Consider the following 122,408-nt stretch of genomic DNA (forward strand, 5'->3'; position numbering starts at 1 on the left):
CACCCTGGATAGCCTCCTGTTATTATCATAGAAGACATACACAAAATGTCACTAATTCTTATCTCTTTGATGGTGGAAAAGGCTACAAAATTGATGTATGAAGGTAAAGGAACCTCTGTTAAAAAATATATATATAAATAAATAACCTCCCTTAAAAGGGAATCCATGTTTACCGGTATATTGTTTGTTGCCTACTAATGGCTCTTGTGATAGTAAGCTCACATTTTAGCTTTTTTTTTTTCCGCTGTCACCTGCCATGGTAAAATCAAATATTATGACCATTTGGATATGCTTTTGTTATCCCACTGCATTTGAACATTCAAACTCTACTTAATAGTGAGAGACTCTGCTTAGTAGAGTAAGAATCCTGATGTATATTGCGTGCAGGATCCTTCTGGGCTGTTACACAGAGGGGTCAGATGTAACCCTCTTTTTTAAAACTGAATATCTTTTTTTAGGTCTATACATCCACAGAACAGAATACACCAAAGCCATAATCTGGCAGCATGCTCACTACAATTTATCAAGCAAGTTTTATTTGTGTGTGTTTCACCATTATCAATTTATGAAGACCATGCCCTGGAATCATTTCCAATAATTATACTGCATTTTCAAGTGTGAAAAGATTACAAGTGAATTATTACAGAAGAAAATTTAACTGGCACTTCAGGATTCCTTTTTTTTAACTACTCTGCAGCTGAAAAAGGAAATACACAGATTTCTTAAAACCTGCCCCGAAAGGAATAATTTGAATGCATGCTTAAATATTAATCAAGGTAATAAGATTACCGCTGCCCAATAAACTATAGAGTGACTCTACCCAAACCAGGACTTTCTTGTTCTCTAGGACCCCTGTTGGGAGATTATTTTCCCCGTGCACACATCTACTGCAGCTGTGATTTGGTGAACTTGGCCTTTTAGTCAAAATCATCAAATTTCTGTTGGGTAGATTCTTAAAGCGGAGTTCCACCCAATTGTGGAACTTCCGCTCATTTGTTTCCTCCCCCCCTTCGGTGCCACATTTGGCACCTTTCAGGGGGGAGGGGGGAACGGGTACCTGTTTTTGACAGGTACCCTTCCCCACTTCCTGGAGACGGCGCCGTCCCTCGGAAGTTTGGCCCCCTCCTCTTTTCCTCGCCGCCTAGCCAATCCAAATGCGCAGCGCGCTTGCGTATTAGAGACCCAACCATGAAGCGGCAAGGCTTCACTGCTGGGTTCCCTCACTGGCAATGGCGGCGGCAGCACCCAACAGCCAATGGAAACATTGTCTGCGGTGCCGACATCGCTGGACTCCAGGACAGGTAAGTGTCCCAATATTAAAAGTCAGCAGCTACAGTATCTGTAGCTGCTGACTTTTAATTTTTGGAGGGGGAAGGGGCGAGGCTGGAACACCGCATCAAATATTTTACAGCAATAACAATCCTCTACTGGCATAATAATAAACTATGTCTGTCTATACCATCATGGTGCACACAATATGCACCTAGCTGAGATTAGGGGTGCAATATCATTCTATAAACTGTAATACTCCGTAGTAAGTCCTATGGAAGACAGGACAGTAATAAAGCCTTCATTTGGCCACTACAGGGGAGGCCTACTGATTTCCCAATCCTAAAAGCTGAAGATGGAGTCTATCAATAAAAACCAAGTGAAAATAAGTGAAGGTGTATCACAAACCAGCAAACCATTTCCCAGCCTTCATCTCTTCATATCAAGGGAACAAAAATAATTTCACGCTATGTATAAATGCCATTCTTTTTTCCTATGCAACGGATCTCGCATGTTTAAAAAAATAAGAAAAAAAACATCAAATATCCACAGAACAACATTTAATGATGTGGTGCAAGAAGCAATGCATGGGGTTTGTTACACTAGAGCAGTGGTCTCCAAACTGCGGCCCTTTGGGCAATATTCTCCCCTCTGTCAGCAACAGTGGGGCATAGTTCGTGCCACTGACACAGAGACACTATTCCTCCCTACTGATACCAGTATCAGGACACTATTCCTCCCACTGATACTAATGATGGTACAATGATGGGACACTATTCCTCCCCCTAATAGCAAAGAGGGGACACTGTTTACTCCTACTGGCACCAGAACATCTTCTACTCCCACTGGCCACAGTCTGACCCCCTTAAGTTTGAAGAAAACTAAACTGGTCCTTTGTTTAGAAAGTTTGAAGACCCCCCGCACTAGAGTATTTTTCCCTAATGATTCTAGATAGCAGATCTAGCGTCACATTACAATCACCAATGTTATCTTCCAGTTAATTGGACAGGAATATCTATCGTGTCCTGTAATTGCAGCATTTAGTGAATGTAGGCATTATGTTTTCAGCAGTGAAATTCTAGAACACTATTTTTTTAGTTTTGGGTTTAGTGATAAGAGGTTAGAATCCCTGTCAGGTTTTTATTGCTGTCCATGTCCCCATTAAGGAGATCTACCCCCTCGAATTGTCTTGGAAACCATTGTCATAAGTGAAAGTAAGGAAAAATCCAAAATTTTGGGTAATCTAACTTCTTCCCGTGGTGTTTCCCCTTGATGTTGGATAGATTTTTTTTGTCACTTCCTATTGTGCCTATAGGAAATTAAGTGACATTTTCCAAATGCAAAAAAGATGGCAAAAACAAATGATAGGGGTTTTAGCAATTCCAAAATGAAAAAAAAAAAAAATGTTGGTTTTAGATATACTTTTACGAGTTACTGCCTTATTCTAAGTAAATATTAATGCATTTATTACATTTCTTTTACTGTTAATGTTTCCCAGTAACTTTGTCATAATTCATATACTTGTGAATTTCAGATTAATCTCTCTTATGAGAGATAACCAATTATAATATACAGACAGGTAACAGAAACAGTAGCAAAAAGAAAAATAAAATCAATGCATGAAGCTTCAACAAACTCTTTCCCAAAGCTGAACACAATACAATACACAAAAACATCTGTGCGGCAGTCAAATGAAAAGACCGGGATAACAGAATGAAATGACAGTGCCCTCTTCTGGCAGAAAGAGTGCAGTTCAATGTTCTTGGTTTTGTTTTACTAACAATATATAAGGCTTTATTAGTACTTCACAAACTTGATTGCGATAGCTTTGATTTAAACAGTAGCCACTAATGATTCCAGAATAATAATAAAACATATTTCTGCAAGTACTATTCAAATTTTACACCTAAAAACAAAGAAATGCTTATTTTCTTCTTTAACTTTACTTTATGTTTTTTTTTTTTTGGTCTGCTTCTATATGACTTTTGTTTCATTTCTAAATGAAGCAGGTATTTGTATTTTCCCTTCGATGTTTGAAATTTTGAGTCTCTTCCTGCAGGTGTCAAAGCAGTCTGTCCACATGTAAGGGTTTAGCAGAGGCAGGAAGGCAGGGACCAAACAACTGAAAAAAAAAAAAAAGGCAGAAAACAATTAGAGTGTCAATATACTGAATGTCTAAATACCCCATCATATACACTCTTCCTGTCACTTGTTGTGACTGACATTAAGAATAGTCATATTTTATAGTGGGACACAATTGTAAGTCAACAGCCTTTGACAGGTGTGCCAAACTTTTAGTCTTGCCATAACCAAAGACTGCCGGAGTTTGTTCATTTTTATTGTAGGTAGATCTAAATGTGTGAATGTTGTGTTTTTGTGCCAATTAGGTAAGGGCAAACTTTAAAGTGTTACTAAACCCACAACAGTAAAATCAGTCTGTATATGCAGTAAAGCATGCTTGTTATACTCACTGTGGAACCTAAGGGGTTAATCTTCTGCATTGTGTAAAAAGGCTGTTTGATGATGATCCTGTATGCACAGATACTCCTCTTTTTGCATTGTCAACATACCATGTCCAGATAACACAGTCTATGGAGTCAGGTTGCACATGCTCATATTGGTGTGTATTGCTAGAGAGTTTTTTTTCTCAAAGAGTGCATGTGATCAGCACAGGGCCAATCAGCAATCTCGTCCTCGATCCCAGGAGTCAATGCGCCTGCACAGGCCCCGCTCGTCAGTTCCGGTGCAGGTGCGCCATTCCCTGCTAAAAAGTTTCTGGGCATGCCCAGAAGCTGTGCAGGGATGATGCGTCTGCCCCAGAAGTGACGAGCGGGGCCGGTGCAGGGCATTCTGGGACCGAAGAGGACACCGAAGAGGATGCCCTGGCTTCAGCTGCCCATATCTGAGATGGCAGCGCTGGACAAGACATTTTCAAGGTAAGAATTCTTCTAAAAGGTAAGTACAACCTGGGACAGTTCAGAGGCTATCTATTATGAAATGCACTAGCCCTGACTGGCCCGGGGGTATTTTTATCTAAAAAATGTTTCCGAGGCCGGAACTCCGCTTTAGGGAGCAGGTTATAGACTAAATTATGATCAAGTTAAAGAACAAGGGTTAATCAGCTTTAGGTTAAAAGTTAAAGGGGGGGGGGGGTTATAGTGTTTATGTGTTAGTATTAGGTTAATATGTGTTAGATTGGGGGTATAATGTTTAAAGAAACGCTGCCAGGAGTTTAATGAAGTGAAAAGGGCAGATACCTGTAAGGAGAAGAGTTATTTTCTTCACCTCTCTGGCAGCCTTTGACTTCTACCTTACCACTATTCCAGTGCTGCAGCCACCATCAGTGTCTTCATCATTCTACTCTTTCGGGAGTGTCAGTTGCTTCTTTCCCCCCATGGTGCTTCCATTCTCTGACCCCTACAATACTTTAGAACACAACGTTGACTTGGGGGTCGATAGAAGGAACCACACAGCATGTGTGGGGGAGACAGGCATTCAACACACCCAGGAGTGTTGCATTGCGGAAGAAACCAATGGAGGCTGCAGCACTGAAATGTAGGGGACGTAGGCCCTAACAGAAAGGTAGGTATAATACTCCTCCTTTTACAGGAAGATGCATTTTGATTTCTTTAGGGTTAGGAGGAGGAACCAGTAAGAGCTGTAGGGGACCCAGGACACCAACACTACGGAGTGGAGCAGTGTTTATTGGTACCAGGAAAGCTATTTACGCTAATTATAGTTCCGACTTTTTTTTTTACTCAATGGAAATCGGAACTATAATTTGTCGCAACATGGCTGCTTTAAGTCTCTAAAGGTTATCACTAGATTTCTAAGGGTGGTCAAACATGCATACAAACTTGGACACCTGATGGGTAAATGACCAAACACATATGGCTTGGATGAACATTAGAGTTCAAGTGAACAGAGAGGACGCTGGGTAGGAGAGAAGCATTGCTGGCAGATTCTACAGGTGATGCTCATCTCTGGAGGGTAAAATAGGAATTGAGTCAGATTTTTTACCCTGCTCATTCAACTGTTACTTCTGACATCATCCAGCTGCTGAGGTCAGGGTCCTCCCATAGAGATAAGATTTTTGCCCAATTCAGGTAATATTTTATGTTGATGGAAACCTGTATTCATTTCTTTGTAATGTAGATATATAAAAAACTGTAACTAAGTTTACTGTACTGAAAATTAGATGTTAATGTACACAGCCCTCCTCACAGATAAAGAAGTTCCACTAACCACTGATGCAATGATGCTGCACTAAAAGTCCAAGTATAACATTTGATGATAAAACAATATCTTACCTTTAATAAATAAAAAGAACCCTGGTTCTTGGGAGAGAGGAAAAGTTGTCTGGCATCTTCCGAACCTTTGCGTAATTAATGAAGCCTCTGAGAAACAGAAGGAATCCTAGAAAAATGAAATATTATATGAGAACTCACACACAACTGTACTAATTGCTACAGTCAGCTGTAGGACCTCCTATACAGGAGAACATACCCAAAACTAAGTGCATTTCAGTAAGGTCAGACATGTTCTTGTAAGGGTAAGAGAAAACTATTATAAATTATTTGTCAGCTGCCAAATGTTTAGCTTCTGAAAATACTAGCTGTTTCGCTTTCATGCCTTAGCTTCAGTACTTCCATTACTTCTGTCAAGCTTTGTGTAGCTTTACTGAAGTCAGTAAAAAACCCTTCAGCTCCAGTTCAGGTTGCTAATCACAGATCATGGATAATTAGTGTCTTGTCACTTGGTACAGGCTACTAGCAGGCTTGTGCAGGCTTATATAAAGCTTCAGCACTACTTTGCACTTGCTAAAAGCTGGCTGATTACAAGTTTAAAATGGTAGTGAATACTACTATTTGAGACCTGTGATAAACAACACTAGACAGCAGGTGAAGAGTGACTTAAAAGCCTCAAGAAAGATACTTGAAGCATACTGAAACTTTTCTAATTCTTAGTAAAAGTTTTCAGTTTCTTCCTAGTCATCCAACAGGCCAAGAGCTACTTCAGAACCTCTTATGAACACTTAATGCCAACTGTCACCACTTTGGTTACTTACAATATTTATTACGGGAATTGGCTCATATTGTTACTGAGCTAGGCCACTAGGTGGTGGTAATATAAATTACTACAATACTTACTAAGGCCTATGTATTATTCCTAAGATTTTACCCTGTCTCCACTTCATATGTGCAACATCAGGTTTAGTGTTCCAAGGCAATCTTAAAGACCACATCTTCTCCTTCTCAATGGCTGTGGTTATGACAAATTATCGATATACATGGGCTATGTTTATGCGCCGTTGGGGTTTCCAGGACCATACGCCTAGTTTACAATTTTCGATTTATTGTTCTTTTTCTTCATTACAGATACCAGGTTGGTTACGTTTTATGACAGCTTTTGACAGTTATTTTTTTCACTCAGGTTTGCAGATATACAACCAGAGGTCATACTCCATTCTCATACACTATCACCAAATTGAAAGATGGCAACTGCCTGTGATTTTCTCTCTTGGAATAATACTTCCCACACACTAATTCAACAATCTAATGCTAAAATAATGAAATAAAACATCTTGTAAAAAGGAACCCTCCTATTCTCATCCTTTATATGGGGTACCACTAAACCGAAGTTGAAACTAGCTATACTATAAAGGCCTTAAAATAAAGCTAGTATGGCCCTGGCGGATATATGTTATTATTAGTTGGCAGGATAACTAAAGTACCTAAATCACATAGATCTTCCCGGCTGTTCCCAATAACTCATAATTTCTGGAGGTATCCAAGTTACTCCCACCACTAACACTACCTACCCATCTTGAAACTGAAAGCTTCATTTAGGACCTCCCAGATAGTTTATCCTGATTGGACAACCCTATATTAGCAAAGCTTAGTGCGTTTCTAGATACTGCATTAAGGAAATTCTATGTTATTGTAACTCTTGCAGACATTTTCTAGTGGGGTTTTTTATGTGATTACTGGTACTGTAACTCGGAACATACAGTATGTACTTACTGTTCAAAATTCAACAAACCGTTTTAAAAAATATGCGTTTTTGTTTGCGGCCCTAACAAGAAGTGAGGGGAATCCCCAATACGAAAAAGTAAAACCTGCCAAATATTTACCCCTACCCACCCTATCCATACTTCAGGTTGTGCTGGATGCCTGCATCTCCAGACATGCAATGTAGTTCCACCCACTGACCCCTACATCAATGCAGTGCACAGCAGTGGCGCAGAGGCTGGTGGGTGAAACAACAGTTTGCAATAGGGGACACGGGCATCCAGCACAACCCAAAGTGTGTTGGGTGTGAAGATTCTGCTGGCGGTTTTTCTGTTAAAGACAGCAAAGATTCCACAAAAGAGCAGTGTTATAGGGAAGTATAAATTGTTTTCTTTTGAAGGGTTACATTTTTATTTTTGAAATGCATTACAAAAACAATATGACCATTGCTACAATTGCTTGCCTCTGCTTCACAAAATGCTAGATCCGTGCTTTAAAGTATTAGGCTCCGTTCACATGTCAGCGTATGGATCGCGGGCAGAACCGCCGCGGTTCCGCCCGCGATCCGGAGATTATTGCAAATCGCGCGACACCTGTGCGTTGCCCGTTGATTTGCAATAGCCCCCCAAACGCTGAGCGATGTTGCCGCGATTTCCGCCTGCCGAATTCGCGGTAACATCGCGCAAAAAAAAAAATCGCGGGACGCAATACGCTCCAAAGAAGCTCTTGTACTTTTTTGGGCGTAATGCGTCCCGCAATTTTTTTTTGCGCGATGTTACCGCGATTCGGCAGGTGGAAATCGCGGCAACATCGCTCAGCGTTTGGGGGGCTATTGTAAATCAACGGGCAACGCACAGGCGTCCCGCGATTTGCAATAATCTCCGGATCGCGGGCGGAACCGCGGCAGTTCTGCCCGCGATCCATACGTTGACATGTGAACGGAGCCTAACTAAAGGCAAAATATTTTTTTAAGTTTTGGATAGAGTGGAAAGGGATTAGAACGCTTGTCAGTTTTTTACTTGCTGTCTGCGACCGCGTTAAGGAGATTCCCCCTCTCTTTTTGTCCTGTTTACCATCATCATTAAAAGTGACAGAAAATTACAAATTTTGGGCTGACCCTAGAAAAAAAAAAAAAAAAAGAGGAAATCTTCCAATGGGGACAATATTTCTGGTGACCTGAGGGGTCCCCAAGAAATTGCATTAATTTTCAGGGATTTCCTCTCACTTCCTGTTGGGCTATGGGACAGAAAGTGAAGGGAAATTTCCGCAATGGGACACAGATGGCAAAAAAAAAAATCCGACAGGGGTTATAATAACCCCCCTGTCAAAAATGAAAAACAAAAAAATTGGATTTTTGTCTTACCGTAAAATCCTTTTCTCTGAGTTCATTGACGGACGCAGTCTCTGATCTTCATATCAGTATGGTTATACTGCCCCCTACAGGAGTAGGAGATTAGGCAGAAAAAAGTTCTGGCTTCGCCTATGGGCAGTCCCAGGGTATACCCACTCTCCCTGCTATAGGATGTCAGTTTTGTATCAAAGCATTGTCATAGAAAATAATACTAACCCAACTCAAATAGAAGGGCTCAGAGAAAAGGATTTTACAGTAAGACAAAAATCCAGTTTTCTCTATCGTTCATTGACGTACGCAGTCTCTGATCTTCATATCAGTAGGGACATCCCAAAGCAGTGCCATAAAAATGAGGGGTGGGAACAGCAGAAAAATAATTCCCCAAGGCTAAACCATAGCCAACCAGGCAACATAGGACTCAACAGAACAAGATGAGATCCACCTGAAAAAAACATTAAAACACCCTCAAGGTAGACTAAAGCACCCTTAAAACGGCAGGCCGCAAAACTTTGCGGCCAAAAGAGGCATCTGCAGATGCCAGCACATCCACTTTGTAAAGGTATAAACAGACAACCAGGTAGCCGCCTTGCAAACCTGAACCACAGACGCCTGATGGCGAAAAGCCCAGGAAGCACTAAGCGTCCGAGTAGAATGTGCCTTAACAGGGAAAGAAGGAACCTGACCCTTAATTGAATAAGCCTGCACATCTGTCTGTCTTATCCATCTGGAAATAGTCGCAGCAGACGCAGTCAGCCCTTTCCTTGGGCCATCTGGGAGTACAAAGAGCGAATCTGACTTTCGAAAAGACTCAGTAGTCGCCAAGTACACCCCGATTGCCCAAACCACATCCAAAGTATATAGAGCAATTTCCTTAGGATGTTTAGTCTTAGGATACAAAGAGGGTAGCACGATGTCCTCATTTAAGTGAAAACTGTAAACCACCTTCGGAAGGAAGGACGGATCCGGACGAAGTACCACTTAATCCCTGTGAACCACCAGATAGGGATAACGGCAGGACAACGCCGCCAGTTCCGACACCCTGCGCGCAGAAGTATTAGCCACCAAGAAGGCCACCTTCTGGGATAAGGTAAGCAGAGGAATCTACTTTCAAAAGGAGGTTTCTGGAGAACCGACAGCACCAAATTAAGGTCCCAAGGTGGCAACAAAGGTCGCACCGGAGGTGCCAAGTGTCGCACCCCCTGGATAAAGCTACGCACCAGGGAATGGGCGGCTAGTGGCCTTTGGAATAAAATTGCCAAGGCCAAAACCTGACCCTTGATAGTACTCAAGGCTAACTTATGATCAACTCCCGTTGAAGGAAAACCAAGATCCAAGCCACCGAGTAAGAGCGAGGGGGAACCCCAAGAGACTCACACCACGCAATATACCACTTTCACGTACGATGATAAATCTTCCTAGAAGTCGCTTTCCTCGCTTTAAGCAGAGTAGGAATCACTGAAGCAGACAAACCCCTGTCCTTCAGCACCTGGCTTTCAACAGCCAAGCCGTCAAAGCCAGCGACTGTAAAGCAGGATGGAGGATTGGCCCTTGAGACAGTAGATCCTCCCTGAGAGGAAGTCTCCCAGGAGCGTCTGCGACTAGCCTGACCAGGTCTGTGTACCAAGTTCGGCGAGGCCAGTCCAGAGCCACAAGAATGACCGGAATCCCTTCCGCCTCGATCCTGCGAAGAAGTCTTGACAGCAACTTGAGAGGAAGAAAGGCATACATCAGCTGATACTGACCACACTGGGCCACCAGCGCGTCTGTGGCGTCTGCCAGAGGGTCCCAGGAGCAGGCACTTTTGCACTTTTCTGTTTATCCGAGACACCAACAGAAACAGATCTACATCTAGAGTTCCCCAACGAAGGCACAACCGCTGGAAGAGACCATTCCCCTTGATCCAAGATCTGTCAACTGAGGAAACTGACATCCTATAACAAGGAGAGAGGGTATACCCCCTGGGAGTGTCCATAGGCGTAGCCAGAAATTTTTTCTGACTAGTGTCCTACTCCTGTATGGGGCAGTATAACCCTACTGATATGAAGATCAGAGACTGCGTCTGTCAATGAACGATAAGAGAAAACGTTTTGCCTATAGTTCTACTTTAATGCTGACCTGCTTGCTTCAATATTTTGAAGCCTCCAATCAGGAAGGACTTTTCTCTGACTTTCTTTTTTTACATTTGTTCCCGGGTATCTGACTGTTCCCATTTGCATATGAACAAACATCTTAAATGGCATGTTAGTCCTCTGTTGTCCACTACTTTTTCAAAATATTATTTCTGATAACGCATCCGTTTCCTGGATTTCTAGCTTTCCTGTGACTAATAGCGCTAATGTGCAACAGTCAATTATATAATGTCTACTCTCCAGGTGCTGCATTTCTCTGCCAACCTAGGGAAGGACTACAGCTGCCTAGGGCTGACAGTGACCAGATCGTCATTTATTTTCTGCTTCCATTGCTCGAATCAAATGTAAAATATGAACATCTGAAATGTGAACTGAGTTATTTAAATTTTACTTACCCAATACCAAAAACACCCACCACAGCCAGTACTGACCATCGAAGTATCCAGGAAAGTAAGTGGAAAACTGTACATAAAACAGGAAAGTGGCACATTTAATAAGCAGTAATGCTAACAAATACTATTTCACAGTTTACACAGGCCTACTTTTTTAACTTAGTAAAGAAGAAGGAATATGAACGTTCTAGCTTGTACCACAATGATCTAGTCTCTGGCATTACAAAAGACATTATAATTAAGGCTCCATTTACAGATAGGCATCTCGGATCGCAAGCAGAATCTGCGCGATTCTGCCTGCGATCCCGAATCATTGCAAATCGCGGGATGCCGTGACTTGCAATGGTACCCCAAATGTCATTTCCACAATTGTTGCCTGATGAACTGCGGGATGCCTGCTGCCCAAAAAAAGTACAAGAACTTCTTTTGGGTGACAGGCGTTCCGCGATTCTGTTTGTGCACATTTACCGCGATTCGTCTGGACGACAATCGCAGCGAAATCGCACCGCATTTGGGGAGACATTGCAAGTCACGGGAATCGCATGGGCGTCCCGCGATTTGCAATGATTTGCGCCGATTCTGCCTACGATCTGAGATGCCTTTATGTGAATGGAGCCTTAGCACCACAATAAACTATCAGCTTTAACACAATAAAAAGAATATCCTGCAATTTGCGTTCCTAACATGAGAGGGCAGTCCAGAGAACATTAACAAAAGAGCTGTTAAATATCAAATTATAATTCTGCGTCCACTCTCTTTTTATAGAGCTGCATTCTGACAGCAGTAATCGAAAGCCTTTCTTTTGCGATTGGGGTTTCCTGCAAATGATCAGCCCTGAGTGCATTGCTTTCACTGGGGCTTCTCACCTGCAGTCATTTGCAGGGAAACTCCTGCCGGGTCTCCCACAGCTAAAAACAATGAGCCATGGGGCCTAAATCTTGGGGAGGATTTCCTCCATCTGATGGGTGATGGTAAGAAAAAAAAAAAAAAACAGGTTTAACCACTTGCCGACCGGCCGCCATAGTTATACAGCGACAGGTCGGCTCTGTTATGCGAAACAATGTAGATGTACATCGCTTCGTGTAGCAGTTAGTGTGGGCACGCGTGTCACTGGAGTCATACAAAGAAGGGGAGCCAATCAGCAGGTCCGGCGGCCACGATGTCCGCCTGGCACCCCTGATCGCTCCCCATGGAACCAGAACGGCGGTCTGCCGATGTAAACATAGCAGACCGCTATTCTGTCAGTGATTAACTTAGGAACACAGATCTCTGTGTTCATGCAGTGAGCCCATCACTCACACAGTTAGAAAGCATCCCCTAGGCACACATTTAACCCTTTGATCGCCCCTGATGTTAACCCCTTCCCTGCCAGTGTCATTAGTACAGTAACAGTGCATATTTTTAGCACTGATTACTGTAGTAATGTCACTGGTCCCCCCCAAAAGTGTCAGTTAGGGGTCCAATCTGCCCGCTGCAATGTTGCAGTTCCACAAAAAAAAAAATTTGCTGATCGCCGCCATTACTAGTACAAAAAAACTAAATAAATAAAAATGACATAAACCTTTCCCCTAATTTTTTAGACGCAATAACTGCTGCGCAAACCAATCAATATACACTTATTGGGATTTTTTTTCTACCAAAAATATGTAGAATACATATTGGCCAAAAATGATGAAAAAATTAGATTTTTTTTTTTTTATTGGGAATGTTTTATAGCAGAATTAAAGTTTTTTTTTTTTTAGAATTGTTCGTTTTTTTGTTTATAGCGCAAAAAAATAAAAAAATGGAAGAAGTAACCCCAATATTCTGTGGGAAAAAAAGGACATTCATTTTATTTGGGTACAGCCTCGCACGACCACGCTGTTGTCAGTTAAAGTAACGCAGTGCCGTATCGCAAAAAAAGGCCTGGTCATTAAAGAGGAAGTAAACCCTCCTCTGCAACTTGTACCTATAGGTAAGCCTATGATAAGAATTACCTATAGGTACTGTAAATATCTCCTAAACTTGCACCATTTAGGAGATATTTACTTTGCATGCAGCCAGTGACATCACTGGCACATGCGCTCTGAAGGAACGGCCGCCCATGCCATTCCTGCAGAGCCTAATGCCGCGAACAGCGGCTCCCGCGCGCATGCGTGGGAGTGACGTCATTGTGGCTCCGGCCAATCAGATGGCCAGAGGACAGCTGAACATGTCGGCCAAGTCACCAGTGAGCAGGCGGCGCTGCAGGGGCTAGTTCCAAGGTAAGTATTTCATAATGAGTTAGTATGCGACGCATACTAGCTCATTATGCTTTTGTCTTTCAGGGGGTTTTTTTCTGAGGTTCTGAGGGGTAAAACCTTCCAGTCCTTAGGTGGTTAAGTTGTGCCTCAGTAATTATGTCTCCAACTCAATTTTGCGGTCTGGAAAATGAAGCAGCATCAGCTCAATGATAAGGTCATGACTGTGCTCTGTACTTCCTGTCTGGAGTCTGTTCCACAGAAGCCAGTGCTGCTGAGGGGGTTTCTTAGTATTCAACATCTGTATTTAAAATGGGTATTGTGCTTCCTTTATTTTATTTGTACTATACATTACCACTGGCTGCGAAGCTGTGACACATTAACGAATTGTCTGTAAGTAATGCATGTCAGAAAGGCAGGGAGGGGGGCCTGTGTGAACGAGCTTTGGGCTTTTGTCAAAGGCATCAGTTTGACATTAGTTTCAGCCACTTCTGAGGTCATTCAGAATAAATAGACAGGTGCATTTAACTTGCAGTCAACCTCCTTCTGGCCTGCATTTCACCTGCTTCAAGCAGGTTTTGCATCATATAAACTTGTATAGAACAGGTATTTGCATTCCCATAGACTTGAATGCAAAACCCTCCTGAAGCAATCTAAAGCCCATTGACACAGGCCCTAAATATATGTGGATTCTTTAGTTTGTTCTAATGTACATGTAGAGAGGTTAGGGATTGCTTAGCTCACCTCATTCTCACCTCAAAACGTACGTTAGAGCAAAAAAAAAAATTCTGCTGCACATGTTGTCTTTTTCAAAAACACTGCAAGTACACCAAAATACCTGTTGATCCTGCCAGAAATTCAGTAGGAGTATCTAATTACTTGCCTCTGTTTCACTGAAATTCCAAACAGTGTTGTTGGCCCTACTTGAGTTATCCCCATTGGACAATAGAACACCCCCTTTATGCTATGGAAATTTGGAGAAAGGGGAGGTGTTCTGTAGTCCAGGAGGGGAGCTATTCATTTCCTATGAAGCAAAGACTAGCTTTGTCAGTAATCACGAAGAAGCATACAAACTGAACATCTCATCACCCCCTATAGTTCAGTGTACACTAGAAACTACAGCCCTGGTAGAAGATCTGTTTAAAGGATAAGTTCACCTTTTCGAACATGGTACATGTGTGTAACATTTTAGTGCTGCAGCTTCCTCCTCCCTCCAATCGCTGCTGTGAGAGCAGACCGGGAATCTTCTCCCTGAGTCTGCAGCCACAATTCAAAAAAGACGCAGCCCACTCGGACAGGTCACTCATTCACAGTGTTCTGTGAATTTGAACCTACAACTACCGACAGCTTTTTCAGCTGTCCGGTTGTAGTGGTCAGTGAACTACCATGGTGCTGTTGAGCTCTGTGGTAGTTTATTGAAAGCTCCTGTCAATGTGTAACTTAATGATTGTATGAGGTAAAAGCACACAGCTTACACACAGAATCTGCAAGAGCCCTGCATAGCACCTGCTGATTGTGGGTGCAATGCTCTGCAGGCTCCCAATAAAAAATATGCATACACATTTTTTTTACCTGCAAAAAGATGTGCATTTATTTTTTTTGAAAAGGTGTGAACTTATCCTTTAACAGCTCTTGAACATTCAAACACAGTGTACATTTGTACAGCTTAATAGCTGCATTCTCACAATGGGACTCCACCCAGGACTGTCTAGCAAAAGCAAGGGAAGGTGACAAAAGATATACATTAAACTGCGAAGACAGTTCTTTATAAGAGAAAGCAAAATTACATGTTTTATTTTTCAATTAAAGTTCGAAGAGTATTCTCAGTAAAACTTACTCGGACAATTAAGATCCACTTTATCAGGGACAGGCCAAATCCAGAAATAGCCCCATATCTGCCAGCAGCTGATGTGGTCAAGCAGAATGACAAGAAGAATCCAATCCAGTTAAAAAGGAATGCCACTGGAAAAAAATATGTAAATTTTAATTGTGAAAACTTCATAAAATGAAAAATAAACATACTTTGTAGAATTTATTTACCATGTATGCATTTACAGAGTGAAAAGAAAAACATACTTGGATCAGTAAAAAACATTATATTGTATAGCGCTGCACAAACTGTTGGTGCTATATAAATCCTGTATAATAATAATAGTTGCACACAGTGAATAATACTTTGATGACAGATTTATCTTTAGATACTGTGTGTGCAACTTCCTTTTCTGTTTGTTTGTTTTCCATAGAGTGAATCAATGGTGTCCCTGTATGGCTTGATTACAGTTATAGATTATGTCACTTTGGACCTCTTTGTAATCTGTAGAAAGAGCCCTGTTCCTGGTTGTCAGCCACTATAAAAGCTGGCAATACACAGTGGTCATACACTGAGGAACCAGCCAAAATTTGCCTGCAGGTCACCACCCAACCAGCATTCTTCAATTAAAAAATTAGAGGAGCTGGTGGAATATAGTTGGCTGAACAGCGCCTGCATTGGATTAGATGCAGCTGCTGATCGGGTATTTGTTTTACAGTGATAATACTATAGCATGAGCAGAAGATTCCTCCATGGACACTATATAGTGTGGATTGAGGAATCGGTTAGTTTTTCTTTCTACCCTGCAGGCTCAATGAAAAAATACTATCGATGTATGGCCAGCTTTACAAAATTGACCAAGTCCAGCTCAGGCTGTACTGCTTTGTTTCATCCAAACTCCTCTAAAATGTTAAGCAGAACTAAACTCTATCTATAACAGCCAAGGAAGCTGCCATCTTAGCCTGTTTTATCTGCAGTTGCCATGCTGCTGCATATGTTAAACATTTATGACGCTAGCCATTTAATGGCTTGACATTTCGGATGAGGGTACAAGCAGCTGTGACAGCTATCGTTCACAGCATGTCTTGAGTAACTCTTTCGGAAAATAGTGAATTTAGTTCCCCTTTAATATTCAAAGCAAAAGCCTAGCAACTGTTTCTTTATAACCTATGTGCGCTCTCATTAAAATACATTTTTTTACTATTTTATCTGGTTTTCTAATGACTGCAATACAGATTCCACCGTTAGCAAGGAGATAAGAAGCAATGAGTAACATGATACAAAAACAATTCAAATAATTGAAGACTTTGTACTCTTTATACTAAAAGCTAACAATAGCCATCAAGTTTTAATGAAGGCTGGGAGTGACTCACCTCTGTAATCTAATTCTTAAGCCTGGTACACACGGACAGTTTTTTATTATTATTGTGGTGGTAAATAACCATTATAGCTTGATTAAAAGAGAAGCAGGGCCAAAGATTAAAGGGGGTATAGGCTCGTGCTGGGTCGCCTTCCCTTTCCTGGCCTGCCAGGCTGCATGCTGGTATGGATTTGGGGGGGGGGGTTAAGGTTGTGGCAGCCAGGTTCCTTAACAATAGCTGCCCACTCCTAAAATTCACAAAAGAACCGTATCTAAATCCTAGCAGAACAATTGAACAGCTACTTTGGAAATTCACACTGAAAATGGACCTGAGAATCGCACCACATATGTGTACACCCAGTCCGGCCTGCTCCTTAAATCCAAGGAGAACACAAGAGAGGAGTGAGGGTAATAGAAAAAACATCCAAAATCGTGTTCCCCAACGAATGACATGTGCGATTCAGAAGCGTTCCCATATGTCTTTCTATACCAAGAATGCGTCATTATGGATATCAACACTGTTCGAGTCGGTTCACACTATGGCGACACGACTTTGGGGCGACTTGAACAAGTCGCTATGCATCGCGACTTCGGCGCGGCTTGTACTGACTTCACATAATGGAAGTCAATGCAAGTCGCTCCGACTTCGGCCAAAAGTAGTGCAGGAACCTTTTTCAAAATCGGAGCGACTTGAGTCGCTCCTATTAGAACGGTTCCCATTGCACAGAATAGAGCACGACTTGTCAGGCGACCAAGTCGCCTGACAAGTCGGAGTAGTGTGAACCGGCACTTAACATTGTATTATTGTTTCCATACAAGCTTGTAATTCACACCTGAACCACACCGCAGTGCTCAGAAAACGCATAGGACTCTTTTACAATTCGCACTACAGAAACTACTATAGAAAACAAGGTTATTTCATGTGTCATGCAAATAGGATGCGGTTCAAGCGCATTTAATTCCAATATATGTGAACCAGGGCTTGGAGATTCTTTCAATGGCAAGTTGTCGGCAGCAACAAAATTGCTAATGTGTCATAGCCTTTTTAAGTCTAGAGAAAACCTCAAACACCCAGGCCAGGAGTTGAAGAAGGCTGAGAAACAAGAATACAAAGGGCAAGAATTTGATAATGTCAGATTGAGGCAAAGATAAGGGTCATTTTTACACACAAGCCTCACGTCACTGAACGCTAATAAAAATCAGTGTTGTGGAATGACCCTGCTGTGCATTTGCCCGTATTGGTGTTTTGAGCATGGGAATCTCTGATATATTACTACATTACGTCAGTGAGAAGAAAGTACTTACTAAAGAATGTGAGCATAAAAATCCCATCGTTGCCTATCCTGAGCTGATCTGCATCATCAAAATCATCCCGTGCCACAAAGTCATCATCCTGTCATGGAAAATAGTCAGTTAGGATGCATTTCAGTTTTCAGATATCAGAAAAAAAATCTAGATGATAAAGTTACAGTTAGAGCTAAACTCAAACAGATAACCAAAAAACATTTTTTTTTTCTTTCCTTGGCCCTAAAAAAAAGAAACAAAACAAAAAAAAAAAAAAAAAAGTACACGATGAAACCTTGCGTTAATTAAAACCAAGTCTAGGAAAGCTGCCAGCACTACCAATGGCAAGGACTAATAATGCTGCATTTCTAAGACACAAAGAATATATTTAAGGAAAGCAAACATCTTCATTGTGCAGAATCCTTCTAAGCTAGGACAAAGTATAGGTCAACTAAACCTCAAACACAATCTAATACCATGTTTGTTTTAGCATTTGTGTCTTGCAGCTTTCCACCCAGGGTGTAAATCCCACCAGGGACACCATCTGCATGGAGTTTGTATGTTATCATGTCTACATAGGTTTTACTTTGGGTACTGCAATTTCTTTCCAAAATCCCAAACCATTCTGGGTTATCTGGTTATCATTCTGGTTTCAGTTAAAAATAGGTTGTGGAGAATTCCTTCACTTCACATAGCCAAAACAGGAAATGAGGGTAAATCTCTGGTTGTCACCAGGGTCACTGGAACTAATGCCCTCATTGGAAGATTTCCTCTCTATTGCTATTTGAGAGCCTAAAATTTGTTTTTTTTTTTTCCTTTCACCAACAGTAATAATGGTAAGCAGTTCATATAAAGAGGGTGGGACTACCTAAGGGGCGGAGGGGGGGGGGGGGGGAACAGACAGCTATGAAAGACTTGACAGGTGTTCTATATCTCTCCTTGCTTTCCAAAAGTTTAAAAAAAAAAATGTGCCCTAATGCTCCTTTCATGCGGGCGTTCGGTCTGTCCATTTTTCATCCGTCCATTGATGGATAAAAAACAGACAGCATTGCATTCCTTTGGGCAAATCAATGTAAACAGACGTCTGTTTACGTCTGTTTACATCTGTTTTTTCATCCGCTTCCATTCAGGTCTGTTTTTAATAAACAGAAAAATAATTTTTTGTTGCGTTTAAAAATGGAAGTGGATAAAAAAATTGATGTATATGGATGAAAAACAGATGTAAATGGAATGGAACTAAACGGAAGACAGATGTTAACTGATGTAAACTGAATCAGTTTTTTCTTTTTTTTCTGAAAGAAGCCTAGCTATACTTTATACCTTGGTCCTGAAGTGTGAATGAGTGTGCTGGGGATTTGCAAACCTATGTGTCAACAGGGACTAATATGTAGCAATGTAAGAATCATAAGCTGCATTTTTTTTCCATTCACCTAAATATATAAAATGTTGATTTGCCCAGTCTACTGAAAATCAATCAGTTCATAAATCAAAATTGCTTTGATTCCTGACCTGTATGATTTTCTGCACACCAGACAGACCTGCATTAAAAAAAACAAATGCGTTTTGGGAATCAATTTACTCAGTAATTTATTCAAACTGGGGGGAAAAAAATAGAGAACAATATGCGCTTGTCCAGTATAGAATTTAGTATTTAAAATTCACCTATACAAAATATTTTTTTAGAAGACTTTTTACAAATGTCAGAGAAAGCAACACACAATGATTAAAGGCTTTAACAACAGTGTCTAGATACCTCTGAACCAATACAGGTTTCTCTACATCTCTACAGCTACATTTTTAAAGCACACAGAAATAGACAGACAGGAAGCTTATGTAAAAAAGCAGTTTCTAGATAAGGCAGTGCCATACCTCCAGTGATATTGGGAAGAAATCGTCAAAAGTATCCAATCTCTCCCTGTTCTGAATGACAGCAGATAACATCCAGAAAAGAGAACAGACATTCACCAAAAGCGACTACTGCAATATTCTTAGATGGTGACTGAATGGCCTGATGTGAATAAGTATTGGCACTTTTCCACTGCAAGTACCGGCTCGGCTCTACTCGACCCTGCTTGGCCCGGTTTGCTTTTCCACTGCTGGTACCTCATGGTACGGTGTTGGAACGGTTCGGTACGGTACGGTATGGTTAGCTTTTCCACTAAAGTAGTACTAAAGTTAAGTGGGTGGGATAACAACGGGGTGGGTGGGATTCTCTGACCAATCAGTGGCTAGTAGTGACTGCATGCAAAGGATTGTGGGATATGGTACCGGTATGGTACCTCTTGGAACCACAATCGAGGTGGTACGGTTTTTGAGAGGCATACCGTTCGGTTCCATGCAGTGGAAAAGCGCCGCCGTACCGTACCGAACCGTTCCTACACCATACCATGTGGTACCAGCAGTGGAAAAGCACAAAAGTGAGCCGAACCGTTCGGTTCCATGCAGTGGAAAAGTGCCATATGTGTTCTACATTGATCAGCTCTAAGCCTAACCCTGTCGCCATAATAAAAAAATAAAAATAAACCAAGAGCTCCCAGTAAAACAAGCAGCCTAATGCCTTCCTGACAGGCAGAAAATTAATTTCTTACTCTTTTAAAGAGCTTAGAGAGCCACTGCTATCAAACACTTTCAGGTGTGTCAGATACAGGTGTGTCCTCCGCTGAGCGCTATGTTACTTCCACTGACCCATTTCCAGTATTAGGGGTTAGTGGGAGAAACCACAGTGCCCAGGTTTTAAAAATTGGATTTTTGACTCACCGTAAAATCCATTTCTCTGATGTTCATTGACGGACACAGCGCCAGGTCTTCTTAACCATTGGGTTATACTGCCCCCTACAGGAGTAGGACACTAGGAAGGAAAAGAAAAAGTCTGGCTATGCCTATTGGCAGTCCCAGGGGGTATACTTCCACTCTTTGCTATAGGTACTCAGTTTTGTTACAAGCAGTGCCAGAAGAATTACAACTCCACAGAGGGGGGGGGGGTTGTGCTGTGTCCGTCAAAGAACATCAGAGAAATGGATTTTACGGTAAATCAAAACTCCCATTTTCTCTTTCGTTCATTGACGGACACAGCTCCTGTCCTTCTTAACCATTGGGATGTCCAATGGCCAACCAGGTGAACAGGAGCTCAACCAACACAACTGGAGCTCACCTGAACAAAACACCTGAACAAAACAATACACCCCCAAGGAGGACCAGGTCCTCTAAAAAGCAACCTGCAAAACCTTGCGGCCAAAAGGAAGCATCCGCAGATGCCAGCACATCCACTTTATAGAACTTCGTGAAAGTGTACACCGAGGACAAGGTGGCCACCTTGCAAACCTGCGTCACTGGCGCCTGATGACGGAAGGCCCAGGAGGCACTGAGCGCCCCAGTAGAGTGCGCCTTGACAGGGAAAGTAGGAACCTAACCCCTGATGGAATAGGCCTGGATCACGGTCTGTTCCATCTGGAAATGGTCGCAGAGGAAGCGGACAACCCTTTCCGAGGCCCATCCGTGAACACAAATAGGGAGTTTGACTTTCTAAAAGACTCCATAGCTGCCAGGTACACCCTAATTGCTCGTCCCACATCCAAGGCATGCAAGGCAATTTCCTTCGGATGTTTTGGCCTGGGACACAGGGAAGGCAACACAATGTCTTCATTCAAATGAAAATCAGAGACAATGGAAGGAATGACGGACAGGGATGAAGATCCACCTTATTACCGTGAACCACAAAGTAAGGTGAACGACAGGAAAACGCTGCCAATTCCGACACCCTGCGCAGAGGTAATGGCCACAGAGAAGGCCACCTTCCGGGACAGCGCAAGCAGGGGAATCTCCGGAAGATTCTTAAAAGGAGGCTTCTGGAGGACTGAGAGCACCAAAATGAGGTCTCAAGGCGGCAACGGAGACCGCACTGGAAGGACCAAGTGCCTAATTCCCTGAAGAGTACACACCAGAGAGTATGTGGCCAAGGGCCATTGAAAGAAGACCGCTAAGGCCGACACCTGACCCTTGATAGTACTCAAGGCCAGTTTCTGCTAAAGGAAGGTCAAGATCCGAGCCACCGAGAAAGAGCAAGGATAAATCCCAAGAGACTCACACCACGCAATGTACGCCTTTCACATACGATGGTAGATCTTCCTAGAAGTAAATTTCCTAGCTTTTGACAGCGTTGGAATCACAGACTCAGACAAACCTCTATCTATCAGCACCTGGCGTTCAACAGCCATGCCTTTAAAGCCAGTGACTAAAGCAGGATGGAAGATTGGTCCTTGGGAAAGCAGATCCTCCCTGAGAGGACGCTTCCAAGGTACATTGGCGAACAGCCACACCAGATCAACGTACCAAGTCTGGCGAAGCCAGTCCGAAGCCACTAAGATGACCAGAATCCCTTCTGCCCTTATCCTGCCTAGAAGTCTTGGCAGAAGCTTGAGAGGAGGGAAGGCAAAAAACAGATAATACTGACCCCCAGGGGGCCACCAGCGTGTCTGTGGCATCCACCAGAGGATCCCGTGACCAAGCCAAACACATATGAACCTTTCTGATGAGCTGGAATGCCAACAGATCGACCTCGGGGATGCCCCACCGGAGACACAACTGATGAAACACCTCCAGATGAAGAGACCACTCCCCTTGGTCCAGCGCCTGCCGACTGAGGTAATCTGCCTGCCAGTTTTCCACCCGAGGAATGTGTACGGTGCAGAGGGCTGGAACGAACCGTTCTGCCCACCTTAGAATGCCAGCTACCTCCAGAGCCGCCAGGACACTTCTTTTGCCTCCCTGGTGATGGACATAAGCCACAGCTGTGGCATTGTCCAATTGAATACGCACTGGACATCCCTGAAGACGATCCATCCAATGGTCCAGGCAAAGTCTGATTGCTCAGAGTTCCAAGACATTGATCGGTAGTCTGGACTCTTCCAGTGTCCAGAGCCCCTGAGCATAATTTCTGCCGAGGACGCCTCCCCAGCCAGACAGGCTGGCATCCATGGTGACCACTATCCAATACAAGGGGAGGAAGGATTTGTCCAGCTGAAGCGTTGGATAATGAAGCCACCATATCAGGGACTCCTTCGTTCCCCGGCTCAGCCGGATCAGATTGTCCAGAGACTGCGGAGTCTTGTCCCATTTGGCCAGAATCTCTCTTTGCAGGGACCTCGTATGGAACTGTGCAAATGAAACTGCCTCGAAGGTAGACACCATCAGGCCCAGCACCCGATTGAAGTCCGAAGGAATGACCATCCGCTGGGCAGCAGCAGACGAATTGCAGCCTGCAATTTCTGGAGTTTGTCCAGAGGAAGGAGCACTCTGGCTAAGGCCAAGTCAAGAGTCAGATCCAGATAGTCCAACTTTGTGGACGGAACCAGAGCAGTCTTCTGCAAATTCAGAATCCAGCTGAACTCCCTCAAGTTCATATGGTGATTTCCAGGTTTTCCACCAGAGCAGTAGGAGACTGCGCTCACAGAAGGAGGTGTTCCAAGTAGCCCAGTACCGCGATCCCCCGTTGGCGTAACAATGCTAGCACCATGGCTAACACTTTTGTGAAGACCCAAGGAGCAGTGGCGAGACCAAAGGGTAACGCCACAAACTGATAATGCTCCTCTCCCACCGCAAAGCGGAGGAAGCGCTGGTGACTGCACATATTGGAATGTAAAGGTAAGCATCATTGATGTTGATAGAGGCAAGAAAATCCCTCTGATGCAGAGATGCCACCATTGGACTCCATCCTGAACTTCTGCACCCGCACAAAGCAGTTCAGCACCTTGAGGTCCAGGATTGGGCGCACCTTGCCTTCCTTCCTGGGAACTGTAAACAGGTTTGAGTAAAAACCCTGAAAACGTTTCGAAGTCAGAACTGGGACAATCGCCCCTTGAAGTAACAGGTATTGTACCACCCCAAACAGACCCTGTAAGCGGTCTGGGGACAGGCAAAAGTTGTAAGGAAAGAACTTTGCCTGGAGACAAGGGCGAAACTCGATCTTGAGGCTGGACCGAATGACTTTGTGGACCCACTTGTCTTGTACCAGGGAAGTCCACGGGTCCAGAAACCAGCGCAGACCTCCCCCCACCCCCAATACGAGTGAGGGTGCACCTTCATGCTGAAGGAGCCTTGTCTGCAGGTCTGGAGAAGCCCGCTCTCAGCTTGCCAGACCAGGTTTCCTTTGGATCCTCTAGAGGAGGCCCTGAAAGGCTTCGAGCCCTTGTCAGTCGACCCTGAGGGACAAAAAAACGTCTTATGAGCCGAGAAGGAGGGCCCACGTCTACGACGAAGGTCCTTGCCCTTAGTAGCCTGCGGAAGAATGGTACTCTTTCCCCTTGCAAGTCCTTTATTAAATGTCATCCAGGGTAGCTCCAAACAGGCGATCTCCTTGAAAGGGAAGATCAGTCAAGGCCTTTTTAGAAGTCTGGTCCACAGACCAGCATTTGAGCCAAAAAACATGCCAAAAAACATGCCAAAAGGACGACTGCCGAAACAGAGAGCTGAGCCACTAGGGGAGCAGCATCCAAAGAGGCATCACAGATAAACTGAAGCCCCTGGACCAGCTGGCCCGCCAGCTCAGCAAAGGTGGGGGGCTGTTCTCCCTCCAGATCACGGCGTAAAAGCTTAGCCCACTCGGTCAGAGTTTGCGACACCAGGGCAATGGTGAATACTGGCCTCAGCCGAACCAGCCAGAGTGTACATAGTGTGGGCCACAGCCTCTGCCTTCCTGGTCTTCCGGATCCTTCAAGGTGGGGGCTCTTTAACTGGAATCATGGTTGCTTTGTTTAATCCGGAAACCCCTTAGGGTCCACCACCATTGGAACAGTCCACTTCCTAATAAGGGACTCCTCATAGGGGTATCGCCTAGTAAATCGCTTAGGAACCCCAAGGGGACCCTTTGGTTGTCCCCACTCTTTAAAGACAATTCTGTCAAAATAGGCGGGGAAAAGAAACACTTTTAGCACTCTGGATGGCTTGTGAGTGCCAAAGGAAACTTTTTGCTAGTCTGTCACCCGAAAGCCATCTCCACCCGGGACAAAAAGGACTCCAGGACTGTCGTCAGTGCATCGATGGATGGTTGGGACCCGGAGGGCCCCGCAACCTCAGAGAGGGGATAAGGTGGGCAGATGTGCTTCAAAGACTTCATGAGTTACCAGGGGGACCCCACAAAAAGTTTAAAACACTGAAGGGACAACCCCCACCGTGCTGGCAGCACCACCTGGTCGCCAGGCACAAAGCAACAAGCTATCCTCAGCAGAGCTGGAGAGGACCCAACCAGAATCACCACCCAGCAGAAAACAGGCACCTGCAGCCACCAGGAAAATCTGCACTCCACGTGCAGCGATCAGGAAGTAAAAAGATCCAGGAGTCAGCACCAGGGGATGGGGAGGGGCTCCCCCCACCAAAATTGCCGCCCACAGGGCTGCACTGTCATGGCCACCGTTATTATCAATGGCAAACCTCTGCAAAATGGCCACCAGACTACACAAACATGGCCGCCATGCATTGAGCACACAGGCTACAGAAAAATGGTGGCACCACAAGGCTCCCAGGGACCAAGGAGGGATCCCTAGGCCTCAAGGATAGGCCCAGGCAGGATGGGGGGCCCTGTCAGGAGCCCCCACCTAGTACAACCCCCCCCCCGCACAGCCAATCGCCAGCGGTGCTGCACCCCCCCCCCCCCATCGCACATCCCCCTGCCCCCACCCCAGGAGGTGGACCAGTCCACCCACACCACACCAGCATAAGTGGAGGGGAGGTAGGATGGGGGGGGGACAGATGAAGGAGGGGTGCCTGAGGGGAAGGAGGAGAACCCGGGGGTCCGACCGTCCCAAGGAGGGGTACACGTCCACCCCAAAACCCTCCAGGGGGAGAGGGGGGACAGCTACTCACCATACCAGGAACCAGGCGGGTACCGCTCCAGATAGAACCCCTCACCATCGAAATGGGGGGCTGTCGGCCAGGGGGGAAGTCTGCAACTCCGGCCGAGACTCAGTCATATGCAACCTCGCGAGGCGTTTAACACGCAGGCTAGCCCCTGTCCAGTGGGGCTGGGGCCATGTCGCTGCAGACCAAGTGCGAAGTTGAGGTCTGCGCATGCTCACTGGCCAGACTGCTGGATCTAATTTATCCAGCCCGTCGCCCAGTCTGGCAGTTCATTGTATATCTCACAGGAAAAAAACAGGAGAAAAATTTCTATCTAAAGAAAAAATTGCCAGGACCACAGATCCCAGCAAGGATCTAGGTCCTTACTCCTGACTAGGCAGAAAAAAAAACTGAGTACCTATAGCAGAGAGAGGGAGTATACCCCCTGGGACTGCCCACCGGCGTAGCCAGACTTTTTTTCTGCCTAGTGTCCTACTCCAGTAGGGGGGCAGTATAACACAATGGTTAAGAAGATCAGGAGCTGTGTCCATCAATGAACGAAAGAGAAAGGTATATTTATTTGCAAGGTCACCTTAAAGAAATAATGTCAATCGTATAAAAACGTGGAAATAAAAACAGCTTTAGAAAGTTTTGTTTTGGTAGTTATGTATGTTGGATGCTTCTCCCCACTCTAGTACTACTGTACATCACTTTTATTTCCTATCACAGCTGCAGGGACCTAGTGACATAATATCTGGGAGGGAAAGATACAATAGGGAGATGTAGGCATCCAACAACACACTCAGAAGTGGCAGATACTAAACACTATAGTGGTGTTTCTAGTTCTGCAAGAGATTTGTCGCGCTGGCAGTATGCATTATAACTGTACTTTTTTAATGCTGTATTTGTTTTAATTTTCTTTTTTGTTTCACCAACAATATCTCTTTATTGGGTGATTTCAAGCTCATGCTACTAAGGATTCAAGCCTGCTGCTTGCCTTCGAGTAAATGCAGGCTCCATTTTACAGCAGAATGTTTATTGTAGAGAATAAGACTGGCCAACTTGAGAAATGAAAGAGTCATGGCGCTGACAAGCTATGTCCACAACCACGGACTCTGGCAGCCATCTTGGGTAAGCCTACTGTTTGTACTATATGGTAAATATGCTTCTTTTAGACAGGGGCCAGCACCTTGAGCTGCATGCAGGCAGCCTATAGAGGTGGGTGCAAATGCATGTTAAAAATTGACATTTGCGCAGGAGCGGCTTTATGGCCCTGAACACACACTGTATGAATTCAGGGTCATGAATCTGTTGCATTTGCATTCACCTCTACAGGCTGCCTGCATGCAGCTTGAAGCAGATGCAAATGTCAAAGCAAAGGCAGCCTGCGAGCAGCACAGTGCTGGCGCCTGTCTGAACGAAGCCTAATTCTGTGCCTTTCAACAGTTTAAAGGATTTACAAAAGAAATAATACATAAGAGCCGGTTCACACTGGGGCGACCTGTCAGGTGACCTGGTCGCCTGACAGGTCGCCTGCCATAGAGAAGCTGTGGACCCGTTCTAATAGGAGCGACACAAGTCGCTCCGACTTAAAAAAAGGGTCCAGAGCTTCTTTGGGGCGACCCGGAGCGACCTGCATTGACTTCAATGTTATGAAGTCCGTGCCGGCCGCTCTGAGGCCGCGGTGCGAGCAGCGCGCCGCGACATTGTGAGGTCGCCCCGGCAAGTCGGATCGCTCTAATGTGAACCGGCTCTAAAGGTAGCTCCCAAATGTTTGATCTTCTGCTAGAAAGAAAATTACAAGCTGAGAAATAGAAAACAATGGTAGCATTTTTAGAAAACAGAAAGCTCTCCCACAGCTGGTATAATAACAAACAAATCAGATTATGTTTTTTTAATTTCCCCCCAGAACAATCTGACTGGCTTCAAATCCCACACAAGATCCCCACATGCTACCACCACAACCCCTATATTTTGGAGTGAGAATCTTAGGTGTTTTACCCACCACTGCTGCAGACTAGGGAATCAGGGAGAGAATGGTGGCATCATCTCACCCCAATTTATTTTTACATCCACCCAGGTAGGTTAGCTCAATCTTTGCCTCATCTTAAAAAATATATTCCACAGCATCATGTTACCCTTATGCTGTAGAAATTTCTATATGAAGTTATAAAATATTTATGACACTACAGTATAAAAATCTAGCCTTCTTCTGTGATTTTGGGATCATACCAGAATCAACCCTAGAATTTGTGACTAACATTGAACCTTTAACCAAACATTAATTGATTTCATGGTGTTATAACAGCAAAAACAATGATATACCCAGCTTTCAAATATGAGTGGCTTATTGCACTGCAATTACAAGAAAAAGGCTGTATATAGAGTAGAGCGGCATGAACCTGGGGTTTATTTTGCTTCACTGAAGAAGTTTCTTGCTGCCTCCTTCAAGTCTTTCTGTCACTTGCTGCCAATGATTGTCAGACAGATGATTTCCACATAAAAGCCAATGAAGAATCTTCTTAGACACAAGCTAGAGCACAGCCAGCAAGCAGCAGGAAGACTTGAAGGACCAAGTGTCTATTTAGCTGGAATACATAGTATATCTCAATAGAGTTTATCTTTAAGCACTCTCTGGAAAAATAAATTGCAGTAAAGGAGTATGGATACTGACACAAAGAGTACTTACTCGTCCAGGAACAAGAGGTATTGTGGCTTCTACCTTAGTCCTTTCAGCTTCATCGTAACTTGGCAAGGACGTTGCCACATTGTAAGATGGTGGCTTGGGGAAACCAGGCTCATCTTTGTAGTCAAAAAATGCTGTTTAATATAAAGAAAAACATCAAGAGACTACTTTAAGAAATCGTTGCAAGTTATTTCTGCTACCGCTAGAGATACTGTCACTTTGCCCAAACAGGGAAAAATTACAGTTTCTTTGAAAAGAGCTCCCCAATCCACCTTGAAGGAGCAGTGAACTGCTCCCCTTTAACATTGCCCCAGCCTAGCAGCCATTTGTTCAGTCACATGACCAGGGGGAGTGATGTCATTGCTCTGCTGGGTTGCCGACACAGCTGATTTTAGCACCAGTAACAGAAGAGCAAGGAACTGCAAAGGATCACTGGTAAGGTTTTTTTATGAGGTCAGGGGATGCATTTTGCAGAGACACCTCACCCCAGGAAAGAGACAGTCACTCTATAAATCCCAACTCTGAAGCTGTTTGAAGCTCGGAGCTAAAATTCTGCAGTTGCTTCTCCTTAGTAACAAAACATCAAGCCTTATCTATTATATATAACATATATTTATTATTCAAGCCCTACTCCAGGCTGCGGTTACCTTTACGCTGCCGCACTACGTGGGCTAAATGCTCGTTTCTCACTTCCGCCTCTCTGTTGAACTGATCTGGTGAAGTCTGTTTAGTTCAATGCCAAGCCAGTCACAGCTCTCTGAGGTTATTATGTACAATGCAGGACAGTGAGAACTGTCATCATAAAGTGTAGGAGAGTCCCAGCTGCTGGGTGAGCGAGGAATAGGGTAGCAAGAAATAGCTTATGCGACCTACAAACAATGTGCTGCAGAGGGAGATGGACTTGTAGTTTTATTTATTCACAGATTCCTTTGTATGAATGGCACTGCTATATCGGATGTGACAATGGCTGTGGGATGTCACAGGAAAGGAGGAATTGGAAGAAGGGGGGCTCTGGGTGAACATGTTACAAAGTACACCCAAAATATGGGTGTAAAATGTTTAAAAGATGAAACTATCCTTTAACAGTGCACCAATGCAAGTTCATTATTGGAGGAACAATGCCAGGTGGAGACTTTCCAATTCCAGTCCCAGAGCAGGATCAGAGCACGATAGACTTCACTAAACTCTATACACTTCAGATTTCCAACTGTTGTGGTAGTTTTGTTAAAAAATAGTTACAAAACTTCCTTGATAAGAAATACATAAAGGTGCTGCCATTGCTGCCTGGTTATGAATGTCCTTTGCCTAAGATTCTTTACATAGCTGAAGGAGTTATAGGCTGAATTTACACGTCTTGCATGTAACAACGGAAGCAACTAATTTAGATGCTTTAAGGCTCAACAAGCAAGAGGTGACACGTGCCTGTATGCTGCTAAAGTGAAGTTTCTGAAATGAAGAGAATATCACTGACCTGCATTGTCTCCAGCAATGCTGCTGTATGGAGGTGGAGCGTCTGCTGCAGCCTGGGGATTTTCTACAGGCTCCTCTTCATTCTGTAACTGTAGTAAACAAATACCAGGTTTAGAAACATAAGTATTAAAATTTTGTTACATACAACATAGCTGCCAAAACCCCACTAAAAATGACAGGAAGTGCAACATTTTAACCAAGTGATCCAAAACCTGCTATATCCAATAATGGCTAAGTATGATTTGAAAATGGTGTACAGTAATCCCCCGCTACATCGCGGTTCAGTTTTTGCGGTCCCGGTAATTTGCGGTTTTTTTTGTAATGTTATTTTACTATATAAATCATTAAAAATGAAAGATTTTTGTGTTTTTCATAGCTCTTGCTCTTTCTCTAAGTATCTTTTATGTGTTTAAATGAGTTTCTATTGTTTTAAAAGTGTGTTTAAAGACCTTAAAATGCTTCTACACGTACAGTGACAGTAAAATAAACATGCCTACAATGCATTTTAATAGGGTTTTTCTATTTTGCGGAATTTCACTTTTCGCGGCTGGGTCCGGAACGTAACCCCCGCAATGGAGGGGGGTTTACTGTAATTGATAGAAATGTTAAAGCAGAACATTGTCTTCCCAATAAAATATGTGCTGCAGTACTTAATTATAAATACATACAGACTTACAGTTTTCTCTTAGTTTCCCACAAAACAAATTCTGAGCCTATCCGTGAAGTCCGTGGAATGCAGCGTCCGGTGATGGTGTGGCAATGATGCTGCACTGCTCCTTTCAGAATTCAGAGCAGTGTTGCCACTCTCATGTAGACTGTGTATAGTTGCACTACAGTGGGATAAAAAATATTGCAGGGGGTAAGGCCATCAGCATTCTTACTGCTGAGTAATAAGGCTATAGTTCAGTGATGGCGAACCTTGGCACCCCAGATGTTTTGGAACTACATTTCCCATGATGCTCATGCACCCTGCAGTGTATTTGAGCATCATGGGTAATGTAGTTTCCTGAACATCTGGGGTGCCAAGGTTAGCCATCACTGCTATAGTTTGTCAGTCAGCAAAAGGCCTCAGCCAATACTGCCCACTACCTCCTGGATTGATAGCACTGTCTGTATTACTGAAACCCTGAAGTGTCAGGGAAGGGAGTATGTGACACAAATTAAGGAGGATTTAGTTCATTCAGTGCAGGTAAAGGAAGTTCTGTTTACTATATGAGGCTTGTTCATCACATAGTAATATAGTAGTGGATTTAGGCCCATTCAGATGGGTGATGGCACCCGAACTGCATGCATGAGGTTCTCGTATTTGCACCTGCATCTGCCCCCAGCTGTGTACAGGCAGCCTATGGATGTGCTGCGTGTCAAAATCTGACATGTGTGCAGCAGCGGGTGCATGGCCCTGAATGCAGATAATGTGCCACGTACCTGCTGCTGCACACGGTCAAGTTTTGACAAGTGGCTGCGTCCATGCAGATGCAACCTCTGCATCCATTTCCATAGGCTGCATGCACACATGAGGCACGAATACAAATGCCTCATGCATGAAGTACGGATGCCAGCACCTGTCTGAATAACCAATATGCAAGGGCCTTCAGTTGTACTTCAATTTATTAACAAACACATAGAAATTGTATCTGGTACCAGAAAAGAATAATGAGGTAGATTGTGATTATGATGAGGGAAAAAATGGCGTCAAACTGGCGGCCCTCCAGCTGTTGCAGAACTACAATTCCCATCATGCCTCAGCCTATGGGAGTCATACTTGTAACTGTAAAGCCTCATGGGATTTGTAGTTCCGCAACAGCTGGAGGGCTGCCAGTTTGACACCTGTGGTTAATGTATCACGTTTAAAACTTTAAAACAAAAAAAAATAATAATAAAAATAAATTAATTAAATTAATTAAAAAAAAAACTGATATCCAAAAGGTGAAATTGGGGTAGCTGTGTTTGCGTGTAATATAATGTGGCTGTAATGGTAATACCTGAAATAAATTATTTTGCTTCTTATCTCTAGAAGCTATTTCTTAGGTAAAGTTAAGGAATCAAGCTTAAGATGTTAAATGCTAGTAATACACATATCTGCAGCTTTAAAGTACCAGCCTCAGATCATTCACAGCAGTTAATTCCACCCCTGCCATCTCACCAGCTGTCAGGGAGTGGTAAGATGGCAGCACATGCTAGGGGAAGTCTGCTCAGCCTAAAGTTTTTCAGAACCAGCACAATGAATCTGCAACAAGGCACAGCAGGTAGAAGGAGAAAGCATTTCATATCCTATACTCCACTCATTCACACATCGTAAACCCGTAAAGAATATATTTCTGCACTGGTTGGAGTTAACCTTGAAAAACATGCATGTCATGACATCATAAATCTTGTGACAGGCATTTACGGAACCAATGTCTAATATAGCACAGCAACCACCACCATTTCCCTACAGGAAATAGCTAAGGGCCTCAAAAACCTCACCTACATTGACATTTTATAACCTTATGCTGACGATGGTTTGCGGAAATTACATTCAAGTATCGAATTTATGTGTGTGTGTGTGTCTCAGGTTTCTTCCACACAACTTATCTTTCACAATTGTGTGAAACAATTCCTAGAAACAGGAACTGTACCATTTCCTTAAAGCAGCGCTTTGCCCTATCTAACACTTATGTCCCTACTGGTAGCTAATACTTTTGTCTATAATCTTTGGAAAGGTTTATTTTTTTTCATTTTTTTGTCTAAGTACCTTTTTATTGTTTAAAAATCTCACACTTCTGGCCTCGTCGCCGCGGCAAGGTAGGTCTTTCCTTTTCTCCCGTTGGCTCCTGGGATATCAGTGTCATCAATCCCAAGACTTAAGGGGCATCTTGCGCTGCTGGCATCGCGTTATTTCAAAACCAGAAATGACGTGATGCCAGAGTTAGGCACCATTTTTCTTCCGCCGATGTTGTCATTACTATGGCATCTTGTCAAGAACAATGTGCGGCGCACAGTGTTGTTACCGCACATGTGCAAGATCGTGATGTGCATGCTGGGTACAACGGCTGGCAGTTGATATGGCCACTGCCAGCTGTTCTCGGATCACAATTCAGGTATGGAATAAAATAGCCTAACTATTATCAGCAAGAACAAAAAAAAAAAATTTAGAAGCTCAACAATAGGTTTATTGTTAATTGCTTAGGAAGTCTGTAGCTCCTCTTTAAAGCAGAACTACACTGCATCCGTGCACCACAAACGAAAAATGCTAGACACCCCCTTGCAATTCTGGCAGTGGCCATCTTGAGTACGGACAGTTGATTCATGTAGCATTTCCATCCTGGAATCCATCTGCCATTAGCTCAGGCAAGCAGGCAGGAGGGTGTGCCTAACTGAGAAAACCCCTCCTTCCCTCCTGAAGACTCCTGGGATATAGGACATCATTCGCCTAGGCCTGGAAACCAGGAAGTAACTGAAGAAATGTACAAAGTGTAAAACAAATACATATACTATAACGTCCTATCTATTTACTAATTCTAGCAGAAGAAGGATTAAAGTAGTCAATGTGGACTGAGAGAGTGAAGTTCCGCTTTAACCCTTTATTTCCAACACAGCTCTTCTGTCTCATCAATTATTCAGTAGTCTTGGCATTTTTACTGAGAGCACTTAGCTGCTAACTGAGCTGGGGCTGTACATCAATCACTGATTTATTCCATCACCCATGTCATCTAATGTGCTTCAACTCTACAAAAGGCTTTAATGTAAGGCAAATGGGGCTGCTGAGGATAAGAGGAATAGGAAAAGGGAAGCAGCACTGGCCAGCCTTTGAAAACCACACAGTGCTGTATGGCAATAGTGCAGCATATCTACAATATTGTATGATGATTCTGAAAAGATCTTTGTAATATCCCCTACACACAGCTGGTATCTAAATCATGACATAATATACTTTCTCTGCGATTTCAGAAATGCTATGACCAGGTTTCTGAAAAACAGACTACAGCGCCATCCTGTCACCAACTACTGATTAGGTGTGCTTCTCCGAGCATTAAAGAGTATGTAAACACAACATTTCATATTCCTTATATGTGCTTGCTGTACCATATATTTGTATGAAAATGTATCCTGTTTTCTTTGTATTGCCTCCTATGTATGAAATCCCTGGCGTTGCTGCCTGCCAGTCCCTCTGCTTTCCTATTAAAAACTGACCACACTAAGCATTAATTCACAGTGTGGTCAGTTCTCTAGCTATCCTGGGAACTCAACCTGTTCTCCAACGACCATACTTGTCCTGGCACCCCCCCATGCAAAGCCTTTCACTGGGAAGTTTAGTTTACTTCTGTTTCTCCTCCCCCAGCTCTTATGTGCAGTGCCTTGAAAAAGTATTCATACCCCCTGAAATTGTCCACATTTTGTCATGTTACAACCAAAAACATAAATGTATTTTGCTGGGATTTTATGTGATAGACCAACACAAAGTGGTGCATAACTGTGAAGTGGAAGAAAAATGATCAATGGTTTTCAAAATATTTTTTACAAATCAAAATTTGAAAAGTGTAGTATGCATTTGTATTCAGTCCCCTTTACTCTGATACCCCTAACTAAAATCTATTGGAACCAATTGCCTTCTGAAGTCACCTAATTAGTAAATAAGAGTCCACCTGTGTGTAATTTAATCTCAGTATAAATACAGCTGTTCAGTGAAGCCCTCAGTGGTTTGTTAGAGAACCTTAGTAAACAAACAGCGTCATGAAGGCCAGGGAACACACCAGACAGGTCAGGGATAAAGTTGTGGAGAAGTTTAAAGCAGGGTTAGGGTATAAAAAATATCTCACAGAATACGGTTTAATCCATCATCGGAAATGGAGAGTATGGCATATTGCATTTTTGGTTGCAACATGACAAAATGTGGAAAATGTCATAGGGTATGAATACTTTTTCAAGGCACTGAGGGAACAGAGAAAATGTAATCACTTATAAAAAAAAGTGTTTAATGTGTTTTTTTTTTTTTAGATCTATACACAAATGCTTTTCCTTTCATTTCTATTTTACCACTTTTGGACGGGAAGGATTTACCCCCCTTAATGACCAGGCCATTTTTTGCAATACGGCACTGGGTTACTTTAACGGACGATTGCGCAGTCGTGCAACGCTGTACCCAAATAAAATTGATGTCCTTTTTCTCCCACAAATAATTATTTCTTTTGGTGGTAATTGATCACCTGTGCGATTTTTTATTTGCGCTATAAACAAAAAAACAGCGACAATTCTGAAAGAAAAACAATATTTTTTACTTTCTGCTATAGAACATTCCTAATAAAAAAAAAAAATGCAAAAATATAATTTTTTCATCATTTCAGGCCAATATGTATTCTGCTACATATTTTTGGTAAAAAAAAGAAAAAATCCCAATAAGTGTATATTGATTGATTTGCGCAAAAGTTATCGCGTCTACAAACGAGGGGAAAGATTTATGTCATTTTTATTTATTTATTTTTTACTAGTAATGGCGGCAATCAGCGATTATTAGATACTGGTCTAAACTGTTCGATCTATTTTTAGATCCTAGATCTATTTTTAGATCCTGGGCCAAACTGTTCAATCTATTTTTGGATCCTAGATCTATTTTTAGATCCTGGTCCAAACTGTTGGATCCATTTTTAGATCCTAGATCTATTTTTAGATCCTGGTCCAAACTGTTCAATCTATTTTTAGATCCTGGTCTAAATTGCCGATCTATTTTTAGATCCTGGTCCAAACTGTTCGATCTATTTTTAGATCCTAGTCCAAACTGTTCGATCTATTTTTAGATCCTGGTCTAAATTTTTTTATCTATTTTTAGATCCTAGATCTATTTTTAGATCCCGGTCCAAACTATTCAATCTATTTTTAGATCCTAGATCTATTTTTAGATCCTGGTCTAAATTGTTCGATCTATTTTTAGATCCTGGTCTAAAATTGTTTGATCTATTTTTAGATCTTAGATCTATTTTTAAATCCTGGTCTAAACTGTTGGATCTAATTTTAGATCCTAGATCTACTTTTAGATCCTAGATCTATTTTTAGATCCTGGTCCAAACGATTCAATCTATGTTTAGATCTATTTTTAGATCCTGGTCTAAACTGTTGGATCTATTTTTAGATCCTATATCTATTTTTAGATCCTGGTCCAAACTGAAAGATCTATTTTTAGATCCTGATCCATCTATTTTTTTAAAAATAGATGGACCAGGATCTAAAGATAGATCTTTCATTTTGGACTAGGATCTAAAAATAGATCCAACAGTTTGGACCAGGATCTAAAAATAGATCCAACAGTTTGGACCAGGATCTAAAAACAGATCTATGGTCTAAAAATAGATCTTTCAGTTTGGACTAGGATTTAAAAATAGATCTAGGATATAAAAATAGATCGAACAGTTTAGACAAGGATCTAAAAATAGATCGAACAGTTTAGGCATGGATCTTAAAATAGATTGATCTATTTTTAGATCCTAGATCTATTTTTAGATCCTTGTCTAAACTGTTCAATCTATTTTTACATACTAGATCTATTTTTAGATCCTGGTCTAAACTGAAAGATCTATTTTTAGATCCTAGATCTATATAAGCTTACCTTGGTCTCATCAGACCACAGGACATGATTCCAGTAATCCATGTCCTTAGTCTGCTTGTCTTCAGCAAGCTGTTTGCGGGCTTTCTTGTGCATCATCTTTAGAAGAGGCTTCCTTCTGGGACGACAGCAATGCAGATCAATTTGATGCAGTGTGCAACGTATGGTCTGAGCACTGACAGGCTGACCCCCCACCCCTTCAACCTCTGCAGCAATGCTGGCAGCACTCATACCTCGATTTCCTAAAGACAACCTCTGGATAGGATGCTGAGCACATGCACTCTTTGGTTGACCATAACGAGGCCTGTTCTGAGTGGAACCTGTCCTGTTAAATTGCTGTATGGTCTTGGCCACCATGCTGCAGCTCAGTTTCAGGGTCTTGGCAATCTACTCTGTAGAGTAACAGTTCTTTTTTCAGATCCTCAGAGAGTTCTTTGCCATGAGGTGCCATGTTGAACTTCCAGTGACCAGTATGAGAGAGTGAGAGGGATAACACCAAATGTAACACACCTGCTCCCCATTCACACCTGAGACCTTGTAACACTAACGAGTCACATGACACCGGGGAGGGAAAATGGCTAATTGGGCCCAATTTGGACATTTTCACTTAGGGGTTTACTTACTTTTGTTGCCAGCGGTTTAGACATTAATAGCTGTGTGTTGAGTTATTTTGAGGGGACAGAAATTTTACACTGTTATACAAGCTGTACACTCACTACATTGTAGCAAAGTGTCATTTCTTCAGTGTTGTCACATGAAAAGATATAATAAAACTGGAACAGCCAGAATCTTGAACAGTTGTGCATGGCCACCAATCAGCTTCTCTCTTTCATTTTCTAAAACTTAACTGAACAAGCTGAAGGTAGAAACTAATTCGTTTCCATGCACACCTGCTCCAGATTTTGTTAAATTCGCCCCTTTATCTTTTACCATTGCACAGAAATGCAGGCAAAAGTTGTAACTGGTTACATATGGAGAGCCTGACACCACCAAATCTTAATACAGTATACAGAAATGTATTAAAAGCATCTTTAATCACATCAGTGCTATTTCATGTACAGCATACCAAGGGATATAATTTGCTGAATTGGTACATAAAACTGCAAACTGTTAGATACAGCAGATACACATACCCACGGGTGGAAGGAAAGAAAAGCGCTTGATTCCCCTATCAACACAGCCAACGTTGATGAGGGAATCCCTCCCGTTGTGCTATTGTATCCTGGCAGCGGGAGGTTTCCCCGCCATCAGAATACAAAGACTGCTGCTGCCAGCTATAGCCTGCGGCCCTAATCATATGAAAAATGCCCAACAGGCTGGTTGTACTGATAGATCGACTTCAGAATAATTAATCTGCCTACAGATGGATCAGAATTCGGCCAGTTTAGCAAGAATTTTGATCCGTCTATGGCTGGCCTTCAGGGCTGCATTTGCCAACAGATCAAAACCTAATGCTCATGTAGGCTTAAAGGTATTGTCTTAAATCCGATTTTTATTACAACCTTTGCTATTGTAGCATAATTACATAAAGTTTAAAAAAAAAAAGGGAGAAACTGACATCCACTACAAAAATAAGTAAAAATACTTGCCATACAAAAACTTGACTTACAAACTGTATTTATTTAACCGCTTGCCGACCGCCGCACGACTATTTACTGCGGCGGTCAGCCCCTCACAGGCAAAGTACTACGTCGCTAGCCTGTGAGGGTCTAGGGAGCGAGCGCGCGCTCCCGATCCCACGCGGTCACGGACCCCCCCCCCGCGCGTGTGACCGGCGGACCCGATGTCACTCTGCGATCGTCGGTGCAGAGGGAGAAAGGCAGGCGGCTAATGTAAACAAGCCGCCTGTCATTCTCCCTGATGTAGGACCGTTGATCATACGGTTCTACTATGTAGGACCGTTGATCACTGTTCCTACACCTCAAGCCACAGCCAATCACAGTTAGAATCACGCCCCTAGGGACACACATAACCCCTCCCTCTCAAAAAAAGTTAACCCCTTCACTGCCAGTGTCATTTTACAGTAACAGTGCATATGTATAGCACTGATTACTGTAGAAATGTCACTGGTAACCCCAAAAGTGGCAAAAATGTCAGTCAAGGGTCCGATCTGTCCGTCGCAATGTCGCAGTACCGAAAAAAAAAAAAACGCAGATCGCCGCCATTACGCGTAAAAAAAAAAAAAAAACAACAAAAGTGACAAAAATCTTTCCCTTTGTTAGTAAATGCGATAACTTTTGCGCAAACCAATCAAAATACGCTTTTTGCGATTTTTTCACCAAACATATGTAGCATAAAACAAATTGGCCGAAAATGTTAAAACATTTTGATTTTTACATTTTTTGGGGGGGAAATTTCATATAAAAAAAATGTGAAAAATATTGTTATTTTTGCAAAATTGACGCCCTTTTTTTTTTTTATAGCGCATGATCAAAAAAAAAATCGCACAGGTGATCAAATACCACCAAAAGAAAGCTCTGTTTGTGGGAAAAAAAGGATGTCAAATTAGTTTAGGTACAGCGTCGCACGACCGCGCAATTGTCCGTTAAAGTCACGCAGTGCCGAATCGCAAAATAGGCCCTGGTCAGGAAGGGGGTAAAATCTTCCGGGGCTTAACTGGTTAACAACACATGTAAAGACACACCTTTAGTGTCGGTTCACACTAAGGCGATCTGACTTGGGTGGCGACCTGTGAAGTCGCGTGCACCGCGACTTCGGCGCGACTTGCACAGACTTCACATAATGGAAGTCAATGCAAGTCGCTCCGGGTCGCCCCGAAGTAGTACAGGAACTATTTTCTAAGTCGGAGCGACTTGAGTCGCTCCTATTAGAACGGGTCCTGTAGCACAGAATGGTCGCCTGACAAGTCGTGGTAGTGTGAACCGGGACTTAGGCATATTCCTTCTAGAAGAAGAGATATACAGATATAAATAACATACAGTGGATATTTATACATACATACATACAGTAGAGATACTTGTACATACATACATACATACATACATATGCAATGGTAGTAGCAACATAAGACAAAATAAAGAATTCATATTTTCCTCCTTCTGACATTTTATTAAACATAAAGCAACCTTGTAATAAATGGAAGTGATGCAATAGTTACTGCACAGGAATGCAGAAGTTTTACCAAGATCAATGTATAAAATCGACTCTATAAATATGTTCACTATATAAAAGGTGGTTTACTGAGTACAGCAATAATGGTAAACATTTTCTTATATATAATGAAATACCAATTAATTTAGAAAGTGTCTTGTTTCTACCCTATGGGAAAAACAGGAAAATGTTCTATTTTAGAGAGCCCCATTCTGTGCAATTGCACACTCCAGTATTGCATGAAATGCCACAATTGCCCTACGCTAAGCATGTCTATCTCCTGCACAAATCAGGATCTGTACCGTAGCTGCAATTCAATATACTCTACTGCACAGACCCCAGCACAGCTCCTCCCTGGGCAGCAAAGGGACTGATTTCTTAAAATAAATAGCTGCCCTATTCACATCTGCCCGAAGTGCGTGTGCGCATTTTAGCCACGCTTTTTTAACGTTTGTCGCACCACAGCATAAGGCAGCTCATTCACCTGAATGGGTAGCTCCTGTACCTTTTTTTTTAGCAGTGAGCCTCAAACTACAAAACACGCGTTTGCTAGCCACATTTGGGGTATCAATAAGAAATAAGAGCACAATTTCGGGAATCCCGTTTCTTGATACGTTACCTGAATGCAAAGGTGTGAATGGGGCCAAGTGTCTGCTGATGAGGTTCTATTTATTCAAAGCACCGCATGTCGAACCTTTGAAGCCCCAGTCCATTCACACAATTACACAGTGGGCATAAAGTTAAATACACAGTTGAAATACTTAGGGGACTCTAGTTATGTGCCGGACTTTGCTCTGGCCATTACCAGACCAGCGTCGTGCTGTGCTTTGGCACTATGGACTGTCGTCACTTTCAACAGATGTCCTATCTCATATGAAATTAAATGGTAAGCATTATAGGAGTAGGAACATGTTTTACTTTTTTAGGGGGTCATTTCTACTATGCTTGACATGTTTGTGTATATACGGTATATATGACTCTACTGTACTTCTGTGTTCCTATAACAAATTTATATTATATCTTGTGATTTAGAATCAGTAATGGGATTTCACCTGTTTGGTCCCTGAAGAAGCCATTTTATGAGGATCTATGCCTTGGCGAAACATGCCGGACCTATGTGATCCATACTGTTGTTCATGAATTTTTTTTCTACCATGTTTGGAGATGCCTATGTCTGTTTTATGGTGTTTTTAACATTTGTATTTTGAATAAAACTATTCCTTTTGTAATGGTCCTTTGTCAAGATTTGCTACCACAATTTACCACCAATCATTGCCCTTGAAAATCCCATGCGTTCGGAGAGGTGCAGCTCTGACATCCCTTCAGCCTTTTGGCTTGATCGCGTGCCGGGCTTGCCCCTAACCATTTTATATATATTTTTCTAATTGTGATTTAGGGATGTTGCAATGATTGTTGTGTCAATGTGAGCGAAAATTCTATTATTTCCCTGTACAGTTGAAATACTTGTTTTACCTGCCACAGGACTTGTTATTCCAGTCAGCCAATCTTTACATACCACTTGCACCTTGCCCAGCCAGACAGGTGATATGCTTCAGTCTTGGTTTTCTGGCTTCCTATGTCACCTTCCTGCCCTCCTGTCATAAACAGAAATCACCTTCGTGGCCTCTGTTCAGTGCTCAGGAAACTGACCCAGGAAGGGTAGGGCCTCTTGTACATGGACACATTCCCTTGAATATAAACAAACAGGACCCCTGTTTGAGGCACGGGCTCTGAAGGTCTGGCACGGTAAGTCGGACCTTTAGTGCGCATGCGCCGTTGACATCATCGGCTGCATGCACTCTTAATATCTCCTAAACTGTGCAAGTTTAGGAGATATTCACAGTACCCTCAGGTAAGCCTTGTCATAGGCTTACCTGTAGGTACAAGTAAAAAGAGAGAGTTTACTTCCTTTAAATAAAGGTCTTATTCAATTGACATGGGGGGGGGGGGCTTCCAGATTTCAATAAGTCAACCACAGCACCCCCACAATTACTAGCCCAGGGTTGTGGGGAAGAGGCCCTTGCCCTCATCAACATAGGGTTAAGGTGTTTTGCGTCCAATTTAACTATGTACAAATTGCCATACCTAAACTTCAGTTTTAAGTCATTAACATTTACTTTGAGCTCCAATGATATTCTCTGTAAACAGATTTGTTGTGTTGGACAGGTACAAGAAAGAATGCAGCCAGGGGACAAAGTAGCTGCAGCTAAATGGATTGTTGCCAAATCCTAGTAGGGTGTTTACAGAGGATATCTTATTGCTGGGAGATTAAAATGGCCAACTATTTTTAGCCAGGTCTTTCTATTTGTCAGCTATAATATCAGGAACTGCTTTTTTTACTTTTAGTCACATTAAACTCATAGTTGTTGCTATACACTCACTATACTTAGGCAGTAAGGGAGAATGCTTTCTGCCTTCCGTAAAAACAAGTCTGCATTCAAAAGCTGATACAGTAGAACCTTTTAAGGTCTTCAGGTACCCTTTAGAGCTCATTCACACCAGCTTTGTTGGGCAGCTTTGCACAATGCAAGAACAAGGCAATCTATTTTATGTCCTAAAGGTTCAAAACATTGCAATGAGAAAAACAAGAACATGTTGTACTTTTGTACATTGCATTTTAAAGTCTGCAACTAACACTTCACATCATTTAAACTTTCAAAAAATGTGTTAAAAAAGTTTCCCATTTAAATGGTTTAAAAAAACCTTAGAAAAAAAAATATTCTGCTTTTCTGGATTTCAGTACTTTCAAAAACACTGTGCAGCTTAGAATGGAGCTTGACATACATGATATACCAGTAAGCCAATCTCTTCTTCCCCAAAGCCTGGCCAAAAAAACATCAGCTTGACCAATCAGCCCCATCCTGGAGACAACACACCACAGTCCTGGGGACTTTAATACACCACAATGGTGAAAAGGAGATCTTGCCAAGGGTTGTATCTGGCTTTTATATAGAAAAGCGAACCTGCTTTTGAAGCATCTTGGCATTCTGAATACCATGTTAATGTGGTTACTCAATTCTCTGGCATTCAGATTAATATCACAAGAAGTTTCACATCCACTTCTTCCCTGCACTAGATGCAGAACTTAAAGCGGAGTTCCACCCATTTTTAATAGGTTGGAATACATAGATCTATGTAATCCCCTTTAAAATGGCTTTTACCAATGGAAACTTTTTTTTTTTTTTTGCTAGTAAATACCTTAATTTCTGCTTTATTCCTCCTCTCCTCACTTCCGGGTCCGATCGGCGATGACGTCATTCGACGATCGGACCCGGAAGTGAGGAGAGGAGGAATAAAGCAGAAATTAAGGTATTTAAAAGCAAAAAAAAAAAAAAAAAAGTTTCCATTGGTAAAAGCCATTTTAAGGGGGATTACATAGATCTAAAGTTCCAAAAATGGGTGGAACTCCACTTTAAGGCCTGTTCACACTACCCACAAGCTTAAACGCTCCATTTTAGCATGCAGGCTTGGGTCAGTTTTGCCAGAAAGTTAGGGTGCAGTGTGATACACCGTTTCAGCGTATGGCATGGTTTACATTTTATTTATTTTTATTTTATTTCAGGTACTTATATAGCGCTGTTAATTTACGCAGCACTTTACATATACATTACAGATTCACATCAGTCCCTGCCCTCAAGGAGCTTACAATCTAAGGTCCCTAACTCACATTCATACATACATAGTAGGGCCAATTTTTTTATACAGGATCCAATTAACCTACCAGCATGTCTTTGGAGAATGGGAGGAAACCGGAGTACCCGGAGGAAACCCACGCAGGCACAAGGAGAACATGCAAACTCATGGCAGATAGTGTCGTGGTTGGGAATCGAACCAGCGACCCTCTTGCTGCTAGGTGAAAGTGCTAACCACTACACCACTGTGCCGCCCATTTCTTTTTAAACCTTTATTTAGTGTACAAATGCACCCTCTATTCAAGTTTCTGTTGTGGTCACCTTGCAGCATGACTTCAGACATTGGTGCCATGGATAAGTTTCAATGAAGACTAACTTTACATTTGCTGCTTACACATGTTTACTACAATACAACGAGGAGCAAAGCAAAACACCTGTCTGTATCCAACCGCTTAACTCCACACAAAATTCAAACACCAAGCACTCCCCTTCTGGCACTTAAGCAGGCCATAGGTTGTTCGAATCTCAGCAGGGACTGGCCGAGATTCAAACCACCTATGGGCAGGCTTATTGTGTACCCAAGTCGATCTGTTGACAGACTTGGGTACAACCAGCATGCTGGATTTTTAGCATGCGATTATTGCCAGCGGCTATGGCTGCTAGCAATAATCACTGTGTCCTCCCAACAGGGACAGGAACGGATCTGTTGGCAAATGCAGCCCTAAGGCTAAAGTCAGCCATTGAGGAATCAAAATTCCTGCTAAACCGGACGAATTTCAATCCATCTTTGGGCAGGCTAGTTTTACTGAACTTGATCTATCAATTTTTTTTCTCATACGATTACTGCCGCAGACTATAATCATTATAATCAACAGCTGGAAACCCCAACCCCCTCCACGAGAGAACACAATAGCTCTGCGGAGGGGAGTCCCAAATCAACACTGACTGTGTTGATGGGGGAATCGAGGAAAGAAATTCAATTCATCTATGGCTTGCGTAAAAAGCCATAAATTTAGATCTGACTTACCACAGTAATCAGTTGGAAAATATCAAAGCTACTGGATCAAGTGACACTAGGGCATATTAAAGCCTATATACAGGATAATGTTCATCCCCTCTAATTGATCACTGGAATGCAAAAAAAAAACTTGGTTACATGGGCTCAAGCCCTAAGTTTCATCTGCTTCTTGGAGAGTCCTTCTTAGGGTGTCCACATCACTGTCTGAGCGACGTAGACACTTCCTATCCAACAGCGGGGTTCTCTCAGGATCCAGAAGAGTAGTGATGTCAGTGGAGGAACTAGGAGGTCAGCGATCATGAGCGCATCTGTAGCACTAGATTAGCAGTCCCCTACACCCGTAGTAGTGGCAGAAAGGGACCGAAATGCAAGAATATAAAAACTTTCTTGAGCAAGTAAGAAAAGACAAAACCTGGGTTTAGAGAGAAGTAAGAGGAAGTGGATAGAGAGGGGTATTTTTGTGGAGGGGTGCTTTACCATTTTTGCATGTTTTTCCCAATACAAACATACATTTTTACAATGCACTGTTTGATTGTACTTATTTACTTGTATCTGCTGGTTTTACATTTATTTACTGGTAATTGACTGGTTTTCCGTTTCTCCTTATATTTACAGCTACCAGGGGATCAATTTTGAACGTACTTTACAGCCAAACAGAAGTGCAACATAATCCTTACTTGTACATTTTTATTATATTCCAGTTAAAACAAAAACACATTGCTGAACATCTCTGCCAAAGTTGAGGGCACAATGCCTTTGCTAAATCATCAGATCAATTCAGTACAGTAACGTGGTAAAATGCTGGTAACACATGCTGGCACAACACATCACATCATGTTGTGGTAAAATTTACTTTGAGTGTTTTCATCCAGCTTTGACAGCAGAGGAACATCCAGCCCAGTTTTTTTTGAGGAAACTACTAGAGTAACATTCGACATGCAGGAGTAGCGGAGTCACCCGGGGAAACCATACATGCTACTATTATCGAAAACGGCCTCTATGCCACACCACCAGTTGTTCGTACAGTACTAATTTATGGCCCATTATAAAGATCACTCTTCTTCCAAGGGCCTAAAAATAGCCTCCATGTGAACTAGGCCTAAGGCCCCTTTCACACATACGATCCGTTCAGTTCTTTAGTTCAGTCACGTCAAAATGTATCAGTTTTCCATCCGTTTTTCGTCAGTTGTTATCCGTTTTTCATCAGTTATCTGTTTTTCATCCATTGTCATCCGTTTTTCATCCGTTTTTCATCCGTTTTCATCCGTTTTTCATACGTTGTCATCCGTTTTTTCGTCCGATCCGTTTATTTGACGGAGGAAAAATAGGGCATTCATCCGTTCAAAAAAAAACGGACATTGACGGAAGCGGATGAAAACGGATGTTAACTGATGATCATCCGTTGTCATCAGTTTTTACATAGAGATACATTGATGTCCGTTTTTCATCCGTCGACGGATGGATGAAAAACTGACAAATGGACAGCATGTGTGAAAGGGGCCTAAGGGTATGATGCAGCAATAGAGGGCACCAATATGTGGTAACATGCTCACAGTAAATCTGTAGGTGTTTTAAACTCTTTCCCCTGGGCATGCCAGCATACAGCAAGTACCTACATATTCAGTTTATTTTCAAACTACTCTAGGAGCTCACAGTTAGGACTTCCTTCTACGCAAATTGCAAACAGAACATGTATGGACAGGCTCCCAAAGAGAATCCCAAGAGGTCCTTGACAGAATGATGGAGCGGTCATCAAATCCACCATGCAAATTTCACAACCTCTACATTAGGTAGAAGTATTCCGCTATAACAAAAACAGGAGTAGCAGGCAACAATGATCCGCAGAACACACACGTTCATTGAACATAACGCACTGCTTATTCACTGAACAAATCCTCATAGCTATGCTTGTTGTCTCTGCATGGAGGAAATGCTACAAAGGATTCCCTGATGACTAGTATAATTATAGTTCTACAAGATCATTAAAATTCAGATTGAAACAAATTTCTACAATTGTATGCTTATAAACACAGGTTTGTTGAAAAGATTATACCCTAGAGTTCAGCTCATCCCTGGGAGAGCCTAGAAGTATGCATCTGAAACCCAATGTAATAATATTTTCATCATACCCGAGATAAGTATGTAGTTCCCGTGCTGCACTGTCATTATAAAGGACTTGTATAGCTTGAAGATCGCCAACTAAGTAATTACTGCAGCCTACATGGTGTGATACAACACAAAGGGGCCTATTTATAAAGAAGTGGTATTTTAAAAGAAGGCTTTGCCTAGAGATCCAGACTTTTACTAGCAGACAGCATTTACACAGGCTGAATCACTACAGCAGCCAAGGGCTAAGGTAGGGGAAAGCAAAACAGTGCAAATGTGGAACGTTAACAAAATTTAAAAGATTAAGAAAAAAATTCTTCCTTTAAAATTTCCTGCACCCTTTCCAAAAATGTGTAGACGAAGAACCTACATTAGTGGGACCATAGATAAGAACTGGTTCATGCACATGCCCCGATAAGACCTAAAGTGGACTAAATTTGAAAGACAAACATTGCCTAGACGTTAGATGAAGGGACTTTACATGTCTTTTTGTAAAACGACCTTTCCCTTATTTTCTACCAATCTTTTCTGTGAGTGCACATTGCCAGCATGGCTTGCACTATTCAGTGTGCACTCTAGGTTTATTCTTAGTTTATGTAGAAGTTACATTAAAAGTGGTCTCTCAGCGCCTGAAGAAAGACATTTCTGGTCTAGAACAGTGATGAAGGAGAGTGCACAGTTATCAATGGAAGAGAGCAAACTGGAAGGCAAATCTACCATAATGTGGATGTATGCTGTGCATCCTTGCACATTATTACTAGTGCTCCTGCAGTTAAAGTTCAGCTTTTTTAAAGTTTACTATTATAAACGCTGGACTAAAGCCCCGTACACACGTAGCAATTGTCGGACGTAAATATTCGGCCGACCGATCGGCCGATTGTCGGCTTGTTAGTATGATGCTTCCGACAACCGACTGTGACTTTTCGGCCGAACAGAATCGGGTGTGCAGGCTATAAAATTTTTGTTGGCCGTCACCAGAACGGCCGATTATTCGCCAGTCAGTACAGAATTCGGCCGACTAACAGCAGATGAGAAAGACTGGGCATGCTCAGAGAAGAAAAAACAAACGGAAAGTAAACCATCACATGACATCACTTCTGTTCTGCAGTCGGCTGTTGTTGGCCGACAAAATTCGTGTGCAGTCTTTAGCACTTTTCAACCGATAGGACATCACCGGACAAAAGACGGCCGATCGTTCGGCCGACATTCGGTACGTGTGTACGGGGCTTAAGGCTGTAGTATAATACTACAAATGATAAAGTGCAAGGGTGCAAATCTAATTACCTACAAGGCAAAAATAAGAAATAAAAATAACTTTCTACTGCATTAAAGTGCTAATCATAAAATAATTAATGAATAAATATACAGTAAAATTTTGCAATCCAAAATATGAAATATAAAAAATAAAAAAGTCCTTCAATAATTCTTTAGGTGATAAACAAAAAGTGCTTCAGTGCAGTATTCACACACAAAGTGCTGGTGCTCCCCTTGGGTGACCCCACTCATCAGAAAGATATAGATACTATGCCTTGTATCTGGATATGGCAGTAGCCAGATGATCCCACACTGATCCTATATCTCTAAAGGATTGCTGACAACATCGCTGGCTGTGTTTTACCTCATTTGAATAGAACAAGAAAAGCCCGCCATGGTTCTGAAGTACATCATGAAAGTTTATTAAAGATAAAAGAATCACACCTACAAAGTTGCAGGAAATAAAATGCGGTCTGGTCTAGTCTGATAGACGCTGCTCTCGCAGCGTGCGTTCCACCGACCGGAAGTAGTAGGGGCTGACGTCATACGTTCTCTGCCACACTAGACGCTGCGTTTCGCCCTCTTATTTGGCGTTCTCAATAGCTCAATTGCCCGATCATGCAATGCTGTGCACAAACTACATTTTTATCAATTTTTTTTCATACAAATAAAGCTTTCTTTTGGTGGCATTTGATCACCTCTGCGTTTTTAATTTTTTTTGTGATATAAACTAAAAAAGGCCCAAAATTTAAAAAAAGAAAAAGAAGAAAAACAACTTTATTTTTTCACTTTCCGTTATAAAACCTATCCAAACAAAATATAGAAATTCTTCAAAAGTTTTGGGCAAAATGTATTCTGCTACATGTCTTTGGTAAAAAAAAAAAAAAAAAAACCAGTAAGTGTATATGGATTGCTTTACGTGAAAGTTATAACATTTACAAACTATGTTATAGATACTGGAATTTTTTTTTTATACTAGCAATTGCAGCGATCGGCAACTAGTGGACTGTAATAGTGCGGCAGCCAATTTAAAAAAAAAAAAAACAACAAAATCTGACAGGGAACTAACTGGCACTGAAATCTTTAGCTACACAGATACAGTGATCAGTGCTAAAATACACACTGTCACTGTACTAATGACGCTGGCTGGGAAGGGGTTAACATCTAGGGTGATCAAGGGGTTAAATATTTGCCCAATAATGTCTACTGTGTGTGTTTTACTAAGCAATGTGCCGGTTTTTACTTAATGCTTTGCAGGGAGAAAAAAGCCAGCACATCGCTGCTGACTGTAGAGAGCCTTGTGTTGTTTACCAACACAGGGCTCTCTTCTGTCATTCGCTAAGCCAATCAGTGGGTCCTGGCCATAAATTAGCAAATGACAGCACAGTCTACTGGGTTTGCACGTTAGCCTGGAAGAAAGTTATGCCTGTACGAGCCAACCTGCCACAGTAAATGAACTGCGGCGGGTCGGAAAAGCGGTTAAAGGGCAAACAAAAAACAGTAAACCCTGCCACTTGCCTGCAGCAGGGTAAATGTTAATAAAACCAGCTGCCCAGTGCCTAGAACTGCATGACCCAGGATTGGAGGCATCCCTGCATTCAGCTGCGGACAGGAAACTGACTGTCTGCACCTGGGGCTGGTTATATGTCCTTAACCACACGTAATCACTATGTGTGACTGCATGCTGACAACTTTGGAGCATCTCAGCCTGTCATCGATTTGTATAGGTTGAATGGTCACAGCCGAATATAAATACAAGGTCTTATCCATCACAGAATTACCCTGGTCTGAGCAGTGTATGGGGAGGGTGCAGCCCTACTGGGAGAGAGGATGGCCAAAAAGTTAGAGGTGGTTTAAACTAAGTGATGGGGGGGGGGTACAGATGTAGAGCAAGGTTCCGCGTCCATATTGGGGGCATTAGTGGTAGGGTGACCAGGAATCCAAAACACAATGTAAGTTGACAAATCCAAATTGCAGCCTCGTAGCATCTAACATGGATATAGTATGCGACCGGACAAAATTTTTGTATTGAGGTTTGTGTACCAATGCTAGAAGCCTGGCTAACAAAATGGGAGAACTGGAGCTGCTAATGTACGAGGAGGATTTCGATTTTGTTGGAATTTCAGAGACTTGGCTTGACAGCTCTCATAATTGCCTGGCAACCATTCCGGTGGTATTCCCTTTATCGCAGAGATAGGGAGTGTAAAAAAGGGGGAGGGTTATGCCTGTATATCATAAATGATGTGCAAGTGAATATGAGGAACGATATCACTAACGGAGCTATGAAAGAGGTGGAATCCTTATGGGTAGAGCTTCAAAGGGAGGAAACTATGGGGAAAGTATTACTGGGTGTATGCTATAGGCCCCCTAACCAGAGGGAGGAGGTGGAGGCAGACCTCCTATCACAGCTTGGTATGGCGGCAAGGATGGAAAATGTCATTATAATGGGGGATTTTAATTATCCAGATATAGACTGGGCAGAAGGAACCATGCATTCGTCCAAGGCTCGCCATTTTCAAAATATTTTGTAGACAATTTCATGGATCAGATCATGAACGCACCAAGCAACAATGCGTTACTATACCTACTGATTACGAATAATACAGATCTGATCAAGGATGTAGAAATACGGGGAAACTTAGGAAACAGTGACCACAGGTCAGTTAGTTTCAGTATAAATCACAGAAATGGGAAACACAAGGGTAATACAAGGACACTGAATTTCAAAAGAGCTAACTTTCCATAACTGTGCCCTTTGCTAGATGATATTAAATAGAATAGAATCCTAAGAAAAAAAAAGAACACTGAGGAAAAATGGGAGTGCTTTAAGAACATACTAAATACAGTAAAGGTATTGGCCAGTGAATTCCAACATGGAATAGGTTTAAAAGAGCTAAAATAAACCCTCGGTGGCTAAACTTGAATGTACAAATGCATATAAAAACAAAAGAAAAGGCCTTCAAAAAATACGAGGCTGAGGAGTCATTGTCAACATTCCAACATTTCAAAGACTGCAAAGAAATGTAAGAGTGCAATCAAGGCGGCAAGGATAGAACACAAAAGGCACATTGCGGAAGAGAGTAAAAAAAAAAAAAAAAAAAAAACACCCCAAGAAATTCTTTAAGTATATAAATAGTAAGAAAGTGAGGCCAGAACATATTGGCCCCATAAAGGATGATGAAGGGAATTTGGCTACAAAGGACAGAGAGAAGGCAAAGGTTCTGAATAAATTCTTCTCCTCAGTATTCACAAAAGAAAAGGGGGGATTCAAACACCTAGACTATAACGTTAAGGTTAATAACACATCACAGGAAACATCCTCATGGTTAACAGTAGAGCCAGAAATAGACTTAAAAAACTTAATATAAATAAGTCCCTGGGACCAAATGGCTTACACCCGAGGGTCCCTAAGGAACTCACCCAGGCGATAGCCAGACTATTGTTCCTAATGGGGGCCAGAAAAAAAAAAAAAGTTAGAAGACTTTACTACCTCTTTAGGTTTGTAGAAGGGGGGAGGGGGGTGTTGCAGTGGTGCAAAGTTATTTTATTATTTGAAGATCTTAAGTACATGCTTCCTGGGTGCCTAAAGCTGTTTACCTCCTAAATACTTGTTTTCCACAGCTGACATATATATATACACTATTATTTGGTTCAACAAATTTAAAACCAAAGTAATAAATATAAAGCACACATGCCATAAAAATATGCATAGAAGCACAAAACGAGTGATTATCTGTTAACTTGATTTCCGGGAGGGAGAGAGAGACTCCTCCCACCTAGCACAGGAACATAAATCCACATTACTATAAAAGCATGCACTATTCCAGGGCCCCTCAGTAAAAAACCAATAACTGAACACCTGATTCTTTCCTAGACCCCGAGTAAAGCACAAAAAGTTGGGTACAGTCCTCCAATCTTTGGACCATTCAATATAGCACAGTAAGCATCTTCTTATGTTGTAAATCTTCCTCTTTTGGATTTTTTGCGTGTTCAAAAAAAAGAAGGGATCAAAATCTCCTGTGACCTGTGGAAGTTTGAGGAAACTTTAGGGAAACAACCTGGATCCAGAGACAAAATTATATTATCTAGTAAAAGAGAGCAGAAGGCTCTGCTAGCTACTGACATACAGCAGCTTGCAGCTCACTTACTCCACTGGCCAAAACTAAGGCGATACATAGTACGGTCTTGTAAGTTTGTATCTTCAATTACCTTTCTTCCAGTGCCTCAAAGGGTTGTTTCATAAAGCTCTTTAGTACTATGAAAAAAATCCAAGGAGAAACCTTCTTTTGCTGAGGAGCTCTCCTCCTTCAGAGTGCTTTGATGAATAGGTTTACTAACCGAAAGTCTAGGAAATCTGACATTGCTGCCATCTGAACCTTTAAAGTGTTGGGCACGAGCCCCAAGTCTGAACTGTCCTGTCACAAATCAAGAACTGCCGAAGTAATAGCCCCAGAAATCTTGACCTTCTCTTTTCACCAGGCACAGAATTTCTTCCAAATTTTGGCCTGAATTATGTTTGGTAATTTCTGTCAATGAAAAACAGTCCACATGAGGGTGACATTATTTCCCTTGTATCAGTAGATCCCCCCCCCCACCGAAAGCCTGCAAGGATCTGCCATTGACATTTTTTGGAGAGTCACTAACCAAGACCTTTTCGTCCATGCTAAGGCTATGAGAATTACCTTCACCTCAGAAGATTTGATCTTCTGCAAGACTTTGGGAATGAGCCTGCATACAAGAGCTTTCCTGCCCAAGGATGGAGGAATGCATCCAGCCCTTGATTCCCTGTGCAAAAAAAGAATTTCTCCACCTTCTTGTTCTTTGAGGAAGAAAAAAGGTCTGCCTATGGGTGGCCCCATTTTTGAATGATCATAGTAAACACTTCTTGATTCAGATTGCATTCTGTGTGGAAGATTTGTTCTCTGCTCAGGATGCCTGCAAGCGTGTTTAACTCCCCCTTGAGATGTAATGCTGCTAGAGAAAGAATGTTTACTTCCACCCCAGAGAATATTAGCTCTGCAAATTCCATGAGGATTTCTGAGCGTGTGCTTCCTTGTTTGTTTATATAAGAAACCGCGGCAACGTTGTCTGAGAAAATCAATACATGACTTCCCTTTATTACGGATGGATGCAAAGGCGTGCAGGGCTTCCCAGTTAGCTCTTAACTTTCTTACATTTGATGAGGGCCTGGCCCACCTATGCTCCCATTTCCCTTGGGCTACCTGATGGTTCATGTGGGCTCCCATCCCCACACACTCGCATCCCTTGTCATTTTTATTGGGCTTTCCTGCGTCCAGGCCCACCCCAATGCCAGATTCTTCTCCTGTAGCCACCACTGTAAAGACTCCTTCACCTGACCAGGCAACTCCGCTAGGTTGCTCAGTGACTGTTGATGACTGTCCCAGTCAGCATGAACTTCTGAAGTGATCTCATGTGAGACTGAGCCCATGGAACTGCTGGAATTGCTGCTGCCATTATGCCTAAAGCCCGGTACACACAATGAGATTATCGGGCAAATGATCATCCTCCTTTTTACCAAAATTCTCGTACGACAGAATAAAAATTCGGAAGTGATGTAATGGGTTGTAATGTATTTGTATTGCATTTTCGAACAACAACTGTACTGATTAAACGAAAATTGTGCGATCTGGTATCGTACAAAAAAAAAAAAAAGTTTTGTGCATGTCCGATCGTATAATATCAGATAAGCTGTCATGATCGACTCTCAAAGGCTGGCAAAAATTAGTTCATTGAATTGATTATTAAATCCTAAGGTACCTCATCCCTAGTCAGAATAGAGAGAGTATCAAAAAATGGGGCGTAGGTTGGGATTTTAAAGGGTACCGTTCTATAACCAATAACAAAGAATGTGTATGCGAAGTTTGTCTAAAAAGTTGTAATTTTATTACTCACATAAATTTCCCAACATAGGGACAAACAATAGTGGACAATACTGTTACAAGACAATATGAAAACATCATCATGGTAACAACATAAATTGATAAAATATCATAATAAGGTCAAATCCTTGAATATGTGGGATGTGGATATGCCAGAGCCAGTGTGTATCTCTCTAATCGATCCGAACTCCACTACCCGACATGTTTCGCGGTATGTACCACTTCCTCAGGGGTACAAGGGATAGAGCTTAGTGATAAGCAACTAAATAAAATGACAAGAATAGGTACAGTTTTTACTTTTGCACAGATGTAAACAGTGGCATATATTCTGAATACTAGGCATTGTAGTCTCCTACTGTAAGTAGAGACCATTCGGGGCCTGGTGCATAGGTTTGCCTGTGAGGTCCCACGGGCTGGCATGTGATGTACAGAGGTTCATGGTGTATGAATTGCACCGTGCCCCTTTGTCTACACGGATGGACCCCCTTCCATTAGCGCCATCTCCATCTACAGCCTTGTTGTCTTCTGGCGTCTCAGGTTGCGCAGCAACCGGAAGAAGGGCGGACCTCTGTGTCTCTGACAGCTGCGCATCGCGTCTATCGACGCGCGTGCGCAGTTGTACATCTGACTCCGTGACGTCACCATGGCGCGCGTCGCCTACGGATGACCAAGGAGTTGAGGATACATATAAGACAGGCACGGAACGCCATTCTTGTGCAGACGATGGAGCTTCGACACATGGACCAATAACGGTAACGTTATAGAACGGTACCCTTTAAAATCCCAACCTACGCCCCATTTTTTGATACTCTCTTGACTCTCAAAGGCTGCGTACTAACGATCAGATTATCATACGATCACTTCAAAAGCGGCATTTTTTGTACGATTTTCTGTTCGTGTGTACGGGCTTTACAGCATCATTATCTCTTTGATCAAGGTCTTGAGGCTTAGAACTGTCTTGGGAGGATTCTACTATTAGTGAATCGCTTTTTTTCTTCTAGAAAGATTTTTGCCTCCAGATAGTTTACTATGTAGCCTAGGAATGTGACCCTCTGCATAGGTTGCAAGTTTGACTTTTCTGAGTTTATAATCCACCCCAGATTCTTAAGATGAGCCAGGGTGACCTTTAAGCATTTTTCCAGCTCTGTTGCTGACTCCGCGAACAAGAGCAAGTCGTTCAGATATTATTTGGATTCCCACTAGTCGTAAGGTCTGTAAAGCTTCGGCTAGTACCTTTGTGAAGATTTTTGGTGCAGCTGCCAACCCAAATGCCAGAGCGTTGAATTGAAAGCAGACAGTTTGGCTTGGACCCATACTGCAAACCTGAGGGAAATTCTTGAACATTCCCTGATGGGTATGTGTATATATGTGTCCTTTAAGTCAACAGTAGGCCATGAACACTCCCCGAGATAGAAGTTTTCATCTTGAATTTTTTGCATTTAACCATCTTGTTGACCATCCTTAGGGTGAGTATTAACATGTATTTTCCTGACTGTTTCCTTCTCAGGAAGATAGGAGAATAGAAAATGCCACGTTATTATTTCTGTGATAGGGGAGATATGACTCCTTGGTTCACCATCTCTTGGAGCAAATCTGTCATTGCCGGCGCCATGACGGCATTCTTGGGTAACTGGGTCACAAAAAATGCTTGGGGTGGTTTTTGATTGAGCTCTATCCTGTAAACCATGCTGAATAGCTCTAAAATGCGAGCATTGTTTGTAGTTGCTTGCTATTGGGGTAGGAAGGCACTCAGCCTCCCTTCTACCCACCATGGGAAGACATTGACTTTTCTTTTTAGGCTGTGGGGGATTAAAGCGGAGTTCCGGGCACAAAATTCAATTTCTAATAATTACTGCATTGTATTCCTTACTCTCCGCTGAGTCAGAATTGGATATTCCCATAGTTTTTTTTTTTTCACTTACCTGTTTACAGAGGTTTGTATACTCACCTTTCAAAGGACTTCCTCCCTCCTGTGCCTCGGCTCTCCTCGTCACTTACTGCCGCAATGCGTCCTGGGAGCTCTTCCTCGGCCCTCCCATGATGCACTTTGCAGTCACATGGGCGGCCGACCACTGTTCTCATTTCTTGACTCACAGGCCTACGCCCACTGGAATCAGGAAGAAGGGAAGACATTTCCCCACAACGGACTCGGCAATCCACAACAAAGATGGCGCCGCACATCAGAAATTATATAAAGTAAGATTTTATTCTTGCAAACTCATTATTTCACCATTCTAACCAGGATTAGCGGATGTATCGATGTGTAAGGGTGATTGTTAGGGGGAGATTGAAAAAAAAAAAAACGATTCTGTGCCCGGAACTCCGCTTTAAATAAAAATGTTTGTATTGCCAGGGTCTTTTCTGATCTTGCTTTTCAGGATCTTTTTAGTCCGTCTTCCTGAAAGAACAAAATCCTTTTTTGCTCGGTTGTTTTCTGGGCACTGGAAAGCTCTTCTGTCTATCTGTTGATCTTTCTATTACTAAATCCAGATATTCACTGAACACCAAGCTCCCCTTAAACAATAGTGAACACAGTTTGATGAGGTGTCACCTGCCCAGGTTTTTATTCAGATAGCTCTTCTTGCCTGGTTGATAAGGGCTGTACACCTAGCTGGGAATCGAATGGCTTCAAATGAAGCATGTGCGATGTAAGACACAAGCCTTGTTGAGAATTAGAAGGGCATCTGTGAGCTCTTCCTTAGGGGTATCATTTTCCACCAATATCTGCAGTAGTTTTAACCAGAGGTCAAGGGTTCTGGCAATGCAGGTTAAAGCAATGGTTGGTTGATAACTCGCTGCCCCTGCATCCCATGCCTTCTTCAAAAAACCCTCTGCCTTCCTAACGATAGGGATCCTGCATCGTCAAAGGATAAATCTGCATCCAGAGCGAAGCATCCTCTTTCTTAAATGGGAACCTCATTTTGAGAATTTTGGGGGAGAAAAACTATTTTTGTAATCCTGCGTAAAGCTTATCGTGGATGGACAATTCCTTACTCTTCTTTTCTTCCAGCTCTAAAGTGTCATAAATTAATTTAAAAAGAGTTTCACTTTCACCTGGAGGAAACAGGAATTTTTTCACGTCTCTCGTTTTTCCCCATTTGAGTTTGCCCTCTTCTGAGCTAGAGTCCCCACTTGAGCTATCTTCCAAGTCCTCTGGCCCCCCAAATTACATACAGTATATACTCACTGTTTATTTCCATGTATGCATACATGGAATGTTTTGCACCATGTTTGCACTAACAAAATGCAATACCTGCTAGAACTCGTACCATGCACTATCACTAAAAGCCTTGCTAATCCAAAAAATGAAAAAAAAAAAAAAAAAAAAAAAAAAAAAAAAATAATATATATATATATATATATATATATATATATATATATATATATATATATATATATATATATACTGTATATATGGTATGTGTTCTTCAAATTTTTTCATTGTGCTCCACCCAGCTAGTTTTACTCGCTATCAGCTGCTCAAGCAACTCTATATCCTGGTATAAGCTTATTTTTCTGTTTTACATGCTCAATAATTTGGCGGGAGGAATTTAGCTGTCACGTACAACAAAATGGTACTTCTAGGTTTGGTGGTTATGTTTGTGGAATACATGCACCCAACAAAAAATTATGGTGAGGTCACTGGACCAAATAAATAAGCTGCTAAAAACCTGGCTCAAAATTCCATTTCAGATATTTATGCCCATGTAAACTACAGATGAATTTTAAAAACACCAAATTTATGATTTTAAACTTTTAGTCCACCTTTTGGAAAACAAATAATCAATGCATTGGTTTAAAAAATAAAAAAAAGTGCACTTATTAATTTGTTCCCTTTGCAACCTGCAGAGAATTTCAACCGTGGTCAGTTGATTGTGGGTGCAATACACAGGCTCCTAAAGTCTCTTATTCAGGGGAGTACGGAGGCATGAACCAATATGTGGCTGGAGGAATGAATCCATGCACTACAAGTGTGGCGACATTACTGCACCTGTGCTCCATTGATATCTACAAGTCCCTCTGCTATGTAGCAGGACCTGTAGTCCTTTCCATGCACACACATTGGCACTCAATCCAAAAGAATGCAGAGGGCTGTGTAGAGTAGAACCCCATGTGGGAGGGGGCAGTTTGAGGGTGGAGGGGCTGAGGAATGTGATCAGGTTAAACCTAAAGCCCCACAACAAAAAATTACAGGTGCTGCTCAAGGTTCTCAAGGTCCTCTTGCATAACAAACCACTAGGAGTGCCGACAAAGACAGAACTTGTACAAGCTTAAAACATCCAGTAGGGAAAGAAAGTCCTAAAAGTCACACATCACAGCAAAACCCTGTGAGAAGGTTTATGTCACCCTCAGCTCAGGCTCCAACCAGGCCACGGGGGGCGAAATTAATTGGGGAGTGGCTTGGTTGGAGCCCAGGCTGAGGATCCCATATATTTTCTAACATGGTTTTGCTGTGATCTGCATGTTAAAGCCTACTCATGGATAGTATGAAACATGGTCACAAAAGGTGGACTATGCCTTTAAGTCTTTATTTAAAGTGATTGTTACCCTAAAAAAATAAAAAAATGGAGATCCTGTTTTCTCTTAGCAGGGTAAACAGCACATTGCTTGTGCTGTCTAACCTGCCCCTCTGAAAACTGTAAAAAACCTGATTACCGTGGTCTGCCTGCGTGCCTCCGTCATCCGCAGCTTTCTTCTCTGCTCTCTTCCATCCCCTCCCTGTCAGCTCGGGAGCCTGTGTATCTCTCTCCTCCAACCCCCCCCCCCCCCCCCGCTGCTGTTAATAAAAAGAAGTACAATGTCACTGCCAGCCCCTCTCTTTCAAGCTCCCAGCCTGCACTGTATAAGTGTTTGTAAGAAACAAAGGCTCTAAATACATTTTTTGTGAAGTAGCTTCAGGCCGGTCACGTGACTCCCGGCCACTCTGAAAACACAATCCAGGGCTACAGCCAAAGGAGCCGAGCAGCAGCTCGCTGGTCACGTGACTCCCAGCTGACATCAGAGGAAGAGCTAAGCTCCTCCTGCTGTAGCCCTGAATAGTAATAGCAGAGCATCTGGGAGTCACGTGACCGCCCTGAAGACACTTCTCAAAAAGGTATTTAGAGCCTTTGTTTCTTGCAAACACTTATACAGTGCATGATGGTAGCTTGAAAGAAAGGGGCTGGCAGCGAAGCAAAATTTAGGGTTACAACATGTAACCGCAAACAAGAAGCATTCTGTCTCTAATTTGTTTTCCAGGGGCACTAATAATGAATCATATGAATTTACCAAGTAATAAAAAGTTTAATGCAGTCTACCCACAAATAATAATCCTATAGACAGCATCATCTCCAGACATTTTATCATCCTTCTTTGTCCCACAGACAGTTTCCCATTTCATCTAAAAACAACTGCATTGGGTGACATCCAATGGCTAAGGGCTCGATAGGCAAACGTGTCAATGCTAATATTGTATCCATCATTAAAAGTCAAACCACTTACAAGGAAGACAACAGGCACGAATCTGTACATCCAGCTGAAGTCACACATATTAATCTTCTGACAGATGAAGCAAACTGGTATATGTTTCAATCTACTAAAATCTACTGAAAATTATAATACCAGTCTTGAGTGGACAAATTCTGTAAAGCCTATAAAATGAAAGCATACATGTGAGTAGCATCATATTGCTAATCAGTATGTTGTACGTGCATAAACATCAAATATCCTATTTTCCAGTATCAGCAACACGATCGCTTCTCGTAGCATAGAGGCCACAGAAGTGAGAATTGCTTCAATTAATTTCTGTAGCAAGAAAGAAGAGAACTATCCCTTTCTCACCCCTTGCTCCCCTCCCAGCTCACTGTAACAAGTAAGCTATGGGAGTGACCAGGTGATTCCTCCAGAATGACAATGCTAAGACCAGACACTGGAGCAGGAGAAGGGGCATTGTGTGCAAGGGCTCAAGCACAAATGTGGTAAGGAGGTAGTAAAAGCAGGCGGTTGAGCCATGGTTGTGCCATCCCTCCCAACAGCCAACCTAAATAAGGGCATGAAGCTGCTCAGGGATATACACATACTATGGCTGCAATGCTTTGCTGCACGGCTGCTACAAAAATTAAATCACGTTGCAGGCGGTACCACCGCCAAATGTGACCTATTCAAGTGTACGGGGCTGAGACGCAACTGCCCTGCAACCATGTGGTTGTAGAAGCTTTTTTAGGGTTGAAACAAGCAGTGAGAGGTGACATGTCTGCTGCACATGAGAATGAGCCCTAGTAGTAAAGGGATGCTATCCAGCAGGCATAGACTAACATGGGGGGGGGGGGGGTCATAGAGCAACAGTGGTGGGAAGTGTGTACTGTCTTTGTATGAGAGAAGGTGTGTGCACAGCTGTGAAAGTATAGGGAAAGGGAGGGTGCAGGGGCAGTTTTGAAGGTGGGAGGCACTTTATGCAGGCCTGAGGTGAGAGATGGGCCTCCAGGCATGGCAGTGGTAATGAATAAGCATTGGTGGGAGAAGGGGTGAGTTGTAAAGGATGCAGTGGTAAGTCACAGCTAAATAGTAGCCCCCGCTCAACCTGAAAGGTCTGGTGCAAGGGTGCGGTGCTCGGGAGGCTCCTGACAGCCACAATAGCAATCTGAATTTGAGAATCAGCACAGCTAGTGCAGGGTTTCCCAACCAGGGTTCCCACTGACACCAATGATCTTTTTAGTTATCTCTAAGTGGGGAACTCTTCCCAATGACCACAAGTGTAATAAACATTCTTCCCATTGATCATCACACTAATGGATCATGTATTGAGTATATTGTAATTTTTAGCAGGGGTTCCCTGAGACTGGAAAGTTATTTAAAGAGTTGCACTGCATTGAAAAGGTTAAGAAAGGTTGAGAAAGGCTGCGCTAGTGGGATCACAATACTCCTTTAACACAGGATTAAAGTGGTTGAAAAATCCTTACATATACCCAGTAAAGTGGCTGGCCTCAGGTGATACACAAAGATGAAAGAAATCCTCGTAGCTGTCTGTCTTCAGTCTTCTCTTCTCTTCATCTGTTCAAAGTGCTGAATTTATAAGCCTGTGTCAGAGTTCAGAAAAAAGGGGGTGGAGAGCTGAAAGTGAGGAGAGTCCCTCCCTGATCACCATTTTTTTCTTGGTGTCAGGAAAATTGTCAGAAGTGCCTCATGAAGATAGCAGAGGAAGGAAGCAGCAGACAGAAATGACACTTCCTGCTTTTCATTGAGACAAGTACAAACTATAGATGGAAATGCTTTGTTCATATTTCATGTCTGAGCTTTACAACCACTTTACAAACCAAGCATCCTTTCTTGCTTCAAGGAAGGACACTTGTTTTTTTTAATCCTGTGTAAAAAATAAAGAATTGTGATCATACTAGCATGCACTGGTCTACAACACAGAAAAGATATACCGGTGCTCAAATCCCAATAGCTTGTTCATGTATTTGAACTAGCAGGTGCTAAAGGGGTGTGACCACATATTAACAATACAAATTCTGGATAGACCCTCTGCACACTGCTACACCCTTTCCAGCAAGCTATGCAATGAAAAAAAGGGATATTTAGTTCACATATATTGCAATACATTTTTAAGCTGACCAACTGCGTCAAAGTAATCCCTCTTCTGGCCAGTCCTACACTGCCTTGCTACGGTGGACACCATGCCAACATGGAGCATAAAGACCCAAGGTGGGGGAGAGCAACTAGGTTCAGATCTGGCCCCTGACCTGCGTTACAACAGAGAAAAGATATACCTGTGCTCAAATCCTAATAGCTTGTTCATGTATTTGAACTTTCAGGTGCTATTTATGTGAACTAAATATCTCTGTTTTTCATTGCATTGTTTGCTGGAAAGGGTGTAGCAGCATACAGAGGTCCATCCAGAATCTGTTGTGTTAACTACTTCTGGACCAGAAGATTTTCCCCCTTAACCACTTTACCGCTGCTCACTGAGCTGCTACTGCGGCACAGTGGCTCGATAACGTCTGACGACGTAGACCTACGTCGCCAGACATTCCCCTCTCTCGGCAGCGCGCGTATTCAGTCACAGCGGGAGTCGGGCCAGGGGAGGAGCAGCGGTGATCACCGCAGCTCTTCCCCTATCGTCGGGGAATCGAGTGTGGAGATCCGCCTGCTTGTGTAAACAAAGCCGGCGGATCTCCTAAGTGACAGGCAGGGTCAGATTGCAGGGTTCAGCATAGCTGAACCTGCGATCTGTCCCTGTGTCACTCAGTCACCTCCCCCCACACATGTTAGTAAGCACCAGGCATACATTAACCCCTCCCTCTCCAATAAAAATTAACCCCTTCCCTGCCAGTGTCATTTTTACAGTAACAGTGCATATGTATAGCACTGATTACTGTAGTAATGTCACTGGTACCCCCAAAATTGTCAAAAATGTCAGCCAAGGGTCCGATCTGTCCGCTGCAATGTCGCAGTCCCGCAAAAAAAAAAAAAAAAAAAACGCAGATCGCCGCCATTGCTCGTTAAAAAAAAAAAAAAACACCAAAAATGACAGAAATCTTTCCCTTAGTTAGTAAACGCAATAACTTTTGCGCAAACCAATCAAAATACGCTTATTGCAATTTTTTTACCAAAAATATGTAGCAGAAAACAAATTGGCCTAAAATGATAAAAAATTTTGATTTTTACATTTTTTGGGGGGAGGAATTTCATATAAAAAAATGTGAAAAATATTGTTATTTTTTCAAAATTTCAAAATAATTTTTTTTGTTTATAGCGCAAAAAGTAAAAATCGCACAGGTGATCAAATACCACCAAAAGAAAGCTCTGTTTGTGGGAAAAAAAGGACGTAAATTTCGTTTGGGTACGGCGTTGCATGACTGCGCAATTGTCAGTTAAAGTCGCACAGTGTCGAATCGCAAAAAGTGGCCCAGACGTAAGACAGCAAAATCCTCCGGTGGTAAAGTGGTTAATGACCAGCCCATTTTTTGCAATTCTGCACAGCGTTACTTTACCGGACAATTGCGCAGTCGTGCAACGCTGTACCCAAATAAAATTGATTTTTTTTTTTCCTACAAAAAATTTTTATTTTTTGCGCTATGAACAAAAAAAAAAAAAAAAAAAAAAGAGTGACAATTTTGAAAAAAAAAAAAAAAAACAATATTTTTTACTTTCTGCTATACAACATTCCCAATAAAAAATTTTTTAGGCCAATTGGTATTCTGCTACATATTTTTGGTAAAAAAAAAACAATAAGCGTATTTTGATTGGTTTACACAAAAATTATCACATCTACAAACTAGGGGAAAGATTTATGTCATTTTTATTAATTTTTTTTTTTTTTTTTTTACTAGTAATGGCGACGATCAGCGATTTTTAGTGGACTGCGACATTGCAGCAAAAAGATCGGACCCCTAACTGACATTTTTTTAACACTCTTGGGGGGACCAGTGACATTACTACAGTAATCACTGCTAAAAATATGCACTGTTACTGTAAATGACACTGGCAGGGAAGGGGTTAACCCAGGGGCGATCAAAGAGTTAAGTGTGAGCCTAGGGGGTATTTTCAAACTGCAGGGGGGATGGGCTTGTAATATCAACACAAGACCTGTGTTCCTAAGAGTCGGTTCACGCTATGGCGATACGACTTCGGGGGCGACTAGTGAAGTCGCCGTGCACCGCGACTTCGGCGCGACTTGCACGGACTTCACATAATGGAAGTCAGTGCAAGTCGCTCCGACTTCGGTCAAAAGTAGTGCAGGATCCTTTTTCTAAGTGGCTCCTATTAGAACGGTTCCCATAGCACAGAATGGAGCACGACTTGTCAAGCGACCTAGTCACCTGACAAGTCCCGGTAGTGTGAACCAGCAGTAAATAGGAGGATCACAGGGGCTCTGTGTTGAAAGCAAAGAAAACAAAGGTCTGCTGTGTTTACAACAGCAGACCGCCATTCTCTCTTCATGGGGAGAGATCACGGGTGCCCAGCGGCAATCGCGGCCGCTGGCCCCACGCCTCAGCTTCCCCGCTGGCGAGTTGGCGCCTACAGAGTCGCTCCCTCGAACCTGCCGCCATAAAACTGTGGAGGCTGGTTGGCAAGTGGTTAATATGTGGTCACACCCCTTTGGCACCTGATAGTTCAAATACATGAACAAGCTATTAGGATTTGAGCACAGGTATATCTTTTCTCTGTTGTAACGCAGGTCAGTGACCAGATCTGAACCTAGTTGCTCTCCCCCACCTTGGGTCTTTATGCCCCATGTTGGCATGGTGTCCACCATAGCAAGGCATTGTAGGACTAGCCAGAAGAAGGATTACTTTGATGCAGTTGGTCAGCCTAAACAATAAATGTGAACTAAATATCCCTGTTTTTCATTGCATAGCTTGCTGGAAAGGGTGTAGCAGTGTGCAAAGGATCCATCCAGAATTTGTTGTGCTGGTCTTCAACTTCATATTGTAATAGTGAGTACAGGAATGGGTGAGAAGGTAGAGAAGCAGTACAGCTTACTCAGGTAGTATATGGTGGTTGGGGGTTGGGGGATCAGATACAGTGCATGGTGACCAAAATGTTGCTACACATGCAATCTGTTCAAGTGGGGGGGGGGGGGGGGGCGGATGTAGTGGACATCTGAGAAAAATAACATTTTATTAAAAAGATTAAGGGCTCTTTCACACGGGCGTTCCGTATGTCCGTTTTTCATCCCATCCGTTTGCGGATGAAAAACGGACATAATGTATCTCTATGTAAATACGGATGTCATCGGATGATCATCCTCTGACATCCGTTTTTTGTCAGTTCAGTTCAGTTCAGTTTTTTTGAACGGAGGAGAACCCTATTTTTTCTTCCTTTCAAAAAACGGAACGGAAGCAAAAACGGATGTCAGTGGTGTCATCCGCAGACATCCGTATTTACATAGATATGCATTATGTCAGTTTTTCATCCGCAAACGGATGGGATGAAAAACGGACATACGGACCGGATGACACAAGTGTCATCCGTGTCCGTTACAAAAAAAAAAAAAAAGGACCTGATCGGGCAAAAAAAAAAGGAACGCCCGTGTGAAAGAGCCCTAAATCAGAGGTCTAGTGTCTGATCTTTCTCTTTTCTGTTTGAATGCTGAATAAGGAGTTGAACCGCTATCCATAGCTGTAATAACAGCTGTCTGAGACACCAGCCAACATGAAGCAATACTGCAAAGAAAATCTTGTGCTGCACACAAAAACCACTCCGGGGAACTGGATGAATCTGCTTACTTCAAGCATTCTCAGCAGAATTTTTAGAAACCCTCATTCTTTATATATGCAACAACAAAGTTAAAATCATGTGACACAAACCAGGGAATCCGCAGGAAAAGATGAACAAGGTCTCAGATGCTTTGGACGAAGGGGAAAACTTCTGCAATAAAGAGCCAACCTTACCAACAAATCATTTACATAAACGATTCCATCTGCTAAAAGTGAAAGTCCATTTTTTAATTAAAGTAAACCCTCCTCTACAACTTGTACCTATAGGTAAGCTTACCCGGAAGAAGGGCGACAGAACATGTCGCCCATGGACAGGTAAGCGGTCGGCACTTCGGGGGCTTTGTTCTTAGGTAAGTATTTCATAATGAGCTAGTATGCGATCTATATTAGCTCATTATGTGTTTTTCTTTCAGGTGTTCGTTTAAAAAAAAATAAAAAAAAAAAACGGAGGTTTACAACCTCTTTAAAAAAAAAAACAAACCTTATTGCACAGAGCAGGTAAGTATAGCATGTTTTTTATCAAAAAAGAAAAAAAAAAAAAAAAAGGGTTTACAATCACTTCAAACAAGCCCTTTGGGTATTCGGAGAGTTGCGAGTGGCAATAGCTGGCAGCGGGAGATATCCCCATTAACACTGCTTAAGCCTAGTACACAAAGGCCGCATGTCAGACGGCATTGGCTGGTTCAATAGAAACCAGGGGGGACTGTCCCCCTGTCAGAACACAATATAACAGCAGGGGAGATCGCTGTACTAATGTCAGATAGTTAGTACAGTAGCTACCCCTGAACAGTCAGTTTTTTTTGTTTAGTCCGCTGGGTTGGACGAAAAAGAAAAAGCTACTAGTGTGTACTAGGCCTGAGGCTCCATTCACCCCGTGGTGTCCCGGATCGTCACGATCCCGAATCACAGGAAATCGCGGGACGCCCGTGCAATCCCCGTCACTTCCAATGGCAGCCCAAAAGCAGCGCAATTTTGCCACAATTGTTGCCCGACGAATCGTGGTAAAATCGAGCAAACAGAATCGTAGGATGCCCGTCACCCAAAAGAAATCCTTCTTTTGGGCAACGGGTGTCCCGCTATTCTGTTTGCGCGATTTACCCGCGATTCGTCCTGCAACAATTGCGGCAAAATCGCACCGTGTTTTGGGGTGCCTTTGGAAGTGACGGGAATCGATTTGCTGTGATTCGGGATCGCGAGCAGAATCGGGGCGATTCTGCCTGTGATCCGGGACCCCAAGATGTGGACAGAGCCTTAAAGTAGAGGGGGAATCAAGCAATTCTGCCTTTCTGTACACTGAGCCATGCACACGCAGCTTAGCCTACCTCATCCCTTTAAAAAAACTGTACACAAGCTCCACTTGTTTTCATCCTCCCCATCTCTACTGCCACATTTGGCACTTTTTTTTTGGTGCGGGGGGACCTGGTTTTGACAGGTACCTGCTCCCACTTCCAGCCATGGCGATCTGAGCCAGAAGTTGGGCCCCACCCTCCTACCCCCGCAGTCTTCTGGGACACATCACAGGTCCCAGAAGACTACAGGACCATTCACAAGGCGCAGCACCACTCACACATGAGCAGTAGGAAACCTGCTGTGAAGCTGCACTTCACTTCCTGTTTCCCTTACTTGCTATGCCGGCACCTGCACCCAAAGCCTATTGAAGAATCGGTTAAGGTGAGGACATCGCTGGATTCCTGGACAGGTAAGTGCCGGTTCACATCTATGCGACTTTGTCAGCTGACATCCTGCTTGATTTCATTGCAGCTTGCTTGGGACTTCATTAGCAGAAGTCAATGCAAGTTGGGATGAAATCGCCCCCAAAGTAGTGCAGGAACCTTTTTCTGAGTCGCACCGATTAGAACAGTTCTACTGCCATTAATAGGAAGCTGATCCTAGAGCAGAAAAACTCCCCAAAAACGCCCCAAAACGCCTTAGGCTACATTCACATGTGGGCGTAGCTAATTGTGGGCAGAATCACCGCGATTCTGCCCGCGATCCGGAAATCATTGCAAATCGTGGGACACCTGTGCGTTGCCTGTGATTTGCAATGGCACCCCAAACAGCAGGCAGAAATCGCGGCAACATCGCGCAAACAAAATCACCCAAAAAAGGTACAAGAGCTTCTTTGGGGCGTCATGCGACCCGCGATTTTGTTTGCGCGATGGTACCGCGAGTCGGCAGGTGGAAATCGCTGCAACATCGCACAGCGTTTGGGGTGCCATTGCAAATCAACTGCAATGCACAGGCGTCCCGTGATTTGCAATGATTTCCGGATCGCCGGCAGAATCGCGGTGATTCTGCCGCGGTCCGCTACGCTAACATGTGAACGTAGCCTAAAGAAAATAATTATAAATGCAATGCCCGGGGGGGGCGGTGAAGCTTCTGTATCATGTAGCTGTTGTGATTTGCTGACACAGCAGTCACATGATTGGAGCCATTTTCACTGGCTTCCAATCAGAAGCCCTAACCAGCAGCTGTTTGGGACAGATCGGTCAGTGCGCTGGGGGCATTTTTATCACACGCCGCTGTGGATGCCCATGTGTGGGAGTGATGTCATCATGGCTCAGCCAACCAAGAAGTGGAATAGTCAGAACCCAGACTGGGTGGTGGCTGGGCATTAAGGCTCACTTTTCTTGCAGCTGGAAATACGCATTTGGCAAGAGATAAACTGAAAAGTGAGCTGTACTTTACCCTCTTCTATTACACTCCACAAAACACTGCGGATTTCTGACCATCCACACTGTATACAAGACCATATGATAATCATCTACAAGACATGTGCCTTGGTCTATATTTGTAACCTTATTTTGTCAGGGTGTGTGTGTCTAAGGATTTCCATACAGGACCAATCTCCTCCAATAGAGGGAACTGGTATGGCTGATAACAGACAGGCCCCTAATCTGTGTACACTGATTATTAATATCACTCCAATGGAACACTCATTAATAAGACCCATTCTAAAACCACTGATCCTGAAGCTAAATACACACTGTATTCAGCCCTGCTCCTAATTTCCATATAGATCCATATGGTTCTGATAACAATGTCCCCCCACGCTCCAAGCCTGGTCAATAATGTGTTAAATTTTCATGTCACACGGGAAGAACCGTCCACATGTCCCCGCTATGTCACTCCGGGGAGAGCCCAGGCTGGCCTCCGATTGCTGTTCCGGGTGTAGAGCTTCACAATAACAACACTGAGGCCTACTGCACACAGCTCATCCCCGGCCTCGCCTACAAGGCTTCCCCCGCCCGCCTCCTACCTGCTGGTATCTGCTGCCACTCTGCTCAGACATGTCTGCACCAGGAACCTGGACACGGCTGGATGGAGGAACCCGGCCCACTCAGGACACCAAGGTGGCCGCGACAGCTGCAGGAAACGGAGCCTGTGAATGATACACAGAGATGGCTAATGCTTTCCTATGGAGGGGGTGGGGGGAGGAGGGAGCACAGCCAGGAGGAGGCTGACACTCACTGCAACAACTCAATACGCTGTACTGAGGGCTGAGGCCAGCAGTCTGTACTGTATACTGAGTTACCGACACCACTTCTCTATACACAGCACTGAGGGCTGACACTCCTCTACACATAGGAGGCCCAGACACTATACTGTACACTGACACCACTTCTCTATACACAGCACTGAGAGCTGACACTTCTCTACACATAGGAGGCCCAGACACTGTACTGTACACTGACACCACTTCTCTATACACAGCACTGAGGGCTGACACTCCTCTACACATAGGAGGCCCAGACACTGTACTGTACACTGACACCAATTCTCTATACACAGCACTGAGAGCTGACACTCCTCTACACATAGGAGGCCCAAACACTGTACTGTACACTGACACCACTTCTCTATACACAGCACTGAGAGCTGACACTCCTCTACACATAGCAGGCCCAGACACTGTACTGTACACTGACACCAATTCTCTATACACAGCACTGAGAGCTGACACTCCTCTACACATAGGAGGCCCAAACACTGTACTGTATACTGACACCACTTCTCTATACACAGCACTGAGGGCTGACACTCCTCTACACATAGGAGGCCCAGACACTGTACTGTACACTGACACCACTTCTCTATACACAGCACTGAGAGCTGACACTCCTCTACACATAGCAGGCCCAGACACTGTACTGTACACTGACACCACTTCTCTATACACAGCACTGAGAGCTGACACTCCTCTACACATAGCAGGCCCAGACACTGTACTGTACACTGACACCAATTCTCTATACACAGCACTGAGGGCTGACACTCCTCTACACATAGCAGGCCCAGACACTGTACTGTACACTGACACCACTTCTCTATACATAGCACCGAGAGCTGACACTCCTCTACACATAGGAGGCCAAAACACTGTACTATACACTGACACCACTTCTCTATACATAGCACCGAGAGCTGACACTCCTCTACACATAGGAGGCCAAAACACTGTACTGTACACTGACACCACTTCTCTATACACAGTACTGAGGGCTGACACTCCTCTACACATAGGAGGCCAAAACACTGTACTATACACTGACACCACTTCTCTATACACAGCATTGAGGGCTGACACTCCTCTACACATAGGAGGCCCAGACACTGTACTATACACTGACACCACTTCTCTATACACAGCACTGAGAGCTGACACTCCTCTACACATAGGAGGCCCAGACACTGTACTATACACTGACACCACTTCTCTATACACAGCACTGTGGGCTGACACTCATCTACACATAGGAGGCCCAGACACTGTACTGTACACTGACACCAATTCTCTATACACAGCACTGAGGGCAGACACTCCTCTACACATAGGAGGCCAAAACACTGTACTGTACACTGACACCACTTCTCTATACACAGCATTGAGGGCTGACACTCCTCTACACATAGGAGGCCCAGACACTATACTGTACACTGACACCACTTCTCTATACACAGCACTGAGAGCTGGCACTCCTCTACACATAGGAGGCCAAAACACTGTACTGTACACTGACACCACTTCTCTATACACAGTACTGAGGGCTGACACTCCTCTACACATAGGAGGCCAAAACACTGTACTATACACTGACACCACTTCTCTATACACAGCACTGAGGGCTGACACTCCTCTACACATAGGAGGCCCAGACACTGTACTGTACACTGACACCAATTCTCTATACACAGCACTGAGGGCTGACACTCCTCTACACATAGGAGGCCCAGACACTGTACTGTACACTGACACCACTTCTCTATACACAGCACTGTGGGCTGACACTCCTCTACACATAGGAGGCCCAGACACTGTACTGTACACTGACACCAATTCTCTATACACAGCACTGTGGGCAGACACTCCTCTACACATAGGAGGCCAAAACACTGTACTGTACACTGACACCACTTCTCTATACACAGCATTGAGGGCTGACACTCCTCTACACATAGGAGGCCCAGACACTGTACTGTACACTGACACCACTTCTCTATACACAGCACTGAGAGCTGACACTCCTCTACACATAGCAGGCCCAGACACTGTACTGTACACTGACACCAATTCTCTATACACAGCACTGAGGGCTGACACTCCTCTACACATAGCAGGCCCAGACACTGTACTGTACACTGACACCACTTCTCTATACATAGCACCGAGAGCTGACACTCCTCTACACATAGGAGGCCAAAACACTGTATTGTACGCTGACACCACTTCTCTATACACAGTACTGAGGGCTGACACTCCTCTACACATAGGAGGCCCAAACACTGTACTGTACACTGACACCACTTCTCTATACACAGCACTGAGAGCTGACACTCCTCTACACATAGCAGGCCCAGACACTGTACTGTACACTGACACCAATTCTCTATACACAGCACTGAGAGCTGACACTCCTCTACACATAGGAGGCCCAAACACTGTACTGTATACTGACACCACTTCTCTATACACAGCACTGAGGGCTGACACTCCTCTACACATAGGAGGCCCAGACACTGTACTGTACACTGACACCACTTCTCTATACACAGCACTGAGAGCTGACACTCCTCTACACATAGCAGGCCCAGACACTGTACTGTACACTGACACCACTTCTCTATACACAGCACTGAGAGCTGACACTCCTCTACACATAGCAGGCCCAGACACTGTACTGTACACTGACACCAATTCTCTATACACAGCACTGAGGGCTGACACTCCTCTACACATAGCAGGCCCAGACACTGTACTGTACACTGACACCACTTCTCTATACATAGCACCGAGAGCTGACACTCCTCTACACATAGGAGGCCAAAACACTGTACTATACACTGACACCACTTCTCTATACATAGCACCGAGAGCTGACACTCCTCTACACATAGGAGGCCAAAACACTGTACTGTACACTGACACCACTTCTCTATACACAGTACTGAGGGCTGACACTCCTCTACACATAGGAGGCCCAGACACTGTACTATACACTGACACCACTTCTCTATACACAGCACTGTGGGCTGACACTCATCTACACATAGGAGGCCCAGACACTGTACTGTACACTGACACCAATTCTCTATACACAGCACTGAGGGCAGACACTCCTCTACACATAGGAGGCCAAAACACTGTACTGTACACTGACACCACTTCTCTATACACAGCATTGAGGGCTGACACTCCTCTACACATAGGAGGCCCAGACACTATACTGTACACTGACACCACTTCTCTATACACAGCACTGAGAGCTGGCACTCCTCTACACATAGGAGGCCAAAACACTGTACTGTACACTGACACCACTTCTCTATACACAGTACTGAGGGCTGACACTCCTCTACACATAGGAGGCCAAAACACTGTACTATACACTGACACCACTTCTCTATACACAGCACTGAGGGCTGACACTCCTCTACACATAGGAGGCCCAGACACTGTACTGTACACTGACACCAATTCTCTATACACAGCACTGAGGGCTGACACTCCTCTACACATAGGAGGCCCAGACACTGTACTGTACACTGACACCACTTCTCTATACACAGCACTGTGGGCTGACACTCCTCTACACATAGGAGGCCCAGACACTGTACTGTACACTGACACCAATTCTCTATACACAGCACTGTGGGCAGACACTCCTCTACACATAGGAGGCCAAAACACTGTACTGTACACTGACACCACTTCTCTATACACAGCATTGAGGGCTGACACTCCTCTACACATAGGAGGCCCAGACACTGTACTGTACACTGACACCACTTCTCTATACACAGCACTGAGAGCTGACACTCCTCTACACATAGCAGGCCCAGACACTGTACTGTACACTGACACCAATTCTCTATACACAGCACTGAGGGCTGACACTCCTCTACACATAGCAGGCCCAGACACTGTACTGTACACTGACACCACTTCTCTATACATAGCACCGAGAGCTGACACTCCTCTACACATAGGAGGCCAAAACACTGTATTGTACGCTGACACCACTTCTCTATACACAGTACTGAGGGCTGACACTCCTCTACACATAGGAGGCCAAAACACTGTACTGTACACTGACACCACTTCTCTATACACAGCATTGAGGGCTGACACTTCTCTACACATAGGAGGCCCAGACACTGTACTGTACACTGACACCACTTCTCTATACACAGCACTGAGAGCTGACACTCCTCTACACATAGCAGGCCCAGACACTGTACTGTACACTGACACCAATTCTCTATACACAGCACTGAGGGCTGACACTCCTCTACACATAGCAGGCCCAGACACTGTACTGTACACTGACACCACTTCTCTATACATAGCACCGAGAGCTGACACTCCTCTACACATAGGAGGCCAAAACACTGTATTGTACGCTGACACCACTTCTCTATACACAGTACTGAGGGCTGACACTTCTCTACACATAGGAGGCCAAAACACTGTACTATACACTGACACCAATTCTCTATACATAGCACCGAGGGCTGACACTTCTCTACACATAGGAGGCCAAAACACTGTACTATACACTGACACCACTTCTCTATACACAGCACTGAGGGCTGACACTCCTCTACACATAGGAGGCCCAGACACTGTACTGTACACTGACACCAATTCTCTATACACAGCACTGAGGGCTGACACTCCTCTACACATAGCAGGCCCAGACACTGTACTGTACACTGACACCACTTCTCTATACATAGCACCGAGGGCTGACACTTCTCTACACATAGGAGACCAAAACACTGTACTGTACACTGACACCACTTCTCTATACACAGTACTGAGGGCTGACACTCCTCTACACATAGGAGGCCAAAACACTGTACTGTACACTGACAGCACTGAGGGCTGACACTCCTCTACACATAGGAGGCCAAAAACACTGTACTGTACACTGACACCACTTCTCTATACACAGCACTGAGGGCTGACACTCCTCTACACATAGGAGGCCAATAGTCTGTACTGTACATAAAAAATACAATACAAAACTCAAATCCCATATGGACTTTGAAGAAGAAGTATTAGAAGCGCAGACATAAAATAATCAGTCCAATATTCATAGAGTAGAATTTCCAAGCGCAAATTCATAAAGTATAGGATCACTAAAAAAGACCAATCCACCAGACAGGAAACACCACCATGTAGCCAGGAACACCAGAGAGATGTTTGCATCCACCGCTGTGATAATTAGTGAGAATGGCAACTCACCAGATAAAAATGCCCACCCACTTTCATAGGTAAGGCTAACAAGCTGAGGAATGCTGATTTCCAGACTGGCTCAAATCCTGATCCCCTGTTTTCCCCGTGGAAGATAGTAATCCAATAATCCTTGTGCACCTTTAATCCTTTTTCACCCGACCATCCATAGACCAAGATGACTCAGCGGGAAAAAGATAAAGGAACGCACTAGTGTGATATTGTCTTAAAAGTATACATTTATTCACCACAAACTCAAATGAAAATCCACTCACAAACATGGTAAAATGCAGCGCAGTAATGTAGTATTGCACTCTCACTACTTAGGGTCCATCCGCGGACAGTGACGGTACCTCTCACCCTCTCCACGTTGGTGTCAGGCAGCTCCGATCACTCTGCTCGTGTCCCCCAGTACTTCTGGTCGCCGTGAGGTTCACAGCTGACGCGTTTCGTCATTTCCGACTTTGTCAAAGGGCACTGACCATTAAAACCAGCGACTGTAATACAGGATGGAAGATTGGCCCTTGAGAAAGCAGATCTTTCCTGAGAGGAAATCTCCAAGGAGCATCAGCGACCAGCCGTACCAGATAAGCATACCAAGACTGGCGAGGCGCGCCTGGAGCCACTGGAAAGACCAGAATCCCATGCTGCCTCAATCCTGCACAGGGGTCTTGGCAGAAGTTTGAGAGGGGAAAGGCATAAATCAGACGATACTGACGCCAAGGAGCCACTAATGTGTCTGCGGCATCGGCTAGAGGATCCCGAGACCACGCCACAAACCTCTGAACCTTCCATGAAATGTGTACAGCAGAGAGGGCTGGAACGATCATTCTGCCCTCCTTAGAATGCCAGCTACTTCCAGATCCATCGGGACACTTCTTGTGCCCCCATGGTGATTGACATAAGCCACGGCCGTGGCATTGTCAGATTGAATTTGTACCGGACACCCCTAAAGACCAATTGTCCAAAGTCTGATCGCTCAGAGTTCCAGTACATTGATCGGCAGTCTGGACTCTACCCGAGTCCAGACCCCTGAGCACAAGCTGTGCTGAGGACGCCTGCCCACCCGGACAGGCTGGCATCCGTGGTGGCAACCGTCCAGTACAGGGGGAGAACGATTTCCCTGTCGAAGTGCCGGAGGACTAAGCCACCTCTAGAGACTGTGGGTTCTTGTCCTATGTCACCAGAATCTCTTTTTGCAGAGATTTTGTGTTGTACTGTGCAAAAGGAACCGCCTCAAAGGTAGACACCATCAGGCCCAGCGCCTGCATGCAAGCCCGGAAGGATGACCGTCTGCTGGACAACAGAAGCTAAATTGCCTCCTGCAATTTCTGGAGTTTTTCAGGTGGACGCAACACTCCCTGAGGCTGAATCCACCCAGGTAGTCCAGTTTTGTGGAAGGAACCAGAGCAGACTTCTCAAGGGTCAGAATCCAACCAAACTCCCTCAGAGATCACAGAGCAATCTCCAAGGTGTCCATCAGAGTAGTCTGAGACTGTCAATAGAAGAGAGAAAATCCTCCAGTTGTAGGGATGCCACTACCGTGCGAATGGACTCTATTCTGAACTTCTGTACCCGCACAAAGCAGTTTAGCGCCTTTAGGTCCAGAATTGGGCATACCTTGCCTTCCTTCCAGGAAACTGTAAACAGGTTTGAGTAAAACCCCTAAAAACATCCCAAAGCCAAAACCAGGACAATCACCCCATGAAGTAACAAGTCTTGCACTGCCCCAAAGTGACCCCGTAAGCGATCTGGAGACAAGTGCAGGTTGGAACAGAAGTACCTTTCCGGAGGAAAAGACAGAAACTCCATCTTGTAGCCGGAACAAATTGTACCAGAGAGGTCCACGGATCCAGAAATCAGCAAAGACGTCCCCCAACCCCAGATACGGATGAGGGTGCCCCTTGGTGCAGAGGAAGCCTTGTCTGCAGATCTGGAAGAGCCCCTTGTGGCTTACCAGACCAGGTCCTCTTGGAACCTCCGGGGGAGGCCCTGAAGGACTTTTATCCCTTGAGGGGAAAAAAAGGGAAAAGGCATCTTAAGAGCCGAGAAGAATGGCCCACATCTACAGTGGGGCTTCTTGCCCTCGGTAGCCTGTGGAAGAAGAATACTCTTTCCCCCCTTGAGACCCTTAATGATGTCACCCAAGGAAGCTCCAAACAGGCGATCCCCCACAAAGGGAAAATCAAATAAGGCCTTCTTAGAAGTCTGGTCCGTAGACCAGCATTGTCAGCCAGATAAGACGCAGAAGGACCACTGCTGATACAGACAGCAAAAAAATCAATGGAGCTGCATCCAAGAGAGGCATCACAGATAAACCGTAGCCCCTGGATCTCCGCAAAGGCAGGGGGAAGTTGTGTCCCCTCCAGGTCCCGGAGTAAAATTTTAGCCCACTTGTCAGAGTTTTGGGATACCAAGGCAATAGTAAAAACTGGCATAAGCCGAACCAGCTATAGTGAAATATATGGCAGGCCAGAGCCTCCACTCTCCTATCAATTTTTTATTTAAAGGCCAAGGACTCCTCAATCGGAATTAAGGTAGCTTTATTTAGCCTGGAAACCGGCGAGCAGTGCCGGCCGGTGTACTAAGGGCGCAGGGGCGCCGCCCACCCATCCATGCGCCCCGGCCGCCTAATCTGCATGCAGGGGCGCCGGACGCATAGAGTTCAATGGGGCTTTTTTTTTTTTTTTTTGCATCACCTGATTAGAGCCAGAGGCTCTAATAGGGCAATGCAAAGGGTGGACCCGGGGCACAGAGCAGTGCGTCCCGAGCCCACCCATTGTGTGACAATAGCGAATGAAAATTTGCTATTGTCACACCAATCCTCCTCCTGACCAATCAGGAAGCGCGTCCTGATACACGCTTCCTGATTGGCCGCAAGGCAAACCCCATGCCATTGGCCGAGGAGGAGGCGGGAGCGGAAGGACTGGAGGAGACGCGTCGCCAGTCACCGGGACTGAGGAGAAGCCGCTGCTGCTGCTCCAGGTAAGTAAGAGGGCACGCACGCTGATCTCTGCATTGGGGGAATGTATGCTGGTCTCTGCATTGGGGGCACGCACGCTGATCTCTGCATTGGGGGCACGTATGCTGGTCACTACATTGGGGGCACGCACGTTGATCTCTGCATTGGGGGCATGTATGCTGGTCACTACATTGGGGGCATGTACGCTGGTCACTGCATTGGGGGTATGTATGCTGGTCACTACATTGGGGGCATGTACGCTGGTCACTGCATTGGGGGCATGTACACTGGTCTCTACATTGGAGGCGCGCACGCTGATCTCTGCATTGGGGGCATGTACGCTGGTCAATACATTGGGGGCATGTACGCTGGTCACTGCATTGGGGGCATGTATGCTGGTCACTACATTGGGGGCATGTACGCTGGTCACTACATTGGGGGCATGTACGCTGGTCACTACATTGGGGGCATGTATGCTGGTCACTACATTGGGGGCATGTATGCTGGTCACTGCATTGGGGGCATGTATGCTGGTCACTGCATTGGGGGCATGTATGCTGGTCACTGCATTGGGGGCATGTACGCTGGTCACTGCATTGGGGGCATGTACGCTGGTCACTGCATTGGGGGCATGTATGCTGGTCACTGCATTGGGGGCATGTACGCTGGTCACTGCATTGGGGGAATGGTATGCTGGTCACTGCATTGAAGGGGGCATGTATGCTAGTCACTGCATTGAAGAGGGCATGTATGCTGGTCACTGCATTGGGGGCATGTATGCTGGTCACTGCATTGGGGGCATGTATGCTGGTCACTGCATTGGGGGCATGTACGCCGGTCACTGCATTGGGGGCATGTACGCTGGTCACTGCATTGGGGGCATGTACGCTGGTCACTGCATTGGGGGCATGTATGCTGGTCACTGCATTGGGGGCATGTACGCTGGTCACTGCATTGGGGGCATGTATGCTGGTCACTGCATTGAAGGGGGCATGTATGCCAGTCACTGCATTGAAGAGGGCATGTATGCTGGTCACTGCATTGAAGAGGGCATGTATGCTGGTCACTGCATTGAAGAGGGCATGTACGCTGGTCACTGCATTGGGGGCATGTACGCTGGTCACTGCATTGGGGGCATGTACGCTGGTCACTGCATTGGGGGCATGTACGCTGGTCACTGCATTGGGGGCATGTATGCTGGTCACTGCATTGGGGGCATGTACGCTGGTCACTGCATTGGGGGCATGTATGCTGGTCACTGCATTGGGGGAATGGTATGCTGGTCACTGCATTGAAGTGGGCATGTATGCTAGTCACTGCATTGAAGAGGGCATGTATGCTGGTCACTGCATTGGGGGCATGTATGCTGGTCACTGCATTGGGGGCATGTATGCTGGTCACTGCATTGGGGGCATGTACGCTGGTCACTGCATTGGGGGCATGTATGCTGGTCACTGCATTGGGGGCATGTATGCTGGTCACTGCATTGGGGGAATGGTATGCTGGTCACTGCATTGAAGGGGGCATGTATGCTAGTCACTGCATTGAAGAGGGCATGTATGCTGGTCACTGCATTGGGGGCATGTATGCTGGTCACTGCATTGGGGGCATGTACGCTGGTCACTGCATTGGGGGCATGTATGCTGGTCACTGCATTGGGGGCATGTATGCTGGTCACTGCATTGGGGGCATGTATGCTGGTCACTGCATTGGGGGAATGGTATGCTGGTCACTGCATTGAAGGGGGCATGTATGCTGGTCTCTGCATTGGGGGCACGCACGCTGATCGCGGCATTGGGGGCATGTATGCTGGTCACTACATTGGGAGCATGTACGCTGGTCACTACATTGGGGGCATGTACGCTGGTCACTACATTGGGGGCATGTACGCTGGTCACTACATAGGGGGCACGCAAGCTGATCTCTGCATTGGGGGAATGGTATGCTGGTCACTGCATTGAAGGGGGCATGTATGCTGGTCACTGCATTGAAGGTGGCATGTATGCTGGTCACTGCATTGGGGGTATGTACGTTGGTCACTGCACTGGGGGCACGCACGCTGATCGAGGCATTGGGGGCATGTACGCTGGTCACTACATTGGGGGCATGTACACTGGTCACTGCATTGGGGGCATATACGCTGGTCACAGCACTGGGGGCATGTACGCTGGTCACTGCATTGGGGGAATGATATGCTAGTCACTGCATTGAAGGGGGCATGTATGCTGGTCACTGCATTGAAGGGGGCATGTATGCTGGTCACTGCATTGGGGGCATGTACATTGGTCACTGCATTGGGGGCACGCACGCTGATCGAGGCATTGGGGGCATGTATGCTGTTCACTACATTGGGGGCATGTACGCTGGTCACTATATTGGGGGCATGTGCGCTGGTCACTACATTGGGGGCATGTATGCTGGTCACTGCATTGAAGGGGGCACGCACGCTGGTCACTGCATTGGGGGCATGTACGCTGGTCACTGCATTGGGGGCATGTATGCTGGTCACTGCATTGGAGGCATGTACGCTGGTCACTGCATTGAAGGGGCATGTATGCTGGTCACTACATTGGGGGAATGGTATGCTGGTCACTGCATTGAAGGGGGCATGTACGCTCATCACTGCATTGGGGGCATGTATGCTGGTCACTGCATTGGGGGCATGTACGCTGGTCACTGCATTGGGGGCATGTATGCTGGTCACTGCATTGGGGGCATGTATGCTGGTCACTGCATTAGAGGCATGTACGCTGGTCACTGCATTGAAAGGGGCATGTATGCTGGTCACTACATTGGGGGAATGGTATGCTGGTCACTGCATTGAAGGGGGCATGTACGCTCGTCACTGCATTGGGGGCATGTATGCTGGTCACTGCATTGGGGGCATGTATGCTGGTCACTGCATTGGGGGCATGTACGCTGGTCACTGCATTGGGGGCATGTACGCTGGTCACTGCATTGGGGGCATGTACGCTGGTCACTGCATTGGGGGCATGTATGCTGGTCACTGCATTGGGGGAATGGTATGCTGGTCACTGCATTGAAGGGGGCATGTATGCTGGTCTTTGCATTGGGGGCATGTATGCTGGTCACTGCATTGGGGGCTTGTACGCTGGTCACTGCATTGGGGACACGCATGCTGATCGAGGCATTGGGGGCACGCACGCTGATCGCGGCATTGGGGGCATGTATGCTGGTCACTACATTGGGGGCATGTACGCTGGTCACTACAATGGGGGCATGTACGCTGGTCACTACATTGGGGCATGTATGCTGTTCACTACATTGGGGGCATGTATGCTGGTCACTGCATTGGGGGCATGTACGCTGGTCACTGCATTGGGGGCATGTACGCTGGTCACTGCATTGGGGGCATGTACGCTGGTCACTGCATTGGGGGCATGTATGCTGGTCACTGCATTGAAGGGGGCATGTATGCTGGTCACTGCATTGAAGGGGGCATGTATGCTGGTCACTGCATTGGGGGTATGTACGTTGGTCACTGCATTGGGGCCATGTACGCTAGTCACTACATTGGGGGCATGTACGCTGGTCACTGCATTGGGGGCATGTATGCTGGTCACAGCACTGGGGGCATGTACGCTGGTCACTGCATTGGGGGAATGGTATGCTATTCACTGCATTGAAGGGGCATGTATGCTGGTCACTGCATTGAAGGGGCATGTATGCTGGTCACTGCATTGGGGGCATGTACGTTGGTCACTGCATTGGGGGCACGCACGCTGATCGAGGCATTGGGGGCATGTACGCTGGTCACTACATTGGGGGGCATGTACGCTGGTCACTACATTGAAGGGGGCACGCACGCTGATCTCTGCATTGGGGGCATATATGCTGGTCACTGCGTTGGGGGCATGTACGCTGGTCACTGCATTGGGGGCATGTACGCTGGTCACTGCATTGGGGGCATGTACGCTGGTCACTGCATTGAGGGCATGTATGCTGGTCACTGCATTGGAGGCATGTACGCTGGTCACTGCATTGGGGGCATGTATGCTGGTCACTACATTGGGGGAATGGTATGCTGGTTACTGCATTGAAGGGGGCATGTATGCTGGTCTCTGCATTGGGGGCATGTATGCTGGTCTCTGCATTGGGGGCATGTATGCTGGTCACTGCATTGGGGGCATGTACGCTGGTCATTGCATTGGGGGCATGCACGCTGATCGAGGCATTGGGGGCATGTATGCTGGTCACTACATTGGGGGCATGTACGCTGGTCACTACATTGGGGGCACGCACGCTGATCTCTGCATTGGGGGCATGTATGCTGGTCACTACATTGGGGGCATGTACGCTGCATTGGGGGCATGTACGCTGGTCACTGCATTGGGGGCATGTACGCTGGTCATTGCATTGGGGGCATGTACGCTGGTCACTGCATTGGGGGCATGTATGCTGGTCACTGCATTGGGGGCATGTATGCTGGTCACTGTATTGGGGGCATGTACGCTGATCTGTGCATTGGGGGAATGGTATGCTGGTCACTGCATTGAAGGTGCCATGTATGCTGGTATCTGCATTGAGTGCATGTATGCTGGTCGCTGCATTGAAGGGGGCATGCACGCTGATCTCTGCATTGGGGGCATTTATGCTGGTCACTGCATTGAAGGGGGCACGCACGCTGATCTCTGCATTGGGGGCATGTATGCTGGTCACTGCATTGGGGGCATGTATGCTGGTCACTGCATTGGGGGCATGTACGCTGGTCACTGCATTGGGGGCATGTATGCTGGTCACTGCATTGGGGGCATGTACGCTGATCTCTGCATTGGGGGAATGGTATGCTGGTCACTGCATTGAAGGGGGCATGTATGCTGGTCTCTGCATTGGGGGAATGTACGCTGGTCACTGCATTGAAGGGGGCATGTACGCTTGTCACTGCATTGAAGGGGGCATGTACACTGGTCACTGCATTGAAAGGGGGCACGCTGGTCACTGTGCATTGAAAGGGGGCACGGTGGTCACTGTGCATTAATAGGGGGCACGCTGGTAACTGTGCATTGGAAGGGGGCACGCTGGTCTCTCTGCATTGAAAGGGGGCACGCTGGTCACTCTGCATTGAAAGGGGGCACACTATACCTTAATTACTGAAGGCCCCTTTCACACTTTTGCGACCTCAAAGTCACGCAATTCTTTACAGTGTTTTTTGCCGCAAAGCAATGCATATTACATTTTTCTGTTTGCGCCCCCCCCCCAAAAAATTTTGAGCACCAGCCGCCACTTCCGGCGAGACCACTATAGGCGGGAACGTCCACTTTTTAAGCAATGAATCCTTTTAAAACGCTTAGGGACCACAAAAGTGCGTTTTGGACAACCCCACTGTTATGTGACAATGTTGTCAAAGTAAGTGGGAAAGGGGAACACCCCTGCCACAGTGGAGGACCTGTGGTGCCAAAAGGGACTGGCGGCTCTGACGCAGCATCTCTGCCATGTTTAAAATTTCACGCTATGACACAATCAGTGCTTACACCAGCGCCTTTTCATGCACGGCTAAATGAGCAGAGTCTGAGCACTCAGGATGCGTGTACACAGACAGTAGGATGACTCGCGTCCATGGCGGCCGAAACAGATTCAGGATCTGATGGACAGATGAGGCAGGGGAGGGTGGTGGACGCTAAATACTAGGTCACCCAGAAAAACATAACATTCAGATGAGGGCCGCCGCCGGCGATCCTGCAAGGGGGACGCCGACCAAGGGTCCATGAATAGACCACCTACTGGACCTCGCAAAAAACAAGCGGGTCATCCTTCAAGCCCCTCCATAGAGGCCCGCACATTAGGAAATAGCCCCCTTAAAAGGGGGCCACATGCCAGGACACGTGTGCAGGGTATCCTGATGGTCCCGCAGCGCTAAAAGGGGCATGGCTGCAATCAAAAATGAAACCATCCGCATAGCCGCAAGTCGCAGCTTAAATTTTTGTGGATGCCCAGCCGCCTGGGTGCGAGCCTTAGCGGAGCCGACCACCCAGGGGCAGTGGAGGGGAGGGCAGATACCCAAACAGAAGGTAGTGGCTTTAGCCACCCGCACTGGGGCCGCCCCACATAGCTCCGGACCATTAGGCCGCAAAGCTGCTCCTGACAGACCACCGCTCCATCGGAATGTGGGTGTCGGCCAGGAGGAACGCTGTGACTCAGGCTGAGGCCAGGTCGCATGCGCCTTTTGCGAGACGTTTAACTCGCAGGCCAGTCCCCGTCCAGTGGGGCTATGTCGCGGCCAACCTAGCGCGGAGCCAGGGCCGGCGTTAGGGGGGGACAAACTGGGAAACTGCCCAGGGCCCCGAATGTCCAGGGGCCCCGGCAGGGCCGGACTGGCCTACCGCATCGCCGCTTTAACATGGGGCCGCATCGCCGCTTTAACATGGGGCCGCATCGCCGCTTTAACATAGGCCCGCAGCGCCGCATTAAGCATTGGAGCCGCGCCGCTGTGATGATGCCGCTGCAGCCCCGCCCCCGGCCCCCGCTGCACTCCAGATAGGGTGACGGACGGTCCGTCCGATATTTACTTTTCTACGTCAGCCGCTGTGAGCGGCATGACGTCACGGGGCGGCTCCACGCCGGGTGGATCAACTGACTGTGACTGGCTGTGTTGCTGCCTGCTGGAGGTCTCTGCAAAGACGCTGCCACCCCCCCCCCTCAATGACACTACATACCCATACACGTGTCTGCCTTTCTCCTCTCACAATAGGCAGAGGGGACCCGGCGTCACAGCATTGTTGCCATGCTAATGTCACCCTCCCTGGCAGGGCTCTGGGGAGCAGAGAACACAGGAGGGTATTGTGTGCCCCTCTACCCCCGCTGACTGCACCATTTCATAGCCTGACATTGTGTGAGTGAGTGATGCCCCAAATACCTGCCCTACCACTGCATATATTACTGGCAACCTGTTCCAGCCTCACACATAATATAGGATTAGGCATCAATCCATCCATCCATCTATCCAAAAAAAAAAAAGATATATAATTATTATGTTATTTTAAATATAGTTTTTTTTAGAATATATATTAATAATACTAAGTGATGGCTCTCTTTGGAATATATTTGACAGTGATGACTGTCACGGGCTCGCCGATGCTGATCCTATCACACTGTCCCACACAACAGACAAAACTTCACGCGCCAGCAGCAGCATGATGTGATTGCAGGTGAGCCTGAGAGTGTGCCTTCCTGCTGTCCCCTTAGATGTCCATGTCAGCTCTGTACCGGCCCCGTCAGGGTGAGCGATGTGAAAATAAAAGTTTTCTTCTCTGCAAAGCTAGAAATGTGTATTTGACCTCTAGCAGGTTAGCGGCTCCTTGCAGCCCTCGGTTTTTTTTTATCCAAACTAACTCCACACACTCAGCCCCTGACATGTCCTGTACCATGTCCCCACAGCCCCTGACATCTCCTGTACCATGTCCCCACAGCCCCTGACATGTCCTGTACCATGTCCCCACAGCCCCTGACGTCCTGTACCATGTCCCCACAGCCCCTGACATGTCCTGTACCATGTCCGCAGCCTCTGACATCTCCTGTACCATGTCCGCACAGCCCCTGACATCTCCTATAACATGTCCGCACAGCCCCTGACATCTCCTGTACCATGTCCGCACAGCCCCTGACATCTCCTGTGCCATGTCCGCACAGCCCCTGACATCTCCTGTACCATGTCCGCACAGCCCCTGACATGTCCTGTGCCATGTCCGCACAGCCCCTGACATCTCCTGTGCCATGTCCGCACAGCCCCTGACATCTCCTATACCATGTCCGCACAGCCCCTGACATGTCCTGTACCATGTCCGCACAGCCCCTGACATGTCCTGTACCATGTCCGCACAGCCCCTGACATGTCCTGTACCATGTCCGCACAGCCCCTGACATGTCCTGTGCCATGTCCGCACAGCCCCTGACATGTCCTGTGCCATGTCCGCACAGCCCCTGACATGTCCTGTGCCATGTCCGCACAGCCACTGACATGTCCTGTACCATGTCCGCACAGCCCCTGACATGTCCTGTACCATGTCCGCACAGCCCCTGACATGTCCTGTACCATGTCCGCACAGCCACTGACATGTCCTGTGCCATGTCCGCACAGCCCCTGACATGTCCTGTGCCATGTCCGCACAGCCCCTGACATGTCCTGTGCCATGTCCGCACAGCCCCTGACATGTCCTGTACCATGTCCGCACAGCCCCTGACATGTCCTGTGCCATGTCCGCACAGCCCCTGACATGTCCTGTGCCATGTCCGCACAGCCCCTGACTGGGGGGATTCTCAGGATCTAGATTATCCAGTCCATCACCCAGTCCGGCAGTTGATAGTAGATTCTCACAGGAACAAAAAACAAAGATAGGAAAAAAATCAATTTAAAAGGAAAAAAAATTGCCAGGACCAGAGATCCCAACAAGGAACTAGGTCCTTACTCTCGACTAGGCAGAAAAAAACTAAGTGCCTGTAGCTGTGTATGCCCCCTGGGACTGCCCATAGGTGTAATCAAGCTTTTTCCTTCTTAGTGTTCTACTCCTGTAGGAGGCAGTATAACCCAATGGTTAAGAAGAAGCAGGAGCTGTGTTTGTCAATGAATGAAAGAGAAAACACATTGAACACTGGTTCACTATATGCAAAACATAGCTGACCTATACTGTATATTCAGTATATTATACTCAAAGTTACACACAGACACCACTTTCAATTCAATACTTGCATCACATTGCAGGCTTAAATATTCAGTATATTATACTGGAAGTAAAACACTGACACCACCGCCTCACTCATTTACATTGCGCATATAGGCCTGAATATTCAGTATGTTATACTGGAATTAAAACACAGACTTCAATGCTATACAAGCAGCACAAGGCAGGTCAATATATTCAGTCTAATATACTGGAAATAACACACTGATACCCACTACTCTATGTGCAGCACATAGCAGGCCCGTTTTAATTATTACACTCAGCTGGAAGTAACATACTGCCACAGCTGCTCTATTTTAAGCCCATAAGAGACCTAAAGATTCATTTTATTATAATCAAAGTAACACTGTGATACCACTGCATTATATTAAGCACAAAGCAGGCATATACTGTATATTCAGTATATTATACTGGAAGTAACATACTGACACCACTGCACTATATGCACCACATAGCCTATACTGTAACATAGCTCCCAACTGTCCCTAATTTCGAGGGACTGTCCCTGATTTGGAACAATGTCCCTCTGTCCCTCTTTCCTCCACATTTGTCCCTCATTTTGGTCTGCTCTATATACTGGCATACCCCGCTTTACGTATCCTCACTTTACGTACACTCATGAGTATGGACACATTGGCGTCTATGAGAAATCTTGGTCAGCTTGACATGGCACTACTCCTGGATTTTAATATTGGCGGCTACAGGAAATCTTGGTCAGCTTGACATGGCTCTACTCCTGGTCTTTAACATTGGCGTCTATGAGAAATCTTGGTCAGCTTGACATGACACTGTTCCCGGTTTTTAACATTGACATCTATGGGAACAGTGGCTGCTGGTGCTAAAAATTTGTGGGGGGGGGGGGGCGCAAAAAGAAAAATGTAATAGGTATTGCTTCGCGGCAAAAAACGCGGTAAAAAATTGCGTGACTTTGAGGTCATGGTACAGGCATGGCACAGGTGATGGTATAGGCATGGCACAGGTGATGGTATAGGCATGGAACAGGTCATGGTACAGGAGATGGTATAGGCATGTCACAGGTCATGGCACAGGTCATGGTACACAGGTACAGGCATGTCACAGGTCATGTCACAGGTCATGTCACAGGTCATGGTACAGGCATGTCACAGGTCATGTCACAGGTCATGTCACAGGCATGTCATAGGTCATGTCACAGGTATGTCACAGGCATGGCACAGGTCATGGTACAGGCATGTCACAGGTCATGTCACAGGTCATGGTACAGGTATGTCACAGGTCATGGCACAGGCATGTCACAGGTCATGGTACAGGTCATGGTACAGGCATGTCACAGGTCATGGCACAGGTATGTCACAGGTCATGGTACACAGGTACAGGCATGTCACAGGCATGGCACAGGTGATGGTACAGGCATGTCACAGGTCATGGTAAGGGAATGGCACAGGTGATGGTACAGGCATGTCACAGGTCATGGTAAGGGCGTGTCACAGGTCATGGTAAGGCATGTCACAGGTCATGGTACAGGCATGTCACAGGTCATGGTACAGGCATGTCACAGGTCATGGTTCAGTTCATGACACAGGCATGGCACAGGTCAAGGTAAGGGCATGGCCCAGGCATGTCACAGGTGATTGTATAGGCATGTCACAGGTCATGGCACAGGTCATGACACAGGCATGGCACAGGTGATGGTACAGGCATGGCACAGGTCATGGTAAGGGCATGGCACAGGTGATGGTACAGGCATGGCACAGGTCATGGTAAGGGCATGGCACAGGTGATGGTATAGGCATGGCACAGGTCATGGTAAGGGCATGTCACAGGTCATGGCACAGGTCATGGTACAGGCATGTCACAGGTCATGGTAAGGGCATGTCACAGGTCATGGTACGGGCATGTCACAGGTCATGGCCCAGGTCATGACAGGCATGGCACAGGTCATGGTAAGGGCATGGCACAGGTGATGGTATAGGCATGTCACAGGTCATGGTAAGGGCATGTCACAGGTCATGACACAGGTCATGTCACAGGTCATGACACAGGTCATGGTAAGGGCATGTCACAGGTCATGGCACAGGTCATGGTAAGGGCATGTCACAGGTCATGGTACGGGCATGTCACAGGTCATGGCACAGGTCATGGTACAGGTATGTCACAGGTCATGGCGCAGGCATGGCACAGGTCATGGTACAGGCATGTCACAGGTCATGGCACAGGTATGTCACAGGTCATGGCACAGGTCATGGTACACAGGTACAGGCATGTCACAGGTCATGGCACATGCATGTCACAGGTCATGTCACAGGTAATGGCACAGGCATGTCACAGGTCATGGCACAGGCATGTCTCAGGTCATGGTACAGGTCATGGCACAGGCATGTCACAGGTCATGGCACAGGCATGTCATAGGTCATGGTACAGGCATGTCACAGGCCATGTCACAGGCATGTCACAGGTCATGGTACAGGCATGTCACAGGTCATGGTAAGTGCATGGCACAGGTCATGGTAAGGGCATGTCACAGGTCATGGTACAGGTATGTCACAGGTCATGGCACAGGCATGTCACAGGTCATGGTACAGGTCATGGTACAGGCATGTCACAGGTCATGGCACAGGTATGTCACAGGTCATGGCACAGGTCATGGTACACAGGTACAGGCATGTCACAGGCATTGGACAGGTCATGGTACAGGCATGTCACAGGTCATGGTAAGGGAATGGCACAGGTGATGGTACAGGCATGTCACAGGTCATGGTAAGGGCATGTCACAGGTCATGGTACAGGCATGTCACAGGTCATGGTACAGGCATGTCACAGGTCATGGCCCAGGTCATGACACAGGCATGGCACAGGTCAAGGTAAGGGCATGGCCCAGGCATGTCACAGGTGATTGTATAGGCATGTCACAGGTCATGGCACAGGTCATGACACAGGCATGGCACAGGTCATGGTACAGGCATGGCACAGGTCATGGTAAGGGCATGGCACAGGTGATGGTACAGGCATGGCACAGGTCATGGTAAGGGCATGGCACAGGTGATGGTATAGGCATGGCACAGGTCATGGTAAGGGCATGTCACAGGTCATGGTACAGGCATGTCACAGGTCATGGTAAGGGCATGTCACAGGTCATGGTACGGGCATGTCACAGGTCATGGCAGGCATGGCACAGGTCATGGTAAGGGCATGGCACAGGTGATGGTATAGACATGTCACAGGTCATGGTAAGGGCATGTCACAGGTCATGGTACAGGCATGGCACAGGTCATGGTAAGGGCATGTCACAGGTCATGGTAAGGGCATGTCACAGGTCATGGTAAGGGCATGTCACAGGTCATGGTACGGGCATGTCACAGGTCATGGCACAGGTATGTCACAGGTAATGGCGCAGGCATGTCACAGGTCATGGCACAGGTCATGGTACAGGCATGTCACAGGTCATGGCACAGGTATGTCACAGGTCATGGTACACAGGTACAGGCATGTCACAGGTCATGGCACATGCATGTCACAGGTCATGTCACAGGTAATGGCACAGGCATGTCACAGGTCATGTCACAGGTCATGGCACAGGCATGTCTCAGGTCATGGTACAGGTCATGGCACAGGCATGTCACAGGTCATGGCACAGGCATGTCACAGGTCATGGCACAGGCATGTCATAGGTCATGGTACAGGCATGTCACAGGCCATGTCACAGGCATGTCACAGGTCATGGTACAGGCATGTCACAGGTCATGGTAAGTGCATGGCACAGGTCATGGTAAGGGCATGTCACAGGTCATGGTCAGGTCATGGCACAGGTCATGGTACAGGCATGTCACAGGTCATGTCACAGGTCATGGCACAGGCATGGCACAGGTCATGGTACAGGCATATCACAGGTCATGGCACAGGTATGTCACATGTCATGGCACAGGCATGTCACAGGTCATGGCACAGGCATGTCACAGGTCATGGTACATGCATGTCACAGGCCATGTCACAGGTCATGTCACAGGTCCTGGTTGTCCCCTCCAAAACCCCTCCATCCATCCCATCACTAGGGAGTCTTTTTTTAGTGATGGGCCCCCCTCAGACAGGCTCATCCAAAAGAAAACACACAGGATTCGGAGGGGGGAAAATAGAAACAAGCACAAAAAAACCCAAAACATTGAAACTATCAAAATCTTCAATTTATCCAAACACACACTCTCTGAGGCAGAAACATCCCTCCTAAGCGGGGCCTTAACCACTTAAGCCCCAGAAGATTTTACCCCCTTCCTGACCAGGGTGTATTTTGCGATTCGGCACTGCGTGAATTTAACGGACAATTTTGCGCGGTCGTGCGACGCTGTACCTAAACGAATTTGACGTCCTTTTTTTTCCCACAAACAGAGCTTTCTTTTGGTGGTATTGGATCATCTGTGCGATTTTTTGATCATGCGCTATAAACAAAAAAAAGCGTCAATTTTGCAAAAATAACAATATTTTTCACATTTTTATATGAAATTCCCCCCCAAAAAAAATGTAAAAATCAAAGTTTTTTAACATTTTCGGCCAATTTGTTTTATGCTACATATGTTTGGTAAAAAAAAAAATCGCAAAAAGCGTATTTTGATTGGTTTTCTCAAAAGTTATCACGTTTACTAACAAAGGGAAAGATTTTTGTCATTTTTGTTGTTTTTTTTTCTTAACGCGTAATGGCGGCGATCTGCGATTTTTTTTTTTTGCGGTACTGCAACATTGCGGCGGACAGATCGGACCCTTGACTGACATTTTTGACACTTTTGGGGTTACCAGTGACATTTCTACAGTAATCAGTGCTATACATATGCACTGTTACTGTAAAATTACACTGGCAGTGAAGGGGTTAACTTTATTTGAGAGGGAGGGGCTGTGTGTGTCCCTAGGGGCGTGATTCTAACTGTGACTGTTCCTCCTTTTTAAGGATCTCAACAAATATGTGAGAAACTTGACGTTGAAAATCAAATAAACCAAACCAAACAGGGCTCCAGACCTAACGCCACATTGATTGAACCCCCCAGTCCTACTCCTTAACCCCAAGAATTCGACTTTGAGACAGACATCATTAAGACATTGGAACAGCTATACAATGATGTTTATGACGGTATAACCTTGCGCTTATGGTATTGTGCAAAAAAAAAAAAAATATATATATATATATATATATATATATCGAGAGAGAGAGAGAGAGAGAGAAAGTGACTGTGCATTAATTAGCTGCTTGCTGCAAGTTAAAGTGCTAGTGCCTTTAAATCATAATAAACTAAATATTGCAGCGCTGCTAATAAATTAAATAAATAGACATATAAATAAATAAAACATCAATATCACCGTGTACCCTTGTGCAAAATGTGCAAACTTGTGCAAAATGTATATTGTGCAAAATCTCGCAGGATCACACAATAAATAAATAAATAAATAAATAAATAAATAAATAATCAATCTTCATAAATAGAGAATCATAAATTATAAGTCCATATAGTGTCCATCAGGTGCAAAATAAGGTGCTTCTGTGCTTCACTGTGTACAAGTGTGGGGATGACCCCCTAGTGGTTGTCTACTTACCACAACACACTCAGTAAAAAGCATTCAGGAAATATTTCTGCAGTGTAGTCACAACCTTTCTGCCGGCCTGGTATCCGCAATCATGTGGAGAGATCCTTAATGGTGGTCTTCTCACATCCAGTCCCCTCATGGGAAAGAAAAGGCCATCCATAGTGAAGTATGTCAAATCAAATGTATTGTATCCATAAAAGAAACTACTTACAAACGTTTAAAAATTAGCAGGCTTATGGGTCTCGGCTCGGTGGTTGCTGCTTCTGCAGCGTGCGCCTCAACGGCCGGAAATGACATCAGGTCCGCTCAGCCAATCGCTAGACGCGTTTCGCCGTCCAATCACTGCGTCTTCTGTAGCTCATCACATCTATGGAGGCGATGAGCATGTATCGGTACAACAAGTCCTTGTGCAAAACCCGTGCATATGTAAAACATGGTAAAAAACTATTTCACACACAAAACAAAACATACAACCTCACTGATTTTTACAATTGTTCATCTGATTTTGTAGTTTATTGCCTCAGTTGTCCTTGCAACCTCCTCTATGTAGGACGCACGATCCGCCCCCTTCGACAAAGATTTGGGGAACACAGGAGGAAAATAGAGAAAGGAAAAGACAAACATAGCGTCCCCTGCCATTTTCTCAGGCACCATGATAAATCTACCTCAAACCTTGAGGTATGGATCATTGAGCAAATATCAAAAGACCTTCCTGAAGCCGAAAGATTTCACAAACTGTGCGAACGTTAAACTTTTTGGATCTATTCCCTCAACACACTTTCGCCCAACGGGATGAACGAAGAATTTGATGTATTCACCATTCTTTAATTATTCCCCCCCCCCCCCAGGGTTCACTTCTGGTAACCTATACAGCGCCAATCTTGGTCATAAGTCTTCCCCCCCTCCTCTCTCTTCCCCCCCCCCTCCCCCCTTCCCATCCCTCATCCCGCTAACAATTCTCCATCCACTCACTGCCCAGTATTCATTTTTTGCTTCTAACATATGATCAGCCATTCCATACTCACACCTCTTTCAGGTTGATATTTATTATTGCTCTCATCTCATCCATCTTATCGCATTATTACCAATTTCCTGATTACATATACATGTATCTATACATACTACAAGAATTCTACATTATCGCACACCATACTATTTTTATTTGCATTTCTAGTCTCTGTTAATGATATGCACACATTATAAATAATTCTTTATTTTCATATTTATTTTCAAATTTATTTTTAATTTTATTTTATTTACATTTATTTTTATTTCTACATTTATCATCTCTTTCTCTTATCATCCCATGGTTTTCCATTTTTCCTTTCATTGTCTTTGTTATTATTCTTTGCATGTATCGCATCACATGTATATTATTGTTATTTCTACTTTACACCAGTTTGACCACTAGAGGGACCCTTGTTCCTCGTACAGCCACAACGTAGAGTCGTTTACTTTGATAGTACTTTTATAATTCTACCACAAGAGGGCACTGTCCCGGAGCACATAAATTCTCTCTCCCCTTTTACCATCCGACTTTGAAAAAGGAGGGCGCGCTGGTATCCCAGCACAGTGCGCATGCTCGGAAACGCGTCAGTCATTATGCCGGAAGTTCCTGTGGATGAGCATCACGGCCACCCTGCGGTCCAAGCCTCCATCTCACTGCAGTTTCACCCTGCAGTCCAAGCCTCCATCTCACTGCCGTGACACCCCCCACTTCCTGCTGGACAGGAAGAGGAAGAGAGGAGATGAACACAGACCTACAGTGGTGACTCTAAGCCCCCAGCTTCCACACGGACACTGGAAGGACCCATCTTGTCTGCCTATACTTACCTTGATGTAAGTTTTTACTACTTGTTTGCCATATTAAATTGCAGTCTTAACTCAGAGGCGACTGTTTTCTCTTTTGTTTGTTGCATGTTTGGAGATCGCTTCCGCTCCCTAACAGGCTGGCCCTGAGCATTCAGACTGTTTCCTCATCTCACCCTAAGACTTTATCATAGCCTTCATGTGCTATTATATGGACTACCATTTTATGTAGTGCTAACAGCTTGCGCCACTTGTTCCATTTCATGTCACAGGTCATGGCATCGCGCTGCAGCGGCTTCAATCACTTACCTGCTCTCCTGGGCTGGCTCGCTGACTCGACCGTGACACTCCACACTCACACTGCCTGCGAGACGTCCACGGCACGCTGCTCCTCTCCTTGAGTCCTCTTCTTCGTTCCTCTGACGGCGGCAGGAACCGGTCCGGCGGAAGGTGACGGAGATCGGGAGGTGAGTGAGACCTCTACAGCGCGCTGCTCCTCTCCTCGAATCCTCTTCTTCGTTCTTCTGACGGCGGCGGGAAACGGTCCGGCGGGAAGGTGACGGAGATCGGGCAATCGGCATGTTGGGCTGTGTTGGTGGGATGTGGTACAGGCTCCGCAGTACCCACTTGGAATTGCTACATCCATTGGGAGCAGTCACAGAGCAGCTGAATATTAGGTGTACATACTCAATAAGAGTAACGTACAGAAAGGGTTAACTGTGCAGAAGGAAAGGGTTTACTTCTAAATTAGAGTGCTTCCTTAATAATGATTTTACATGACCGCAGCCTCATCCTGTAAGTGCAGGCATTAGCGAGCTTGGTACTGTGACTGTATGGGGGTCTGGAGAGATAACCAAACATTTTCAAGAGAATATGCTCCCTTCTAAGACAGAGCGCTGCCTTAAACAAGTCTGCAGCCTCCGCCTGTCGTTAGAGGTATTAGCGAGCGCCATTAGTGAGTCTGCAGTTTTAACATGTAATTGGATATTAATTATATCTTGTATATAAAAACATTCACTTTGACATTCTCCTGTGCTCTGTACTTGTTTCCTCATTGCCTATTTCTCCATAATCAAATAACAAAGACTTGTTCTGGCTCTGAAAAACTGGAAAAAATAGACTTGGAGCTACAGTGGAGATTTTGATCAAGGTACTGTGTTACGCTTTGGTTCATATTGGACTGGACAGTCATGTACAGACTCTCTGCACAGCTGCTCTATAATGTGAACATGGAGGCAGGACATGGAAATGGGAGCTTGTAGTACAAAATCTGTCAGACTGTGCAGCTATACTGAACAAAATTATAAACGCAACACTTTGTTTTTTCCCCCATTTTTCATCAGCTGAACTCAAAGATCTAAGACTTTTTCTATGTACACAAAAGGCTTATTCTCTCAAATATTGTTCACAAATCTGTCTAGCTCTGTGTTAGTGAGCACTTCTCCTTTGCCGAGATAATCCACCCACCTCACAGGTGTGGCATATCAAGATGCTGATTAGACAGCAATAAAAGGCCACTCTAAAATGTGCAGTTTTATCACACAGCACAATGCCACAGATGTCGCAGGTTTTGAGGGAGCGTGCAATTGGCATGCTGACTGCAGGAATATCCATCGGAGCTGTTGCGTGTGAATTAAATGTTCATTTCTCTACCATAAGCCGTCTCCAAAGGCGTTTCAGAGAATTTGGCAGTACGTCCAACCGGCCTCACAACTGCAGACCACATGTAATCACACCAGCCCAGGACCTCCACATCCAGCATCTCCACCTTCAAGATCACCTGAGACCAGCCACCCAGACAGCTGCTGCAACAATCGGTTTGCATAACCAACGAATTTCTGCACAAACTGTCAGAAACTGTCTCAGGGAAGCTCATCTGCATGCTCGTCGTCCTTATCGGGTTCTCGACCTGATTGCAGTTCGTTGTCGTAGCCGGCAAATGCTCACATTTGATGGCGTCTGCAACTTTGGAGAGGTGTTCTCTGCACAAATGAATCCCAGTTTTCTTAGAGCTTTGAGTTCAGCTCATGAAAAATGGGGTCAAAAACAAGTGTTGCATTTATAATTTTGTTTAGTATATATCTGTGACCAACAGCTACAATGTCTATAAAAAAAAGTCTACACACCCCTGTTAAAATGTCAGGTTTCTGTGATGTAAAATATAATGATGTAAAAAGATAAACCATTTCAGATATTTTACCACATTTAATGTGACCTATTGTCAGTTACCTTGGTGGAGGCCGAAGTGCTGAGAGGGCTTCCCTTGCAGCTCGGTGCGGATCACCCCTGGTGGTGAAACAGGAGATGACACGTCCCAAGGAGCACTGGATGCGGATGGATCCCGGATGGATGGATGGATGGTGATTAGGACCGCTTCCAGGAGATCTATAGATGCTCAGAGAAAAGAGACAAGGTTAATGCCAGGCCGAGGGTCATACACAGTGAATCAGTCCGAGGAAATGGAGGTACAGAGGGGTAAGACAAGGAGAGAATCCGTGGAATCCAGGCCGATGTAGGTACACAGAATATCCAGCAGAGGTATGGTTCAGGCAAAGAGTCGTCAGGCAAGCCGAGGTCAAACAAGGAGAAGTGCAGATGGGTCAAGGAGCAAGCCGGGTCAAAAGCAGGAACGCAGATAAACAAACAGGACACAGGTACTAGAGCTGATGATAAACCAGCACTGAAGCACAGCCAGAGAGTGCTTTATATAGGGCCAGGGCTGGGGAGATGGGCGTGGTGACACACCTGATCTGCCTCCAGCGTTCTATTGTTGCTGAATGGCAATTCCTTTCCTGACACCTATAAACTGTACAACTCAATTGAAAAACAAACTTAAATCTTATAGGGGGGGGGGGGAGTAAAAATAAAAAACAAAAATAATGTGGTTGCACACGGGCGTTCTCCCCTGCAGACTCTGGTTTGCTCAGCGAGGGATCTATCTGCTGATCCCCGCTGAGCAGGCGGATGACAGGCCTGTTTTCGCTCACTGTGCTGGGACGGTCCTATCAGAGTCCTGCTTTCCTCTATAGGGAGATCGGATGAAAATGGACCGCCTGTCCATTTTCATCCGATCCCATCCAATCCTCCAGACAGGTGGAAAATAGGGTTACCATCCATCTGTATTTCACAGACAGGATCAGATCAGATAGCAGGTGGTGTCAGCAGACATGTCACCGCAGACATCCGCTGCCCCATAGGGTCTGAAAAACTGACAGGCGGACCTGATCAGAAAGCCTGTGTGAATGGGGCCTTAGTGTGCACACCCTCTTATAACTGGGGATGTAGCTGTGTTCAGGATTAAGCAAATAATAGGAGTCAGTACACACCTGCCATCACATAAAGTTCTTCTGATTAACCCCAAATAAGTTTCAGCTGTTCTAGTAGGTCTTTCCTGACATTTTCTTAGTCGCACCCTACAGCAAAAGCCATGGTCCACAGAGAGCTTCCAAAGCATCAGCGGGATCTCATTGTTAAAAGGTATCAGTCAGGAGAAGGGTACAAAAAAATGTCGAAGGCATTAGATATACCAAGGAACACAGTGAAGACAGTCAGTGGAGAAAATATGGCACAACAGTGACTGGACATCCCTCCAAAATTGATGAAAAGATGAGAATAAAACTGGTCAGGGAGGCTGCCAAGAGGCCTACCGTACATCAACATTAAAGGAGCTGCAGCAATATCTGGCAACTACTGGCTGTGTGGCACATGTGACAACAATCTCCCATATTCTTCATATGTCTGGGCTATGGGGTAGAGTAGCAAGACAGAAGCCTTTTCTTTCAAAGAAAAACATCCAAGCCCAGCTAAAACACATCTAAAGTCCCCCAAAAGCATGTGGCAAAATGTCTTATGGTCTGATGAAACCAAGGTTGAACTTTTTTGCCATAATTTCAAAAGATAGGTTTGGCGCAAAAAAAAACATTGCACATCACCAAAAAAAACACCATACCCACAGTGAAGCATGGTGGTGGTAGCATCATGCTTTGGGGCTGTTTTTCTTCAGCTAGAACAGGGGGCCTTAGTCCAGGTCAAGGAAATTATGAACAGTTCCAAATACCAGTCAATATTGGCACAAAACCTTCAGGCTTCTGCTAGAAAGCTGAACATGAAGAGGAACTTCATCTTTCAGCATGACAACAACCCAAAGCAAACATCCAAATCAACAAAGCAATAGTTTCACCAGAAGAAGAATAACGTTTTGGAATGGCCCAGCCAGAGCCCAGACCTGAATCTGATTAAAAATCTGTGGGATTATCTGAAGAGGGCTGTGCACAGGAGATACCCTCGCAATCTGACAGATTTGGAGTGTTTTTGAAAAAAGAGTGGGCAAATATTGCCAAGTCAAGATGTGCCATGCTGATAGACTCGTACCCAAAAAGACTGAGCGTTTTTTTACTTCCCTCCACCTAAAGAATTTCAGTTTGTTGTTTTACTGAGTTGTGTAGTTTATAGGTCACATTTAAGGTGAAAAAAGTTCGGAAATTATTTATATTTGTATTATATTTTTTACATCACAGAAACCTGACATTTTAAGGGGGGTGTGTAGACTTTTTATGACCACTGTACATCCGCTCCATTTTTCACATCAGCCATCATATGCTTTAGTTCAGTGGTCTCCAAACTGCGGCCCAGGAGCCATATGTGGAAAAAGGAGAGTGGTATCTGTAAATGTAATGGAAGCAGAGAGCTTCAAAAACCTATTTACAGACCAAAAAGTTGATCAGATATAGATCCCAATAATGGCACTAAGATAGCTGAGTAAAGTGGAAATTATAAAATATATATTTTATTGAAGCACTTATGCCTGGTGCATGAACAAAGGACACACATGAACACAATACATAATAAAACAGTAAAAATAAGTACATACAGTGGATAGCATCACAAACAGACCACAATGACAATAAAGTATAAATGCTGTCGGAAAAAATCAATCAAAAATATAGAGCCACATCCATATGGTAGAAAAACCAATGCCTACAATGTTCCTGAATAGGAATACCATGTATATGGGTATAGCTGTAACTTGATTAGGCACTATGAGCAGCAAACCACCTATAATTGGATAAAGACAGCAAATGAAGGCTGCAAAGAGAAAAAGAAAGTCTCCTGAAATGAATATGGATCCAAAAAGTGGGATAAAAATGATATTCCAATTGCTGCTAAAGTAGGAAATAGGTGCTAGCTGAACGATGAGGACTCCAAATGATGATGATGTCCGTCAGAGTATGAACAGACCCAACTGCAGGTTGTAGCAAACTTCTCCAATTAAGAATGGACATGCACAAGACAATTCCCTAAAGACCGTTTCAGTGATGAAGTTGCCTGTCTCATATGTATAGGGGGGACAGGTGGGAGAGTCTTTAAGTGCTGACAGATAGGAGAGATTGTGAACCTTGAGGTCGTGCAATAAATATACAAGGTGTGTACCTCCGTGTGTGAATCGGCGGTGACCCAACGGCTTGTGCAATCTCACAGTGGCGTAGTCCCATTCGGCGCTTGCTCCATCCGAGTCTCTGGACAGTGACGGACAGGTCCGTGACGGCCGGTCTCGCGTCACATCCGGTAGCGGCGAGCAGCTGATCCGGGAAAGCCGTAACCAACACAAAGTTGGGGGGGTCACCGACACACGTACAGGAGGTTGGTCTTAGTGATGCAGTCCCACTGGCAAGGCTGACGCGTTTCACCGACTAAGTCGGTTTCATCGGAGCTAATGTAAGAGGAGCAGTGGATTCCCTTTCATAGCAAACATTAATTAATTGATCCCGTTCAGGTGAATGGGAATTAACCCGAGGCCATCAGCATATTATAATACCATTGGGCCGCTAGTTGTCAGTATACTGTTTACACATACAGAGGGAAACCAACATAGCTCCATAAGTCTTTGCTTGTACAGTGCACATCTCCACGGCAACTGGTACTGGGCCATACCGAGTACTAAAGACCACTCAGCATGGCCGAGCATAGCCACAACATGTTGATGTGCTATTTAAGAATATTATAAAAATATTATTATAAAAAGAAGAGTAGGGGTCTCTTGAAACCACACATAGCCATATCAATAGAGAAGGTGGGATTACTTGGAAAGAATAAAAATAAAGATAAATACAAATCAAGATGTGCACACAAAATCACACAGAGGGAATAGGGGACCCAGAGGTACCAAATGCTGCAAAAAATCGCACAATGAGGGATCTAATGTGGTAACGGGAACCTAATGAGAGGAATATATAATATTACTATAGGTATCCTCAAATTCCCACTATTTCCCCATATTATGAAGAGAAGGGGCTGTTGTGTTCTCCTGATGTAGATGGCAACTTTATTAATTATGGAGTAAGGAATGGCCTCAGGCTAAACTCAACATTCAACCCAGCAGGGGCTAAAGATCCCATTTTAAATATCCAAAGCTTTTCTTTCTGAAGTAGCACAGTGTCAAAGTCTCCACGTCTAGCGGGGAGCTTTAGCGCATAAATGCCACGGAATAGTAGTCCATCCGGGTTGGCACTGTGATACTGTAAGAAATGCAGGGGTAACTTTTTGTTATCGATTTTATTCCTCATGTCTGCTAGGTGCTCGAGGATTCTGACCCTAAGTTGACGCTTTGTTTTCCCGATATAAGATTTATTGCAGGGACATACGATTTGATAAATCACCTTCTCGGTTTGACAGTTAATAAAGCTGTTAATGGTGTACTCCTGACTCATATCGCAGCTAAAGAAAGTTTTTGAATTTATTGCTTGTTTGCAGATAGAACACTTTCCACATGCAAACATCCCCTTAACTGGGGGCAAAGAAGTCAACCAAGTTTGCGGTGTTTTGGTACATACGAACTCAGAATGTACTAGAGCATCTTTTAGATTTTTCGCACGTTTGGCGGTAATCAGGGGTCGGGGTCCCACAATTGTTTCAAGTAAAGGTGCTACGGTTAAAACCTGCCAATGTTTAGTGATCACCTCACGGACCTGGTCCCATTGCGAACCATAGCGTGTGATGATCCTAGGATGGCTTTGTTGATTTACCACAGTCCGAGACTCAGAGTCATCTTTTTTAAGGAGTAACTCCGATCTCTGTCTGGGTCCCACTTTTTTCCGGGCCCGTTTGATGGTATTGTGGGAATAACCACGTTCTCTAAACCGTCTGTGGAGATCTCTGGCTTCCATTTGGTAGTCGGCCTCCTCTGTGCAATTCCGCTTAAGGCGGAGGAACTGGCCTACAGGAATGCCATTGATTAGAGAACGTGGATGGTGACTTTGTGCGAGGAGTAATGTGTTGGCCGACGTTGCTTTACGAAAAGTTGTCGTTTTCAGGCTAGAGCCTACCCGAGAAATTAAGAGATCCAAAAAGGGTAAGTGGTTGACCGTCGCTGTATAGGTCAGTCTAATGTTTTTATTGTTGCAGTTCAATGCCTGAACAAATGCCTCCAGTTCAGGTAAGGTCCCTCCCCAGAGGAGCAGTACATCGTCGATGTACCTCAGCCATAAAAGAGAATGGCTGAGGTACATCGGGGATGGATATACATCCTGCTCCTCCCACAGACCCAGATGGAGGCAGGCATATGCCGGGGCCCATGGTGCCCCCATGGAAGTGCCTCTGGTCTGTTGAAAGAAGGAGGAAAGGAACTGGAAGCAGTTGTTTTCTAGCATGAACTGCAACAATTCGACCACAAACTCGTTGTGGGCTCCCAAATTGGGAAATTTTCGTTGTAAGAAATGGTGTACTGCATGTAAACCCCATTGGTGAGGTATGGACGTATATAGGCTCTCAACGTCAATACCTACCAAGATAGTATCAGGGGGAACTGTGATGTCAACGATTTTGCTGAGTACATCCCTAGTGTCCTGTACGTAAGAGGGAAGTTCAAAGACCATCTCCTTAATCAAGGCATCCACAAATTTGCCAACCTTTTCCAGGGGTCCACCGACGGCCGAAACAATCGGTCTCCCTGGTGGATGGGTCATAGATTTATGCAATTTAGGGATGGTGTAAAAGGTAGGTACGTTATAACACTTGACAAGGAGATGATCGGCCTCTTGGTATAAGTATTCATGTCTTTAAGTTGACGCGTGAAAACTTAAAGACGTGAATACTTATACCAAACTTAAGAATAACCCTTTCCCCTCCCTTGTTTCTGCACTTAATTACAAAATTATCCTGGCGAAGGAAGTCAACCTTATATCCAAAAAAGAGGCCGATCATCTCCTTGTCAAGTGTTATAACGTACCTACCTTTTACACCATCCCTAAATTGCATAAATCTATGACCCATCCACCAGGGAGACCGATTGCTTCGGCCGTCGGTGGACCCCTGGAAAAGGTTGGCAAATTTGTGGATGCCTTGATTAAGGAGATGGTCTTTGAACTTCCCTCTTACGTACAGGACACTAGGGATGTACTCAGCAAAATCGTTGACATCACAGTTCCCCCTGATACTATCTTGGTAGGTATTGACGTTGAGAGCCTATATACGTCCATACCTCACCAATGGGGTTTACATGCAGTACACCATTTCTTACAACGAAAATTTCCCAATTTGGGAGCCCACAACGAGTTTGTGGTCGAATTGTTGCAGTTCATGCTAGAAAACAACTGCTTCCAGTTCCTTTCCTCCTTCTTTCAACAGACCAGAGGCACTTCCATGGGGGCACCATGGGCCCCGGCATATGCCTGCCTCCATCTAGGTCTGTGGGAGGAGCAGGATGTATATCCATCCCCGATGTACCTCAGCCATTCTCTTTTATGGCTGAGGTACATCGACGATGTACTGCTCCTCTGGGGAGGGACCTTACCTGAACTGGAGGCATTTGTTCAGGCATTGAACTGCAACAATAAAAACATTAGACTGACCTATACAGCGACGGTCAACCACTTACCCTTTTTGGATCTCTTAATTTCTCGGGTAGGCTCTAGCCTGAAAACGACAACTTTTCGTAAAGCAACGTCGGCCAACACATTACTCCTCGCACAAAGTCACCATCCACGTTCTCTAATCAATGGCATTCCTGTAGGCCAGTTCCTCCGCCTTAAGCGGAATTGCACAGAGGAGGCCGACTACCAAATGGAAGCCAGAGATCTCCACAGACGGTTTAGAGAACGTGGTTATTCCCACAATACCATCAAACGGGCCCGGAAAAAAGTGGGACCCAGACAGAGATCGGAGTTACTCCTTAAAAAAGATGACTCTGAGTCTCGGACTGTGGTAAATCAACAAAGCCATCCTAGGATCATCACACGCTATGGTTCGCAATGGGACCAGGTCCGTGAGGTGATCACTAAACATTGGCAGGTTTTAACCGTAGCACCTTTACTTGAAACAATTGTGGGACCCCGACCCCTGATTACCGCCAAACGTGCGAAAAATCTAAAAGATGCTCTAGTACATTCTGAGTTCGTACGTACCAAAACACTGCAAACTTGGTTGACTTCTTTGCCCCCAGTTAAGGGGATGTTTGCATGTGGAAAGTGTTCTATCTGCAAACAAGCAATAAATTCAAAAACTTTCTTTAGCTGCGATATGAGTCAGGAGTACACCATTAACAGCTTTATTAACTGTCAAACCGAGAAGGTGATTTATCAAATCGTATGTCCCTGCAATAAATCTTATATCGGGAAAACAAAGCGTCAACTTAGGGTCAGAATCCTCGAGCACCTAGCAGACATCAGGAATAAAATCGATAACAAAACGTTACCCCTGCATTTCTTACAGTATCACAGTGCCAACCCGGATGGACTACTATTCCGTGGCATTTATGCGCTAAAGCTCCCCGCTAGACGTGGAGACTTTGACACTGTGCTACTTCAGAAAGAAAAGCTTTGGATATTTAAAATGGGATCTTTAGCCCCTGCTGGGTTGAATGTTGAGTTTAGCCTGAGGCCATTCCTTACTCCATAATTAATAAAGTTGCCATCTACATCAGGAGAACACAACAGCCCCTTCTCTTCATAATATGGGGAAATAGTGGGAATTTGAGGATACCTATAGTAATATTATATATTCCTCTCATTAGGTTCCCGTTACCACATTAGATCCCTCATTGTGCGATTTTTTGCAGCATTTGGTACCTCTGGGTCCCCTATTCCCTCTGTGTGATTTTGTGTGCACATCTTGATTTGTATTTATCTTTATTTTTATTCTTTCCAAGTAATCCCACCTTCTCTATTGATATGGCTATGTGTGGTTTCAAGAGACCCCTACTCTTCTTTTTATAATAATATTTTTATAATATTCTTAAATAGCACATCAACATGTTGTGGCTATGCTCGGCCATGCTGAGTGGTCTTTAGTACTCGGTATGGCCCAGTACCAGTTGCCGTGGAGATGTGCACTGTACAAGCAAAGACTTATGGAGCTATGTTGGTTTCCCTCTGTATGTGTAAACAGTATACTGACACCTAGCGGCCCAATGGTATTATAATATGCTGATGGCCTCGGGTTAATTCCCATTCACCTGAACGGGATCAATTAATTAATGTTTGCTATAAAAGGGAATCCACTGCTCCTCTTACATTAGCTCCGATGAAACCGACTTAGTCGGTGAAACGCGTCAGCCTTGCCAGTGGGACTGCATCACTAAGACCAACCTCCTGTACGTGTGTCGGTGACCCCCCCAACTTTGTGTTGGTTACGGCTTTCCCGGATCAGCTGCTCGCCGCTACCAGATGTGACGCGAGACCGGCCGTCACGGACCTGTCCGTCACTGTCCAGAGACTCGGATGGAGCAAGCGCCGAATGGGACTACGCCACTGTGAGATTGCACAAGCCGTTGGGTCACCGCCGATTCACACACGGAGGTACACACCTTGTATATTTATTGCACGACCTCAAGGTTCACAATCTCTCCTATCTGTCAGCACTTAAAGACTCTCCCACCTGTCCCCCCCTATACATATGAGACAGGCAACTTCATCACTGAAACGGTCTTTAGGGAATTGTCTTGTGCATGTCCATTCTTAATTGGAGAAGTTTGCTACAACCTGCAGTTGGGTCTGTTCATACTCTGACGGACATCATCATCATTTGGAGTCCTCATCGTTCAGCTAGCACCTATTTCCTACTTTAGCAGGAATTGGAATATCATTTTTATCCCACTTTTTGGATCCATATTCATTTCAGGAGACTTTCTTTTTCTCTTTGCAGCCTTCATTTGCTGTCTTTATCCAATTATAGGTGGTTTGCTGCTCATAGTGCCTAATCAAGTTACAGCTATACCCATATATATGGTATTCCTATTCAGGAACATTGTAGGCATTGGTTTTTCTACCATATGGATGTGGCTCTATATTTTTGATTGATTTTTTCCGACAGCATTCATACTTTATTGTCATTGTGGTCTGTTTGTGATGCTATCCACTGTATGTACTTGTTTTTACTGTTTTATTATGTATTGTGTTCATGTGTGTCCTTTGTTCATCCACCAGGCATAAGTGCTTCAATAAAATATATATTTTATAATTTCCACTTTACTCAGCTATCTTAGTGCCATTATTGGGATCTATATCTGATCAACTTTTTGGTCTGTAAATAGGTTTTTGAAGCTCTCTGCTTCCATTACATTTACAGATACCACTCTCCTTTTTCTATATATGCCCACTATTGATCAATAGGTACCTGATCAGACACATTTTAGCTGTGTGGCCTATTCCTCTTTTTCTATGGATTCAGAGGCCTTCACATGAACCACTTTTGCTTTTTTCTATTCAGGAGCCATATGTGGCCCTTTGCCTTTATCTGGCCCTTGGGGCACTATTCCACCAATTGACACCAATGATAGGGCACCATTGAATAAGTGATATGTGATGTAGGGCTGCCAACACTCAAATATAAAATGTCGAAGTGTAATATACAATATGCTAAAAGAGAATAAACCATAAAACAACAAACATATATATATATATATATATATATAATTGTTTTATTCATACACAGTGCTACCTGAAATACGTGCACAATAGGATTGTCTCTAAATAAATATCAGTCTATGAAAAAAGTGCTTTCACTCCTTTGAAATCAGTGGCCTTCCTTGCCAATGAGCAGAGGTGGCCCTTTCCATGCGTCCGGCCCCCTAATCTACATGCAGGGCGCTGGACGCATGGATTCCAATGGGGTTTTTTTTTTTTGAAACACGTGATTAGAGCCAGAGGCTCTAATAGGCTTCAAAAAAAGGGTGGGCTCGGGGCGCAAAGCACTGCACCCTGAGCCCACCCAGTTGTGTGACAATAGAATATTCGCTATTGTCACACGGATTCTTCTCCTGGCCAATCAGGAAGCCATGCCATTGGCCGAGGAGAAGGAGGAGGGAGGAGACACAGGAGACCGATGGGGACGCCGCCGTCGCTGCTGCTGACTGCCGACTGCCCTCCACATGTCCAGGATTATAGGGTGAGTGAGACGGCGACTGGGGGGGGTATGGTGTGCGGGCTGGTGTGGTATGGGGGGATATGGTGTGGTTGTTCTGCCGCTCCCGGCCCATGAGTAATGTCTAGTACACACAGGCTGAATGTTGGGTGACATCAGCCAGTTCAATAAAACCGTCCGACATTCAGCCCGTGTGTATGTTTTTGGATCCCGTGGGCATCGTGATTGACGATGGATTTACATCGAGAGACACTATTTTTTTTTTTCTTTTTAATAAAGGATTGGTCAAAAAGAGTTTCCTGTGGTTTTTACTTTTTTTACACTTTTTTGGTGAATAAGTAGGGGTATGATGTTCCCGATACCCATTAACTTCGGGGGGGGGGAATCTGGGGGCCCCCTTGTTAAAGGGGACTTTCAGATTCCGATAGGCCCCCCATCCGCAAACCCACACAATCACAGCCCAGGGTTGTTGGGAAGATGCCCTTGTCCCCATCAACGTGGTGGGGACAAAGTGCTTTGGGGGTACCCAAAGCACCCTTCCCATGTTGAGGGCAAGCGGTCCAGTATGGTTCCGAAAGGGGGAGTCGCTTACTAGTCCCCCCCCCCTTTGCTGGCCTGCTAGGCTGCATGCTCAGATAAGGGTCTGGTATAGATTTTGTGAGGGACCCCACGCCATTTTTTTTTTTAAATTATGGCTTTGAGTTCCCCTTAAAATCTATACCAGACCCAAAGGGCCTGGTATGGATTTTGGGGGAGGACCTCGCGTGTTTTTTTTTTTTTTACATTTTGGCGTGGAGTTCCCCTTCAAATCTATGCCAGACGCAAAGGGCCTGGTATAAATTTTGGGGGGTACCCATGCCTTTTTTGTCTTAAATCTCTCATGGGGTTCCGCTTAAAAGCCTTAGCTGACTCAAAGGGTCCCGCCAAGATGTTTTTACTCCAATTTTTTTTTTTACAATTATTTTTCAAATTTTTATTTTTCAAATTTAGCTCTCAGCAGGGAAGCCTTCTTAACAACCTTTTGACTGTGCGCTCGGCAGGCAAATATCCTGTGCAGAGAAAGTTCAGGTGTTAGGCGAGGACCTAAATGGGCGATGTTCGGGCCAAACTTATGTTCGGCTCAAACCGTTTGCCCATCCCTAGTGGTGCCTGAACACTAATCCCTCACAGTTACTCTTGCTGGGCGCAGGAATGGGCCCTGCTGTTAAAAATTAGAAAAAAAAAATTGAAATTACATGCACCGGTCATACAGGTGCAGAAAAATTGGGACTTGGGTGTTGGTGGTACCCTAAACCAAAAACATTGTTGGAAGCTAGCATAATCAAGATTCAGGAATAGGATAGGCAGCATAGGCAGTCTTCAAGGGATCCCAGATCTCTAGCCAATTCAATCAGTTACATCAGCATCAGGGGCTTGATAGCTGCTGTTGATCCAGGACTGAATAATTTTGATAAATGTCAGCCGATCAACAGAGTCTGTGGACAGACACACTCTTTTATCCGTCACAAAACCTCCAGCAGCACTAATTGTAAGTTCAAAAAGCACGCTGGAAGCAGGATAGGCCAGTAGCTCGATTGCATATTAAGCAAGTTCTGGCCAGGGGTCCATCTCCAAGACCCAATAACCAAGTGGATGCTCAGTTGGAAAGGTCTCCAAATCTGCTCTTGCCCCTAGAAAATTCTGCACCATATGACGCAGACGCTGCTGATGGTTGCTTAAACCTAACAGCCCAGGGCGCTGAGGACTAAAGAATGGTTTAAAAGGTATCAGTCAGCCCGCTGCATTCTCCCCCGCTTCTCCTTTGACCGAACGAAGCTTCAGAAACATGTTGTCCAGGAAATGGTAACCTCCCAATGTCTGGAAAGGTGTTACACAATTTTTTCTTCAAGGTGTCCTCAGGATGTTTTATCCTCTGCTCCCTCTGTGAAGGCAGGATGAGCTCTGCAACTTTACCATTGTAACGTGAATCAAGAAGGGTTACCAACCAGTAATAATCCCTCTCCTTGATACCACAAATCCTCTGGTCTTTTCGCAGGCTTTGCAGAATCTGGGAGCACATGCAGCCTAAGTTTGAGGAGGCATGAGATTCTGAGTCCTCTGGGTCACTAAGGATGACATTGTCAGGAGCAACCTCTCTAGGATATAGGGTGGGGAGAGATGTACGAATCCAGTGAACACACCTCATCAGGGAGAGGTCTTTTTCCGTTTTCCCTGTTCCTATGATATAACGGTTTGAGGTTTGCTTAGAGCTGATAGAAAAAGGGGTTCCTCTAATGATATGAGGGTTCTATCCTACATGCAATATCTAAACTTACCTCTGGTGAGTAGGTATTTTACTCAATGGTGGTGGATGAGAGAACAAAGATCACAGTCTATTTCTATGAAGAATTCAGAGAAGATCTCTGCAACACTGTTTATTGCACATATTGGAGCACTTTGGTGTTAATGGACATTTTTTAACAAGTTAATGTTTTATATATATATATATATATATATATATATATATATATATATATATATTTGGCTACACAAGGAGTGCGGTTTATCAATTTTGATTTTGATTCTGCACATCCCTTGAAGACTGCTGTATGTTATCCTCTACATCCATGCTGCCACAATCCTCCTTCTCCTCATCCTCTTCCTCCTATGTGTTTTGCAGCCCCGCAGGAAAGGTATCTGCATAAATGGGGCCTTGTGAGGAAAGGAAGTCCTCCTCCTCCTCCCGCTGTTCTGCCTCAAGTGCCCTGTCCATGATTCCACAAAGCATGTGCTCCAACAGGAAGACTAGAGGGATAGTGTCACTGATGCATACATTGTCACGGTTTACCATCTATGTGGCCTCCTCAAATGATGACAGGACAGTGCATGCATCCTTTATCAAAAGCCACTGGCATGGCGAAAAGAAGCCAAGCTCCCCTGAGCCTGTCCTTGTGCCATACTCACACAGGTACTCATTGATGGCCCTCTGCTGCATGTGCAGCTGCTGCAGCATTGCCAATGTTGAGTTCCACCTGGTGGGTATGTCACAAAATGAGGTGGTTGGTGGGCAGGTTGAATTCCACCTTTGCCGCCATTGTGCGATGTGCTGGGTGTTCAGTGTGACCCTGTGCCTTTAACCACTTGCCGACCGCCTCACGACTATTTACTGCGGCAGTCAGCCCCTCCTGGGCAAAGCGACGTAGATCTACATCGCTCACCCAGGAGCCTGTAGGGGGCGAGCGCACACCGCCGGGGGCACGCTCCCACCCCCGCTGCTTCACTGAGATCCCTGTGCGTGTGACCAGTGGCTCCGATGTCTGCCGGCCACTCGCGATCTCCCGCAGGAGAGGGAGAAGGACGGATGGCTGATGTAAACACAGCCGTCTGTCATTCTCCCTGATGTAAGTACAGAGGCTATGCGATCCTGCTATGTAGGATCGTATGTCTCTGTGGTTATATCACAAGTTAGAATCCCCCACAGTTAGAATCACGCCCCTAGGGACACACTTAACCCCTTGATCACCAATAAAGTTAACCCCTTCCCTGCCAGTGTCATTTTTACAGTAACAGTGCATATTTATAGCACTGATTACTGTAGTAATGTCACTGGTTATCCCAAAAGTGTCAAAAATGTCAGTCAGGGGTCCAAACTGTCCGTTGCAATGTCGCAGTCCCGACAAAAAAAAAAAAAAAAAAAAAAATCGCAGATCGCGGCCATTACTAGTTAAAAAAAAACAATAAAAATTACATAAATCTTTCCCGTAGTTAGTAAACGCAATAACTTTTGCGCAAACCAATCAAAATACGATTATTGCAATTTTTTTTACCAAAAATATGTAGCAGAAAACAAATTGGCCTAAAATGTTAAAAAAGTTTGATGTTTACTTTTTTTTTTTTTGTGAATTTCTTATACAAAAAATGTGAAAAATATTATTTTTTTTAAATTGTCACTTTTTTTGTTTATAGCGCAAAAAATAAAAATTGCACAGGTGATCAAATGCCACCAAAAGAAAGCTCTGTTTGTGGGAAAAAAAGGACATCAATTTAATTTGGGTACAGCGTCGCACGACCGCGCAATTGTCCGTTAAAATCACGCAGTGCCGAATCGCAAAATAGGGCCTGGTCTTTGAGCAGCCAAATCCTCCGGGGCTTAAGTGGTTAAGGTGGGGTGGGCTCCCTCTAGTTACCTGTCCTCCATCTATCCCATTAGATGCACGTGCTCTCATTGTAGAGACTCTTTAAATTGTAGAGTTAAGCTGGATACACACTATATAACTTTTGTCATTAGGTTTGCTTTAGATTTACCTTCAACCATGTAGCGCAAGGGCCTGCCTGATTGCAAACAAATTGAAAGTGTTTAGATTTGACCTCATATTATATGGTTTTGGTAAATCTATAGGAAAAAAACTAAAGAAAATTGTATTGTGGGTATCCAGCTTTCGGACTGCAGATTACAGGGTGCCTTGCCGGGGCCTGCAGCTTACGCATATATTTGCAAATGTGTGCAACCAAACCCCTGTTTTTAACGCATACTGTTAGACAGTTCAATTCAGTTGGTCGCTGGCTGGTTGGTAAGTTGTGACTGGAAATCTCTTAGTTTTTTTTTATCCTTTATCAGCAGCCACTGGCATGGCAAAAAGAAGCCAAGCTCCCCTGAGCCTGTCCTTGTGCCATACTCACACAGGTACTCATTGATGGCCCTCTGCTGCGTGTGCAGCCGCTCCGCTGCAGCATTGATAATGTTAAGTTCCACCTGGTGGGTATGTCACAAATAAGGCGGTAGGTGGGCAGGTTAAATTCCTGTGGAATGTCAGCCATCCGAGTGCTGGCATTGTATGACTGCTTGAAATGGCCAGACTTTTCTGGCCTGTCTCAGAAGATCTTGTAAGCTTAGGGTGCACTGTTGGTTTAGAGGACAATTTAGCAGAAGAGGCCATAGAGAAAGAAGAAGAGGAGGAGGTGGAGCAGAAAGATGTGGCAGAATCACCACCAGCTTTTTGGAGGTGTGGTGGCAGAACAAGCTCCATCACTGAACCCTGTCCTGCATCTTTCCCAGCTGCCAGCAGAGTTGCCCAATGGACCGTGAAGGATATGTAATGTCCCTGACCATGCCTGCTGGACCATGAGTCAGCAGTAATGTGAACCTTGCTGCTAACCGCTTCATCCAACAAGGCCAAAACATTGCCTTCCACATGAAGGTACAGAGCTGAAATGGCCTTACTTGAAAATACATTTATTTTTGGAACCTGCCAGTGGTACAGAACATTTCACAAATTCACAAAAGGGGGCGTCTACCAGATGAAAAGGCAGCAGTTGTTGTGCTAGCAATTTGGCCAAGCTTGCATTTAGATGCGGAGCATGTGAATGGCTGGGAACATTTTTCTTTTTTTTACGGTTCAGCAACTGGGGTAACGGAATTTGCCTGGTGATAAAATCAACAGGTGGTGTACTGCTAGCAGATTGGGTGCAAGTACCTGTGGCACCTTTTGCTATATCATCATCCCTCTCAGTGCAGGTGTTTGAGAAGACTTGAGGTATAGTAGGGTACAGATCCCAGATGAGGAGCAAGGAGAAGTCTGCATTTTTTTTAGGATGTGGGTCTTTTAGGTGCTGTTGCCAATGAACTGCATTGTAGGTCATCAAATGTCTTGTCAAAAATGTGGTACTTCAAGCAGCTGGTGTTCTGGCCACCCTTGATCCGAATCAGACAGAGATTGCAAGCAGCAACGCTGCAGTGTGCTGCACATGTGTTGAAAAAAGCCCACACCAATGAACTTTTGGAAGTCAACGGGAAGTTAGCAGTGCCCTGCACCTGTGGTGTGATGCAATAGGGTGGCTGTCTTTAAGCCAGCCCCTGGAGGACATCCAGCACCTATGACACAGAAGGGGGAGTACTAATAATGCAGCAACAGAACCTGATGCTGCAAGAAAAAAAATATCAATGAAAAAAAAAATGGGATCACTACACTACACTGACTGCACTAAACTGACTGAACGCACAATCCACTTACTACCTGAAGGTCCACTATCACAGGCGCCACGTTGGCTGTACTGCCACTCTCCGCAGGTCAGGGGGAACCCGAATGGCACTCTTGAAAGTAAAAGTAAAGAGGGAGCACTGGCTATATAATGTGGGGTGTGGACTTAGTCCCTGAGCCATGATTGGCTAAAGGCACCCTGCCTTTGGCCAATCATGGCTCTGACAGGACATTGTGCTGTGATTGACCAAAGCGTACAGGTCAGGTGCATGCTTTGGCCAATCACAAGCACTTAATGCACTGCGATAGCTCAGTGCAATATGGGGCGCTCGTCGGCGTGCAAACTTCACGATGAGCGCCCCCGGGTGTTCGTGTGTTCAGCAAACACACAAAAACTCGATGTTCGACTCGAACATAAAGCCAATCCCTAGTGGTAAATTGGCTTGTGAGGCAGAAGATGGACAATCTGGAAAAGCTCATGGGGCATTTGGCAGGAGTCTTATCAGATCAAAGAAAAATTTCTTCCTTGTACAAAGCTATGAGGATCACTGGAAAAAAAAAAGGCATACTGATCCCATGGATTCTCCAAAGCATCCACTTCTTACTCTATGATCTGTGTAGGCAAATTGTGTGACAATAGCGAATGAAAATTCGCTATTGTCACACGGATCCTCCTCCTGGCCAATCAGGGAGCAAGGCAAACCCCATGCCATTGGCAGAGGAGGAGGCGGGAGCGGAAGGACGCCGGGGGATTGAAGAGAAGCCGGCCGCCGGGACACTGAGGAGAAGGCGCTGCCGCAGCTGCTCCAGGGCTCCAGGTAAGTGCACTATTCTGGGGGGGGCACACTGCATTGAAGGGGGCACACACGCACGCTGGTCTCTGCATTGAAAGGGGCATGTACGCTGGTCACTCCATTGAAAGGGGGCATGTACGCTGGTCACTACATTGAAAGGGGGCATGTACGCTGGTCACTACATTGAAAGGGGGCATGTATGCTGGTCACTACATTGAAGGGGGCTTGTATGCTGGTCACTGCATTGAAAGGGGGCATGTACGCTGGTCACTGCATTGAAAGGGGGCATGTACACTGGTCACTGCATTAAAAGAGGGCATGTACGCTGGTCACTGCATTAAAAGGGGCATGTACGCTGGTCACTGCATTGAAAGGGGACATGTACGCTGGTCACTGTTTTGAAGGGGGCACGTTGGTCACTGTTTTGAAGGGGGCACACTGGTCACTGTGCATTGAAAGGGGGCACGCTGGTCACTGTGCATTGAAAGGGGGGTCACTGTGCATTGAAAGGGTGCATGCTGGTCTCTCTGCAATGAAAGGGGGCACGCTGGTCTCTCTGCATTGAAAGGGGGCACGCTGGTCTCTCTGCATTGAAAGGGGGCATGCTGGTCTCACTGCATTGAAAGGGGGCACACTATACCTTAATTACTGAAGGCCCCTTTCACACTTTTGCGACCTCAAAGTCACGCAATTTTTACAGCGTTTTTTGCCGCAAAGCAATGCCTATTACATTTTTCTCTTTGCGCCCCCCCAAAAAATTTTGAGCACCAGCCGCCACTGGGTCGAGGGCAGATCTGTTTAAAATAAATAAATAAACTACAGGGTATGGCTACAGCTTATGAACTATATGTAATCTATTTCAGTATACCAGATTCGTGCTGGCTGGATTGGTACACACAATACCTGTAGCTTTAATTGTGTCCTTGTCACGTCCTGTGATCTGAAGCACAAACAAGTTTTATCTTCACCAACCCACAAAAAAAACATGGAGTATCTTAACTCCAATATTCACATTGTCTAGCAAGTTCAAAGTCATATTAAAAGTAAATATAAATTAATTTCTGGAAAGTGAAAACACTGCATATAAAGAAATGTAAAGCACTTGATATGTGAGCAGGTGATGACAGATGAGCATTATTTTCAATCCTCCAATACAGCCATGGACTCACCCTGGGGTAGTGTCGGCCTGCCCCAGAGTGCTGGGGGTTCTCTTTAGTGCTGGGAAGGGGGGAGTTGCTACATGCAGTAGTAGATGGTCCCAAAGTGTTTTTTTTAAACCCCCGAAAAAAAACAATAAAACCTTCTTTTTTTTTTTTAATTTTAAATTTCCATACATAGAAATGACCTGTTGATCCTCCCAGTCACTCAAACTAAAGCCCCGTACACACATACTGATCGTCGGCCGAACGATCGGCCATCTTTTGTCCAGGGCTGTCGTGTCTGTTGAAAACTGCAAAAGACTGCACACGAATTTTGTCGGCCAACAACAGCCGACTGCAGAAGTGATGTCATGTGATGGTTAACTTTCCTTGTCTTTTTTCTTTTCTGAGCATGCCCAATCTTGCTAATCTGCTGTCTGTCGGCCGAAATCTGTACTGACTGGCGAACAATCGGCCGTTCTGGTGACGGCCAACAAAAATTTTAATGCCTGCACACCCGATTCTGTTGGGCCGAAAATGCGCTGTCAGCTGTCGGAAGCATCATACTAACAAGCCTACAATCGGCCGAACGGTCGTCGGCCGAATATTTACGGCCGACAATCGGTACGTGTGTACGGGGCTTTACTCTTCTGAATGATCTCAATCTGCAGGCCCGTAAAGACTCTGCAGTGTTAGCACCACAGTGCACATGCTCCTGATATTTTAACAAGTTGTACCTATTCATGGTTTTCTATGGGGCTTGATCCTTTCAGCTACCCATTTCACAAGCTGCAATGTCAGTGGAATAAATCTGATGCCTTGCAGTCAGCCTGTGATAACGTCCACTCCTCCAGCTGTCCAGTACATGGACAGTGATAGCTAGTTTGGGCCAGCTTGACCCAAACAAACTATTTCAAGTGAAATGAAACCTGGTATCAGACAGGAAGTGTGTTACAGTACTGGCCAGGTGAATTTATACTCCCATCCCTCCACCTCAGCCATTAAAGTGATGCATACCAGCTCATTATGCCTTTGTCTTTACAGGGTTTTTTTTTTTTTTTTCTAATTTTTTTTTCAGAGGGTTTACTTTCTCTTTAAGAGGAAGCCTAGCTTTCATTCTTAACGTGATTGTAAGGTCCAGTTTTTTTTCACTCTAAAAATAACAAACATGTTATACTTACCTGTTCAGTTGCAGTGGATTTGCACAGAGCAGTCCGGATACTCTTCTTCTCCGGTCCCTCTTTGGCTCTCCTGGCCCCTCCCTCCTGTTAAATGCCCCCACAGCAAGCAACTTGCTATGGGGGCACACGAGCCGAGTCACAGCTCCCTGTGTCCATTCAGACACTGAGCCTTGAATTTGCCCCATCCCTCGCTCTCCTGATTGGCTGACTTTGATTGACAGCAGCAGCAGCCAATGGCACCGCTGCTGTCTCAGCCAATCAGGAAGGAGAATCTTGGACGGCTGAGACATTCCTGGAAATCACCAGAGGGGGACCTCAGGTAAAGCTGGATACACACTATCCAACTTTTGTGGTTAGATTTCCATTAGATTTACCTTTTCTATGTAGTGTAAGGGCCTGCCAGATTGCATACAAATTGAAAGTGTTTAGGTTTGACCTCATATTATATGGTTTTGTAGGTCTAAAGGAAAAAGTCTTCAGAAAATCTTATAGTGTGTATGGCCCTTTAGTGTTAGGGGGGCTGCTGCACACAGGAGGCTTTTTATCTTAATGCATAGAATGCATTAAGATAAAAAAAACCTTCTGACTTTATATCTCCTTTAAAATACAAAGCTTCCTGTGAATGGCTGAGTACTCCGAGGGCAAAACTGGAAGTCCCTGTACTGCTGCCAGAACACAGTGCTGTAGCTTAACCCACACCATTTTAGTGTAATTTTTTTGATACTCTGTACAGAACATTCATTTTTTTTTTTCAATTCAATCTTTTAGAGCAAAATAAAGTGTTCAGTACTTACCTTGTTTGAATAAAATGTTGTAATAATAAATGTATTATAAAAATGTATAACTTATACATTTTTATAAATAAGTTATAAGCAGTGGCGGCCAGTCTATTTAGGGCGCAGGGGCTCCACCCCCCGATTCCATGCGTCCGGCCCCCTAATCTTCATGCAGGGGCGCCGGACGCATGGAGTTCAATGGGGATTTTTTTTTTTTTTAGGCATCACCTGATTAGAACCAGAGGCTCTAATAGGGCGATGCAAAGGGTGGACCCGGGGAGCAGAGCAGTGCGTCCCAAGCCCACCCATTGTGTGACAATAGCGAATGAAAATTCGCTATTGTCACACCGATCCTCCTCCTGGCCAATCAGGAAGCGCGTCCAATACGCGCTTCCTGATTGGCCGCAAGGCAAACTTCATGCCATTGGCCGAGGAGGAGGCAGGAGTGGAAGACTGGAGGAGACGCGCCGCCGGGACTAAGGAGAAGCCGAGCGCCACCGCTACTTCTCCAGGTAAGTAAGGGGGCACGTACGCTGATCTCTGCATTGGGGGCATGTATGCTGGTCACTACATTGGGGGCATGTACGCTGGTCACTACATTGGGGCACGCACACTGATCTCTGCATTGGGGGCATGTACACTGGTCACTACATTGGGGGCACGCACGCTGATCTCTGCATTGGGGGCATGTACGCTGGTCACTACATTGGGGGCACGCACGCTGATCTCTGCATTGGGGGCATGTACGCTGGTCACTACACTGGGGGCATGTACGCTGGTCACTGCATTGGGGGCATGCACGCAGATCTCTGCATTGGCGTAATGGTATTCTGGTCACTGCATTGAAGGGGGCATGTATGCTGGTCACTACATTGGGGGCATGTACGCTGATCTCTGCATTGAAAGGGGCATGTACACTGGTCACTGCATTGAAGGGGGCATGTACACTGGTCACTGCATTGAAAGGGGGCACGCTGGTCTCTCTGCATTGAAAGGGGGCACGCTGGTCACTCTGCATTGAAAGGGGGCACGCTGGTCTCTCTGCATTGAAAGGGGGCACACTATACCTTAATTACTGAAGGCCCCTTTCACACTTTTGCGACCTCAAAGTCACGCAATTTTTTACAGCGTTTTTTGCCGCAAAGCAATGCCTATGACATTTTTCTGTTTGCGCCCCCCCCCCCCAAAAATTTTGAGGACCAGCCGCCACTGGTTATAAGTAATATAATAATTAGTAGTACATTTATAAGTAATACATATATTTAAATACATTCTTGATTGTAAAATTAAAAAACAAAAAACAAACACGTATTTACCTAATTCCATTGCACAGAGACGGTGCAAACCTCCTCCATTTTTCAGGTCCCCTGCCGGCGCTCCTGGCGCCTCTTCTCTGTCCAATGGCTCCTTGGGAATTGGCTTGCCGTGGGGGCATTCATGCATGTTCACTCCCAAGCCCCATTGCTGCATTCATTGACACAGACTCAGCCCTGCTCCCTCATCACTGGCTTTAATTGATAGCACTGGGAGCCAATAGCTCCCAATGCCTCAGTAAAGCTAGCGAGACCTGGAAGTAAGGGGAGAGAAGAGATGCAGACATGCATGCCCCAGGATCAAATGAGGGCTCAGGTAAGTAAAAAGGGGGGGGGGATGCTGATGCCTAAATATTTTTTACCTTAATGCAAAGAATGCATTAAGGCATAGTTACATAGTTACATAGTTAGTGAGGTTGAAAAAAGACATCAGTCCATCCAGTTCAACCTATGATGTGTGTGTGTGTTTGCTTTTAGCCGTACATTGTATACCCCTGTATGTTGTGGTCTTTAAGGTGTCCATCTAACAGTTTTTTGAAACTATCAATGCTCCCTGCTGATACGACTGCTTGTGGAAGAGAATTCCACATCCTTACCGCTCTTACAGTGAAGAACCCCTTACGCACTTTAAGGTTAAACCGCCTTTCCTCTAGTTTTAGTGAGTGGCCACGAGTCTTATTGTATCTCCTTTCTCTGAATAGTTTGTTCCTTATGCTCGGGTCGCCAGTACAGTATTTGTACATTGATATCATATCCCCCCTCAATCGTCTCTTCTCCAGAGAGAATAAGTTCAGGGCTTGTAGTCTTTCTTCATAGCTGATGTCCTCCATCCCCCTAATTATTTTTGTTGCCCTTCTCTGGACTTTCTCCAGTTCCAGCACATCCTTCCTGAGGACCGGTGCCCAGAACTGGACAGCATACTCCAGATGTGGCCGGACCAGAGTCTTGTAGAGCAGGAGAATAATCTCTTTATTTCTGGAGTGAATCCCCTTTTTTATACATCCCAGTATTCTGTTGGCTTTGCTTGCTGCGGCCTGGCATTGCATGCCACTGCCAAGCCTGTTGTCTACCAGTACCCCTAAGTCCTTTTCCATCCTAGACTCACCCAGAGGTTCCCCCCCTAGCGAGTAGCTTGCTTTCTGGTTTCTGGCCCCCAAGTGCATTACTTTACATTTTTCAACATTAAATCTCATCTGCCATGTAGTTGCCCACTCCGTTATTTTGTTCAGGTCCGCTTGCAAGGTTTCCACATCCTGCATAGAAGATATTGGCATGCCTAATTTAGTATCATCCGCAAATACTGAGATTGTACTAGATATCCCCTCCTCTAGATCATTTATGAATAAATTAAACAGGATTGGTCCCAAAAATGTTTAGCCTTTACAACCACTTTAAGTTAAAACTAAATAGGTTTAATGTTACTTTAAGACTTTATGGGGCCAAACTGTGACCTGCGGTAGAAGAAAATGCCTCGGAGTTGGTGGTCAATGGGAATAAAAAAAAAAAAAGGAGCTAGGTCTGTGGTCAGTGAAGGGAGGAATAATGTCTAATTTATGGGGTCGATGGAAGGGATAGTGCCCTTTCACTAGTGTCAGTGGGAGGAATTGTGCCCCATTGCTGATGTCTTTGGGAGGTACTGTTCCTCATTGTTGATGTTAGAATAAGAAATGATGCCTCCTCATTTGTTGGTGTAACTGGCAATAATAATGTGTTTTTGTTGAAGTCAGTGGGGAAAATTGTTCCACCTCACTGGAGGCAATAGGTTGGGACTTTAGTGGCAGAAATACATAAACTGGTAAAATTTACATCAATCCTTATTGTGTCAACTATTTAAAACAATGTAGTTATAAATAACATCTAACAGCTGCCACAAAAATACATAGTTGTTACTTAGAAACTTGAAATGCAGAGTTTGTCATATGGAACCCAAGGTGTTTCAGAGTCAGTTAGCTCCTTGTTGACTCGGGAGACGCGGAGGATTGAGAAGAAGCCGCCGCTGCATCAGGTAAGTGCACGCTGGTCTCTCTGCACGCTGTGGTCACTCTGCATTTAAGGAGGCAAACTCTGGGCACTCTGCATTGAAGGGGGCACGCTGTGGGCACTCTGCATTGAAGGGGGCACGCTGTGGGAACTCTGCATTAACAGTGTAATTTTATGAGATATTTTACGAGGACTTGTTTAGAGGCGGAGCAGGGTAGGGTTTGGGTGGGGCAACAAGTGACGAGTAACTCTTAAGGCCTGGCTAGTAGCTCATGACTGGAATTTTGAGCCCTGGTCTATGGGAATGTTTGACCATTTTTCCAGAAGCGCATTTGTGAGGTCAGGCACTGATATCAACAAGAAGGCCTGGCTCACAGTCTCCCCTCTAATTCATCCCAAAGGTGTTCTAATCGGGTTGAGGTCAGGACTCTGCACAGGCCACTGAAGTTCCTCCACCCCAATTGCGCTCATATCATGCCACTATTTTTTTTTTAATTCCTTTATTCATGCAGCGCTGTTGTGTGGTCATTTGGTCTTTAGCTGTTCTTTGGCACCTGCATGGAATGATCCTTGGAGGGGGCTTCTAATACTCTGCCGATGTATGCTCTCTACAGTATGAGACTGTCTGGTCAGCCCTGATTGGTGCTGTGTCAGGCACATAACTAAAACAGTTTCAGAACAGCAATTCAAATTAAAAAAAAAAAATGTTTTACAGCTCCTTGATTGAACATCAAATGTGTATTATAATTGTACAGTCAAAAAATATGGAGTCAAAGATGATTGACACTAGCTTTCATTTTTTCCATTGGAGTCTACAGCCAAGGCTTTTTTTTTTTTTTACTTTACAGGTATCTGTATCTACTGTGAGTATCTACTGCGCAGTATACAGTTAATATTTCCTAAACAGTGCAAGTTTAGGAGATTTTTACAGTACTAGGTAAGCCTAGTACTTACCTAATTAGGTAAGCCTTATTATAGAATTACCTATAGGTACAAACAGAGGGGGGTTTACAACCCCTTTAACCCTTATGGAGGAGCACTAGTCATAGTTGCCGGTCATCTTTAAGCCATTTGTTACAGACCTTATCATACTTTCTAGGACATCCTCTCTTATAGCAAGTGTCCTTATAAAGCGGTATGGTAGAGTTTACCAAGTTTATCCAGGCTGAAACTGTAGAAGATCTTTTCCATGCCAGAGTTAATGCCTTTCTTGCATAGGAAAGCAGAAACCCCACCAAAGTCCGCTCCGCCACCGTGGGGGCAAACTCTTCAACCAAACGCAATATACAGACTCATATGGCGAGGGGGAATTCCCACCCAGAAACAACCTGAACCACATCCTCCCAGTATTGAGTAATGGCTGGGCAGGACCACACGATGTGGATAAAATTACCTTTAGAGTGAGTGCACCTCCAGTGGTGTATTATGAGCTATTTTGTGCACTCTGTACGGTGTGTAGGAAACACAGTGTACAATTTTAAAAATTGGATGAGGCGATCTCTAAAAGGAGCCAAGTTGTCTAAATATGAAATCCCAAATATCCGACCGGGCTGGAAGAACTTGACTGGCTTGCTCAGAATCCCGACCACAACCCGATAGAACACCTTTGGGATAAATTAGAGTAGAGACTGGGAGCCAGTCCTTGTCCAACATCAGTGCCTGACCTCACAAATGCACTTCTGGAAGAATGGTCAAACATTCCCATAGACACACTCCTAAACCTTGTGGACATCATTCTAAGAAGAGGTGAAGCTGTTATAGCTGCAAAGGATGGGCCAACTCAATATTGAACCCAGAGACTAAAGGCCCGTACACACGTACCGATCGTCGGCATACAAACGTCGGTGGACGAAGGATCTGCCGATTGTACGCGTGTTAGTATGGTGCCTCCGACAGATGTCTGCGCACAATCCGCGGACAAAAGTCTTTCTTGCAAACATGAAAATTTTTGTATGCCGACACCAGAACGGACGATTGTTCGCCTGTCAGTACACAATTCGGCCGACAGACCGCAGATTTGCAAGACTGGGCATGCTCAGAAAATAGAAAACACAGGGAAAGTTAACCATTACATGACATCACTTCTGCAGTCGGCGGACAAAATTCTTGTGCTGTCCTTGTGCTGTCTTTGCACTTTTCAGCAGACACCGACATCCCGGGGAGAAAAGAGGAACATTTGTATGCCGACCATCGGTACGTGTGTACGGGGCTTAAGACTAGGATGCCATTAAAGTCCATGTGCATGTAAAGGTAAGCGTCCCAATACTTTTGGTAATATAGTAATCAATTGTGCAGAAGCATGCTACAAGCCCAGAGAGGTTTAGAGGTGTTGAAGACAATAAAAATACAATACTGCATACGAAGCATACTTTAATTGCATGTAATGTCCCCAAAGGCACAAAACTTTTTAAGATGTATACCACCAGAGAGACAATCTTTCATGTGTTTTAGAGGTGACAGACAGAGGTTTGGTACTACATAGCTCATAATGCTAGTCTAGCCACTTCTTATCAGTTCCTTACATATGTTACAATGTCTACAGTACTTCAATAGCACTAAACAGCTAATTTTAAACTGTTTCTTAAACAATTGATGTGAATGCTTTCTATTGTTTTGATGTTTATGCCTAGGGACCAGGAACAGCAATTTTAACTACCCAAGCTGTCCTGGCATCTGGCTCACTCCTCTACTCCAGCAGTAAACTGTCCCTCACCCTCCTCATGCCCAATGCAGTGCTGCAGGCTCTGCATTAGTTTTTGATGTTGCCAAGAGGGCGCCAGAATATAGGGGAGAAGAGGCTGTCGGGACCCATCTCACAACCTGGAGGGAGCCTGCAAGAGAAGGATGACGTAAAAGTGCTTTTTGCAGCCCCCACTTGACTGAAAACCTAATGCCATGTTTCTCAGCCACACTATTTTGTTCCAGGAGTAGGATGGGAGCTTGCCAGAAGACACCGCTGTATACTGCATGCAACTGAGGCTGCATACAGTTAATACAGTGCACCCAGCAAGCACACTTGTTAGTGCAGTAATTAATGGGGTTTTTTGACTTACCATAAAATCCATTTCTCGGATGTCCATTGACAGACACAGCTCCTGATCTTCTTAACCATTGGGTTCTACTGCCCCCTACAAGAGTAGGACACTAGGCAGCAAACTGGCTACGCCTATGGGCAGTCCCAGGGTGTATACTCCCGCTCTCTGCTATAGGTACTCGGTTTTGTTACAAGCAGTCTCAGAAGAATTACAACTCCACACAGGGGTGGGTGCTGTATCCATCAATGAACAGCAGAGAAGTGGATTTTATGGCATTTCCCATTTTCTCTTTCATTCATTCATTGAGGGACACAGCTCCTTATCTTCTTAACCATTGGGATTTCCCAAAGCAGTGTTAAACATGAGGGGTGGGAACGGGGAAAAGAAATTCCCAAGGCTAACTATAGCCAACCTGGTAAACAGAAGCTAAACCAACACAAATGGAGCTCACCTAAAAAAAAAAAAAAAAAAAAAAAAAAATACACCCTTAAAAGAGGACCAGGTCCTCTAAAGAGCAGCCTGCAAAACCTTGCAGCCAGAGGAAGCATCCACAGATGCCAATACATCCACTTTATAGAACTTTGTGAAAGTGTGCACTGACAACCAGATTCAGGATCTGATGAGACAGATGAGGCAGATGAGGCAGGGGAAGGCGGGTTGATGCTTTTTGCCAGCCTGTCGCCCAAAAGCCACCTCCACTCAGGACACCAAGAACTGCCTTCACAGAGGGGATCAGGTGGGGAGATGTGCTCTAAAGACTCCATGAGTGACCAGGAGGACCCCACACAAAGGTGTAAAACACTGCTAAGGGACAACCTCACCACTCTGGCAGCCCATCCAGTTGCCAGCCACAGAACACCAATCGATCCTCAGGTGAGAGGGAGAGGACCCCACCAGACTCCCCACCCCGCAGAAACCAGGCACCGCAGCCTCCAGGAAGAATCTAAACTAAAAGGAAAATAAAAGATCCAGGAGTCAGAACGAGGGAATGAGGGGGGCTCCCACCGAACAGCCCCAGCGTCAGTGAAGGGGGGGGGAGGGGGCTAGGGGGTGACATGAACCACAGGGACCACCACACCGATGGGGGGGCGGTGCCTAACCAGAAGGATAGGAACCCAGAGGTCTTACCATCCCATGGAGGGGCCCACATCCACCCCAAAACCCTCCAGGTGGAGAGGTTGGACAGTCCCTTACCATACAAGGAACCAGACGGGCACTGCTCCAGACAGAACCTCCTCTCCATCTAAATGGGGGCTGTCGACAAGGAGGAACGCTGCGACTTGGGCAGAGACCTGGTCGTATGCAACCTCAGGAGATGTTGAACTCACAGGCCTGCCCCCATACGATGGGGCTATGTCCCAGCGCGAAGCAGAAGTCTGCAAACGCTTGCTGGCCAGATTGGGGTGATCACTGGATTGCCAGGACAAGAGATCCCAGCAAGGAACTAGGTCCTTACTCCTGACTAGGCAGAAAAAAAAACCATGAGCATCTATAGCAGAGAGAGGTACAATACCCCCTGGG

At 44.9% G+C, this 122,408-nt stretch overlaps 1 protein-coding gene across 1 annotated transcript; it reads right to left on the reverse strand.

Annotated features, from left to right (window-relative positions):
• Nucleotides 1–2,714: 2,714 nt before the first annotated feature.
• NDFIP1 (Nedd4 family interacting protein 1) lies at nt 2,715–68,057 on the reverse strand. Its single transcript, XM_082255917.1, has 8 exons — nt 67,870–68,057; nt 29,813–29,900; nt 28,345–28,475; nt 17,847–17,934; nt 15,209–15,333; nt 11,156–11,222; nt 5,580–5,685; nt 2,715–3,391 (listed from the first exon to the last, which is right to left on the reverse strand). The coding sequence occupies exons 1-7, from the start codon at nt 67,900–67,902 to the stop codon at nt 5,582–5,584; spliced, it is 636 nt and encodes a 211-aa protein (XP_082112043.1). The 5' UTR covers nt 67,903–68,057; the 3' UTR covers nt 2,715–3,391; nt 5,580–5,581.
• Nucleotides 68,058–122,408: the final 54,351 nt, after the last annotated feature.

The sequence above is a fragment of the Pelophylax lessonae genome (genome assembly GCF_965119305.1).
Source record: "Pelophylax lessonae genome assembly, chromosome: 4".
NCBI lineage: Eukaryota > Metazoa > Chordata > Amphibia > Anura > Ranidae > Pelophylax > Pelophylax lessonae.

Excerpts from the sequence above, each read along its gene's own strand:
- NDFIP1 (XM_082255917.1), bottom strand. The coding sequence starts at position 67,902 with ATGTCTGAGCAGAGTGGCAGCAGATACCAGCAG. Across the intron at positions 28,476-29,812 it reads CATTGCTGGAGACAATGCAG|CATTTTTTGACTACAAAGAT; the intron begins GTCAGTGATATT and ends TATATTAAACAG. Across the intron at positions 11,223-15,208 it reads AGTGGATCTTAATTGTCCGA|TTTTCCACTTACTTTCCTGG; the intron begins GTAAGTTTTACT and ends TTTTATGTACAG.